The sequence below is a fragment of the Convolutriloba macropyga genome, chromosome 6 (genome assembly GCF_964194025.1).
Source record: "Convolutriloba macropyga chromosome 6, txConMacr16.3, whole genome shotgun sequence".
NCBI lineage: Eukaryota > Metazoa > Xenacoelomorpha > Acoela > Convolutidae > Convolutriloba > Convolutriloba macropyga.
This window is the reverse complement of record NC_134473.1, coordinates 15,694,290-15,837,010: the sequence shown is the minus strand read 5'-3', so window position 1 is coordinate 15,837,010 and position 142,721 is coordinate 15,694,290. Positions and strand designations below refer to the sequence as shown.

Genomic DNA, 142,721 nt, shown 5'->3' with positions numbered 1-142,721 from the left:
GTAAGTATGCGCAAGGAAAAGTGTTATACACAAAAAAATTAACAGACGTTGATTTATGAGCGCTGAAGTTTAGAGGTAAAGGTGACGAAAAAGTATTGACTCTTTCGAATGATGTTAAATGATCATAATCTCGATAAAGACAACTGCATGTAAAACGTATCAAGGCAAAACAGCACGGCAAATCTATCTGTATTTGTTAGCAGGTATTTTGTCTGAGCCGATTTTTGGCTCAGATTGGTCACCGATACGTTTTTGAAACATAAAAATATTAAGCCTAAAAATATTAAGATTTAGTATTTTAGTAGGCTCAACGAAAATTATGTTAAACGAACTTTTTCCGAGCTTTCTATGGGCAAATAGAAAAGATTTTATGTGCATTTTAAATCTTTTTGTAAGGCTTACATGGTTAAGAAAAATGACGTAATCAATTCTTTCTTTTCTCGCTTTCATTTAAATAGCGCATTGCTCATTTATTTTACTCGGTAACAAGAGGAGTAAAGAAAAGACGGTCTGCTGCGATTCAAGTTTTTGAACTGAAAATTTTCAGAGTATATATAGATTGGAGTAGAAGTGATCAATACTCTTAATCAATGTATAGACTTTTCCAGTGAGTAACTGCTGTGAGATAAAAATGTGGGTTACAACCGAATTTTTTAAATCGCAGTATCGACAAAAATCCCCTGGAAAACGTTTTTTCTTAATGATTTATTCCCGAAAACAGAAGTAATATATAGAATTATGTTTTTGTCAATGTTCTGAGATAATAGTCTGGTGGTTGCTCTACTGGTTGTGAAGGTACCGTGTGTCCCAACAAATTGTTCTCTCGACTCTTTCAAAACTTCACACTAGATCACTGAATTGTAATAATAAGAAACACAAGAAATTAGTAAAGATCTGCTAAGAAAACTGCATGTGCGGTTTCAGTAATAAGAAATATACCTTCATCTCAGTAAATAATCCCTCTCATAATTGATTGAACCATTTCGACTGTATTATTTTTGAACATTTTTCCAACTCAAAAGGTGAGTCAGAAAAAATATTCCAAGATAGAACAATCCAAGATCTATCTTCGAATATTTTTCTATTTTCTTTTCTCTACCTCGCACTCGGGGCTTCATTCCGATAGTTTTAGTGCCGTTATTTTTAGAGCAGCTTATCTTATGTTACTGTTTGCTCAAATTGACCGGAGATCTGCAGTCGACCGAATTTGACAATATTAGAAATAATTAAAACTAATGCTCAAAAGCTTGACATTTCCTATCCAAGCACATACATGCTGGTCTTTATCCTAATTCTAGTCTTCATCCTAAATCAAAATTTCGAATTTTTGGCTGATTTATCTTGTGTGTTTTTTTGCGTCCCCTTAGTATGTAGCTACGATTGTTTCAAAATGTCTTTTACTGCTTTTCCTGTTGACTGCAATGATAGTAAAATGATGAAAACCTTAACCTTCCTTTTTTCTTTTAATTCCTTTTTGGAAGAAGGTCGGTAGTTTAAATTAACCCTAATGTGAAATTTGATATGTGCAATTAATTGTGGTATAAATTTTTGATATTTTCAAGAGTAATAAAATAAATTTAATTGTCACTCCCTGTTTTGGGAGAACAAAACAAAACCCTATGTTTCCTATGAAATGTTTTTCTGAGATTAGTTATGAGTACTTGAGTGCGCCAGCAGCCATCAGGTAGGTTTTGGAGCCCAGCGGGAGTAAAAAAGTCCATTTTCAAGGATTTGCATAGAGTTGCGGGCGTACCGCTTACGATGATTGAACTCGTCGACGCCAACGATAGACAGAATTCCAGTTGTTTGGTTACCAAGTAGAAAATGGTTAGGTGCTATTGCGCCCAGGTCGGACGGGTCGGCGCTTACGGGCGTTAAAGGACGTGAGTTTAGTGCGTGTTCAACAAGACGAAAAGTAGTGTTCAACACCTCATCTGTGAGGCGGCGTGTACCGAGGATAGTGTACAGTACTCTTTTAAAATTACGAACTAACCTCTCCCAGATGCCACCTTGTTGTGGCGCACTGGGTGGATAGAACTTCCACTTAATGCCATTATGTGCAAGTTCGGCGGCATTGCTAAGCGTATTCAATTTTTACATACATTCACGGAGCTATTTCTCCGCTCCAATGAAATTCGTACAAATATCCGATCAAATCATAGCAAGCGTACCCCGACGGGAGACAAACCGCTCCACTCCCAATTCACAGGAACTAGTGTCCATGGACGGGACAACTTCAACATGGACAGCACGAGTAGAGAGACAAGTGAAGAAAAATCCTCACCTCTTCTCGGTAGTCCGACGAACTGTGACGTAGAGTGGGCTGAAGTAATCAACCCCGTTTTTGGTAAAGCGAAGAGACCGTTATGGGAGGTCTGCCATGATAGGTTGAATGGTTGCTGCACGGAACTTTCTACACAAGAGGCAGTTTGATTTGATGGATCGAAGTGTGGAACGTAGTTTAAGGATGGCATAGCGTTCCTGTACATTTGACCGTAAGTAATCGATGCCCTGATGATGGTTCTTTAAATGAGTATGCCGCAGGAACAGTTTAACAAAGTTATGACGCGCATCTAGCACGATAGGATGCTTAGTGTCAAAGTCAATTTCCACTAGCCGTCGGAGTCGACCAGAAGAACGGATGAGACCAGGAGGCCCAATAAACGGAGTAAACTGAGCAATGCGGCTGCTCCTCCTAGCGGATTTATTGTCAAGAAGATCCCTTTTTTCGGTATTAAAGGACTCTCCCTGAATCAGGCACTGGAGATGACGCTCGGCTTCGTCATGCTCAACAGGGTCCGCTATGCTGCAGTCTACGTTACGGTAACTTTCATGAGATGGTAAAAGACGGAGCACATATGCGGTGACACGAAAGAGTTTTTGATAAGAAGTGAACTTAACAAACGGGATTAGATTAATACTTTTTTCCTTAAGGGGCTTGGTTACGGATGCGGCTAGAGGTGAGATGGAGTCATCATCTTGTTCCTTGGTTAAAACGCCGAGCTTGATGTTATCAACGACCTCAGTATTTGGTACGAAAGGGAATTGCTTAGTTCTCAAGAAGTCAGGACCCCTCACCCAGCTACTTGATTGCAAAAATTCAGCGGACTTACCAGGCGTGCCAGCATCTGCCGGATTGTCACAAGTGGCGACGTGGTTCCATTGGTCAACGCTGGCGTTTTCCAGGATTTCACTAACAGAATATGCAATGAAGATGGGGGGGGGGGGGTGTTTGTTTGTTGAGTTTATCCACTGCAAGACGATGGTACTATCTGTCCACATAAAGACTTTATCCACAGTAACCGTTAATGCTCGACAGATTTCCCTTTTTAAACCGGCAGCCAGGAGAGCGGCTTGTATTTCCAACTTAGGGACTGTCCTTACCTTCATAGGTGCAATACGGGCCTTGCCCAGGACAAACGCCAGCTCTGTTGAAATCTCCCCGGAAGAGCAAGTTACTTGAGCCCTTAGAAAACCTATTGCAATGAATACGTCTTGCGAGCTATCACCAAACATGTGGAGTTCAAGATGTTGGAATGGCCCTGAAAAGTAACTTCTTGGTATAGTGATCTCAACTAACTGCGGCAGTTCAACACACCATGCAAAAAATTTTTCAACTGTGTCTTTAGGTAACTCGTCATCCCAACTTTGTTCATTGAAACGTCAAATGTTTTTCAATATTAACCGAGCACCAACAGTAAACGGTGCGACAAAACCAATTGGGTCGTAGACCTTTGACACTAGACTTAAGACCAAGCGCTGTGTTAAACTGTTCGTGATGGCGCTGTTAGTACCCCTACTCAAAACCAGAGTATCGTTGTTGTGTTCCCATTTAAGCCCAAGCACGTGCATTGATTCCTCCTTCGATGAAACGATGACCTTGGGTTCAGTGGATTGAGCAGACCCATCAATTTGGTCGGCCAGATCTGGTACATGGCTTACAAAATTAGTAAGCTTGAACCCACCTGGATAGAGAAAATGTACCAATTCCTTCGCCCCAATGAGGGCCCTCTCGGGAAATTCCACTGAGTCTACGTAATCGTCCATGTAAAAGTTCTCAAGGACGGCTTTTGCGGCTTCTGGGTACTCTTTAGCATTATCACTTGCCGTGCGTTGAAGTGCGTAGTTGGAGCAAGTGGGCAAATCTTTTGCCCCAAAGATGTGGCGCTTATAATGGTGTACCACAACATTTGATGTGGGGTCCTCCCGCCACAAAAAGCGCAAGGATGGCTGATCACATGGTAACACTACAACTTGGAGGAACATTCCCCCCGATGTCGGCGGGTACGGCAAATGGATGTTGTCTGAACCGTAGGAGTACATAGATTAGGTTTTGTAGTAAGTCAGGTCCGGTGAGTAATGACTTATTGAGAGATGCGCCATTGAATTTTCCTGCTCCGTTTAGTACCCTACGAACCTTACCCGGCTTGTTCGGGTTAACAACCGGATGGTGTGGTAGGTACCACTAATTTCTCGAGCGACTTTTCACATTATGAGCATCTTTGACCCTTACTACGTAGCCCCTGTTTAAGTCCTCTTTGATGGTATTCGCATAATTTTTCCATTAAATTCTGGTCTTTCAGAAGCCGCTTTTCCAAAGATTTCAAATGAACCAGCGCCGAGAAATAATTGTTGGGCGTTTCGATGTTATCTTCATCCCATATCATTCCGACATCATATCTTTTTCCACTATGCACAGTGGTGTTTTCAAGAATATCAAGAGCACATGCATCCGAGGCGGATCGTGGATCTACTTGCTTAAGTGCACCGTACGACTCCATGTCGTACCAAACCAAGATTTTACCTGACTAGCGATTTCAAAATCCTGCTCCATATTAGCTTTGAAACAAGTCGAGTCTAAAACTGAAGACGACGGTAGAGGGCCGCTTAGAACCCAACCTATGGGCAAGCGAACAGTGAAGGGCGAGCACTTCTTGTCGACAGCGAAGTACTCTAACGGTCGGATGGCGTGATACACATCCTGTCCAAGTATCATCTCAATGTTTCCATAGCAATATGTAACCGGATCTAAAACTGCTAGGTGCGGCTATGTTTTTTGAAGTGCTTTAATGTTGATCACATCGGCACCTGCATTCAAATCTTCTTTTACGTGAGGGAGGACTTTAAACGTTTCAAAAGCTTGTTTGTCGCGTGGTGGTGTTACAGTTAGTCAACTAACTTAGTGTCTACAACCTCCTCGGTATTTATACCCTTGACTGTTAGTTTCAACGCTGTACCGTGCAAACCAAGTCTATTTGCAAGATCATTGGTTACCCAAGAGTTACTGCAAGCGGTATCGCACAAAACTAAAGCCGTGGTATCTTTACCACAAGAGCTCGTCAACTGTAATTCAGTCACCTGAAGGAGGCCTTTCGCATTACTTACAGATGAAAAGGAGTGGTCTTACTCAACAATTGGACACTAGAAAGTTTTTTTTAATTGGCGACAGCATTAGATTTACAATTGTTGGTTGAAGGGGATTTTGATGGATAAACCCTCTCAGCCTCATGGAGAAGTGTGTTGTCAGAGCTGTTACATCCGTCCTTCCTGCATTTCCTAGGATTTGGGCATTGCCTGAAGATATGCTTTTCTCTCAAACATGAGAAGCACAGTTTTGCTTCGGCCACTACCTTTGCTCGCTGAGTGGGAGACTTGTCCTTGAAAACCCGACACTCCCATATGTGGTGATTACCTTTACACACGGTGCAGCGAAGGCTTGGAGGCGTTGCCGATTTTGTTGGTCTCTGAGTGCCCTTAGTTGGCGCGTTAGCAGCAAAAGTTCTTGAGGCAACTTTGGTCTTGACTACTGAGTTGGTGTTATCCTCAGTTCTTGCCTTTGATGAGGTTTGTTTCATTAAGTCATGTGCCTCGGCCTTCTCCTTCAACCAATCGTTGAAGTCAAGGAGTGTTGGCTCAACCCAATATTTCTTCACTGTGAAGAGTGAACAAGACTCTTTCAGTTTGGGAGGCAAATTTTGCACAGCCGTCTTAAAAAGTGAGGCGCTCTTAAGGTCTGAGTCATATGAAAGTGATTTAAAGACCCCAACAAGGCTTGAAATTGTTGCAGAATAATTTATGGTGTTATCACTATTATGCATCTTTAGTGGTGGAAAAGAGCTGATCGTGTCTAAGTGTGCACTGAGCACTGCCTGGGGATGGCCAAATTTTCGTTCAAGTGTCTTAAATGCATCCTTATACATTACACCACAGTATGCGAACTCAGCGATGGCGGTTTTAGCTTTTGCAGTTACAAGACTTTTTAAGTATGTTAACTTGACATCATCAGTCAAGGACTGTGAGTCTAAGGCACTTTCCAATTGTCCGAACCATTCATGCCACTGCAGGGGATCACCATTGTACTCTGACAACTTCCACTCGGGAAATGGATCGTTCTTCTTACAAGTGATTGCGACCGCCAACTTCTTTATCAAATCCGCGGAATCCAAAGAAGGAGCCGAAGGTGTGGGATGCGGCGAGCCACCCCAACACCACGGGTCTGGAACGGTAGCTCCATACGTTGGCGGAATGATCGAAGTGACAAAGGTGGGGGCCGTACCTGTGGAAGAACTAAATGGAGTCGCTTGCATGAAGTATGATGTTACGTAATTTTGAGGACCTGCTGCTGCTTGCACATGAGAGGAGCGGAGCGATGTAGTGATATGAGGGTTGATAAACTGGGCCGGTTGTACAGTGTATAAGTTTGCAGAAGTACGTACAAATGGTACTGCATTAGATGGGACTGCTGCCGGAAAACGCCACACATTTGGAGCCGGAGGAGCAGGAGGTACGTGGGTTATAGGGACAAAATTTTGGGGCGGGAACCTCTTTTGTGGGGCGGTGAATGAATTAATTGAGGTAAAAAACGTTTGCAGAGGAAATGAATGGTGCAGGCGGAGAATGGGGTAACAGATTTACATTATTCGCCACGGGGTTATTGGCGTGTAGTGGGAGTGCTTGTGGCGGCGAAAGAGCAAAGCGGAATGCTGGTGGGATTAACGGGAAATGCGGTGGTACGGGGTTTAAAACGGGGGATGGGGGGCTGGTACATTTATGTGTGCTTGTGGCGGATTGAGCGCTAGCGGAGCATTAACGAGTGCCTTTAAAGGTGGTGAATGCGGAGGGCTGACTAAATTCTACTGTCCCGGCATGCTCGACCTGCGAGGGAATTAATGATCTAACTGTAAACCATCGAAGTGCATTGTTGCTTGAGACAGTTGTCGGGCTGTGTTTGGAGCGTTTACTTGAGTTGGCATACCAGTTCATTGGTGGTGATGGAGGCGCATATTGAAGCTGTCGCTGCTCCTGCATGATGTTGTTTGCAACATGTGCATTATTGATTACATTGGTTCTGCTACTTGGTTCTTGCGGCTCATGAACAGGGAGGTTGATGTTGGTCTCTACTTGACCATTTGTTTTGAGATTAGAGTGTGAGTTTGGAAGTTGAGTTGAAGAAGGTTGTTGGACAATTCCTTTTTTGGATTGGGCGATGGAACCAAAAAAGTCCAAACTCGGTTCATTTGCAACATACGCCATGTTCCCGTCCGGTGTCGAATTGACACAATCTTCAACAAATTTCTTGCTCTTGACTGAACTTCTTTCCGTAAAGAACTCGCTCATTTTGCCAATACCAGACCAGCCTGCTGATGTTTTTGTCATCAACTCAATCTCCTCAAGGGCTGTAGCAGCTACTTCCTTGCGATGATCCTCCTCAAGCTGCTCAATTTCGATTCTCGCAATTTCATTTGTTTTTCAATTTCAAGACGCTGTCTATCAATGCGCAGCTATGCCTCATGTTGTTTCTCAAGTTCCTCACTTTTAAGTCTTGATAGTTCTAAGTCTCATTGACGCTGACTTGATCTTTTTGAGGAACTCATATGTGAACCTGATCTTGAATGGTGAGAGGTATACAGCTCTGCTGTCTCTTTGTCTTGGACTGAATTGATATACACTCGAGCAGCAGCAATGGACTCGTCAGTTTTCTTGTTACAGTCTCTAACCAATTTTCAAGGTTCCTACTGGCAGCATCTGGATTTTCAGTCTTTTTTGCCAGATCAAAGAGCTCTTCATTCTTATCAACTAATCTACTAGAAGCATCCTTGCACTTCACAATCAGACGTTCGATCTTAACTTTCCTGTCTTTCTTATCCACAGCATTGTTAATTTCACCATAGATTTTATTAAGTTCAGCCTCTAATTTTGCCCTCGCACTATAAAGTTTGTTGAATTTGTCCTGCAATGTTGTCATGATCTTATCAAGACAGGAATCAAGAGTTTAATTTGGTACTTTTACAAGGTACACACACTCATACAACAACACAACACAAATGGGTTAAACCGAACCCTAGTGTGATGGTTTGCCTAGCGAACTGCCAAAGAGCAAAGATGTTCGTCGAGTACAATAGTACCCGGCAAAGGAGGAAAAGAACAGTAAGCGCGGAAAGCGCAATACGGGACAGAAAGAGAGACGGGAAGAGATGCCAAACGAGTAACGCACGACGCAACGGGAAACCGGACGGACAAACGGAGCGTCGGGCGAACGGGGCGCGACGAAACGGGAAAATGGCACGGGCGGGGCGGAAACGTCGGGCGGACGGCTTGCGACGAAACGGGAAAACGGTACGGACGAGAAAGAAAACGTCGAGCGGGTAGCGCGGGACGGGACCGGAAGCCGGGATAGCACGGGAGGGAGACGGTAAGCCACAAGCCAGGCTAGCTAGCAGGATCAATGCTAGCAGATCACAGCAACAAACTCGACCAAACAAACTAGCCGTAATTCCAGAATATACTAAATTCTTACCCTAGAGAGAGGGAGAGAAGCCACGGCCAGAGAAAATAGCACAAAATATTATGGGTTTTTTTTACGGCATCGAAACATCAAAACATCAAAACAATTTACGGCAACGAAGTAGTATAACCAAAAGTCGAAAAGTTCAGGAAATTTACTAGCCGTAAATCCAGAACAAACTTAAGTCACAACCCAGCAAACCACCATACCCAGACAACAAAAGTACAAACTACCAAAAATAATCAAGCTACAACAAACAGCTATAAACGAGTGTGGTGAAAAACACGAAACAAACCAGTCGTAACTCCAGAATGAACTTAAGTCACACCCTAGCAAGCAACGAAACTAAACAACCAACCAGCACACTCGCAGAAAAAATTTACTACAGCAAATACTCAACATACTACATCATACAACAGATAAAAGGTGAAACACGGTAGAAAGAAACACGGTGACACGGTAACAAAAGGATGGAAACGGAAAAATGAAAGCAGACAAATTGCGGAAAACGGACGGTAGTGAATAACTCAAAAAAGGGGAGAGCGAAACTTTTACTAAAGCGCTATTGGAGAGAACCAACCACAAACCACCCCGTAACTCGTGAGTAAACTAAGTCACACCGCCCGTCAGCGGGTAGACTCCTACCACAACGCAATACTAACTGACATTTAGGTTATCAAAGACTTGAGTGAGTTCCGCCTCCTCGAACGCATGACGGGTGCGAAGCGTTTTACGACGGCGCTTAGAAAATTTTCTCGGTCGGGAGCGTGTTATCAAGGACTGGATGTTGTTCTTATGTGCTAACACTATAGTGAGTGTTTTCAACTCAACCGGGCTTCAACTCAGGCTTCTGATATAACGCACTCTACTCTTTAAGTAAACTAGGATCTTTCACTATGTGGATGGTAACTAAAGTACTACGCTTGAGCTGATTGTGAATATCAGGGGTTCCCTCTCTGGGGCAAAACACTATAGCTTGTACGCGCTCCTGATACTTTCCAAGCACTGCAATAAACTGCGAAAGTGTTAAAAGCTTATTGTTGTTACTGCGATGACGGAACATCGAATTGTTCACCACATCATGCCATATAACTAGCCTCTTTTTATTACGGAAGAAAGAAATCAATTGGAACTGAGCAGTTTTTCGTGCTTTCACCGCATTAGGATTGAAACTCAGACCCAATTCCTTTTTTATAATGGTCATGTAACGCTTGAGGCAGAATTTTTATGGCGTGATGCAGTGAGCTAGCAGCTAATATAAAAACCATATAATGTTTTTTTAACATAACTGATGCGAGCTTTGCTCCAACTCCAAACCTTGGTGTTAAATGCACAATTTTTACGACTTTCCAGATTTAAAAAACTTGACCAAATTTTGCTTTTTTTAAAAAATGACAACATTATGCAATTATTGCTTCCCGCAAATATAAATTTGCTAAATATTTGCTATAATTTGGTAAATATCAATGAATTTTTAGGTACAATTTTTTTGAAAATCGCTCAAATTTTTTGTTCAATTTTTTTTGCTACGCTTTTATTTCTAGAACAGCAAAAAAACCCCGCACTTTATTTGATTCTGGATTTTGACCAAAATTGTCATAATCGATGTTTTTATAAACAATTGTGAGGGAAGGATTTTCGGTTACCAAATGAATTTACCTGAAAATAATGAATGTAAATCTGTGGGGGCTTAGCCAGATTTGCCGGTTGCGAGTACAAATTGATTGCATCAAGACTTCAAGTAACAAAGTTTAAGTTTGGACAGTTCTTACAATTTTTTTGGCCTGGTTTGCAGACAAGCGATTTGTTAGTCGTCCACTCTGTTCACATTAAGGTGCTCCACTGCCATACACTATACCATGACACTCAGAGTCGTGGTGGTCTCACAGTGACAGCGGCTCATCTTGACTACCCACGTCGTTTTGAGTTTGTGCTCTTGACTTTGATGAAAAATTTCTGTTCCTCGCAGTGATAATAGACACCTCTCTGTCTCTGATCACGGCTCGTGTCTCCAAACTCATCTTTGGTTTCTGGATTAAGGGGAACATTGCTTGCTGTCTCACCCCCTTCTCCCCATCCATTTAGTCCATATATATCAGTCGGCTGGTAAAATACTCAATGATCTGTGTAAGGCAAAGAGAAGGTAGTCTGAAGTGTACAACAGTTGAATAGCTATTTGCTAATTCACTTGTTTTTCATAAGTTTGTTACAACAATTAGGCAAAAAAAGAATGTTCGAAAGCCGGAGTGGCTCCACAATAAAAGTGACGAAAAGTATTTACTCTTTCGAATAATGTTAATTGATCATAATCTCGAAAAGACATCTGACGAGGCACAACTGTATGTAAAACGCATCAAGGCAAAACAGCACATCGTAATGACCCGGAAAATCTATCTATATTTGTTACCAGGTATTTTGTCTGAGCCGATGTTCGGCTCAGATTGGTCACCGATACGTTTTTGAAACATAAAAATATTGCGCCTAAAAAAAGCTCAATTGATTTAGTATTTCTGTAGCCTCAACGAAAATTATGTTAAACGAACTTTTTCCGAGCTTTCTATGGCAAATAGAAGAGATTTTATGTGCATTTAATCTTTTTGTAAGGCTTACATGGTTAAGAAATATGACGTAGTCAATTCTTTCTATTCTCGCTTTCAATTAAATAGCTCATTGCTCATTTATTTTACTCAGTATCAAGAGGAGTAAAGAAAAGAAGGTCTGCTGCGACTCGAATTTTTGATCTGAAATTTTTCAGAGTATATATAGATTGGAGTAGAAGTGATCAATACTCTTAATCAATATATAGATTTCTTCAGTGAGTAACTGCTGTGAGATAAAAATGCGGGTTACAATCGAATTTTTTAAATTGCAGTATCGACAAAAATCCCCTGGAAAACGTTTCTTCTTAATGATTTATTCTCGAAAACAGAAGTAATATATAGAATTATGTTTTTGTCAATGTTCTGAGATAATAGTCTGGTTGTTGCTCTACTGGTTGTGAATGTACCTGGGGTCCCAACAAATTGTTCTCTCGACTCTTTCAAAACTTCACACTAGATCACTAAATTGTAAAAATAAGATATACAAGAAATTATTAAAGTTCTGCTAAGAAAACTGCATGTGCGGTTTCAGTAATAAGAAATATACCTTCATCTCAGTAAATAATCCCTCTCATAATTGATTGAACCATTTCGACTGTACTATTTTTGAACATTTTTCCAACTCAAAAGGTGAGTCAGAAAAAATATTCCAAGATAGAACAATCGAAGATCTATCTTCGAATATTTTTCTATTTTCTTTTCTCTACCTCGCACTCGGGGCTTCATTCCGATAGTTTTAGTGCCGTTATTTTTAGAGCAGCTTATCTTATGTTACTGTTTGCTCAAATTGACCGGAGATCTGCAGCCGACCGAATTTGACAATAACAGAATTCATTGAAACTCATGCTCAAAAGCTTGACTTTTCCTATCCAAGCACATACATGCCGGTCTTTATCCTAAATGCTAGTCTTTATCCTAAATCAAAATTTCGAATTTTTTTCTGATTTATCCTATGTGTCTTTTTTGCGTCCCCTTAGTATGTAGCTAGGATTGTTTCAAAATGTTTTTTACTGCTTTTCCTGATGACTGCAATGATACTAAAATGATGAAAACCTTAACCTTCCTTTTTTCTCTCAATTCTTTTTGGGAAGAAGGTCGGTAGTTTAAAATGTGAAGATTGATAGATTCAAATAATTGTGGTATAAATTTTTGATATCTTCGAGAGTAATAAAATAAATTTAATTGTCACTCACTGTTTTGGGAGAACAAAACAAAACCCTATGTTTCCTATGAAATGTTTTGCTGAGATTAGTTAAGAGTACTTGAGTGCCCTAGGAGCCAACAGGTAGGTTTGGAGACAAGCGGGAGTAAAAAAGTCCATTTTCAAGGATTTGCATAGAGTTGCTGAGTTTTTGCTACTCGAAGTCTTTTAAAACTGCGATACAGTTTCCATAGTAAATCTTCTATATTTTCAATAAACACTTAAAACATTTTTAAAGTAATAAATTGCTCTAATTTTTTACCTATTTCAGACATCAAACTTTGTTCATACCTCCTTATTACCACTCAAAACGTTCTGGCCTAATAGTTGCTCAAATTTTTTGTTGCTACATCTTATTCTCAATTTTTGGTTGTCTCTAACATAAAGTTATCAAAACTCTAGATAAATATTTTTATCTAAATTAGAATACAAGTAGACATTCTAATTGTTCTCCAAAATTTTTCAAGATTGTTTTGATATAAATGATGCCACACTAATATGAGGGTTTGAATTGTTTAATTTATTTCTAAACTATACTAAATCTTTCCTGCAATCACAAAAATATTTTGATATAGGTAAACTGTTTCTCCCAGTAGTTGGACTTTGAGTTGGATCCAAAACATTCAAAGCATTAAAAAAAATGTAAAAAGCAATGTTTCTTGTCAGTTTCTTTATCATTACTTTTACTGTCATCAATTTGCTCTGTAATTTTTTGTTCTGGAACTCAGTTGGTTTAATTACATGAAATCCAAAGCCTTTCGGAATTGGATTTAGAAAGCATTGGATTTTTTGTCTTGCCGTTTCTCTGACCTTGCACAAATTATAAACCTTTAGTGACTTCACTTTTACCCTAGTTGTTTTTTAATCTGTTCCCGCATTATGTTTTGAACGTATTTATGCCTATTTTGTCCTAATTCTTGTTGTTTTGAGTCATTAATTGTAAAGCAACCATTTTTCCCCTTTTTTGAAATCATGCAAATTAAACTTCATCTCTTCAGATTTTTTGTCTTTTCTCTTTGTAAGTCTTTAAAAGTAGTCAACATGGGTAGAAAATGCTATTTCATCTGTACCTCATTCGTAATCGCTTCAACATAATGACTTTGCAGTGATTTTCATTATTATTTAACTTATAGAAAATATCTCGATTTCACTTCAATTTAGAGTGCTCGTGTTCTTTGTTTCATTAGAGTAAAAATGTTACTCTTCGCTCCTAGAGTCTTCTCTTGAATAAAAATGTCACTCTGCGCTCCTAGTCTTCTCCTCTTGAAAAAAAGGGTTTAAATCTTGGCTCGGTGAATTAGCACAAATTTTTGCGCTGCGCTCTTCTTTTTAGCTTTTTAATTGCTATCCAATTGACTACGTTAATTTGAACTAATTAGATAGAGTTCTTTGTAAATTGATACAGAAAGCTTGATACGAACCAAAATGGGACACACAAAATAAATTAGTCCCCATTGAAAAATTTGGTTCTACTTCTTTTCACCCCTATTCATTAAACACGCTATAATTTAACCCCGATTTATTCACCCTTTATCATTTAACCCCTATATCATTTCACCCCTCTATCATTTCATCCCGCCAATTAGCCGTCGACATTAAAGGCATGTTATGTCGTATTTTATTGGATAAATTAACTCCACGGTCGGTTGTGACAGTTTCATATCAAGTCCCTCGAGCCGCTGAGGCATGGCCATGGCCCGCGAGGCATGGCCAAATGATTATAATGGTAATTTAATAATCCTTATTTTATAGAAAGATTAAAATCGGGGTGAAAGGATTGAGGGGTTAAAAGATAGAGGGGTTTAATGATACAGGGGTGAATAAATCGAGGATAAATGATAGGGGGTTAAATGAATGGGGGCGAAAAAATGGGACACCAAAAAATTTGTTTGAGATCAAGTTGTTTTACATGTTTTCAGATGTTTTCAAAATGTTTTTATCCTGCAATTGTCCCAAACTTAAAGTCTTCTGATCATTTTCCCTTCCTGGATCTAGCTGATTAATTCAGTTGCGACCTCTTGATAAAAAAAAATCACTGAATGGAACTTCTAACCTGAGTGATTAAACCTAAAAACAGTGACCTCAAATTTACTTTTATGTGATGCTAGTAGTAAGATAATAGGGTACTAAGATAGGGGGGGTTATCCTTCGAATTAATACATGTGATAATAGGGGGTTATCCTTGGCGGCGCTACATGTAAAAAATTTGACAACGGCCGTGCACAGGTGATACATGTAAACTAGCTTTCTTCCGCCTTTATTCCTTTCATTTTGCGCCTTTCTCCGGTTTGTTAGATTTGTAAGAAAAGATTGAATTGAAACCAAACTAAACGCTCAAAACAAAATTAATATATACACTGTGTATTACTACACGCAGTTTCACCAAAATGGCATGCAATTAAATTGGCATTAGCTCCGTCTTATTTTGCGTGCTGATTCTTCTTTTTCGCTGCTGCTTGCTTCTTCAGTTTCAAAGTTTATGAAGGGATTGTCAGACGAGGAGCTTTCACTGGAACTGGCGTCAATATCTGCATTATTGTCACTGTCAATATCAGATTCAGTTATCTGCTCAGTTACTACTAATCCCGGGTTGGGAGTTTCCCAAGAGCTGGTGGTGGAGGCTGGCACTGACAGAGCGACTGTTGAGGAAGTTTGAGATACTACAAAGTCATTATCCCATTCTGGACTAGAGCTGAGAAGTAAGTTTGAGTAACTGTCATTATCCCACTGAATATCATCACTACCCCAATCAATTTCATCGACACCACAATCAACGGTCTCATAATGTCCGAAGGGTAGAGTTTTTGTAGCGCAGGGTAGAATATACCGTTTGTTATCAAACGCTGAAATGAATATTTTGTCGGTAGTAACAGTTTCCAATACATGGTGATCGGACATTATTCGTGTGTTTTCAGTGCGAAACACGTTCCCTGTCATCAGTGTGCTCAAGAAATCATCATGCCGGAGAGGTTGTTGAGCGGCCTTTGTTACTCCTTTAGCCGAAAGTTTTCGACAACCTAAAGAGAATAAAAGCCTTTAATCAAATTGTTAAATGTTTACTAACCCCCTATGTATATAAAAATAAAACTAATACCATTCAGAAGCCTACTAACAACCTTTGTAATTTAAAGATAGAACTAACATGTTTCGGAATAAACAAAGAATACTTACTTTTTGAGAGTATTAAGTATGATTTCGGCTTTTAACATACAAACTCCGTAATAAAATATCCCGCAAATTCATCCTTAAACTTGAGGACTACCCGTTTATTTTCTGATCTGTATAAATAGTGATTGTTCGGATAATTGGAAAAATTGAATTCGCTAACAACTGAAGCTGGTTTTCTTGCTAATTCCTCATAAAAGTCTGTACTCCGGATTTTATATAGTAAATTATCCGTGTCACTATATAACAAACGACAATAAAAATGAGAGCGCATTGTGTAGTAAAGGAAATTGTACATTTGATACTTGGCCAGATCAAGTATAGTTGCTCCAATTATTGTTGGGGTATTCCAATAAATCTTTCTGGCGTGGAAAGACAATGCGGCCAGGTTATCTCCGAATATCATGAACCGATCAAACTCGAACTTTGAAATGGAACTCAGAACTTGATCAGCATCCCGCGAAATGGTAAGCTTACTTCGTCTGCGTTTAGATTCGCAATTCTTACCATATACTGTATTGTTCATGAGCTTATAAAAGTTTTCTTCGAATTTATTGTTAGCGGCTTGACGTTTATTACTGTTGAGTGAAATATAGGGTGCTAACCAATTTGCTTGTTTGAACTGTAGGACACGGTGTACTTTCGCAACAATTAACCCAAGACTAACATATAATTTGAGAATTTTGTAATGCAATACATAGTTCTTTTTGTCGAACAGCGTCTGAAGCAGTTTTTTAACCTTCGAGCTGGGTAATCTGTGTTGTTCTTTTAGCTCCAGTTGATATTCGCCCAACAACTCATCTTGAACAATTTTTTTGGTAGGGGCAAGGGGAAAGTCTCGGTGGTCATCGTGTAAGTGAACAGGGTAATTTAAGTCTACTTCAAAGAAATAACCAACTGAAGCGTCGTTAGGGGTATTGAGGACTTCGTTATCCAAATGCAGACAAGTAGCTAAAAAGTAAAAAAATCGTTCACGTATTGTGAATATTCGTTTTCGATTTCCTTGTAAATTTTGTGAAAACTCTTCAAATCAACTGTAGCAATGGTAGCCATATGATTTTATAAACGCTCACTCAAAAATGACTCTAGCCATATAAATGCACATTTCCATTTTGCTTCACATCAACCGGTAAAAAAAGAAATTTTGGACAATCCCTTTTATAAACAAAAAGCTGCACAGCTGTCTCTTTTGCAAAGAAACCAGTCGAACTCATTGGAAAAACCAGAGAAAGCACTTGAACCAGTTGAGACAGCAAACAGAGCGATTGAAACAGCAGAAGAGGAAAAAGAAAAAACGGAACCCATGAGCGAAGACAGTGAGATTGAGCCGGTAGTGAAAAAACAATTAAAAAGCAAAGATTTCGACTCCATTTTATTAGAGCTAGAATTTATGAATAAAAACCAAATCAAAAGATCAAAAATCATACTTGATTTGATTAAACAATCTGAAACAGTAACCATAGAGTCGAATGACGTTATTCACGTTAATAAAGAAACACTGGACATTAAAACTTCAACATTTCTGTACAATTTACAGTAACCAACTTGAAAAATTGACATTGCAAAATACTCAAAAATTTTAATTGCTCTTAATATCTCATCTCATCTTGATGCAAATATACATGCCAAGCAAATCTTGGAAGCCTCGTCTGAAAGTGAACAAGAGTTTTTCCCAAGTAGAGAACAACCCAGTTGACAAGAGCTCTTCTCTAGTAGAGAACAACCCAGTGGCTCAAAACCAACCCAAAAAAGATATAAAGAGGAAACGGACCAAACGAAAGACAAAGAAGAGACCAGTCAGAAGATGTGGTCTTTCTTTTCCTGAAGTAAAAAAATTGGATCAATTTTATTTAAAAGGACCAGCTTCGTATGGAAGCATAAAGCGACTGCAGACTCAAAGCAAGCTCCCTATAGGTAAAGTCCAGTCCTATTTGGAGACAAAGCCGTCTTCCACAAAGTACCGTTCAATTCGATTAAATTTTCCCAGGCTTAAAGTTTTTGTAAAAGACATTAACAAAATTTGGTCTCTGGATTTGGCACACGTTGATAAACTGGCAAAGTATAACTGCAATATGAAGTATCTTCTTGTAGCGGTTAATTGTTTGTCAAGATATTTACGAGTGGAACCATTGAAAACAAATATGCAACAGAAGCAGCTGAAGCATTCAAAAAGATGATCAAAAACAAACAGCCCGAAAAAGTATGGGTTGACGATGGTACAGAATTTCTTGGAGCATTCAAACAATTGTGTACCAAACGTGGAATTCATTTATATAGTACTTACAGCGAAAAAGAGTCAGCTTTTGCAGAGAGGAACATTAGATCTCTCAAAACGATAATTCATCGGTATCTTGAAGAAAAGTGGACCTATAGCTACATTGATCAATTAGACCAATTTGTGAAAACAATCATTTCAAGAGTCAATCGGGTAACTAAAAGAGCTCCTAACAAAGTTACAAAAAAAGATGCGCCCCGACTAGTGTCATTGGCAGCACAAACAAGCTCAACTCAGAAGCCCAAGTTTTACATTGGAGACTTTGTGAGAGTAGTTAAAAAGATAGAGCATTCAGGAAAAGTTACAAGCAATCGTTCACAGATGAAGTCTTTGAGACAACGGAATACCAACATTAAGCCCACCAACATACTCCTTAGTTGACGCAGACAAAGAACCAATTCAAGGAAAATTTTACCAACCAGAATCACAACTTGTCAGGCCCACTGTCATTGAAAATGTCGAACAACAGGTCTGAAGACGAGTTTACAGTTCACGTCAGAATTTCCTTACTGCTGTAGGTTCACATGTGCTTCTAATTATATCACACACCCAGGGTCACATCTGTTCCAAGTTATAAACATATGATCCGCATATAATTCCAATAAACAGTGTACACTGCACTGCTGGTCCAAATACACACCTAGGGTCACATCCGTTTTCTCAAAACATATGGTCTGCATATAATTTCAACAAACAGTGTACACTGCACTCCCCAATGACGTCAAGTACACACCCAGGGTCACATCTGTTCCATGTTATAAACATATGGTCCGCATATAATTCCAATAAACAGTGTACACTGCACTGCTGGTCCAAATACACACCTAGGGTCACATCCGTTTTCTCAAAACATATGGTCTGCATATGACTTCAACAAACAGTGTACACTGCACTCCCCAATGACGTCAAGTACACACCTAGGGTCACATATGTTTTTTTGTCTCATCTAAGGTCACAGCTGAAGTCAATTATGCAATATGTGAACAACAGAAAGACTCAAGTACGCCATAGGCGTACTTGAGTCTGTATTCACAAATCATTTGGATTTAATTAGGCAGTTTGACAACACTTGTTTAAACCCAACTTGCCGCCCCCATTGTATTGGAATTTTACACATTATAACACTTGCAATTAATAAAACAAGTTGCACACTATGACTTTCACGTCCACTAAAGACACAGAGTTTGGAAATTGTTATTTCGATATTTCCAAAACTGATAAGCGCTTAATCAGGGCAACGCTGAAAACCTATGAAAGGAAAGGGACAAATTTATTTCTGAAATTGTTCAAAAAAGTAACAGACGATTACGAGTTTGGACAGAGAATTTCGTTAACTCTTGGAGAGTTTGAAAATTTGGTCAGCTCAGCTAGCAAAATTCAGAACTCAGTGGCTGATCAGCAGTCTGCAGCAAAACCAACAATAGCGAAGAAACCAAAAACTCAAAAAGAACTTGTCAACAACGATGGTGGAAGCGATGTTTGAGCGTTCTCCAAATTACTTTAAACAAGTTCAGAAACAGTTCAACTTTCTCATTGTAGAAGAAAAACCTAGCTCTTCTAATGGAAATTTTTATGCAGTGTGTGCACAGTTTGATTCCGAATTTTGCAATTTAGTAAATAGCCATTATCACGTTCTGATTGATACAACTACTTTTGAAAACGAAACATTGAAACGATATCAGAGCTTTTCTGTGCCTTGCGTTTATACAGCTTTCAAATTCTTGTTTTGGACTGCACCAAATTTGGAGACTAATGGAGATGAGTTTTCAAAGCTTATATTGGCAATCGAATTCAACAGTTCCGCGGAAAAAATCGATGCACAGTCAGTGCGCAAACGACTGCCAGCTTTTGCTAACAACAACAATTTATCGAAAAGCAGCTCTACAAAACAAACAAATGTCAATACCAAACAGAGTGCAAAGATGCCAGTAGTTGCTCAAAAGACTATCTACAATGTCCGGCCTCCATCAAAACAAACTCAAACTGATTTTGTTAATAGTGAAACTTTACGAAGAGTTGAAACAATTTTGTATGGTCCTCATTCTGGCGCTTTTTGTCAAATTATGGATATTTCTATGAGTGGATATGAAAATTGAATATTGATTCTGATTTTTTGAGTGTTCGCTTTGTGTATAAAGAAAAAGTAAAGTTTTGAAAAAAAAATAAATTTTTCAAGTTAGTAGGGTTAGAACATCATATGAAAAGCAAAACGAATCAATTCATTATCGTTAATATTTACAAGTTTTTGAGCATTGAAAACAAAATGAGCAATATAAATACAAAAAAGTCCACAAAGTTTAGAGTTTGCACTTTGAATTGGTTGATTCTGCAAGAGTTGATAGATGTTGTGATTGTTGGCAACAGAGATGACTCTTTGATATAGATGTCTGTACGATGAAATAGGCTGACCAAGGTGATCGGCAAACAAAAGTTGATGGCCGCAAACACACCATGCAATTTATATTTAAGAGTTTTGCAGCCTTGGATTAAATCATTAATATCATCTTCATCCATCATTAATTTGTCAGAATGTGATTCTTTGATACTCTTCTTGCACTATCAACAAAAATTGTGCTAGCGTTTTTGCCAATAATGAATATCTCTATTTTGTTCGGTAAGGCCGCAGAAAATTTGAAATTTATGAAATGGTTTGGGTAATCTGTCAAACTTATTCCATGACCATTGTCGATGTACGCTAAATCCGATATTGTATTAAAGTAAAGACGTTTGTCATCACTTGTTGATATCGGACTGTCTGCCACAGGTAAACCGTTTCGATAAATATAGATCTGCTTAAGGTCGAATTTGCGGAAATTAAATGGATTTTGTCTGTTGTTACCAAGAAACGCTTCGTTAGTGTTCAGACGAATTGCTAGTCTACGAATCGGTTCTCTGGCAAAAAGATCTTCTTGTTTCTAATTGTGGAGACCCGTTGACGCCAGAAATTTTTTAGTTAGAGTCTCCAGGTAGGGATACGAAGCTGGACTTATTAATAAAGTTTTTTCAATAGCCGATACAACATCATCGTTCAATGTCATCTTGCGCACATACAAATTAGCTTCGACAATTTTTACTTTGTAGTGCTGGGCTGCATCGTCAGACATTATAACAAAATCATCTATTGACCGTCTAAATGCAATGCGATGTGTCACACCACTTAGCAAATGTCTGTCACAGGTGAAAAAGTCCACTGCATCTTTACCGTAGAATGTGCACTCAGCTGATTGCCTCACTAAGCCTTTCCTTCTGTTCACGTCTACAGTTGACAGCGCTCCTGGATTTTCTTCGTAGGAGTAGCCCTGACATGCCAAACAGGTGTTTTTTGCATCTTTGTTATGTGAAAATTCTGTTTCAAAAAAACTTTTATGAGCTTAGTTTCCGTTAGCATTTGAATTTTTTAGTCCATTAGCAGACACTGTACAGTCAGAGAAGAGTGAATGTAACACATTATTGCAAAAATAGGGAGCATCTGTCTTTGTAACATCTGTTGCTGCTCCTGCGTCATATCTCAAATCAGCTTCTGATGACTGGACAATTTTACATTTCACTTCCAATAAAATTTTCTGTAAGTCAATAAAATTATTTCGGTCACCGGTGACTTCAAATTCTAATATGGGTCCATTTGGACTGTAGACTGGGCCCAATTTTCGACAAAAGCTACCGTGAAATGTTACTAAAAGAGAAGGTTTTTCGAATAAATCCAAAGAACTGTGAGTTGCTTCTGATGGTAATAAATTAGCGATCATCGTTCACTCTGGCGAAAAAAATCTGACCGACATCTTTTTGGAGCTCTGTGCGTTGAAATGTTTTTTTTTGCGTTTGTTGATTGCTTTCTGTGGCGGCTTGACTCTTATTGACTTCCCCCGACGTGAAGTATTTCGTCGAGATCCCCTTGTCTGTTTTTTGACAGTTTTTGATATTGTATTTTTAAATGCCTGTTTAGGAGATTTTTTGCTTCCGACTACATCCAAAATCTCTGGAACATATTGTTTCAAGAGCTCTTTACCGATACGCTTCGCTGTAGGCAAAATTAAACGACGCGCTAAAGGCAGCGCAACACGTCCAATGGCAGCAGCTAGGGCTCCAGAACCACTTCCTCTTTGGCGATAATGTCCAGAGAAGTGGGGCAAAGACGTTGCTTGATTAGCATAATAAAAATCCATTTTATGGGGAAAATTTTTTGAATGGTAGTGTTAGAATAACTTTTCCAGTTCCAGAAAAAGGAACTAATTTTCCTGTTTCTGTTCTCAGTTCAATTGAAATTGATTGAGTTGTGTTGGTTAGGAGCTTCTTATAGTCTAAATTTGTAAAAACTATCCAATGAGTTGGTTCAAAGCTCACAAAAACTACCCTTTTTCAGACGTTGTTTTGAATCAATAACTCGCAAAAGGGGAGCCTTAGTGTCACCAACGTATTGATATTCAATTATGTTGGTGTAGATGAAAATTAGATGCTTTCTAGCACAAAGGTCAGCTAGGAACTCCCCATAATAACCTTTTGTATCATCACTTTTCATAAATTTGTTCGCATTAGGAATCATTTTGTACCCAATATGTATCCCATTGCCGTCAGGAATACCCTTAAATCTAATAATGATCGGAATTTCCTCGCTGGGAAATGTAATTCCCTCATACTTGCCAAATAAAATTTCATATTTTCCAGAGCTTTTCAACTCTCTGAATGTAAAATGGGGCAATCCAATTGTGCGCTTAATTTTAGCAAGAAGTTGTGCCACTGTATCAAAGGTTCCTGGCATAAAACTAAATTGTTGTCCACTGTAAGGTCTAGAATTAACATTGGCTCCCGAAGACATCTTTTGGGAATCTTCATAGTCTTTTAAATTGTACACAATTAGATTTCCGCTTACTATGTTTTCTATTTTTGTTGGGAATATGATTTCACTGCAAGTTGAATGTCGTCATTAAAAAAATTCCGAAATGATGCAAGTGTGTTTGAATCAAATATTTCCCTTGAAGCAGATGAAACAACGTGAACTGTAAACTCGTCTTCAAACCGGTTGTTCGACATTTTCAACGACAGGGAGCCTGACAAGTTGTAATTCTGGTTGGTAAAATTTTTCCTGAATTAATTTTTTGTCTGCGTCGACTAAGGAGTATGTTGGTGGGCTTAATGTTGGTATTACCATTATTTCAAAGACTTCGTCTGTAAACGATTGCTTGTAACTTTTCCTGATTGCTTTATCTTTTTTAACTACTCTCACAAAGTCTCCAATGTGAAACTTGGGCTTCTGAGTTGAGCTTGTTTGTGCTGCCAATGACACTCGTCGTGGCACATCTTTTTTTGTAACTTTGTTAGGAGCAATTCTGGTTACTCGATTGACTCTTGAATTGATTGTTTTCACAAATTGGTCTAATTGATCAATGTAGCTATAGGTCCACTTTTCTTCAAGATACCCTTAAATTATCGTTTTGAGAGATCTAATGTTCCTCTCTGCAAAAGCTGACTTTTTTTTGCTCTAAGTACTATATAAATGAATTCCACGTTTGGTACACAATTGTTTGAATGCTCCAAGAAACTCTGTACCATCGTCAACCCATACTTTTTCGGGCTGTTTGTTTTTGATCATCTTTTTGAATGCTTCAGCTGCTTCTGTTGCATACTTTGTGTTCAATGGTTCCACTCGTAAATATCTTGACAAATAATCAACCGCTACTAGAAGATACTTTATATTGCGGTTATTCTTTGCCAGTTTATCAACGTGTGCCAAATTCAGAGACCAAAATTCGTTAATGTCTTACAAAAACTTTGAGCCTGGGAAGTTTTAATCGAATTGAACAGTACTTTTTGAAAGACGGCTTTGTCTCCAAATAGGACTGGACTTTACCTATAGGGAGCTTGCTTTGAGTCTGCAGTCGCTTTATGCTTCCATACGAAGCTGGTCCTTTTAAATAAAACTGATCCAACTTTTACTTCAGGGAAAGAAAGACCACGTCTTCTGACTGGTCTCTTGTTTGTCTGTCGTTCGGTCCGTTTCCTCTTTATATCTTTTTTAAGGGTTGGTTTTGAGCCACTGAGTTCTTCTCTACTAGGGAAAAACTCTTGTTCACTTTCAGAGGAGGCTTCCAAGATTTGCTTGGCATGTGTATTTGCAACAAGATGAGGTGAGATATTAAGAGCAATTGAAGTTTTTGAGTATTTTGCAATGTCAATTTTTTTTAGTTGGTTGCTGTATATTGTACAGAAATGTTGAAGCTTTAATGCCCAGTGTTTCTTTTTTAACGTGAATAAAGTCATTCGACTCTATGGTTACTGTTTCAGATTGTTTAATCAAATCAAGCATGATTTTTGATCTTTTGATTTGGTTTTTATTCATAAATTCTAGCTCTAATAAAATGGAGTCGAAATCTTTGCTTTTTATTTGTTTTTTCACTACCGGCTCAATCTCACTGTCTTCGCTCATGGGTTCCGTTTTTCTTTTTCCTCTTCTGCTGTTTCAATCGCTCTGTTTGCTGTCTCAACTGGTTCAAGTGCTTTCTTTGGTTTTTCCATTGAGTTCGACTGGTTTCTTTGCAAAAGAGACAGCTGTGCAGCTTTTTGTTTATAAAGGGGATTGTCCAAAACTTCTTTTTTTAACGGTTGATGTGAAGCAAACATTCGTTTTGGAATTAAAATGAATTCTTCCGTGTGCATTACGATTTTGTCAAATAACGATGACAAGCGAAACCAACAGTTTTGACCAAATCTGTTTCTCTAGCAAAAAGTTGCCTCTTTTCTTTCAAACTTGTTTGTCTAGACAATAGTTTTCTGAATGATTTTTCATAACCTTCTACAAAATTTTTTCTTATTGGAACATTACCGTTTACAATGTTGAGCAAACTTTCGCAAAGGAATTTAATGAAATGATTTGAAGCTTTCTCGATCTTCTCTTTTAGTTTTGTATCCGATATCTCTAGCAGCCGCCCCATCATACAAACTTCTTTCTCTCTCATCGCTCAGACTTGTGATAACAGCTTTAGCTTTTTGCAGATAAAAAATTGATGGTCCTGAAAGAACAATATTTGAACAGTAGCGCAAGACGTCTGATGTTTTGGGATTCAAATCAATTAATAAATGACCAAACGGTTCTTTGGTGGCGAGCTCAAAGCTTTCTTTTAGAAATTGTGCATTATTCAAATGCCGATCAATAAAACTAATCTGTTGTGTGTCACGTTGTGATTTCAACAATATGATATGTGTATATTTAGATCAAATGTTCTGGACCATCTGCTTGGCTGGAACAAATTGTCTTTAACATAAACTACACTGATGTTTCTAGGTCGCCCTGCGGTTGCTAATTTGGAAAATTCTTTGTCATTAAAAATTTCTTCACATGAATCATCGAACACAAGAAGGCAGTTCTCTAACTCTGAAATGAGCTCAAAATTGGAGAATTTTTTAAAATGTATGTTCAGTTTCTTCTCTAACGATTGGAATTTTGGCTGATCATGCTGATAAAAGTAATAAAATGTTTGAAACTCTGGAAAAAATGTGCCAACTAATAACATTTTGAAAATAAGCTCAGTTTTCCCGCAACAAGATGGCCCGCAAACAGCCATGACCAACCGGTCAGTGGTAGAAATAATTTTATTCATAACTTTGGATTTGAAAGAGCGTATCCAACTGTACAAGAGAGAAGTGAAAACCAAACTGTGGATTTTTCACAGTCAAGACTGAAAAAAAACAACTGGGCGAGAGATACAGTTATAAGGAAAATTATTATAATGATTTGTGTGAAGTATACAACCTCTCATCGAGGCAATCTCGAATTGCAAAACCTCCAAGATCGTCTTTCTTGGTGCTCGGTGTCGAAAACCAAGTCAGTAATGCCTCCGCCCGAATCTAATTGATCTTCGGTTCCACTCATTTTGTAATAATATTATTCAAAAAATGAATTGCTTTCCCAGAATTTTTACATAATTATTTAACAATAAAAAATTCATGAGAAACATATCCAGAGTCTTCGCTTCTTTGTTTGTAAGTGATTGTATAGTTTGCATTCATCGAATCTTGTTTATCTCTGAAAACAATAGACTCTACATTGTTCTCTTTAATCAGCTGCTTGATGTCATCGGGAAGAGTCTCATAGTCCAGAGACATCACAACTGGTACTGCACGCTTGAGCGTAAGTAAAAGGGTTAGTTTCAACCTTTTCATTTTCTCTTGTAAAGACATGGTACAATTGAAAGTACTCTTATTGGAACATTACCGTTTACAATGTTGAGCAAACTTTCGCAAAGGAATTTAATGAAATGATTTGAAACTTTCTCGATCTTCTCTTTTAGTTTTGTATCCGATATCTCTAGCAGCCGCCCCATCATACAAACTTCTTTCTCTCTCATCGCTAAGACTTGTGATAACAGCTTTAGCTTATTGCAGATAAAAAATTGATGGTCCTGAAAGAACAATATTTGAACAGTAGCGCAAGACGTCTGATGTTTTGGGATTCAAATCAATTAATAAATGACCAAACGGTTCTTTGGTGGCGAGCTCAAGGCTTTCTTTTAGAAATTGTGCATTATTCAAATGCCGATCAATAAAACTAATCTGTTGTGTGTCACGTTGTGATTTCAACAATATGATATGTGTATATTTAGATCAAATGTTCTGGACCATCTGCTTTGCTGGAACAAATTGTTTTTAACATAAATTACACTGATGTTTCTAGGTCGCCCTGCGGTTGCTAATTTGGAAAATTCTTTGTCATTAAAAATTTCTTCACATGAATCATCGAACACAAGAAGGCAGTTCTCTAACTCTGAAATGAGCTCAAAATTGGAGAATTTTTTAAAAAGTATGTTCAGTTTCTTCTCTAACGATTGGAATTTTGGCTGATCATGCTGATAAAAGTAATAAATTGTTTGAAACTCTGGAAAAAATGTGCCAACTAATAACATTTTGAAAATAAGCTCAGTTTTCCCGCAACAAGATGGCCCGCAAACAGCCATGACCAACCGGTCAGTGGTAGAAATAATTTTATTCATAACTTTGGATTTGAAAGAGCGTATCCAACTGTACAAGAGAGAAGTGAAAACCAAACTGTGGATACTTCACAGTCAAGACTGAAAAAAACCAACTGGGCGAGAGATACAGTTATAAGGAAAATTATTATAATGATTTGTGTGAAGTATACAACCTCTGATCGAGGCAATCTCGAATTGCAAAACCTCCAAGATCGTCTTTCTTGGTGCTCGGTGTCAAAAACCAAGTCAGTAATGCCTCCGCCCGAATCTAATTGATCTTCGGTTCCACTCATTTTGAAATAATATTATTCAAAAAATGAATTGCTTTCCCAGAATTTTTACATAATTATTTAACAATAAAAAATTCATGAGAAACATATCCAGAGTCTTCGCTTCTTTGTTTGTAAGTGATTGTATAGTTTGCATTCATCGAATCTTGTTTATCTCTGAAAACAATAGACTCTACATTGTTCTCTTTAATCAGCTGCTTGATGTCATCGAGAAGAGTCTCATAGTCCAGAGACATCACAACTGGTACTGCACGCTTGGACGTAAGTAAAAGGGTTAGTTTCAACCTTTTCATTTTCTCTTGTAAAGACATGGTACAATTGAAAGTACTCCAGTTGAGAAGGATACTTTTTGAAAGCTTCTATTTCAGCACCAGCACACACAATCTGCTGTTTTCTCGAAACTGTTTGGCCTCTTGTGTCAATTTTTTCTTCCTTGATAAGAGTAACCGTTAACTGATTTTCAGGTGTTATGCATCTGTAAACCGTCAAATTTGGAGACAAATTCACTTGCAGTAGAGACGGAGCTGGTTTCTCGAACCGACGATTTATTCGTCAGCCACTGGTAAAAGAGTTTTGCCTTCTTATTTGCACAATGCTTGCTTCTCTGTCGTTTTGGGCAACTCAATGCAAGTAATTTACAGCAGGTGTCTCCTGATATAATTTCATGTGTTCAATTTTTGGGCAGAACAAAGTTTCCAAGTTGATAACGTTCCTCTGTAACAGCTGCCGTAAAGTTTCCGTTTTTTTCTAATCCTTTTGCGTAAAAATCAGAAAAGTGAAATCGAAGAACTATACTTTGAAAAATCTGTTGCAAATAATGATAAGGGTACTCTCCGGTCTCCCACGAGAGACCATGAAGGAACTTAGATACCCACAGGAAAAATCTTTGCTCACTCGAAGAATGTATGTTAAATGAGTTTGGAGGTAAAAACGAAATTATACCGTTGTAATTTTTGGTAGATACCGCAAGTTATTTTATCATAAACCCAGATTTTTTACTTCGAAAGCCTTCAAAATCAAGAACAACCGCTCCGGATTTCAACATTCCAGCAAATTGAATTGAACTATTTTTGAAGGATTTTACGTATAAACAAAAAGCAATCCAGTCGCATGACCAAAGTACTCATTTGTCACTGAACAAGGTAATACGTAAGAATAGCCTGGACCCTTTTCACTATATTCATGTACAAAACCGGATGCGTCGCGAAGTAGCGCATGAAGTCTCAAAATTTTGAATGATTTAAAATATTTGTCGAGGGCTGAATTGTCGATGCCAATCAAACCACCATAAGGTCGTAGTTTCAATGCTATATCTAAATCAATCTCAGGATCCAAATGCAGACAAGTAGCTAAAAAGTATAAAAATAGTTCACCGTATTGTGAATATTTTTTTTTTCGATTTCCTTGTAAATTTCGTGAATACTCTTCAAATCAACTGTAGCAATGGTAGCCTTATGATTTTATAAACGCTCACTCAAAAATGACTCTGGCCACATAAATGCACATTTCCACCTACATGTATCCAGAAGAAAGCTAGTTTACATGTATCACCCATGCACGGCCGTAGTCAAATGTTTTACATGTAGCGCCGCCAAGGATAACCCCCTATTATCACATGTATTAATTCGAAGGATAACCCCCCTATCTTAGTACCCTATTATCTTACTACTGATGCTTATAGCTCCGCTCCCGATGCTCGAACAAATGTCCACCTCAATTTCTCAAATTCAACTATTTGACGGCTCCTTTCGTTTATGACATTCTATTCAGGACGAGTGAGAGTTGGTCCATCGTTTTTTATCTCACTGAGAGTTTTCCAGATAAAAGCCAGCGGAAATTAGGGCACATTTAAAAAAAAATGTCCCCTTTTTTCACTCCCTCCTGTACTGCTCTTCGTTTCCCCTGAACAAGCAAATCAACGACTGATTTCGATCGAAACAACCATTGCCTTTCTGATTTCGAAACCCATGGACTGCTTCCGTTCATATCTTGCTGTATATCTTGCTCCGCAGTCAGCTGACTAGTTTCTTTGGCGAAGCTGAACAATTCATCTTGCTTATTTGATCTTTCAAAGACAACTCATTGATGGGATCTTTTTCCAAGGTATGAAACTCATCGCTATAAAATTTGTCTTTCGGATAATTTAGAATAAATCATCGCTGAAAAGTAGAACTCTTACACCATCAGTGGCTCTTCAATCATTCTCTGCACAATATCTTTATTTCGCAGAATTCCCAAACTTGATATCCGAAAAAGGCTCCAGGATTTGTCCTGCGATTGTTTTGTTTTTCTCTTAACTATCGTTTACCTCCTGATTAACCTGATTCATCCAACTTCATCTTCTTCCAACGAGAGACACGCAAATACGTCAACACCAGGTTCCTCTTTACCAGCAACCAGGGTTAGAACTTAATTTGCCATCCGTCCATTCATTAAAAACGTGGTTGGATAATTTTTGTAAATTTTCGGCTAAAATGAGGTAGTCAACAGTTCTTCTCAGAGTTCTGCTGTAACTCCATTGCCGTTTGCCTCTGCAGCTGTGCTTTTAGAATTTTGGTCTAATCTTCTGCTGACGGAGTTACAGCACTCGCCTCCAGGCTCTCAATTTTGCCTACCAGAGGTACTTGGCTCAACTAAATCCATTAATATACAGCATCCAAGCGCTGTTTGAACTTCACTTATTTCAAACTCGAACCAAACTATATTCCATTGAATATAGCTTCTGAAAACGACGCCAAAACAATTTTTTGGGAAAAACATGAATGCTAGAGAATTGTTTCTCCATCATCTATCCATTTACCAAAATATGCTATAAGCAGACTGGAGGTGAACTGTTCAATGGTTATTAATTTCGTAGAGCGCAGATTATACACTACTTTCCAACTTTGGTGCTAAGCTTATTTCATTTGGAAATTGTGAGCTACTCATCATTGTTTGAAGGGAACACACCGTTATCCACATCAAACTGTTTGCATTGACGCTATGAAAGGGGCGGTCGTCATCGCAATAAAAATATCTTTACCACTGAAAACTGCGTCACCATTCCCCTCACGGCTATTTGTTCCCTTGAATGGTTCTCTTCTCAGTCAGGCAACCGCGTGGCGTAAAAATTATCCCTTGCACGAGCAATGCAACGGCTAACTATTTCCCTTAAACAATCAGCGCTCGACTCTGGCTTAGTAACAATTTGTTCTGCTATTTCTCCGACTAATTACAAAATGTGATTGCAAACAAAAATGTTTGAATTTCACAGCAGATGAGTTAGATTAATCACTTGTTGGAGCAAATTGGTTTGTCTATGTCTTTGTTATCAAATACTTCCTTGTAACTTTCCTCGTTCAAAAAATAGCTTTTAATGCTACAGAACGATTACTTGGAGAAGACCCTTTCAATTTCTCGAAAAAAACTGATTTTACAAATTGATTTTTCCATTGTACTTCTTTTTTCTTCAGTTTTTGAGTCAGTTTTTGTTCGATAACTCTTTTCCGCCAACAGACTTACTTTGAAACATTATATCGTCATTTTCGCCCTTTTTTTCGCAGCCAGCTAGCCATCCCAGAATCCCGGTACATATGCAAAAACTTAGAAAGTCTCATGTTAAAAGAGAACAAACTTTCATGAAGTTTCCAGGCACAATTACTTTAATCAGGTTTCAAACCTCATATCCAGGAGAAGGGAAAAGTTTCAAAAACCTAAATCCTGCCGCTGTTCTTCAAAAAATTGGGATCTTTTCCGTTTGTGCCCCCCCCCCCCAGCTCAGTGGGCGCTTATTATTTGTACCCCCAGATGCATATTTTTACATAATGATTTACTATGTAATGGCACGTGCTCTGTAACTGGGGGGCACATAACGTACTGGGGACACAAACGGAAAAAATTGTGTCCCCAGTTTCTCTGCTGCCAAATTTCTTGTTTCTTTTGTTTGTGCTTCTCTCTCTCTCTCTCTCTCTCTCTCTCTCTCTCTTTCTCTCTTTCTGGTTTGGAGTGGTGGTTAAACTAAACTTTTCAATTATTTTATAACCAGCTTGCTAATGATTGCAACGGTGGTGAGAGTCACCAAAAACATTAGTTTTTCCGTTAAAAATTTATTAATTACAAAACATTTTTTTCTCGTCATGTTTTTATGGGAAAAGTGCCGAGTTGTATCTTCACCAATGTAATACAATAATGAAAGTTCTGTTTGTTTTGTGGGCACAATGCTTCTGATAGAATCTGGTTCCTCGAATGCTCTGCTGTGTTAACTCGTGAGTAAATAATTTTCGGGGAGTTATTACTTAAATTTTGGGCCAATCGGGCATGAGAAAGTCTGTTTTTATGTAACTGTTTGCTGCAACTGACCGGAGATCTGTGGTATACCTGGTTTGGCAATCTCAGGGTTCACCAAGAATCAAGAATACTGTTATCCCATCGAAGTTATAGAGTTTTTTGTGTAATTTTTATTCACCTTAGAATTTAACAACGATTGTTTCAATGACTTTTGAACCAATTCCCTGTGAACTCACTGATTTTAATGAGAAGAAAACCTCAGCATTTTTAAACTTTTTGTGATACTTGTTTTTGAAAGTGTATCAGTATAATAAAGTAATCATTGTGAATCTTTAATGTATATATGAAGTTTGATATGCACAATGCCTTTGTTAAGGAAATTAAATTCTCCGATAAGGATATAAAAGACGGTTGTCATTTCCTGCAAGAAAAAATCAAGACCCGTTGTTTCTGGAAACGTTTTGTTGTGTTCATATGGGCATGTAGTTTCGGAAAAAAAACTATTAGATAAGTGTTGAGGTCAATCTGGTGCAAGAAAGAGATGTGGGTGTAGAGTTTTGCGACTTTGAATCATTTGCCCATTTTAAACTGTTACCATAATTTTTTTCTGCTCTTTTCAACTTAAAACGACTTCTAAGCAGTAATTTGTTCTATTATTTTATCCAAACAAAACATCAAATCTAATTCGCAACGCTGTTTCTCGCAAAACTTGGCTTCAAAACACTTCAATCCAGTAATTTTGGGGATTTCAATCCACTGCTGTAATACCAAACAAACAATATTTTACTTCCTGCTCTTCTTTTGTTTCGTTTCTTTATTCATGTCTTTTACTATGCATTTTTTCGAAACGACCACTGCGGACGACATTCAGAGAATGATCCAGTTTCGGTCCCAAGTTTTCTTGGTTTTTTACTCCATTAAATTTTTTCAGGAAAGTGAGATTCTATCGCTCTTTACGTCTGTCATTAATTGGCAAACAAATTTTTTCCCAATTAGTTGGAACAATGCAAAAGGAACAACAGGGCTGAAAAACAGAAATTTTGTGTTTAACGTTATTCAAATTTTTTTCCAGGACTAAATTATCTATTGCATTGTGCCCAAAAACATTGTTTTGTTATATCGGATGATGCTGTTGCCTGTTAATAGCATTCACTAATCTTCTAGAACAATTTGGTGTAATTTAAAAACTCCACTTCATGGGTTTAGTAAAATCAATCAATAATTTTGGACGATTATTCATTTTTTTTCTGTTGTAATAACTTTGGCTTGCTTCATGCTGTGCCATGTGTACTAAATTCTCCTTCTCTCTGCTAATTTAATGATTTTGCAACGAAAATTTCACTTTTATTTACCTTGTTAAAATGAACTAGATTTCACTCCGAATTAAACTGATCAATTTCGTATTGTTTGTTCACTTGAAGTGAGTATGTTCAAGATTAGCTCCAGAAACTTAACTTATAAACTAATCGAAATTTGAAATTCAATTAAGTTTTCATGGCCTCGAAGTCTCGAAATCATTATATTAACCAATTCTATAGCTTAGATAAGTCTTAGAGGCGGTATTGAAAACACTAAGAAACTTTTTATCTTTGATTTAGTTTAGCAAATTCAAAAACTTTGCAATATTTAAACCAGAGTTTTCGTTTTTTCCAGAGGGGACATCTCAACAAATATAGGTAAATTTAGCTTGATTGGTCAGGAATGTGAAAATTTGGAACGCGTTCAGTTAACCTGTGTTTGACATAGCTTGATATTGGATGCTATGTTTTATCCCAAAAGATCTTGCCTCGCGGACCTTGGCAATATTTAAGTGGCCGGCAGGACCTGATATGAATCTATCACAACGGAACGTGAGATCACTTTCCCCATGCAGAAAATACACTTTTTTCTTTCGGCTTAATGTGATTTCTGAACACTCTCATGTTAGTGGATATATCCTAGTTTAAATCACTTTCAACATTTATCAACATTTTCTCAATTCTGATTGGCCAGCAAAGTAATTTTTGAATTTTGATACGTCTACCATAATAAGGTTATAAGGTTGGTCAAAACAATGAACTATAGTTATGATTGAAATAAAATTAATATATGTGGAGATCTTTGGCTGTCATCTTTTTTGCATATTCCGGATATTGTTTCAGTTATTCTAGAGGCACTAGAAGTGAATTACGAATCTTTCGCATATTCCAATATTGTGTCCAACGGATGGGTGATGGCAAAAGGATCCCAACTGACTGTTTTGATCACATGTGGTTTTGATGTCACCAGATTCCCACTCGATGAGCAGATATGTCGCATAACCTTCGCAAAAATGATGCTATGGAACAGGGACTTCAAAATGGGTAAACTTCAGAATTTCAGTTCAATTTTGAAACATTTCGCCTCTCGTTTCAAGACAATTGAGTCTGATCAGAGCACAGGTTGAGGTGCAAGATGGAAGTGGCATCTAATCAGACCCAAGTCAAACTCACACGGTGTGTTTCCAGACAAAAACTACAGGGTCGGAGCGCACATTAGAATGATCAGAGGTCACATCGAGCTGAGAATGGTCTTAATCAGAGGTCAATTCCGGATGGTTATGGTCTGATCAGAGGTCATTTCCGTCTGGCAAGGTCTTATCAGAGACAACTTTGAGCGCACTACAAGCGTACACGGTGTTTCGAGCGCACTTCAGTCTGATCGGTGGGCACTTTAGGCTGGGATGGTCTGATCAGAGGCTACTTTCGTCTGGCATGGTCTGATCAGAGGTCACCTTCGGATGGCACCTCAACCTGGGAGTTCACTTTGATCTGACCACCCCAATTTGGGGGTTGTTTTGCCGCGAAAAAATAAACAAAATCCATTAGAAACATTCTAGATAAATAATGCACATTTTCATATGAATATGTGAATTGTTTATCTCGAATATTTTCAATAGTTTTTGTTTATTTTATCGTGGCACAACTACTCCCAAGGTCGAGTCGGCCAGATCGAAGTGACCTCTGATCAGACTATCTTCGAGCGCATAAACACATACGCACACACTTCATTTAAGCAAAACTTTTTCCCAAACAATATGACGCGAGGTACTTTTGAGCGATGGCTTTATAGCAGCAGCCCGTGCGCAATATGTACTATCTTTTGTAATTGAGCGTGGTACTTGTTTAAAATACAAGGATTGAGGTTTAATTAATAAGTAGATAAAAGCAGAAGAGAGTTGTTTCAAATAAATGAAGATCTAATTGAGTGATTAACTCTGAAGGTAGGTTTATTATTCAATGAATGAGTTTTATCCTCAGTTTTTTCCCGTACCCAATATCAGTTCTATCACCCTGGTAAAATAACCAAGTAAATACTGATAGGTCACAATTGTTAATATTGCTGGAAGCCCGAGCTTTGTCTATTTCAATCTGTCGACACCTATCAAGATTGTGTCAGTCATTAATCAAGTAATAAATTAAAATTAAAACTAAATCTTTGACCTTGAAACCCAAGGTTTTTAGTACACCCTTTTTTATATACGTGTGACACTCACACTGCCCCCTTCTCAATAAGAATAGAGTGTGCCACTCACATAAAATCAAACAAATTTTACAGCTCTCGACACATAAACGTTTTAAAATACAAAAAGTTTGTACTTTTCATATAAAAAGTTTAGGTTCAGTTTTCGTCATTCATGACTTTCTCTGCCTCGTCCAGCCCGAAATCGTTGTACGCTTCTCGCGCCCCATCGTTTTTGGTATGCTCGATTAATGGTCTTGAAAAACTCCTCATCTCCACCAGCATCAGGGTGCGTCAACAAGCTCATTTTGTGGTAGTGTTTTTTGATCTGATCTTTTGAAGCAGAACTTTTTACCAACAAAATCTCGTACAATGTCGCAGGCCGATTCAATACATTTTTATTTCGAATCTCGAATAAACATTTCTATGTGGCCTTCGTTTTGGCTCTCTCGTTCTTCAAAGAATGCTTTTGTCTATCAATTATAGTGTCTTTCCTTCGGCACTCACTCGCCAAGAACTGGTTATAGTTTTACAACTGCTGAAGCTCTGACCTCAATTGGTCATTCTCTTTCTCCATTTTCTCCAGGGCTTCGCTTTTTTTATCAGTATTGACTTTTAGATCGGCCAACTCCTGCTTAAGTAAGTCGATTGACTGCTCTTGTTCGGCATTTCTAGCTGCCGCCGCCTTTAGGTTATCTCTTAGCGCCTCACACTCGGCGCTCAGTTTTCCCAATGCTTCTCTTGTTGCCTCTTTGGCTTTGTCGCAATGTCTGTCTAGTTTTTGTCGAAGCCCGACAAGATCTTTTTGGAGTAAAGAGTTTGTACTCTTCAATTTCTCTAACTGCGCGCACTGGTTTTGCAGTTCCACTTCAGTCTGCAGAGCTCGGGACTGAATATTGGCGGCTGCCAGAAGTTCTAGTGTAGACACCTTCCGAGTCCGTGACAGACAAGATTCTACTCGGTACACTCCCGGGGAAATCTCCGAAATAACTTTCCACAACTCTGGCATATAGTACACATATTCACCAATTTGTGGGATCTCACTGCCTGCTATGTTTAATAGAAAACATTTTTGCTTCCAAAGTTTCTCAATATTTTCAGTCTTGATCTCAAGACTTCTCCCTTATTTTTAATGGTCTTAACCTCAAGACAACTCTTTTTCATTTTTTTGGTCTTGAACTCAAGACAACTAATTTTAATTTTTTTTTTGGTCTTGAACTCAAGACAACTAATTTTAATTTTTTTTGGCCTTGAACTGAAGACAAGTCATTTTCATTCTTTTTTTTTGGGTCTTGAACTCAAGACAACTCATTTTCATTTTTTTTTGGGTCTTGAACTCAAGACAACTCATTTTCATTTTTTTTGGGTCTTGAACTCAAGACAACTCATTTTCATTTTTTTGTGTCTTTTTTTTCAAAAAAATAGTTTACTAAATCGTCTTCAAAATATGTGGTTTTGATAAAAACAGTTTTCGAGAAACCTAGGGGATCCTTAAAGCTTAAGAGGTTTCTTTGTATCAGCTTTCCCCAAATTGTTCCGATGTAAAGTTTTGCATTGATCATCACATTTCCAATAAGTTTTACTCCTGTAGGTGAAACCCACTCTACAGGCTCAGCATACATAGCACCTTCACGATTTTTTTTTCATGAAGCTCTGGCTTTGCTCCTCGGCATACGTAGTTTCACTTGCCCGTTGTAAAATCTTTTCCGTTACTGAATTGTTGACTTTAAAGGTTTTATCTCCAAAACCTGGTAAAGCAAAGTTTTTGTTTCACCAAATGCTCCTACAGGTTCCTTCGTTTAATGGATATATGGATTTTAAGAGTCTTGAGTTTTTGGTAATAAAGACAACATTGTCATATACATTGCTCTTTTTAAGTGCAGACACAGTATATGCCGCTTCATACATGCAAAATCTTAATTTTATCTCGGGCTGAACCTCAGCATACATCAAACTACCTTCTTTTATTGTTTTCGATACTCGAATTTTGTTATCACAGTTTGTACTGTGATCCAAAGAATATTTTTTTGTTGATACGATATTGTCAAAATCATAGCCGTATAATTTAATACAAAGTGAAGGAGAAGCAAAAACGGCTAGCAATGCCAGATACAAACATAGTGATATTCCATCACACGATGCTCCAGACGAACTCGTCTTTCTTTTCGATTCCATTGTTTCTTTCTGGATTTTCCTGAAACAAAAACATCATCAGTTTCCTGGCTGCTAAAGTACTCTTCATCTTGCTCAGTAAAGTAATTTTTTAATCTCTCAGGCACCGATTTTAATCGACTGCTAGATCTTGTAGCCATTTTTGGTGCCTTGGCATTACTATTAATCTTTTCTTCAGTACTTTTTGTTTTACTACTAGATTCCTGTTGCTTTTTTTCTGGTTTTGGAATTTTTAGTTCTGCTGGTTTTTTTTCAGTGTACTCGGTAGCTTTTGATGAAGTTGCACCTCCTCCCTCGGGAACATTTTGTGCCTTCTCTTGCCCTTTCTCTGATTCTTTAGCTTCATTCTCAGGCGTCTCATTTGTAACATTTAGTGAATCGTTAGTATCCTCAGCTCCGGATTGATTTTCTTTGTTTAGATTGCTTTCACTGTCTGTTGATGATTCTATTTCAATTATATCGCCATCGTCTGAGCTGTTCAAATTGCTATTCTTTTGCTCCTTACTGGATGTTTTTCGTTTTGCCTGAGGCTCAGGCGTGAATGGTTTTTCTCGTGTTTTGTATTTTTTCAGTCGGTCGTAATGGACCTTGATAGCTTTCCTCGTCTTTTTATCTTCTACCTTGAAATTCAAATCGTTTATATTTTCCAACAATTATGTATGGTCCTCTATACAAAGAAGTAAATTTTCTTGTTTCTCCTTTTTTAACCGTTGGCTTGAAAACTAACACTTCTTCGCCAACTTTATAGCACGGCCCATACTTACTGCGATCATAAGACGACTTCTGGCGTTCTTGTTCGACATCCATAAACTCTCGCATCAACTGGTGAGTTTCCTGTAGTTTCTGTTTCATCGTGAAAACATAGTCACTTGGTTTTGCATATATTGTGGTCTGTGGTGTGCTATAGTTAGCGACAGTGGAAAACCCAGTACCACAAACGCTGGGCTGTATCTTGTTACACTATGAATTGATGATCGATATGCCATCATCGCTAAAGGTAGAAAATTAGTCCACTCGTGTTGGCATTGTCCTATATTTTTGGAGAGGCATTCTTCTATTGTTCGATTTGTTCGTTCAATCATCGCGTTCCCTTGAGGGTGGTAGGATGTGGTTGATGTCCTCTGAATTCCTAGTTCACTGCCAAGACTACGAAACAATTTAGACATGAAGTTTGACCCTTGGTCACTGTGTAGGTTGACTGGACAGCCGAATCTTACTATCCAGTGTTCAACAAACGCTTTTGCCACATTTTTTGCCTCTTGATTGGGTAACGCTACAGCTTCGTACCACTTACTGAATTGATCACCGATATGCAAAATGTACTTGTTTCCCTGAGACTCGGGAAGTGGACCCATGATATCAAGAGATATTTGCCAAAATGGATGACTAGGTTTCCATTTTGAGAGTGAATGCCGATGTTTCTGCTTAGTGCCTTTCCTTTTTAGGCAAATGTCACAGCTTTCTATCCAGTTTCTTACGTCCCTTCTTATGCACGGCCAATTAAACCTTTCGCAAGCTCTTTTGTACGTTTCCTCTGTACCAAAGTGTCCTGCGCTAGGCGAATCATGCAACAGCTCAAGATTGTTGGACACTCTACCCCAGGGTACCAGCATTTGGTAAACAGTTTCAAAGTTAGGTTCTGTTTGGTGTTTTCGATACAAAACCCCTTCTATGAGAAAAAGATTTTTATACTGAACCCAGTATTTCCATAACTCCTTTGAAGCTCCGTTTCTCATTTGGCGTGGTTCGGGTCTTTTTTTGTTTAAGACCCGTGAATATACTTCTTTGAGTATATTGTCATTTTGCTGCGAATCTCGCAGTTTTACTCTCTGCAGTTTGTGTAACTGCCAACCTCGACTACTATAGTCGGTATCGTCTTCCTCTACGTCTAGCGCAATAGCGTTAACGAAAGCTGTTTGTTCCTCATCTTCTGTGTTTATGCGCGAAAGACAGTCAGCGTGCAGGATTTTCTTTCCTGCTCTATGCTTTATGTCAAAATTAAATTGCCCAAGTTTCTCTATCCATCTTGCGACCATACCGTCTGGTTCTTTAAAACTATAGATCCACACGAGAGCCCTGTGGTCTGTTATAATTAAAAAATGCTGACCAAGTAAATAGTTTTTAAAATAATGGGTAAAATGAGCTATTGCGAATAATTCCCGCTTAGTTGATGAGTAGTTTCGTTGACTTTTACTCAAAGTTTTGCTAGCATATGCAATAACTCTATCCTCAGTTCCTTGTTTTTGTGTAAGAATTGCTCCGATGCCTGTCAGCGATGCATCGGTAGTTAATGTATATTCATCCCTATTGTTTGGATATCCTAAAACTGGGGCTTCTAAAAGCTTTTTCTTCAACTCTGCTACCGCACTTGTGCACTCTGTACTCCATTTAAATTTATTTGATTTATTTAGTAATCTGTAAAGAGGTTCTGCTGTTCTTCCAAAACCCGGAATGAATTTTCGGTAATAGCCCACAAGGCCCAGAAAAGCCCTGACGTCTTTTAGGGATGATGGTTCTTTCATTTTTTCTACCGCTCTTACTTTCTCTGGGTCGACCTCGACAACACTCTCAGATATAATATGTCCTAAAAAGCTGACGCGCTTTTGGAAGAATTTGCATTTGGATCCTTTAATCTTTAATCCATTCTCCGATAAACGTTGGAAAACCAGCTCTAACCGTTTAAGATGTTCTTCGAAATTTCTTCCGAAGACGATAACGTCGTCTAGATAAACTAAAGCTGCTTCGTAAGAGAGACCAGCAAAAACTAATTCCATTAGGTTTTGAAAAGCTCCTGGTGCAGAAGCTAGTCCCATAGGGAGCCTCTTCCACTTATATAGGCCCAAAGGTGTAATAAAAGCTGTTACATTTTGACTCTCTTCTTCCAGCGCCATTTGAAAGTATCCCGACAGAAGATCAATGTTTGAGAAGTACATGTTTCCCTCCAGTGAATCAATAACCTCATTAATTCGCGGTAAAGGCCAGCATGTTTTCTCTATTTGTTTGTTTAGACCACGGTAGTCTACAACTAAGCGTTAGGTTCCGTCTTTTTTTGTTACCAGTAATGATGGTGCTGCCCAATCAGAGTGTGTTGGTTCGACTAAGTCATCTCGTTCCAAGTTTTCGACAATTTTCTTCATGGCTTTTCTTTTCTCAAAGCTCATGCTGCCGTATGTACGTCTGAATGGCACAGCATCATTTTTTAATTTCGTTTTATGATAAATTCGGTCGCAAAATCCCATATCATTTGAGTTTCGCGAAAATATCACTTCATATTTTGTGCAAAATGACCTCAGTTTTGTCATTTCCTCACAAGACAAATTCGTTGAACTTGAGTTCACGTGTTTCTCGAAATCAAATTCGTCTCTATGCTTTTTTTTATTGTCAGGGTTATTTTGTTGTACTCTTGATATTTTTTCAATGTTTTCCGCACATGCGATTCTCGCATTTTTGTAAACTTTCTTTGATTCTAATGTAGGTTTCAGAGCTCGAACCCATACGAAATCATCAACCATGTCATTTAGCGATCTCGCTATTAATAAGTGTGATTTGTCTTCAAACCCTTTCATGGGTTCGACTATAATTTATGTTTGCTGTGTTATGTTATCTTCTTCATCGATAATTTTGCATTTAATGAAACCCTCACAGCGACGAGGTAATTCGTGATCCTCAGCAGCAATTAAAAACAGATTCCTATTAATTCGTTGGGATGGGGCCAATTGTAATGTTTTCCCAATCGCCCCGCAAAAAAGTTCGTTCTTTCTGAGATTTAAAATACAGTCAAAATTGTACAAGAATTCCATGCCTAATAAACAAGGCGTTATCTCAATTCTGGTCACCAGAAATTTAACTGTTATTTCACATGTAAATTTCTGAAGTTGAACTTGAATATCTGTTGACCCCATTATAGGCATTTTCCCGTTATTGGCAGCTATTGTATTTTTATTGCACATTCTGATCTGGCTCGGTTCCCCCAATTGCTTGTAGAGTGTGTCGCTTATAATATTAACACTACTTCCACTATCAATTAAGGCCATTATCATTTTGTCTTTTATCATTATTTTTGCAAACAACGCCTCCACTGGGCTGTTTCCGCCACGCAAGGTTTTTACGTAGCCGGCTGAAAATGAAGCCCTGCCATTTCCAGCTAATTCTCGTTTAAATACGGACAATTTCGTTTGAAGTGATTTGGGCTCCCACATTCGAAACAATTTTTGCATTCCCTAGATGCATGGTTTCGCTGACCGCAACGGCGACATTTTTCCTTCGACTGCTCGGCACGACTCCGTGCGATCGATCTCGGCTTCTGTTCTCACCTCCCGGTGTTAGCGAACGCGCTCTACTTTCGTAATTGTTTCGTCTATGCTCAGCGCTGCTTCTACTATAGCTATTAGTATTTCTATTTCTATCTTCGTTCTCTCTTGAACTTCGCTGACTACCGCGCAGAAACTCTTTTCGCCGCGCTCCTTGCGATGAAAACTTTTGATTCTCTTGCCTATTAGGTTGATTAGTCTGCAGTGTTCGCACTAAATCGTTTATCGAATTAACCAGGTGTGTGTTTTCATTCGACTGGATGGCAGAAACCCGCGGCTCATTATCCTCCTCCTCAATTCTCGTGACTGCTTCAATGTGTAGTGCTCTTTCTAAAGCTTTGTCTAAAGTCATATCCGCGTCACCAAAGTTCTTTCTCAGGTCGAGTCGCACCTGACTATTTTCTATGCCTTCTAGGAATCCCCTCAAAATGAGATGTTCTTTTATCTCATTAGACTCCTGATGGTATGCTTTCAAGGCTAAAGTTTGCAAATCACCCAGAAAATCTGTTAATTTTTCACCAGGCTGCTGGACTCTCCTAGCTAGCCTCCCCCGGAACACTACTGGTTTCTCATTATAATGTTGTCTGAAAGCCTTTACGGTCTCGTCATAACTGTTTCTAGTGTCCTCCGAAAGTGTACGATAGAAATCAATAGCCGACTTTTGTAACCTTAACGCGAAATAATGGGGCCGTTCATCAATTTCGGTCTCGGCGCCGTTTACTGTTTCTTCTCTTTGCCACTTTTGAAGTTGTGACAAGAGCTCAAAGTGTGTAATGTAACTTTCGAAATCATTTGATCCAGTAAACGGTTCCGGTAACAGCGTTTTTGAGGAGTGCCCCGCCATCCTTATTTTATCTAACAGCTGTTGTTATTCAAAATATTTCACTAATTCTGTTCGAAACTCGAACTATTTTTCGGACACTCTAGTTAACAGCTTTTAAATATGATTGAAACTCTAATTCCCTCGTCAATAAATGCAAAAAAACTCGAGGTTTAATGCTTGAGTTTAAGTCAAATTAAGTCAAATTAAAATACTGATGTTTCTGAACGCTATTTTATTATCAAAAAAACATGTACGCCCTGATTTATGCTATTAGAATTTTTAGGGATTACTCACTTGATAGTTCCAAGATGGCAGTTGTTGTTGTCGAATCCCGACAGCAGTCCACAATTCCTCTTCTGGGTCGTGATGTTAAGACATCGAACTCGAGTTTAAAAATTGGTTTTCAAACAAAAAAAATAGATTTCTCTTGGAAATTTGTACAACGCTTAATGTTATTGGGTGGTGGTTTTCTATTTACTTTTAATCTCTGTCGCCACTATAGCAGCCGCCCGTGCGCAATACTTACTATCTTTTGTAATTGAGCGTGGTACTTGTTTAAAATACAAGGATTGAGGTTTAAATAATAAGTTGATAAAAGCAGAAGAGAATTGTTTCAAATAAATGAAGATCTAATTGAGTGATTAACTCTGAAGGTAGGTTTATTATTCAATGAATGAGTTTTATCCTCAGTTTTGCCCGTACCCAATCTCGGTTCTATCACCGTGGTAAATTAACCAAGTAAATACTGATATGTCACAATTGTTAGTATTGCTCGAAGCCCGAGCTTTGTCTATTTCAATCTGTCGACACCTATCAAGATTGTGTCAGTCATTAATCAAGTAATAAATTAAAATTTAAACTAAATCTTTGACCTTGAAACCCAAGGTTTTTAGTACACCCTTTTTTACATACGTGTGACACTCACAGCTTGAATGATGTTTTGAAAACAATTTTTTGTTAATGCTAGGAACGGTTGTCTAATCAGAGGTCCTTATGATGATCTGGGACAATATTTCGTGCGCTTCTTAGTCTGGACAACGGTCGGGAACTTGTCTGCTCAGAGGTCATTTCGAAATGGAACTTGTCTGATTAGAGGTCATTTCGGTCTAGAACTTGTCTGATCAGAGCTCATTTTCGTTTAGGACCGTCTGATCAGAAGTCAATTTTGTCTAGGACCCTCTGATTAGAGGAGATATTGCGCTGGAACTCAACCTGGGTTGCGCAAAATTCGTGCATTTTCAGGTTTTCATAGTCTTCCCAATTTGTTTCTGGCGGTTAACAAACGCAGAAAAACAGATAAATTGAATTGAATCGGGATATGTAATTTTGTGGCATAGTTTCTAGTAGTTTAGTTATTGGAACTTTCATTGCGCTGGAAAAGTGCAACTTGCTATTTTTGGGGCTGCTCTGACATTATTCGGACGATAACGAAAATACTTCATCACAATTTTTATATTACGTCATACTTATTCGCGATGAACAAGCTATACGTCAATCGTGGTAAAATGTGGCAGAAAAAGATTGAATGACAAAACCATTGACAAGCATTTTTAGCATTCGGCTACCCTAAAACCTTATTGCTCATATTATCTAAGCAAATACTCGAAAACCAGTTCCAATTCAGAGACTTTATTGTTCCCGTGAGCCATCATCGTAATCCAATTCAATTAGCACTCAGAAGGTTAATTGAGAAGGCTATTTCTGTAGTTAACCACCGATTAATTTCTGTTGACTGACTAACCATCAACAACCTTTGGATCTTTTCCGCTTCCCTCCCCCTGCCCGATTTTACAAATTTATGATATAATGCAGCTATGCTATCAAATATGCATTCAAATGGTAGTTAGTACTTTTCTAAATTGCAAGTCATTCATTCTCAACAGCAGATCATTTAAAGTCTTTGCAATTTTTGCCAGTAATATTACAGTTCAGCCCCTATCTTAGATCAAATTACTCCCCATGGACAAACTATACCCCACTCTTACAACAAAATGCAAGATGAGAGGACGTTAGGGAAGACATCAACCTGGGTTGTCTCAATGAGTTTGCTCAAATTTGCAGTGGATAAATTTAAATCTTATCATCTGCAAAAATGCGTAACCTTTGATCCTCAAAAATTGTCTCGAGACTGGCGTGTAGCAGAATAATCTGTTACTTTGGACTCGATGTCGGTACAAGGATCAATTTTTACAACATATCCGTTTTGCAAGTCTTCTTGCAAAGCTTCTTCAAATTTTTCGCTTAATACTGGCTTCGTGGAAAGCTTTGCTTTAAGCTGCTTCAACTGTTTCTCAGCGAGCCATCAGTTATTCGGCAATTTTCCGTTCTCTTTCCACAAGAGGCCAACTTCGTAATGACCATCCTTTAATCTGCTTGTGGATTGTAAAATTTCCAAAGCCTTTTCATCGTTCTTGGACAGTGCTTTTTTCTATGATGCAATGCCATAATTTTCGATCTTCATCCAATCTTGAACTTTGGTGAAAAGATCGTTGTCCAATTGGCCAAGGGAACAAACTTGGGTTTTGAGAACTCGATTTTGCTTATCTGCAATTCTGTTGGTCTTTCCGGCACAAGTCCAACCTTGTGGTGTTTTGACAGACCAAGGTGTGTTTTTAGGGCCTTTAACTATCTCACTGTGATGAATTAGTTCAAAGTTATCAATTCCAATTATTACCCACAATTGATTTTTTTTTTGACATCTAGAAACGTGATGTGTTTAAGGTGATCAAATTTACTACAAATTTTGTTCAGCTCACTGTTTTAAACTGGCGTAATATTCAGATCTGGAACAGCTAGCACATCGATTGAAACTACTGAGCTATTCTGAGATCTGTAAGGCTTGATTTCGAAAAACTGCAAAAACTTGAGAACAGTCTATTTCCTTAGTTGTATGGTAGTCACTGATGGGCTTTTTAGCGACTGTGTTCATGACAATCTCCAATTCTGATGCTGCAGATGTAAGCGGCAAGCTTTGACAACTTCCGTTGTCTAGATATGCTTAAGTATCAAGATTTTTTACACCATTGGAAAGTTCAACCGGAACAACGGCTAATTGTCCTATTTCATGTAATTGAACGAATTTAACGGCCGATGGTGGCTTCATTCTCTGATTATTGTCTCCAAAGCTCTCTTGGAGCAGACTGCGATGCCTTCGGCCACAATTGCTAGTTCGACAGACATTTTTTGATTTGCAATGTTGAACATGACGACTGCCAAGGCAGTTGAAGCAAGTTTTTGACATGTTTTCTCCGATCGAAAGCAGAGACGGTCTGGAAATGAGAACATTTGTAGAGATATTGACACGTCTCATTACTGGGGCAAACAACAGTTCTCGAGGGGCCTTGTTTGTTACCGTAGGAAAATGAGCCACCTTGATGACAATTGCTTGTCGTTCGCGTAGATGAGAGCAAGGGACTTTGAATTTTCTGAATCCATAGTATATGAGCGAAATTTGATCTTCCATGGCTGGGTCATGTTACAGATGTTGGCGCTGGCAAATCTCTACAAGCCTTTTGCGTAGATTGATAACAAATCAGAAAGGTCATTAAGAGACGGCTGGAGTGAATTTTTTCGAGGACATACTTGTTCCAGTCCAGGCGGACTGGTGTCGGAAGTTTATTTAACGCCTGATTGAGATTTATAGTAGAATGAATGTCGTGATTGAATCCAGGTTGCTTTAATGTATCAACTAGGGTCAGGAGAAAAGCTGAAAGTTGGGTATAACTTTCAGGAACAGTCATATTAGGTTGGTTGAACTGCGAGAGTTTATCAAGAAAGGGATTTACTATCCGGTTTGAGTTACAGAAGTGTTCCTCAAGACGATTCAACGCTGGAACATACAGACTGCCGTTGCAGCCGTATTCATCTTATAAAGACTAAAAAGACTCTCCAGTTAATAGCAATTGAAGATGTATCATCTTTTCTGATAATGACATAGGCGAACGATCTATTGTGGCTTGAAAATGCTGAAGCACTTCATCCAGGCTAGCTGATTGCCATCAAATTTTGTTGCCTGCAGTTTACGCTTAGATTTTTGGAAACAAGTAGACTTGGAGATGGGGTTCAGATATGATGCAGAGCCCATTGTAGCGGACACAGACGGATTTATGATTTGTTGATTTGGAAGGAATCTCCATTGTTCGAAATATGATATGATGTGTCCTGTTTGACTGAAGTATTGTTTGAATTAGCGAGAAACGGTTCTGAAGACAAGGCACAGTGAACAGGTTTTCCAGATGAAGTAACCGTTGAGAAACCAATATTGGATTCCATATTAGCCGGTGGCGAAATGGAATTGCATTGAACTGAGGTAGCGGGCGCTGCAGAGTTCGACAAAACAATTGACCTGACACTTCGCTCCCGGCGGATGCTGAGACAAATGTAGAGGTCCTGTTAGTGTTAAGACATGTTGGGTTACTGCTGCTACTATCAAATGTTACCCTTAAATTGCATGATGAACCATTCCTAAGTTCTGCACTTTGACTTTATTTCTTGCGTTTGTGGAGAGCAGCGGTTGTTTTTCGAATCTTGAATTTTTTACCTTGCTAAGTTGAGAACAGAGAGTATCTGCGTCTTCTGATGGCAAGACGTCTAAAAACTCTTGAACAGATTTGTCGTGTTTCTCTTGCAGCTCTTTAATTTTGCTCAATGTTTCTTCCAGAGTTTCAGTGTCCTCCCCGAAATCGATTCCAGATACAACATATTCGATGCAAGATTCAATTTCAATTTCAAAAAATTGGCTTTTGGTTTTCAATGTGTTTCAAATGAGGATCCACAGAGGATTGTTCGTTTTTATCCATTGCTAGTGATTGTGATCTTGTAGAATTTACCTGATGTTTAATTCTTGTTGATTTTCTGGTTCGAATAAGTACCATTAACTCTGTTTTGTCAAGGTGAGCTACAGTTTCGAAATTTTGTTAGTCACTGTTAGAAGCAATTTACCAAATCTCAAGGCCAAAACATGTTTATGTAATCCCTGGTACAAAAGTACCTACCAAACCTAATGAACCAAATGTTTCCCAACTTTACCGAATCTTGCCAAAGATTATGGATCATTACAAAACCCTACTGGGTTTATCCTTAGAAACCCTACCGGGCTTTACCGAACTTGACCAGGTGCCGAACCGTACCAAAACGCTACAGTACCTTACCAAACCTACTGAACCTTACCGAACCTGACCAGACCTCACCAAGCCTTACCAAACCTTAACTATACTTACCGAACCTTGCCAAGCCTTACCGAACCTCACCAATACTTACCGAACCTTACCGAACTTTACCAAACCTTACCGAACCTTACCAAGCCTTACCGAACCTCAACAATACATACCGAACCTTACCAAAACTTGCCGAGCCTTACCAAGCCTCAACGGATACCATCAACTACCAATGCCAGAATGATAAACCCAAAATCTATCAAGTAACCCCTGTAAAATTCAGACACAAACCGAGACATATGCTGAACCACACGGTACGAAAATGCTGGTTTTTCACTAGCGAAAAAAACAATTGTGTTATCGGAGCAATTAAACAAAAGATTGCAAATTATTGCAAATTATTAACACGTCCGGAAACAACTCTCTAGGTGCGAGAAAAAAACGCTGGGGAAGTTACTGGCGAATCACCAGAGTCAAAGGGAATAAAATAATATAATCAAGGGAGTTCCATATATAAATACTCTATTGGGTTGCCTCGGGTGGGGTTGGTTGGGATGGGTATTTGTCTAAAATTTCCTTCTCTACCCTGTTCACGAGAAAAAAATTTCTCGAGAAGGAAATTGTAGCTGTCGATTTTTTCGTTGGGCGCCAGAATGTTACTTTGGCCACCTTGGGAACTTTGTGAGAATGATTTGATTATTGAAATAAAAATGGAGTACAATGGTTTAGTATAAATTAATCAGTTTCAAGTTTTCAGTTTTCGTTAGATCGGGATTGTTCTTCATCATTTCTGATGCTGTTATGGCTGATTTCTTTCATGACTTTTCTTAACCATGTCGAATAAGTAACGGGCACAGATGATAAAATATTGGCAAAAAATCCACTGGGCATCAATGTTGATCACATATTCATTTTGTTGGTTACCGGACACCCGTTGCCGTTAAGACCCCAAAAATTGATGGATGTTGGATGTGTTACTAGATCATTTAACAAAAATTCGGTACAACTTAGTGCTTAAAGTGTATTCAAAATATGGGAAATATTTTTGTAAAAATACGGTGTCTAAAATTTTTTGGCATTACTTCTGTAATCGCTACACTGAGGAAAACAAACGTACATGGCGCATTATATATCAAAATGTGGAAACTGCATGAGCAATCAGAAACTAACAAACTTGCATGTTCTTCATAGTGACCAGACAAAAAAACGAAAACCACAAAAATGGGACAGTAGATCTAAAAAAATTTCTTTTTATTTTTTGAAATTGAGCTAGTGAAGTGTGATAAGTACGCTTGTACATAGTACCAGTTTTGACTTACGGTTTGTTTTTTTGGAGTTAAGTGTTTGAAATTTGTGAAAATTTTAATTGTTGTTTTTTAAAAAGAATATGGTGTTAGATTGTATTTTTCTATTGGTTTTATCCTGAAAATGGTGACCGGGGACTAAGAACAGATTAGCAAACTTATTAGAACATTTAAAGTGATCAGGATGAACATAAGCTGCATGCATAATTAGAGTTGAAGACTTTTAATGACCAATTTGCACTGCAGCTAATAGGACAGTCGCAAAGTATATCAACCAATGTTGTTGTCTTGCGGAAACCAATGTTGACGTCGGCAATTTGATATATCATCCTTTTGAACGGTCTCGGGGAATTTTGCCTTTTGTATAAATCTTAAGATTTTAGGAAAATTTTCTAATAACAACATCTAACGAAGCTGCGGAAACAACTGAGGATAGCCGCAATTCATAGCCATAGTGATAACAGAATGCTGCCACGAATAAGAGCTTTGGAGCAATTTGAGTAATGTTCAATTGTTGTTGAATGAGAAGTCAACCTCGGGAACAATGACATATTGACTTATTTGTATTCTGTCTTACATTTTTGCAAAGAATAGATGTTTGAGTTTATAGAAATCGTTACATAACCAAACTATTAACTGAACTAAATAATGCCATGCCTCATTACAACGAGAGCTGCCAATGAACAGACTAAGAGAAAAAACACAACAACAACAAAAAAAAAGCAAAAACATCTTGGCACGGCAAAAACTCAATATCTTAATTTAAAAGCACCTCGTAACAACGTCAAATTACAATCAGACAAAACCCTAACTACACAAATTTACTTTTTTTCTAACAACACATCAGATGGGACTTTTCTTTAATGAGACCAGGTATAAAGTCGACAGAAAAGAGAAATAATAAGCCGAGACTCAATTATCAATCAGCATTTTTAAAGCAAATAATTTCAAATGTCTTAAAAATAATTAGCGTTTAACAAAATAATTCTTGATAAACTTACTAAAGAGTCATAATGAAACCAAAAGAAACTGTCTCTGGTTGGACAAAGCCACAGGAACGGACTAAAGATGCAGAAACACTCAAAAAATACGAACAACAAATTACAAACATTGCGAAAACACAAATTAGTGAAGCCAACAACATTATTAGCTATTATCTGAACATTAGAAATTTTTATTTCAATTTCTGTTCATACTAATTCATTTAAAACTATACTGAATGAATAATTAAGTTCAATTAGGCGACATTTGAACATTATTGGCATCTGTTATTACGCGATTGCACTAAAGGAAGAGAAAAAGGAAAACGAAATATTCCACTCACATAACTTTTTATGAAAACGCATATTTTCTCACAAACAAAACCTCAGTTACGTCATAATATCAGTAAACGCGTGAATTTTTAATATAAAAGGAATTCAAATGGGAACTCTCAATGATGAAAATAGGTTACAAATTGACGAAAAGAACAAAGAAAGCTGTAAAAAATGAAAAATCTTCAAAATATAAAAAATGTATAATATCAAAAATTTTAAGACTATTCGCAATAAACTGAATGCTTTGGGTTAAATCATTCATTCATTCCCAAAACTACAAGCTTATTTGCCGGTGAACATTTTACGGCTACCTAAAGAATAGAAAAGAGCAATAACAGCAAACTCAAAAAAAATTGAGCAGGAAAAAATCGTAGCCATTGAAAAAAAATTTTCAGTAAACACTTTTTCACTTTCATTTAATTTTTTAACAGCAATGGGATCTTTTTTTAACAATTTGACTCCAATAAATCAACAAATATGAACAAATACATTAAATTCACGAACTTTTTTAGAAAATCCGTAGTATCAACGCCATTAAATTCAATAGCTTTCAACGGAAGCTAATGATTACGCAAAGTTACGCCTCAATGAGACAACAAGGTTGTTTGTCATTCATAAATAATCAATAGGACATTACAATAGGTCGTTGACTATGATAATAACAATCAATACAAGCAAAACTCAAAAATTAGGTAGAAAACTGCAAGAAGAAAGTGTCGAAGCCACATAAACCTGAAATAAACTGTTAAGATTCTAAAAAGAACCAAAACAATTACGAAAAAGTGTTCAAAAAGTAAAAAAAAAAAGTATGAAAACTCGTGTATCGAAGTCATAACACCCTTAGTTAGATGATAAAACCGCTAACTAAATTAATTTGGTTGAAGGGCGTCCCTTTATTATTGAGACTGACTTGCAGTTCACGAAAATAAGTTTAAGAGCGGCTAATTGTCAAAAAATATTTCGAAAAATTATTTTTAAAGTCTTAACAGCCATTAATTTCAATAGCTTTCAAGGGAAATCAATACATACGCTCAATTGGTGCGTACGCCTCAATTGGAGGACGCAGATGTTCTTCATACATTGATAAGCAATCAGATATTACAATAAGTCTTATGTCTAAAGAAAAAACCACAAATACAGGCTAAAAGCAGAAATTCAGTAGAATTGTGCGAGAAGAAAGTGTTGAAGCCATTTAAACCATAAATTTTTCCTTGAAAACTCTATAAATGATCCAATTAAAATCTTCCCCAAGCCAAGGGGAGATATCAAAATCAGGATAATGTGATAAGATTTCAAGCGAAACCAACAATATCAAAATATCCAAATCAATTTGTAAAATTTTTTAAAAAAATTGTGGCATTGAAGTCATATAACAAATATTAGAAGATATTAGAAGAAAATACTAAAAGCTCTAGATAGGTTCACTTAATGCGCATTATGAAACCTATTGCAGTGTTAGTCAACAAGACTATTCCATAGGACTCCAAAAATTTAGTAAAACTTCAAAAACAAAATCAAAATAACAATTTAAATTAAGAAAACTCAGAGACGAAGCCAAAAAAAACACGAGCCATTCTTTGAAAACAATGTTTGTTGATCATTTGGCTTCAGTTGACTGTAAATCAGGTTTTTCCTTAACGGAACTCAGAAATGAAAAAAGTCTTTAGCCTACCCAAGAGAAAAAAAATATGAAAAGTTTACTAAAAAAACTCTCAAGAAAAATTCGAATTTTTTTATAGTAAATGTCCCTATGAGACCAGAACTAGTCTTCTTATCGCCTTTGGTCTATTAGGAACTCAATATTGTTTTGTTTTGTGGCGTGAAATGTAATTTTGGATTAATATTTTTATTAATAAGATTTTAATTTGAAGAAAAATTACACTAAAAGTGAACAAAATCAAGCTAAATAACCCGTGTTCACAAATTCAATCCAGGATAACTCCTCGAAAAAAATTGAAATTCAATTTTTTTTAGTTTCGTGTTCTACGTTGGACGAGGTTTTTAATGGTACCACTCAAATATCTCTACGATGAATATATCGATCGGTTAAAATTGTCTCAACAAAAAAAACCCATTTGAATATATAGTTCCTCCCCCCCAACAAATGGGGTTGCAACAATAAGTTAAGGAGGATTCAATTTGATTTTACTTAAATTGATCTTACAATTAAAACTAATTTTCTTTTATGTCAAACCCTTTTTCTTATGGAAGTCAGAAGTATTGCCCAACTTTCTGATTTAAGCCAATTTTGTTATTTTGGACCATTTTTGTTCAGAGGATTTTTTTAGCATTTTTATGAAAATTATATCGAAGTCGGAAGATTGAAATTAGTACTAGTCAGCTCTTGTATGTCAGTTCTATCGTAAATATTTTTATAAACCAGATCAGAGAGAGGAAAGAGAATTTCTCAACGTCTTTCGCTCTTTTATTTTGTCTTACAACTATTACACCTGTTATCGCAATAATTTTCGAAAAATTTTCCAGCTCTTAATTTGAATTTTTCATGGCGTACAGCAGTAAGTTGACTTTGGTTTGCTGACAAGGGCCTAATCTAATAATTAGGATAAACTTATACTGCATAAATTTTTTATACAAGCAGAAAAATTGAACTTTTCTTTTTTTGTGAACGTTTAAGACATGCCTCTTAAAAATCAAACCCTAATTCATCCAATTAATTAATTTATAGTAGTTCCTGATTTATAATTTGGCTTGTTTTTTCGTCCCTATATATTTGGTACAATTGAGATTGAAAAATATCATTACTTACTTGTGGAGAAAGAGGTTTTGGGGCTGCTAAAATTTTACGGAAACAAGATTTATATAAGAATTATACCGTTGTTGAAAAAATTGCATCATTTGACTTTATGTTGTGAATTTTTGCTCGAAAAACAATCCTGAATAAATTTTTGTTTTGTTTATTTTTTAAGTGCTTTTTTGTCGAAATGAGATCTTTTAACTGTTTAAAAATTACTTATTGTTAATAATTGTTTGATTATTGTTTAATAATAATCGAAATGTTTTCAACCACTTCCTAGTGCGTAGATTTTTAGCTTATGAAAAGCCTATGAAATGACTGCTTTCAACCAGTCCCAAACTGAGGAGTGCGCTGGAAATTGTCCTGATCAGACATTGCGCACACCGGAACATTTTTTGCTCGAAATTAGCCCGAAATTGTGTGCGCACAAGCGCACTTGAGTCTGATCAGAGGCGGATTCCAGCGCACTTCAGTCTAATCATAGCCAATTTCGAGCGCGCTTGAATCTGGTCATAAACGGTTCAGGCGTAAATGGGGTTTACCAGCTGCTTTTGTTTGACTGTTTTTAGTGAACCTCTCTTTTATGGTTTCAAATATAAAAATTGTAACAACATTTTATTCAAAATAATCTCCCGCTTTTTTTAAAAAACGGGCAAACATGTTTAAATTTATTACTTGGGCGGTTACTGAGACCCAAAATTATCAGCGATGCACTAATTTGAAGCCATAACTTGAAGAGGGCAGTCAACGAAAAATAAGAGGAAATGTAAATTTCTTCACATTTTTTAATACCTTACAAAAAAAATATAACAGGAGGAGACAGAGTGATGGGGTCATGGTACCCTCTAAAACTCTACCATATAAGTTTGAATAGCATGTCGTAATTAATTTATAAAACCAACTACAATAAGTTAGATATTCAGTTGTGACTACAGCCAAATCCGAGATTTTTGTGACAACAATTAGCAGTAGAAAACACCTTGCGGCCTTTTCACACCTTGCGGTGTTTATTCATTAAAAACATCGGAAAAATTTGTATTCCGAAAATTTTTCTAAGCGTTTTGAAAAAAAAAACATCATGAGGAAAATTGCCAAAAAAATCAAATTGCCAAAACGTCCGTATCATAAACTAAAAAAACTATAGAGGTTTCATCACAATCGCAGCATATAGTCAATGTTCTAGTAGCTGCAGCCAAAATTTCTAATCTCATTATAATTAAAGTTTGAATATTTACTTCATTAACTCTTGATTGTTTACCAGGTATCCAGTTTTAAGTTCTTGTTAATTTTTTTTCAATTTTTTTTCCTATTCCAGTTTTCTAAATTTGATGTTATAACTCTATTCAATTTCATCGTGTTAAGTAGACGTTTTCAGACGGAACTGAGTGGATTTCGTTAAAACCTTTTTTTGACTGCAGGTTCATGTAACTAACAGGTTCAAAATATATCTGCATCATAAATCTTTTAATTTCTTGAGAACAAAAATCAATTAAAGAATTCAAATACTTTTTTCTAGGTGACTTTTGATTCAGCGCATACCAAAATTAGGCAGTTTGTAAAATTCAAGCCATGCGTGGTAAAGATACCATTAGAATTGAATTCATCTTTGGCACTATCCTATTTTTTTCGAAAATAAATTATTTTCAGAATTTATTTCTGTAAAGTTAGGATTGAATATAACGACGTAATGCTACAGCAGTCATGCACTGAAATACCATTTTGTAGGATTGGCGCAATGTTACTTTTATAGTGTTCAGTCAACAATCTTCTAGAAGCATAGTGTCGATGCTTGGTAACAATTCCACACTGTTTACCAAATTTAATTGTAATTATTTCAATTTGTGACTGGAAACTTAACTTAGCGTCGAGTAAAATTCTTTGATATTTAATTTCCAGCTCACCATTCAGGACATCATTTTTCAATATTAGAATATTCGTGGAAGCACTTGTTTTTATATTGTCTTGAACCGTTTTTGACAAGTTCAGGTCAAGATTTTTTTGCCGATAGCCAATCATGCAGGCTGTTAAGTTCTGAATTTATTTCATTCTCTGTGCAGTCCAACGCACTAAGACTAGTATCGTTTGCAAATAGTAAGACTTCTGACGCACTGCATGCAGATGGTAGGTCGTTGATATATATCATGAATAGAAGTGGGCCCAAAATTGATTCCTCTAGAACGCCGCAATCTATTTGTGTCCAATAGGGGCTTTCTCCGTTAATCAGGACACCCTGTAAGCGGTTTCTAAGATATGAATTACACTTTATTGAAGACAAAGAAAACAATCAGTTCAGTTCAAAATGGTCAGAAACCATCGCGAACACCGATTTCTTAATTTTTCTGGTCGAAAACGATCTTTTCTCTCAAATTTTATTGTTTTTCAACTTCCTTTTAATTTTAGGCTGATCCAAATTAAGTCAAAGCTAATAACCGCATCTATAGTTTGTGCGTAAAGCTTGTGTGTTTCAGATTTTAGCAAGAGCGAAGCCTCATTGTTGCTATACGTCGAAAATGATCAGTGGGAGCTGGTGCGACCTGTAACACTGACAAAAGAGCCTTTTGTTGCTGGACAATTTCTACATGATTTAGATACTCTTGTTGTCACCATCCGCATTAAACGTCGTTCTCTCTACTATCTCTTCATACTGATATGCCCAAATTTGCTCATTTATTACTTGTCAACGTTGGTGTTTTTACTACCAATTGAATCAGGCGAGAAAGTTTCATTCATTGTGACGTTATTGCTTGCTGAAGTTGTGACTGTTGGAACTTTAAATGACATTTTCCCAGCCAGCTCGCTTGGATTCCCAATTATGGCCGGTTTTGCAACTTCAGTTGTGCTGCACTTAAGCGCCTTGTGCGTAGCTTCTGCGGCAGGTGAGTTTATTCGCGTAAAAGCTCATGTTTTTATTACTTTACTCACAATGGCCAAGAGTTCTTTTTGTAAACTTGACCCGACTATAGCAACACTAGTCCTCATATGATCTCGCAAAAATAATTATTTTACCCAATTGCAACTTTTTGGGGCTCCTCAAAAATCCTTTTACGCTATTAAAACAGTCCCAAAAAGTTAATAATTTTACCGGATTTCTGCATTGCTACTACTGATAGGTGAACGAATGTGAACAGCTGTAGTCCTGAAAAATCAACTTACAGGAGTCACAACACAGAAATCACAATTTGTATAGTGAAGTAAACCCGTTCCTGTTTAAAACTCCAAGAACAACAAAACAAGTAAAACCAAAACGACTGTCAGTTAGGTCAAATAGCGATATAAGTGACATACAGTCACAATACACTTGAAAGGAAAGCCTGAAAAAGACAATGAAAAAAACTCGAAATGGTCTACGAAACATTATAAGTTTAAGGAGCTAATTGTGAACAACTTTTTTAAGTGGAATGAACTATTAAAACTTTCTTATTAAAAAATAACAAAAAACAGTTAAGTTATAAAAATGAGATGCAAATAACTTTAAGGACATGATTTTTAGATCAGAAATGACGAATAAATTTAGAAAAAAATGGTGATTGCGTCACTCCCAGATAAATTTAAACTTAACAAAAAATTTTACGTACTGCTTTGTTGTTGATAAGTTGCTTACAGGAGCTGAATTTAATAGTTAATAAACAATCTAAACTTGAATATAACCAAAGTTTAAGCCACGGACTAGTTTATTTGAAAGGCCTTTAGCTCCTTGATGACATTTGAGGTATGTCCAATCAAACATTGAGTCTTTTATCTTTTTCATGTTTTAATGATTGCTCCAAGTTTGCTCGCAAAGTGTGCTCAGCATTCCTGTGAATTCATGTGTAATGGTAAATGTAATGGCTGCTCTCGCATTGTGAACAGGAAAACTTTACACCACTCCAATTTTAGCGGTTCCAAATGTCTGGATATTGTGTTTTTGCTGTGTATCTGCTATATTCACACCATTTCACTTCATAATTATTTGCTTATCTTCGTTTTGCAAAAATCAAATTGATCTGAGTTTGCTACAGATTACACTAAAAGGGATATCTTTATGTTTACCAATTCAATCCGATAGCGAAATCAACCAAAGACCAAAACGTATGTCTAAGACCTGTCTATATAAAATTAACTAAAATCTAAATTTTGTGTTTTTCTTTTCTTATTAGTTGAAATACCAGAAGCTGGGTTCGCAACAGTTAAGTTGCACCTCAAGTAATTTGTAGATACAAGACACAGCAATAAATAAATTGCTGGTCAAGAGTAATTTTCAACGCAAGACACACTAACAATTTACTGGTCAAAATTATTTGAATTACAAGACATAGTATCACGTTATTTGCTGCTCAAGGCAGTTCTTTTGTAATACTTTTGCTGAAGTATTAGATCAAAGCCCTTTTCTGCAACTGTTGTAAATGAGTGCCAGGACTGTTGCTTTTTTGCCCCCTTTTGCTGATATCAGATGACTATAACTGTAATTGTAACTAGAACTAGAACAAGGACTATGCCAATGACTAAACAATTGCTCTGAAAACAGGCAATGGACTAAATGAACAGCTAATGCAGGAAAATTTTGCCTCTCAGTTCTTATACTGATATATTCAAACAGCTAGACAAAATTTTCCTTATGTTCTCGTTTAGTTTTTGAGATGACTTCAAATTGGTTCCCCTTTTACGCGAGAATTTTTCAAGAAGTTCCCATTTATAAAAAGCTTTGTAACGGAAGCGGATGGAGTGACTTTATTGGATATGAGTTTGATGAAAATAAATTAACTTGGTAAAAAAAACTATATCCAGATTTATGTAACAAAAATAAAGTCCATCTTTTTTGTCTTAAAACTAAATTCAATTTTTTCATTAACCTTAGCTTTAAAATAATTTTTCAAATAAAGCAAAAAATCTGTTTTTTTTTTCGTATAGTTTTGTTTTGATCACAAGTCATCTCAAGTTTCAGCCACTATTTTTTGTGAAACCATCTAACCTTTCAGTGTCCAACAAATCTACATCAAACAACCAATCAACATAACTGCGGCAATTAGACCAAGCCAGAGTCATAAGAACTAACCCTTATTAAGAACGGCAGACAAAAACTGCAATCTATCATCAGAATATTTATTTCAAAATGATATTCACTCATAACTAAATGTCACACAAATTTTAAGCCTCGTTTCAGTTGTGAATTTCTACTACTTCGATGATAACAACAAAAACAATATAGTCCAAAATATTGTGTCTTCGCGCATTGTCGCTGCTTTGCGTCTGCATCCTTATTGGAAACTTACAACTGCTCAACGACAGACGGAACAACCTAACCAGCAAATGTTCGCGTTGAACAACTTGCCTGGAATTCCAAAAGAGCATCAACTCAGTAATGATACCCCAGCGAACGCCTTCGACATCTTGCACGAGGAACCGAATCGATCAAGTGGCAAGTTTTCTTCGAAAGAGCGTTCGGACTGGAAAATTTTCGCTGTAATTATGGATCGTATATTTCTTGCGATTCATTTAATTGTCATTTGCACTGTGTCTGTATATTATTATTTCCAAATTATGCTTTAAATGGTGTTGCCAAGCCTAGATGATTTGATTTTTCATTGTATCAATATTAATATTATTGTCTTAATTTCTGAGTTTTGTATCCCCATGAATAGATGTTTTGATATCGCTTCTGACAAATACTTTCCACGAAAGCGCCCATAGTTTGCGTGCCAGAATCCGTAATAGAAGTTTCTGAAGTTTCTATGAATAGTTGCCTCAACGAGCCGCAAATCATCTGATGCGAATGAAGATTACCGACTTTTACATGTTTAAACGTCAGTTTACGTATGCAATTGACCAGTATTTAAGCTCTCGAATTGAATACTTTGACCTGAAAACTCATGTTTTTTTATGTGCAATGCTGTTGCTCTTTTTGCAGGACTTAATTTTTCCTGCTGATCATTCAGAAGCAGCAACTGCGCAAGACTAAAAAGCATTACACTAGGGCAGTTCAACTTAAAAACAGTTGGATATCTGCCAAAAGACGAAAAGAATTTTGTCAAACATTAAGATAAAGCAGTTATTGCAGCTGAGGTATAAAACCAAATTACTTGATTGAATGAAACCAGGTAGCTTAAGTATAATTATCTTCCTTCCGTTAGATATGATGGAAGTGTGACGCTTTTCACTCTGTCTGTTTTTCAAAAAATGAATTTTTCATTTTAAAGAAACCACGCAGAGTTTTGATCGATTAGTGGCTCTTCAGAAGTGCAAAACGTGAAGGAGCTTACATTCCGACTACGTTATAAGCAATAATGAACAAAAAAAATTGCACGTAAAATTATGTAAGAAAGGCGCTGAATCTGCTGAATTTAAAATTTTCACGAGTGCTGAAAAAATTTTCACGGGTAAGAAAAGCGCTGTGTAAGGAAGGCTGAATCCGCTGAATTTAAAATTCTCACAAGTGCTGAAAATATGAAAGAAAGGCGCTGAATCCAATGAATTTAAAATTTTCACAAATGCTGAAAATATGTAAGAAAGGTGCTGAACCAAATGCTGATTTTATGCAAGAATTGCGCTGAAATGTGCTTAAATATTTTTTTTCAGCGGATTCAGCACCTTTTTTTTATCGATTTTCACCGTAATCAGCACAAACCTTACATAATTTCAGCAGATTCAGCGGATTTCTTACAAAAATATCCGCTGACAGCTGCTGACCCCTCGACCCGGGTAAGGCTGACTTAAAACTATAATTGTAATTCCAGAGTAATTCTTCAAAGTACAATCATCCACTCTATTCGCCAATCATTAAAAGTGGAATGGGCATTACACCATATATTGTGGCGTTAAGAGATGAAGTAAGGGTGAATTCTTGGCTCGGGTTTCACCTCAAAAATGAGAGTATTGATATCTGTAATCATGTAATATGAAAGTCAAAGCTGCCGCGCACAAAATTATAGCCTTTTTTGTTATATACATTAGTGAAGCTTTTGGAGTATATGACCGCTATAATCTGCCGGCTATAATAAAAAAACACAATTTGCTCAGTATTATCTAGTAGTGCCAAATCTTTGTCCTCGTCTAGATCTGGAATTATTAAAAACCGTCCTTGACAAATATGAAGCATCAAAAAAATTTCTCTGAACTTTGCGTAATGTTCTCTACTTTGGCTGGAACTAAAACAACCGTCCTCAAATTTGGCTAGAAAACAAAACGTGTCCAGGAATTTGGCTAGACAATAAAGCCTGTCTTGAAAATTGTCTGGATGATAAAAATCGTCCTGGAATTTGGCTAGACTATGAAGTCAAAAAGTCTCAAATTATGCTCGCAACCGTAGTTGTTCATCATTTCTTAAAAAAGCTAAGGACAAGTAGCGAAACTGTTTAATCGTTGGAAGAACCTAAAGAAGGACACAAGATCGCAGCAGATAGTAGTTGAATTCAAAAATTTGGATGGACTTGTGGAAAGAATTAGCTTCAACTTATCAATGGTCATCGAACATGTGGCATAAACAATTTTTAACACCCACCTCGAATAAATAGGTCTTCTCATAAGATCCGGTTTTAGAATAGGGTAACACGTTTTTAATTGCTGGCACTTCTGTTGTTCGTAAATCCTATCAAAGCTAATATGATTAGTCTTTGAAATTTTAGCATCTCCTCGTTACTCAGTATTCTCGTGCTGTTATTAGTTCTTTTAAAACAATGCAAAACTCTTTGAACTTGTATCACCAGGCCAAAAGGCTCACGGCGCCGGGTTGCACTTTTTGTGAGGTTGCATTTGAAATTATTTCGCAAAATTCAGTTTCAATTTTATAGGCAATGCTGAGTCGTGAGGATCAAATGGACTACATCCAATGAACACGAGAAAAGCAGAGAACTATAGCCAATATTGTCTTCTAGATATTGAAGCAATGTTCTCGAAAAAAGAAATTTTATACTAAGTGGAAGAAACTTGGAGGCGTCCAAAACTGCAAAAAGTATTGGATTTTGCTTATCAGATTACAGAACGTAGATGATACACATAGCAAAGCGTTTGAACAAGGCAATTAAGGTAGCACTTTTTCTGAAGCCAATTATCTGACAAAGTGAGGTCTTTCATTGAACTTGGACCTTAAAAATCTCCTTTAATTCCTGAGCTTTTGTATAGTTTCTTCTGCGTAAGCGCTAACAGTTAGCGATGCAGCTTTTAGAACACTTTCAAAAAAAGAGCCTGAAGTGCATAACCGGTGTCGAAAAAATCCAGTATAGAACTCAACATATAGTACTGAACAATCTATATCTAACTCTGTCTATATCAACCTCGAAAAAAAGTTTTTAAAGATTCGGTACCCTAGAATAGGGTAAAAACATTTTTTATTTCCTGGTACGTATGTTGTTCATAATTTTTATCTCAGCTGTTATCAACAGTTTTTATGTTTTTTTAGCCCCTTTTTACTCAGTACTCTGGGGTATTTATTAATTGATTTTAAAAACAATGCAAAATTCTTTAAACTCGTTTCATCAAGCCAAAAGGCTCACCGCACCTGGTTGTACTTTTTCGTGGTTGCAGTTCAATTTAATTTGCAAAATGCAGTTACAAATCTATAGCCAGTGCTGAATATGACGTGAGAATCAAGTGGACTACCTCCAGGACAAGAGAAATGGAGAAAAGATCAAAAGGACTTGAGATAGCCGAAAATTACATCCAAAATTGTCATCTGGATAATATCAGCAAAGTTCTGGAAAAAAACAAATTTACACCAAATAAAAGCAATCTGGATGCGTCCAAAATTGTTAAACGATATTGGAGTCGTTTATCAGGTTACCTAATGTAGAAGATACATATAGAAAAGCGTTTGAAAAACGCAAATAAGGTCCTACTTATTCTGAAGTCAAATATCTCTTAAAGTGAGGTCCATGATTGAACGTGGACCCTAAAATTCTTCTATATTTCCTGAGCTCTAGTATTTTTTCTTCTTTGTAAGCGCTAAGAGTATAGCGATGCAGCTTTTAGAACACTTTCAAAAGAATATCCTGAAGTGCATAACCGGTAACAAAGAATGCAAGTATAGAATTGAACAAATAAAACTGAACATTCTACATCTAACTGCATTTGTGAAGTTGAACGGTATTTCGTACATTGCAAAAATTATCAGCAACAACAACATAAATATCCTACCAGAGGACCCAAACCGGGACAGAGGGTAAAAGAAAATTTGCAGTTTCAAGTAAACTTGCAGAGAAGGCTACAAAGGAGTTCAGAATTGGGTCTGTCTGACCTTTGAACAGATTGGATAATTATGTTAGCGTCTCGGAAACGATTGGACTGAGAAACCGAATTGTCAGATTAATGTAAAAACTCGTAAAGACTACATTTTTGGAAGGCGCTGTTTGCACGTGGCCACAACAGCAAAAACCAAACAAGTTTAGTTTAATTTTTAACGACTGGGAATGATCAATCCCTTGAACAACAACAGTAAAGACTTCTAAATCTACCGCAACCAAATCACCAAATGAAAATGAGAAGAAGTTTTTTTGAATTTCTTTGTTTTTTAAAGCAAATTCTCTATTTGACCGACTTTTTAACTTTGATTGTGCCTTTTGATTCGCATGCAATTTGAAGCTGCTAAAATTTTCGAGGGCACTTTATTCGGAAATTTCAACTCAAGAGCATAATTTGTTTTTGTTTTGTTTATGAGACATTTTAGCTGCCTTTGAAAAACTACCAGACTTCAGCTCTGCTGTTGATATTTTTCGAAAAAAAACAAAAATCTGAATTTGTTTGAAAACTTACGGTGCAAAATCTTGTCAGCAGTTATCTGCTCTAGAATACAAAATTGCAGTTTGTAAATACCATACCAAAGGATTTTTCTCAAGATTACTTTTTGTTTAAAGATTTCGTTCTTTCGATAGTACATTTTTGTGTATAAATCGACCCTTTTTAGGCTCGAGGCAAGGTTTCTGATGAAAATTATGTACAAAATGCGCTGATAGCCGCTGAAAAGAACATCCTTCTATTGATAAATGGTTCAAATTTATCTTATTCAGGTCCTGAATAAAATATATAGTTCTTACATAATTTGAGCATTTTCAGCACGTTTAGCACATTATTACTTAAAAATTATTTTCTGAAAAAGAAATTTTCAGCGGCTGTTATATTCTTGCAATTATCTTACAAAATTTTGAACACTTTTTGTACTTTATTTCAAAGATTTCCTTAAAAAATTAGAGAAATTGCAAAATCATATTTTTTTCCTGCTTCTGTATAGAAACAACAACAGTAAAGACTTCTAAATCTACCACAAGCAAATTATCAAATGAAAATCAGGGGCAGCTTGACGAATTCATTTGTTTTTTAAAAAAATTCTATAAGTGGCCGATTTTATTTTTAATTGTGGCTTTGGAATCGTATGAACTTTGAAGCTGCTAAAAATTTCACGGGCACTTCATTCGAAAAAATCAATATAAAAAGAACCTAATTTGTTTTATTTTGTTTATGGAAGATGTTAACTCCTGTTAAAGAACTACGAGACCTCAACTCTGTTATTGATATTTTTCAAAAAAAAAAACAATCTGAAATTGTTTGAAAACTTACGGTGCCAAATCTCTTCAGCAGTTATCTGCTCTAGAATACGAAATAGCATTTTGTAACTACCATATCAGATAATTTTTTTCCAGATAAATTTTGAATTAAAGATTTCGTTGTTTCGATAGTTCGTTTCTCTGCACAAATTGAACTTTTTTAGTCTCGAGGCAAAGTTTTTGCTAAAAACTATGTAAAAAATGCGCTGATAGCCGCTGAAAAGAACTTTCTTCTATGGATAAATACATCAAATTTATCTTATTCAGGTCTTGATTAATATATTTAGTTCTTCCATAATTTGAGCATTTGTCAACATATTCAGCACATAATTACTTATCCTCTGAAAAACAAATTTTCAACAGCTGTTATATTCTTGAACTTATCTTGCGCAATTTCAGCACTTATTTTACTAATTCTCTATTATTCTTTTGAACAATTAGAGAAATTGTAAAATCATAATTTTTCGAATCTTTTTTCTGCTTCTGTATATACAGAAGCAAAACCGGGGCAAGACTGAGTATCATAGCACAGAAGCAGTTAAACTTAAACTCATTTGGGTGGAAAAACTGCCTAAAGTGCTAATAGTTTTGAAAATTCTTAGCATGAATCAATGACAGCAGCTGTATTACATCGCCACATTTTTCGGTTGCATAGAAACAGGATTTTAAATTATATTTGTCTTCCTTTCGTCGGCCAAAAGGAAAATGCGATTCTTTACAGTTGAACTATTTTTCAAAAATGTGAAAAAATAAACGCATTGTAAACAAGAATTAACAAGCTTGATAGAACAACGCAGGTTTTTGATTGAGAAGAAAGTCTTCAGAATTGCGAATGTATATAAGACCTATAAGCCGATTACATCATATTTACATTCTAACGTGCCGAATACGTTTTATAAGCATTAAAGAGCAATAAAAATGCAAGTAAATTTTTTAAGGAGGGAATGTTCTGAAAGCATATAAATTCACTTTTTCCGAAGAGCTGAAATTATCAAATAATTGTGCTGAAATGTCGAAGTGTTGATTTTAGGTGAGATATGTGATTTTTGGTTAAATGTTGAAATTACATGGAGGATGTGCTAAAAAATGTGCAAAAGATTTGTGGTAGAGGTCTTCACGAATGCTGAAAAATTCTTTTTCCGGCATCGGCACCAAAAAAGAAGTTTTCATCACATTCAGCGTATTCCTTACATTATCCTCAGCACTTTTAGCGCTATAATTATAGAATTGTCCGCTCACACCCGCTCGTTTCTCGACAGGGCAAAATTTTTTGTAGTTTGTAGAGTATCAAGACGGTTTTTGTCAAGCAGGTGTGAGCAAAATTGCCTTGGTCTTGCCAGTGTCTGTCAAGAACAATTTGAATTCACCAAATTTTATATTTTGCATACCAATTTTAAACCTCTTTTTTCTTGATACTCGTCTTTTCTTTCGATTAGAGCTAAGCTAATATCACACACAAAACAGATCTTTGAATTTCAATGATATAGTCGTTGTTTGTAGCACTCTTATTCTTCGCACTCTGATTACGTCATATTCAAGTTAATACGTGCGGACTACATTATATAAAATCATTAAGGAGCAATTATATTGCATGTACAAATTTATGTGACGACTGTGCTAAAATCATTGAAAATTCTTTTTCCGAAGTGCTGAAATTATTAAGGAATTATGCTGAAATTTCAAGTTGTTGAACATATGTCAAACATATGTTAAACATTTGTAATAAAAGTGCGGAAACCGTGTCACGAATATGCTGAAATCGCTGAGTTTTTCTCCTACTCCGAAGTGCTAAAGTTTGTGGGAGTAGTGATAAAAAATTTAAAACTCGAAGTGTTGAATTAAAAGTAAAGAATTTGCCGAATAGTGTTCTAGGTTTTTGTAGAAAATGTGCCAAACTTATGTAAAAAAGGTCCTTAATGTGCTGAAATCTTTTATATTAGTGTTGAAATTATACAGATGTGCTGAAAAAATTGCTAAAATTTTTAAAGAATTCTATTCACATTTGCTGAAAACATTTGTATTCGGCACATTCAGCGCCAAAAAACTGTTCCTTACACATCTTGAGCACTTCCAGCGCATTAATTTCCGCTTAAACTTGCATCTTCGCATCTTTAACCTGGCAAAAAGTTCTTTGCAGTTTGTAGTTTTGAAAACACAGTGCTGTCAACACAGTCAACACAGTCCTGTCTATTTCGAGGAACATATTCAATCCACCAATCTTACTTTCTGCGCTCCAAATTTAAATATTATTTTTTCATGAAACTCATCTTTTGTTTTTCTCGATTATAGCTAGGCTGTTTTTATTAATAAAAGAGATCTTTTTATTTTGTTTTCGTTGCTTCAGAAGTATAATCGAACAATCAATTATTTGTAGTACTCAATAATTTTTCAGCGGGAATTGCAAAAATTTACAAGCAATGATCGGTCAATGAGAAGCTATGTCACTTGACAACTTTAATTTAACATTTTCTTTTGACATACCATATTGTCAGTGGATGACATTTTTCACTCATCTGTTTTTAACCCAACTCAATTCAACTCAATTTAATTAGTTTTCGCAGTTTTTGGAGAATTGGTTGTGAAAAAAGGCAGTTTCATATGTTGGAAAAAAAATTTTAGAAGTGCCTGTGGAGACTGATAGAAACATCTATCAGGACTCACTGTTCTCCACCAGAGACATAAACCTTGTCTAAAAACACCTCAGGAGCCTCAGCAAAACAACTAGTTTACCAAATGTCTTGACTTCAAAGGAACAGAGGTTTACACACTTTCACGACAAAGTGAGCGTCGTCACCAAGCTCTTTCAAACAAGGTTTCCTAAACATGTCTTGTTACATGAAAATGAGATAAAATACGATATGCAGAAGCTGTACCATTTTGAAGCAATGATATTCGAAGTTCTTGTTCAGTTAGACACGGAAATAGCTGAAGGACCCAGTGGCATACTCCCAGTTTTTTTGCCACAATTTCTAGCGCTTCACAAAGTAGTGAAATCCATTAAACGGTTGCGCGAAATTTCCTGTAGCTGCTGTCACTCCGATTATCAAAAATTTACTATCCACTTTTTCAGTTCCTTTTTAAAAGTGTTATGCAGCATCAACATGGATTTACCAGAGAGGTCCATCTTGACCAATTTGCTGTCAGTTTTGCGTCAAATTCTTGAAGCACTCAAGAAAAGTCCGTCTCACGAGGTGGTTGCCTTTTAGGTACACTTCTAAGAGGCGTTCGATTGAGTGCCTCACCTTGAACTACTGAGGACGCTTAGCTAATTGAGACTTGTTTCACGTTTTTCATGTTTTGGGGTTAAGTGATGCTAATATATTTGCAGATGAATGGAAACCCGAACAAAAACGACGCAAGAAATGTTTGCTATGTTCGGTTTTCTTCTTAAGAAATGCTCGGCATGTTCCGTTTGTTCGGTATATTCGGTTTCAAATGTAAGAAGTTGTCGGTATGTTCGGTCTGGAACGTAGGAAAGCTTCGGTATGTTCGGTTTTGCAAGATTCGGTATGTTCGGTTTAGTCAGATTCGGTAAATTCGGTTTCAAAAGTAAGAAATAGTCTTTGTTATGTTTATAATACCGAACAAAAACGACGATACCGACGAAAAAATAGTAAGGGCTTTCGTCATTTTTGGCTAGAAAAAGTGATGATGCCGACGGTTTCTTACGTTTTGTAACCCAAATTTCTCAACTAGGGAACCATTTTCAGTAGGGCTTTCGTCCTCTCAAGTGCAGAGGGACCTAGATAGTGTCGGCAACTCGGTTAAAGACGACAAGATAGAATAAGCAATTGACAAATGCGGTAAATTAGTGTTCATAGAGGAGATCAGAAACTCGCCCCCAACTCAGTTTTTGTTCAGGGCGATAAAGGCGTAAACAGTTTCTGGATTGAATATTCATGTTATTTGTCGTGGTCTGAAACAAAATTTGTAAATGCCCATAAAGTTTTTTACCGTGTCAAGAAAAAGGTGGCGTACAAAATGAAGTCTTTCGTATAACAAAGGGTTCTACAAAACCGTGATTCTCCCAGTGCTGAATTATCGAATGAATTACATTACCCGGGTCGAGGCCGAATGGTTATCTTGTAAGAACTTGCAAGTTTCTGGCAGAAACTTACAAGGCGATGCATCGCCTTGCAAGTTTTTCTTCCAAAAACTTGCAAGTTCTTACAAGTTAACCATTCGACTTGCAAGTTCTTACAAGTTAACCATTCGACCTACAAGGCTCTTACAAGTTAACCATTCGACTAACAAGGCTCTTACAAGTTAACCATTCGCCTTACAAGGCTCTTACAAGATAACCCTTCATCTTGCGAATGCTTATATTGTAAGAACTTGCAAGTTTCTGGCAGAAAATTACAAGGCAATGCATCGCCTTGCAAGTTTTTCTGCCAGAAACTTGCAAGTTCTTACAAGATAACCATTCTGCCTATGCTGTAAAAAAACAGTAAAACGTCGCAAGATATGAATGTACACATATTCTGCGCATCGACAAAAGAACAAAAAATCATCAAAATTATTAATCTAAAGCATCAGAAAAGGTGTTCCCCATCTTCTTTTTTTTTTCATTTCCTTTTTCAATTTTCTCGATTTTTTTCAAATTTCTTGATCTTCTTGGGTTTTTCTCTCTGTTTTCTTGGGTTGAATGAACATGGGTTGCCGATGGGTTGCCAATGGGTTGTCGATGGGTTGAAGTCCTGGCTATAACAAAGAGAAATTTTTCATACGCACACACACACCACACATGTGCACACACACACGCACACACACACACACACACACACACACAAACACACACACACGCACGCACACACACACACACACACACGCACACACACACACACATGCACACACACACACGCACGCACACCCGCACACACACACACACACACACACACACACACACACACACACACACGCACACACACACACGCACACACACACACACACACACACAAATACACACACACACACACACACATACACACCACCAACCAATCACCTACAAAAAATCAAATAGGCATAAAGTAGAGATGATGCAAATGCATCTATTAACCTTGCTTCTGAAAAATTTTTTTTTTTTCTGAAGAACAGGATTCACAGAAAAAAGTCAATACTCAATATTCAACTTTCTGCTTTCATGTGCAGTTATCATTAAATTTTCATATTATAAATCAGTTTTACTAATTCCATGGTCCTAAATATATAAGATTAAAATTGGGGCGAAATGATACTCTTTCACGAACGGATCTGAAGTGGATGGAAAAAGGTAGGAAAAAAGTATGAAATGAATAACGGGGGATGGAAATCGAGAGTACAATGAACGGCCGATAATATTGAGCAGCCTTTCTCTTCTTCTTTAACTTTAATTGACAAGCATTTTCTTAATTTCAAAGTAAAGCTGGAATACACTGAAGACTTATCCTTTCCCAACTATGCGATGCGCATAATAGGAGGAAAAATCAATCTTTTCATTACAAAATGGAGCAAAGCAGAAAAAGCTCGCACGGAGTTTGCCATCAACATGTGTCATTGGACGAATCGACTGGATTTTTAAATCAGTTTGACGTAACCTCGACTTAAAAATGGAATTCTGTAGACAGTGTGGAAAAATATTCACAAGGTTTTTCCAAAAAATACCTGTACATACACTAAATAAATTTAAGGTATTTTTACCTTAACAGAGTTAAGGTAAACCGTTGATAAGGTAAACTAAGATAAAGTTTACCTTAATTTTACCTTAAATCGAGTTAAGGTAAAAATTTACGTTAACTCTGTTGAGGTAAAGTTACCTTACCTTTATTTAGTTAAGGTAGTGAGGCCTTAACTTTTAAGGTAAAGTTCAGGTAAAGTTAGGTTAGTTAAGGTGAGTTAAGGAGAGGAAAATCTACCTTAACAGTTAAGGTGAATTAGGATGTTTTTTTAGGTAAAAATACCTTATTTAGTGTGAAGAAATATCAATACATTTTGGTGCGATTGCCACAAATGCAGAGAAAAATGAAAGTTTTTGTACCTCGAACGCAAGGGATTGACTTGTGTCCCATCTGTGTCAGCTGTAAATCACAATAGTAAACAAACACAACAATTGATCTTGATCTTTTTAGCCTCCAGACAGATTTTTTTAATTACATAGAAAATTAGATTTATTGATAATTGTGATGAAATCTGTGAAATGAGAAATAAATTTGGTTTACTTTGATTATTGCCATACAATTTAGCGCACAGTTAAATGCCATCCATCCCCACCAAAATAAATTGCGGTAAGTTGCCGAAAAAGATATATGTATTTGTACAACCATGTTTTAAATCTGTAGAATTTGGTAAATCCTAACTCTATCACAAAATTTTCGCAATAAAAATGGATAAAAATTGAAACTTGAAAATCGGTTACCATCAAACTGTTAGTAAGACTGTTGGCTTGCAATTATAAGCCATTTGACAAACCAGACTTTTAGGGACCAAAAAAAGGGTGACTTAGAGTGGGTGCATTGTTGGTTTCTGAGAGGAACCGAACTTGTAAAAGCTAGTTATCAGCCGGTATTTAACTCAGTGCGATAAAAGTTGGTAGAGTGTTAGGACATACATAGGGATGACTTCATCTCTTGACTCTTCTCGGAATTTGTTATCTAGATACCGTGGGGGGACTTTAAACTTCCAAATAAGGCTTAGTTTCTTGAGTTCATAGTTTGACCGACTGATTAATTGGTAGCGTCATAAGTCTGATACTGCTTTCGTTTTAGTTTGAATAGTTTGAATAGAAGTCAGCAATGTATAAAGAAGGCGTTGAGGTCATTCCATTGTTCTTTTGGATTTATAACAAAATTTACGTAAGAAAGGCTTAATTAATGTGGTCCATAATGCAATGTGAACAGATTCTTTTGGCTTGTTCATTCTTGTACGTTGTTGTTTGGTTAGTTACTAAGGATTAGAACCACAACAAAACCAAAACAGTACTAAAACACATCTGTAGCTTAGGAGTTGACATGTAGAGAAGTTGTGATAACAAAAACATTGTTGAGGGAGTTGAATTGACTTGAAAAATTGAGTACAACAATTTGCGCGATTAGAAGTCAGACCATTTGAAAACACCGGAGAACCGCAGCTAGATGAAGTGGCCCAATTGTAGAATTGAGACAATAGTAGCTCTTTAGTTGTGAATTTAGTTAAAGTTGTGAACCATCCATAAATAAAAAAAAACCTAAAATATAAAAAAAACTCTGGTTGATTATTGATTTGATTTTGTGATCTTTTACATTTCTTGTTTCATCATTTGATGTTATTTGATAAGGAGAATCAATTCATTATCCCAACTAGAGTTTCTTACAGCCGACAAGAGCAGCGTGGGGACAAAATAACCAAGAGTTTTGGGCGCTAGTCGGTCCGCAGCTAGTCAGCCTAAGCAAAGTACAAAATTCTACTCCTGGGTGGCGCTCCTGGGTGGGCTATCTCGGGACTTCTTGACAATTGGAATGGTTGGACAGCTGTGGTGGTTGCCAATCTAATTGATTTGTGAAGGAGAATTGATTTGTGCTACGACGAGCGAAGAAGAAACAGAAGCCCGTGGACGCAGTCAAGTTGGAGCTTGACGGAGAGGGAGAGGGAAAAAGAGAGTGCGAGTGAGTGTGCAGAGCAGTTTTCAGTTGAGTTGGAGTTCGATTGTGGGTATTGTTAACAATTAGCTTTTCTTGAGATTAGAGAGAGTGAGATTTGACTTAGCCAAGAGAGTAAATTGCGTGAGGCTGAGTTTGAGTAGAGTATTGGCTTTCTTAGTGAAGATTGTTAGAAGGCCTTGGCCGAGATCAAGAGATTTGTGAGGCAAGGTATAGAAAGTTTTAGAGATAGAGGTAGTCTGAAGAGAGAAAAGCTGAGTGAGAGCAGTTTGAGTAAGACTGTCATTGTTAGTAATTGGTTGTTTTGAGGAAATAGCGCCAGTTCACAGTATCGAGAGCTTGAAACAAGAAATTAGTCAGCTGGTATTTGTCAAGTGACAGTTGTGTGTGTATGTTTTCTGATTAGTAAGTATAGAGAGAGTAGAAATGAGAGAGAGAGAATTTTCTACGTGGTTTCCGTTTTTTCCAACTGGGGGAACACGAGTCAGAGAGTTTGACTCTGAGGCACAGAGCAAGGAGAAGTTCACAAAGTAGGTCAGTGGTAGTTCAACAGCAGCCGGACCTTAGTTTAGAGTGGCAAAGCAGGTTAAGTCAGGTTATAGCAACAGTAGTTACTGATAGGAGTGGAGGAACCGGGCTTAGCAGAAGTGAGACGCTAAGGGATCTTCTGACACGGAGAAGACTGTTAGACAGAGTAGAAGGAGATAGAGCTGAGGAACGCAACGATTGAGTAGAGAAGAAAAAGAGATAAATAATTATTTAGTAAAAATGGATTGGAGTGCGTTCCCGTTTGTAGAGTATTTTTTGTTGGAAAAGTTCCCGAAGTGGGAAGACTGGAAGTTGTACTACCTTGATGTAGTAGACTTGTTACAAATGAGTGAAGATCAAGCTATGGCGTCAACGCTTGGTGTTTTGAGAGGATGAGCGTTGCAAGCAGTTTTGGATTTGCCTTTCAGATTCTGGTTGTCGGAAACTGGTGAAGTGCTAATGTCGCTAAGACAATATTTTGACATCATTGAGAAGAGACTATTTTTAAGTAGGGAACAAAACTGTTATTGTGAGGACAGTAGTAGAAGTAGGGGAAGAAGTGTAATGGAAGAAAAATTGAAAACTGGGAATGATCAAGCAAAAGGCAGGATGAAAGACTTCTTTAGCGAAAACTCAGAGGAAAATTTGGAGCTCAGTGAAGTGAGAACAGGATTCAGTAATCAAGATGAAGCAATGAGGAACTTCCAGAACGTGGTAGATTTACTACAATTGTGTGAGGAGCAGGTAGATTAATTAGGTTTGAGTATTTTGGGAGAAGTAAACAGGGAAGAACAAGTAGGTATTAAATTTCGGTACAATGAAAGAACCAGACAGGAAAAAATTGTGCTCCCTAGTGAATGGCAAGACACAAACATTGCCTCTACTGGGTTTGAAAAAGATTCCTTTAACAGTTGTGACGAAGAAACATGTCGAGGAAAAGAAGAGATTGGCATTAGAGTTGAAAAATGCAAAAAGTTTTGTGGAGAAAAAGAGTTGGTGGATAGAGAGTTACACTCACGATTTGAAAAAGAAGAGGAGGAGGTGCATCGCTGTGAGAAGCTGAAGCAGGGTGATATAGAGAGCAAGGAACAGTGAAGACTACAGGAGGAGAGTAGTGAAAAAATCTTGACAAAGTTGTAGAAAGTAGTTACGCCTGCAGGTTTTGTCTATTACGTTGACAACTCATCAACGAAGAATGGAGGTGATGACTATCTCCCCATTAGCGACTCTGACCATGAGGACAGTGATGATCAGGAAGTTGAGTTTCCCCCTGGACAAAATGAGTTGGTTGGATGTACTCAAGAGAACAGCGCTTGCTTGGATCCCTTGGCACCTGAGTTTCTGTCTCTAGTAGGAGGCGCTGAAGTTGATATGACAGATATAGAATTTTTGCAGAGTCCAGCCATAGAATTTTTGCAGAAAAATTAGCTGAAGACAATCTTAGAACTGATTTGATTGAAGAGATTGGCACTGTATCTGAAGAAGTTCCATGCATAGTTGAGAAAAAAGGTTGTGTACCTATTAGAGGTAAAGAGGAGTCTTTTGGAAAAGAAAATAAAGTCAAAAGGAAAAGTAATGGTTTCAATGGTCCTGCAAGCGTTAGTTCTTGGCCCTGGCGATGACAAGACTCACAAACAAATGGGATTGGACAAATTTCTATACATGTTGATTGAAGTGACGACCCGGTTGACTTAGAAGGGAAACGGCCAAAACTACGCGCAGATCTTAATCCATTTGGATCGGAGCTGGAGACTAGTACACGGGCAGTTGTTCATTTTGAAAGAAGCAGAGGCGCAGTCCAGAGATTCCGAGGCGAAAATGATCAAGACAGGTCTCAATTTTTTTCGAGGGTTTACGAAGCATTTCTGTGCAGGGATACAGCAAGAGCTTTTAAATTGGGCGGAACAGCCACGACTACTGCTGACTGGGAAGAGGTGTTTGACAATTGCACATCAATAAAAGAAGAAGAACAACTCGCGGTGATTTCGAGAGCTTCTGAAAGAGTTGCGTCTTGGGAGACAGCTGAGGTGTTCACTGTAACCAAGCCAACAGAAGAGAAAGTTCATTGGGTCTGCAAGCTTGGCACTGCATATCGGCAGAGGAACTTATGCAGAGGACCAATAGCGAATTAAAGAAATGATCTCAATTGCTCTCAATGGCCAGAATGGGAACTTTTTAAGGAGTAATTGAACATACGGATCCAACGAGCAGGAAGGAGCTAAAAGTTGGGCAAGCTTCGTTAGTTGTCTCAAGCGTACAGAGCACTACAGCTTTAAACGAGTTTGAAACAGTTGATGTGACGGAAAAAGCCCGGGTCCTAGGGAGAGCTTGTGATGCAATTATGATGTAGAAGGCTTCATAAGATTTCGCTCAAGTTGATGCAGTATTGGCGTCGGTCGTTAGAATGTTGAGCAATTTTTTTGCCTACAAGGAAGTAGTAGAGACTATTAGTCAATCTCATCTCGGAGAAGGAGGTAGCAGTGATGTCGCGGATGAGCACGGTGGTTCACAGTCTTGTGATCATGTGTCGGTTTTCATGACATCGGTGGGAAACGAATTGAGGGTGTTAGAGTTCTGGCTTGTTCTAATGTTTGGTATAATGAAGAGTTTTTGCAACTTGGAAAGAGCCAATGATTCACAGATCTTAGCAGTAAAACCGAATAAGCGGAATCAGCAGGACCAGATTATAGGATATTCATTGGTAGGAAGATACGAGTTGAGATTAGAACCAGGTTCGAAGCAGCTCAAGAAAGTGTTTCGGTATTACTTTTCAAAGTCTGAAAAATGTCCATTAGTTGCAGAGAGTGCGATGGACACGTCAAACATTTCTTCGCGTAGTGAAAGGGTGCAGGGATGTGAATGGCAGCTATAGCAATCAAGCAGGTTGCGAGGTAACAATCAGAAAATTCGGTTACGATTGAGGTTTGAAGTGGGTCACGGTGTAGTTTTAGCATTCAAGAAAACCCTCTGCTAAAAATGTCCTCAAGTATAGAAAGATATTTGAAGTTCAGTAAACGGCGAAGTGTGAGTTTTGGTGGAAGCTATACTAAGAGATACTTGAGAAAGTTTCAGAGTTGAAGAAAACAAGCGGAGAGCCGGTAGAACTAGGCAAAGGCAAGGAACTCTCTATTGCTGACGAACTGATCGACGATACAGATGTACATGAGGCACAACCAGACTTGATAATCGGAGGATTGTGTGTGGTCACAACCGAAGAGTTGGACTTTTGGTCTAAGCTTGACAGTGAAGCTAGAGGTTCCTTGGAACAATCAGAAGTTATTAATGGCATGACTTCAGATAGAGTGGAGGTTAGATATTCAGACCCCCCCCCCCCCCATTGAATACAGGAGTCGAGGGAACAGAGGAATTTCAGCGAACTAATGAGGGAGATATGAGACACAGCAATAAGTGCATGGTTAAAAGAGTAGGCGATGATCCGTGGTTTTTAATGGGAGTGGCGTATAACTGTGTTAATCGAAAATAATGTTATCCCTTTCCTGTGGGGTCTTCAAACGACTTTGGAAACAGAAGCGAGGGAGTCCATGGAATGCATATCGTGTGGTACCCACAAATTGATAACACAAGTGATGAAGTCTACCACAGAAGGGGGGGTCTCAGTCAGTAGGCCAATTGCATTACGAGACGATGGGATCGATAGGCGATGTCCACAGCAGAGGGGAGGAGTTTTGTCAGAGAGGGTTCCGTTTCAACGGTTGTGGACACTTGATGTCACGAGGGACAAAATGGCTTCAGACAAGTCAGAGGGAGAGATGGAGCAGGCTGAAGCTAATGGGGAGATGGCGTTGGAAGAGGAGACCTCCAGATGTGTGGTAGCGGTCCAGTGAGGAGATGGGAGGACATCCTTTCAAGCATCGAAAGGAGGAAAGATTTTAAGAAAATTCAGTCTTTTTTATAATCTTCATCACGATAGCCGCTTCTAATTTCAGTATTTGATCTTGTGTTTCAAATTAGACTCTGTGTCTAATCATTTGTCGGTTAAGTGCGAAAGTTAAGCCGAAATATTGGTTAAGGGTATTAAGTTTGTTTATGTTGTGAAATAATTGCTTTATATGGTTATTCATTCTGTAACTGGTAGGGGGTGCATGGAGTATCAGTGGTTAAACACAGAAACTTGTTTTGTGAATATTGTGTAGAGTAAGCTTGCTGTACATAACTAACCTTGAATTAGTATTAGAAAGGTGAGTTGAACCATTTAAATTGATTAGGAGTTAGCGGAATTGTTTGAAGCAGAATTTTTTGTGATATGGTCGGGGTAATTGATGAAAATATTCGATGGTTCAACTAACTAATCACTGTGTATATAAGACTTAACAGAGAGTGGTATTGGGTTGCCTCTTTTCAGTTGTTATATGTGTTGTATCTATAAACAGAGACAAGTTTTTAATTTGCGTAACCCTTCTAGTAGTTTTAGCCATCATTGTTCATTTCATTTCAGTTGCTGTAAATTTGATAAATGTTCTAGAGTAATACGTTGATGTACTAATAATATTCAATTGTAGATAGCAATGGTTTACAAAATGGTGTACCGGGTCTAGCTTAAGTGAATAAGTCTGTTGTGATGTGTTGTGGGACTAATAGAAAAAGTAAGGTAATCAAGAAGCAAAATCTACTGATCTTGGAGACTAGATGTATCAACAAGACAAGCAGATCTTTTATTAAGATTAGGTTTAGTTAAGATTTAGGTCAAATGCCAGTTTTCGCAATTATTTGGGAGAATAATAGTCTGGACGGGAGGAGTGTAGAATTTGGTAAATCCTACATTTATCACAAAAGTGTCGCAATTAAAATGGATACAACTTGAATTTTGAAAATCAGTTATCATAAAATTGTTAGTAAGACTGTTGGCTTGCAATTAAAAGCCGTCTGACAAACCATTTTTTGGAACAAAAAAAGCGTGACTTAGAGGTTGAGTGGGTGCAATGTTGGTTTTCTGAGAGGGACCGAATTTTAAAAAGCTAGTTATCATCCGGTATTTAACTCAGTGCGGTTAAATTTGGTAGAGTGTTTGGACATACATAGGGGTAATTTTATATGTTGACTCTTTTTGGCATTTGTTATATAGATACCGTGGGGGGAGTTTAAACTTCCAAATAAGGCTTGTTTCCTGAGTTCATAGTTTGACCGATTGATTAATTTTTTGGTAGCGTCATAGGTCTGATACTGCTCTTGTTTTAGTTTGAATAATTTGAATAGAAGTCAGCAATGTATAACAAAGGCGTTGAGGTCATTCAATTGTTCTTTTGGAGTCAAGAAAAACATTACTTAAGAAAAGCCTAATTATTGTGGTCTATAATGCGATTTGAACAGATTCTTTTGGTTTGATCAATCTTGTAAGTTTTTGCTTGATTAGTTACTAAGGAGTAGAACCACAATAGAACAAAAACAGTACCAAAACACAGCTGTAGCTTAGGAGTTGACCTATAGAGAAGTTATGATAATAAAAACATTTTTGAGGGAGTTGACTTGACTTGATAAATTGAGAACACCGGTTTGCGCGATTAGAAATCAGACCACTTGAAAACACCGGAGAACCGCAGCTAGATCAAGCGGCCCAACTGAGAACTTGTAGAATTGAGAGAATAGTAGCTCTTTAGTTGTGAATTTAGTTAAAGTTGTGAACCATCCTTTATAAAAAAAACTCTGGTTGATTATTGATTTGATTTTGTGATCTTTTACATTTCTCATATATTCATTTGATGTTATATCATTACTCGAATCAATTCACTATTCCAACTAGAGTTTCTTACAGCCGACAAGAGCAGCGTGGGGACAAAATAGCCGTTCAATAGAAGCCCGAGAGCCATCAAAACACCCCTTTCAATTTGTTAGAGTTTTGGGTGCTAGTCGGTCTCCAGTTAGTAAGCCTGAACAAAGTACAAAATTGTACAAAATCAGAAAACAAAATGAGAGCCAAATCGTTGACGTTTGTTACTCCAACTAATCGATTGATCACTCAAATTAGGGCCAGAGACTCTGCCATCCAAAAAATAACCAAAAAAAGAACATGTAATGTTTTTCTATAGCATCGAAAAATCAAAACAGTTAAAACACAATATATTACTTCATGACAGGATTGCTATATATTTTATAGTCAAGAAGTTCAGATATAGATTGCATTTTCAATAAGAGTTGAATTCTAATCTAACTTTAGGGCTGATTATCATATGGCTTGGGCAAACGTGTAATGAATTGGACCAGTAAAACAGCAACCTGAAAATTGTCTTCAAAAACCAATCAGAAGCGATAAAATACGGGATGCCAATCTATATAACGGCTTAGTAAAAATTTCAAATGAAATCTCTTGGCTTCAAAATTGTGGTAAACGTGCAAAAAAGGCAATCAACAAATCGAACACGGGGCGACTCACCGTACCACTGGAATCGTGAATTCACTACAGAAAGTTGAAAAGCTAAATTTAGAAAATCTCGTCAATTTGTTAATTACAGTTCACATTACACAGGCGGTGTTTGGAAATTGGATGGATAAGGAGAATGTCTGCTTCAGATAAGCGCCTGATATGTGTTCGTTGCTGACATCGCAAAGTAATTTACCAAAATCTCTTAAAGGTTTTAGCAGAGGACTCGGCAGCTGGTTGCACCTCAAAAGCTATAAAAAGGAACGAATAGATCTTCTTGAGTTCTCTATATTTAATTGTATTAGGATTCTTGGTCTCCGCAGCTCCTGTGCCCTTGTTGGCGACCAATCAAATCTCAAGGCAGTCAAGGGCACTATCAAGTCCACTCATGTAACATCACACAACAGCTGCTTACCAGCCTCCGATGGTACAATTGTAAACCAATCGGGTCTCCTGTTTTTTATTCTGTAGAGATACCTCGCCTCTAACAATAAAACGATACAAACTGAAGCCAATGTTTGCTTAACTAAATGGATCAGGATAGCGCGGCGAGAGAATCTCCCTGCGCTCCTGGGACACTAAGCGCCAGCCGACCGATTCTACCAGTTTAGCACCTATGCATTTGTCAGCGTGTGCACCCATTGTTAAAGCTAAAAAAGCGGGAAGAGCAAATAATTGCGCGGATAAGAACCAGGTCCAAACATGAAGAGGGGAAAGACTGCTTACTCTTCTTTTAATTTGAAGTTGTTTTTATCCTCAACAATGAATTTTTCTTCATTTTCTTAGCTTGTTTTCTTTTCCGTTTGAAATTTCCTGTCTTTATTCTCAATATTTTACTTTCTCTACAAAGCTAAACGTATTGTATTTCGACATCTTAAAACTTTTTTAAATCATCACAACAACACTGTCAGTGAATTTTGTAAGAATGCCATCTAATCATTATTTTCAGATCCTTGCATTGCTAATTCTTCGCTCCAAATGCTAAATGTACTGTTTCTGAATTGAAATAATAGCAGTGACTTTCAACTTTTTGTAAATTGTTATATTAATTAAGGTTATCGCTTAGCTCGGAGAATACTCTGAGAATACCTAAAATGCGCTATTCCTCTTGCCGATGACGCCAAACCGCATCGGACAATTGCCGGTCAAGCCACAGAAGTTTTTTCAAAAAGATCTAGATAAGTCTAAACTGTACAGTAAGCAAAAAATCCCGATGATGATCGCAACAAGAATTGTTACTGAAAAAGCCATAAAAAACCTGTGAAACATGAGAGAAGACAGCGTTCGAAAAAAAGATCGTGTTGTGATAATTGAAAAAAATCTTACATTCGACTATCATATTTCAGCAGAGGCGAATAGCATACTGGCAATTATCAAGAAAACGTTCACAAAAGATACCAAACTAATAATTTCTAATCTGTTACAGCGCTCATCAGATTATCCTGCCGGTCGACAAAAAATAACTCAAATTCTTTTATAGATGAAATCAAATCAACGATTGTATTGATATTGAAAACAAGGAATTTTTAATAATGATTATAGCAGCACTTTTTCAAAATTATATATTTAACAACGCATGCCCATCTGCAGAATTTTCTACATAATTCATGAATGATGTAAGTTCACGTGCTATTTTCGTTATTATAGCAGTGCTAAGGAAAATTTTAAAATGTGACCACAAACAAAAGAATTTTACGAAGTGCCGTTTTTCAAGGTTTATCATTCCTGAGCAACAAACTTTATCATTTTGCTATCATTTCTTTAAAAATGTGCGAAAAATGGCAAAATTCATGAGTGTTGATTACAAGGATGATCTAAATTTCAAAAACAGTTTTCAGAATACCAGCATTGACGTCAATTTGACCTGTTATGTGATGCCACTTTTTTAACCACCAGATTTGTCTTAATGGTTCACATTACGTTCCATGAGCCATCACAAAACAAATAGAGGCGTATACTGAACGTTCTTTTCAGATCGCAACCTTCAGAGCAATACAACCGATTCCATTGAAGAATTTCGTTGCTTTTTGTTTTTCCCAAGATCAATTGGCTCGTTTTTTATTAAAACCGACAGGATTTGTGGTTATTGAAAACAAATCTATAAAAATGCTTTTTTGCCAAAACGTACCATCAAAGCTATGGAAAGCTTTGGACTGTGTTTGGTGATTCAACCTTGTCATTAACCATACCGTATTCCAGTTCGGGCCAGCTACACACTAGACAAGTCTGACATTAGCAATATTGCCTTCACAAGAAATTCTGGAAAGAAGTATTCTACTGATCACAAAACTCGGAATCTCCTGTAAAAACGAAACCAACATGTTATTCTGACACCGATTCCATTTTCCGGGATTCGCAGAACATTTCTGAGCGGACGGAAACTTGCCATACGTGTCCAAAGCGAATGCCCGTGCAGGAAAACAGACTACCGCCAGGTTCATCAACGTTATTAAATAGTTATTAAATTGTTTCATATAATGAATGTTATGATGAGGACAATGCTGACCCATTGCCTATTATCATCATCGGAGCAAGTTCAATGTGCAGGGCCCTCAAGTTTCTGAAGAACGGTTCTCCAAAGACCTGCGAGCGACTTGCCAAAGAATTTGATTTTCCCCCTGTTGTCAGTGGCCTTAACATTCATTGGGACGCAACCAAACAAGCGAAATCTGCTCTTCCTTAACTTATGTTACACCCAAAAAAAAGTTTAGTATATTGCACTACGCTGTAAATAACTCGTTCTCGAAGCATCATAACAGGAACAGTCCCTACTCCTGTGAACAGTTGGTAAATTGCCTCTTGTCTGCGTTATTAGGGAGATCATATCTGAACCAAACAAAAGTAACTCCTTCTTGAGCAAGGAACTGAGAGAACATCATCAACTTGAACAAGTTGGCTTGGAGACCCTCTATTGGCTTGATGCACCGAGGAATGGCAAGAGATATTATACGGAAGAAACGTCCCCTGAAGCCTTCACAACGTGAAAGAAAGAAGCAGAAGCTCCTCCGAGAAAAGGAAAAGTCAATTTAGAATTGTATGTTTTCTTTTTTTTTCTTTTTTGGTGTTCTGTGTGACTCGGTATTCGTACTTGAGGCGCTGATACAGGCTTGAGAGAAACGGGTTCAGGGAACCCGACTTCAATCGGCATCTGAAGCTAGATACCTGACCTGTAACACCTGCAAACTTAACATTCCGGCGGATGAGCAAATGTTTTTTTGTCTCACATGTAGTAAAACAATGCATCTAACTGAACTTTCAAAAACTGCAATCGAGGGGACCAAAACCATTGGACAAAATGTTTTGCTCCCCTGTAACTCATTTGTTGTCCTAAATAAACGCGATAAACTAGTGGAATCTGCTACTAAACTTCATCAAATAGCTCCTGTCGATGATGAACGTCTGAAAACACTGGTGCCGTAGAAACTGCTGTACACCAACCAGCTGTTGAACATGAGATCATTGAGGCGCCTGCTGTAGAGGGTATAAAAGTAAGAGGATTGCCTGAAAGTTCCTCAAAAAATGCTCGGGAGAAACGGCAAGACGATATGAAACAGATTAAACAATGTTTGCATTCATGAACGTAGACTGCGATATCACTGAGCTGAGTGAGCTGAGGCGTCTCGGACCGCAGTAAAAAAAACAGAACCACGACAATTGTCTTCAAAGTTTCAAATATTTGGCAACGTAAACTCATTCTGAGTTCAGTGAAAAAGTTGAAACAGTATGAAAAGGTCATTCTACGTAAGCTAAGAACTAAGTCCTGCGGACGCCCAAGATGAAACACAACTATAGAGAAAAAGAAAGCAGTTAATTAACGCTGGCGTTGAGCAAAAGAATCTGAAAATCAATAACCAAAAACTTCTACGACTTGTCGATGGCAACTGGGTCAAAAATAAAATTGAATCTTCACAATGACTAGATTCTGCCAAAATGTTTGTATTTGTCTAAAATGTGGGAAGTCTGTTGGATATTAAAAGGAGAATGAACTTTTCAAATGCGATCACTTCTTGTAATTACAATAACATCTTTTGCTTGACTGAAACCTGTCTTCTAGCCGAAATTTCTGCCAATGCCTTCTTTTTGAATCAATTTTTAACTCATTGATTCGAACGTGACTCCCACAATGGCAAGTTGAAACTCAGCGGAGTATTGGTTGCTGTTACACCCGCTAAAAAACACAAACAGCTCTCTCTTCCAGCTCATTTTTTAGATGTAATTGTTATCGTTCTCAATCTGGCAGATTATAAAGCGCTTCTTTGTTGCTCGTATTGTTCACGCAAACCGAATCCTTATTGACAATCATCCGCAACGCTCTTGGAACTTCTTGTTTTTCTGAAATCTGCATCCTTCAAAAACTGCTGCGCTTCCACTTTCATGATGGGAGATTTTATTTTCTCGAATACCTCATGAAACCAAATGGTATCCAGTGATGATGACGAGGCTGTATTAGTCGAACTTCTCTTTGAGCAGGACTACTAACAACTCATAAAAGGCAATAGAAACGAGCTCGGTGTTATACTAACGAATAACAGTGACTTGATATAAAACATATCAGCCAACAACAGTTTGAAACAGCTGCACCACTCTGACCGTCCGCATTATCTACTTAAACTTTCTGGTCTCAACTGCATCAAGCGGTCCAGAGCCACTAAAACCTCTTCGCCGTTAGACGTTAATGTCTTTGCGTACTCAGAGGCCGACTGGAATTCTCTCAATTATATAGAAGAGAACCCCTTCCTTCCATACTGCTTCAGCGATGTGGACGTAGTTCTTCAACTCTGGTGCGAATGGCTCCACGATTGTTTTGAGCTTCACGTTCCAAAGCGGACGAAGCACCGCATGTTACTTGCATCGTGGGTTGAACCTCAGACTTCAAATCTGCTCAAAGGGCGCGATACGCTTTTTCGGCTTATCTCTAGGAAGTCTACCCTCTCGAGATTAGAGAAACTGAAAGCTATTGAAACGACAGTTCAAGGTAGCTTGGCAACTGATAAGATGGACTACGAGACGGATGTCTCCTCCACTGGCCGTTTTTCCGAGATACAGAAACTGTGAAGGGGTTGAACTCCTCTCATTTTCCGTCTGAGATGCATTTTAAAGGGAAAAGTGCACTACCAACTATGTAAAAGCTGAGTTCTTCAATGAGTAGTTTCAATCAGTGGACAATAAGTGAGACTATGCACACAGCTCTACAACTATCACTGACACTAATAAGTTCTCTATTCACTTTTACCTGCGAGGAAATTAAGTTAGAATTGGAAAGTCTGCAGACACCAGCCATTGGTTCCGGTAACCTCGGTAACATGCTCTTGAGGTCTCTCGCAAACGTGCTCCCGAAGTCTCTGTCGCTGCTTTTCAACTCCATAGCTAACAAAAGGTTCCCGCAACAACGGAAGACAGGCGAGGTTATTTCGTTGTACAAAGATGGCGATCAACAATCAATGGCTAATTATAGATCCACCACTCTTCTGAGTTGTCTTTCTAAATTATACGAGTCGCTCTTCTTCTGTAAACTCAATGGGAAGCTCGAGAGCACAATTGCTCCCCAGCAGTATGGATTCACAATGAACAGATCCACAGTCACTCAAGTGATCATGTACTTTCTCGCGAAATATACGACAACTATAACAGTGAGACTACTTGGACTAAAGCTTTGGACAAAGTCTGTCACAAACGCTCGATGGACAAACTATTTTTGGGAGGCATCCAAAGTGGTGCGTTAAGACTTCTCGAACATTACTTGACAGATAGAATTTAGAGAGTACGAGTCGGAAATGCGGTCTCGTCTGAGTTAGTTGTCTATAGAGGAGTTCGCAAGGGTCTATGGTAAAACCGCTGTTATTTAACGTCTACATAAACGATTTTCTAACCTGCATCATGTCGAAGTGCTTCAGCTACGCTGACGACCACAAAATTGTTGGCAATAACGCGGTTACTTTGCAAATTGATGCTACCAAAGTGAGAAGTGGTGCGACGCAAACATGATGATGTTGAACGCCGGTTAAAGCAAATTAGTTTGTTTCAAGAACCAAAAAAAAATCAAAACGAGCGACAGGTACCTCGGCCACTCTAATCTAGAAAAAGAGCTTGGTGTCATAATTTCGAGGAACCTGACATTGGGTTGTCAGGCTGCGAGACGAGCCAGTAAAGCTGCATCAAGCGTTTCAAATCATCAAACGGAAAATTTCAGCCAAAACGAGTTGGTTGTCGAAAAAGCAGTTGTAGCGTAGTTACATATTTCCTATAATCTCACACGGCAGTTTTCTCTGTAAATCATCTAAAGTTGGCCTGAAGCTGATCTAGAAAGTTCAACACAGAGCGACAGCGAGGATTCTTTGAACTAGTCTAGTGGATTACAAAGGACTCCTTGTATCACGAACTCCACGTTGTTTTAGAGTTCTTGGACGTTGTGAATGGAAGAAACATCATCGACTGGACTCATCACGTGCAGCAAGTCAGAAATGGAAACCGGTGTACCCAAAGAAACATCGGAACTTTCACACAAGAAATTTGTCCAAACCCAAACGAGAATGACTTCCGGCTGCGAGCCGCAAAAACCGGCCAATTTATTGGGTGCCCATTATGGCACTTGCATCGATTAGTAAGAAATTAGCAAAGCCAAAAAGATGCTGATGAATATCTTCAAATTTTTCATTTACAAATGCGACTGCGAACGACCTTGTACCTGGAGATTTATCTCTGGCTGCTCCAGCTGATGTAATTCTAAAAGACTCGATTTTGACTGGAACTGCTTAGGGACTTAAAACTCCCCTGGACTTGACCCTAATAACTGATTTATTATTATTATTATTATTGGGGTCAACTTTCTGAATATTTCTTGGTTTAAGGAACTTGATAGTTTGTAATTGTTTAGCTCAAATTCGACTACTCTAATGAATGATTACGGATAGTTATTCGCATATGCGGCCACTGCCATGACTAGTAAGAACTGAACTTAAAATAATCATGGATTTGTAGAATGGGTCTCAAAACCTGAGGGATCGCCATAAGCCGTGACTAATACTATTACGGATACTTTCCGTTTGTGCCCCCACCACCCAGTACGTTATGTACCCCCTAGTTACAGAGCACGTGCCATTACATAGTAAGTCATTAAATAAAAAGTATTGCACGTGCATCTGGGGAGTGCAAATAATATGCGGCCACTAAGCTGAGGGGGCACAAACGGAAAGGAGCCACTATTACTACGAAGTGGTGTTATTTTGCTCTTTATTAGGAAAAAGACTTTATTTTTATGGTCTTTAAAAGTCAATACTTATATTTATTCTGTTTGCAAAATGTACCATCAGGCTCAGCATTTTGAGGTATTATTTACTATCTTAAACCAATTTTTTTTTGGTTGTAATTTGTGGTTGCATGCTTGTACCGTATTGCTTGACTCTAATATTTTGATTGCAATTCAAGTCTATTCTGGGTACAAGGGTGCCCACTTTGGGCGCACACTTTAGTAGTTTGAATTCTTCGGATTTGACCTGTGTGGAGATTTTCTTTGCTTCATTCATTGTTTTTGAGCTGTAAAAACATGTGTTATACAGTTGAAGGAAGCTAACAAACAACCGGCTACAAAAACCTGGTTTGCTGCTATTAGCAATTAGGGATCTGTTTCCGTTTGTGCTCCCCCACCAGTAAGTTTTGCTCCCCCAATTTCAGCACGTGCTATTACATAGTAGACTGTGTAAAAATATGGTACGTCCGTCTGGGCAATGCCAGTGCAAGCACGCACTAAGCTGGGTGGAGGGCACAAACGAAAAATATCCGAAATTAGTTTGCTAATGGGGAGGGGGGTTTGGGTGCTGTGTTTACATTATGTGACCACTAAGATGGGGACAGGGGGTATACTGGGAAAGACCGAATTATTGCGTTAGTTATTTCACGTATTGTTAGACAACATATTGCGAGCTTCAGACAATATTATTCTGTGGTAAACAATGAAACATATTTAACAGATCGATTATTTGCGATTTGCTTGTACAGCCGATATACTGTTTGCCGCTATTAATATGGAATTGTTTTCAGATTTGTTTAGTCCACTTCTAAACGACAAGAAGCATGCGTATATTGAGATCAAATATTTGTATAGTTGGTCGGTTATCAGGCCCCAATGGGTGCGATACGAGTTGCTGATATGAGCTCAGTACTCAAAAGTTTGGGAACCGCCTTACTCCTGCGTTGTTTATCAGTACGGAGATACGGAGTCGAAATTTCTCAAGAAGTTGCTAAAATGGCTCAAAGCTGCATTATAAAATATGACATTGACTTGAGGCACCTTTTCGGTTTTTCTAAATTTAATCGAGAAAGTATTACTAATTGTGACGAATTAGCGTAATAAAATGTTGGAGGACATGGGGGAGGGGCTGATACAGGAAAAGAACTGGAGAAATGTAAGGTTCAGATTTTAAAAGGAAAAGGTGCCAAAATCAGAAGCGATACTGTAACTACTCCGACAGCTGAAATGCGTCAAGCAATAGCCAATGCAGAAGTTGGTGATGACGTGTTTGGTGAAGATCCAACCATCCTCTCTCTCGAAACGAAATTGAGCACGCTACTGGGCAAGGAGAAAGGATTGTTTGTTGCCAGGTAAGGTTAGTAACTGAAAAGCAAACAAGTATTGCATCTGCAGTTTATATACAGGAAGTCAACAGTACCCCTGACTTGTAGCACAGGTTTTGTAAGTTTAAAGCGTCATAAGCTTTTAAACATTTAAGCATTATTTATTAGCATGACTTTCACTAAAGTGAGGGACTTCTCCCTCAAGATAAATAATATAGAGGAATCATACTAGTTTGAGTTTGTCAAAATTTTAATTTGAGGACCGACAGATTATTAAGTTATTTCATTCGAGGAGACAGATAAATGTTATGGAACACAAGTTTTTGATATAGAAATAAATTTTGAACTATTTTACATCGTTTAAAATTCTGTAAATAATTTTTGAGTGCTCCTATGTTGGTTGCTATTTGAAGGGATACCATTGTGTTGAGCAACTAACAAATCTTTCAGCTTTTCTCATACTTCTTTGTTCCTTGCTCCGAAGATAATCCTCCAATTTGCATACACTCGAGCTTCACATATTGGCGAACAATTTAGTGCATATCTTGTCTTGTTCTTTCGTTTCTTTATTTTAAACTTGGTTGAAAGTTGTGATCACAGTAATTGTCAATCTTTTAAACGTAATTGGATAGGTAAATTTTATCTGTGACATTATAGCAATCAGAATTTCCGCTGGGGATTATTTCTAGAAAATCTCTAGCTAGCTTTTGTTTCTTAAGAAGAAAGCACGCTTTTAACCCCAATTGATTGGCTGATTCAAACAATTAAATTTTTTTTTCTAATTAACATAGACTCGTGCATTAAAGCAGATGATTTGAGAAGCATGAGAAGTCTTGTGTTAAAAGAATTCTGATCTCATCAAATAAATATAACAAGTAGCAGTACTTATATTTTGAGTCTTCAGTTGCGCATCAAATTATGTATTATACATTTTAATACCGATGATATCTGGAGCTATTATGTGTTTTTAAAATAGGCTCGAATAGTAGGTGATTCGTCCTTGTTTTGGGAAAAATAGACAATGATTGCAAACAATTAATACCGGAGAAGTATTATAATTCAATTAAGGAACGGAAAACTAAAATTTTTGAAACTTTTACTTCTGTCTTCTGCCTAAATTGGTATTTTTCGATAAACAGGTGACGTGTCTAACAGCTATTTTTTGTTAGTGTTCTAGGCGGTCAATGACGTTTATTGTTGGGTTTCAAAATATTTGTCTTTAGCGGTACAATGGGAAACTTATTGTCAGTAATGTCACATTGCTGGGGTCGTGGCTTCGACATAATTGTGGGAGATAAATCCCATATCAACAAATACGAACAGGGAGGTGCGAGTTGCTTAGCTGGAGTGCTGATCAAGACGGTTCCGAACCAGTCAGATGGTACTATGAGATTGGAAGATATAAAATTGGCAATGAATACGGGGATAGACCCACACAAGACAAAGACTAAAATGATAGGATTGGAAAACACGCAGAATATGTGTGGGGGTGTTGTTTTGAAGCCCGAATACTGCAGAAAAGTGAGACAGCTAATAGAGAATCAAGGTACCGTGTTTTTTTGACTGACACTGAACTAATTTTGGATAGCAACTTTTCAGTAGAAGCATTGAAGTTAGAATTTCTGTCGAGTTCAAATGGAAATTTAATATACTGACTGGAACTGCCATAGAAAGAACCAATTTTCGCCTGTGATTTTTTAAATCGATTAAATCAATAATTGGCGCATGCGACAAATAGGTTCTATTTTCGTGCATAGTTTACTCTTGCAGCTGAAGAGTTCCCAGGACTGTCATATCATAGTATAGTGGCTTTTAAGGGGTTTGTGACCTTCAAGCTCTTCAGCTTTTTAGTTATTTTGGACGCTAGCTTTTTTATGTTACAGTCCTATGCAAGAAAATATCAAGGTTTTGCGTTCTGTTTTATGAAATTAAATCTATACAGCTAAACAATTTAAAGAATATGCAAAGTTTATGTTCAACCAAATATTAATTGCTCTCAAACAAAATTTTTGGCAATTATAATAGTGATTAATTGCTCTCAAACGAAGTTTGTGGCAATTATTTTAGTCCTGTCGGTCTTTTTTCGATTTTTTGCCTGACCGATTTTTCGTCCGACGCTTTTGAGTTTTTTGTCCCCAAAAAAGGGATAAACAGGTAGCGCCCAGCGGGCATGTAGTGCTCTTAGAGCCTTTCAGCTCTGTTCCAGCTCAAACTCTTTTGGAGAATACTTAGGTTGTGAAGGGCGGTTCTTAGAGGTTGAAGACCTCTCCACTGCTGACCCCCCTCCCGTTTCTAGCTACTGACGAACAACCGCTCGCTAAAAACACTCAAATTTATACTGTTTTGCCATTTTGTTAATCTTTTTGACATTTTTAAAAAATTTTTTATCAGACCTAGGTGTTAAGGAACCTCCTGTAGCTTTTGATAATAGGCTACTGCATAGTTTCTAGTTGTAATTGAATGGTTTCAACATTTTAACATCACGAATTATAGCTTTTTTGACAACTTTTGCAATTTTTTGACGTTTTTCCTTATTCAGGTCTTTTCAGACCCAGGGGCCAGCAAAAATGCTAAGGGGTTTGATAATAAGTTACTGACAAATTTTTATTGGCCATGGGATAGTTTTTCAACTTTTCAATATCACAAATTTGAGAGCAATTTTTTTATATAAAACTTGCAAAAATTTGTCGATTTAATAGGTTACTGTATAATTCCTAGATGTAATGGAATGTCTTGCAAGATTTTCAAATCACGAATTGCAGTTTTTTGACATTTTTTGCCTTTTTTTCAATTTTATGACATAGTCAGTTTTCAGGTTTTTTGATAGTAAGTTACTGGAAAATTTTTGTTGGCCATGGATTGATTTTCAACTTTTATCAAGTATTAGCAATTTTAAAAAAAACTGCAAGTTTTTAGACATCTATTGTAATTCGTTAAGTTTCTCTAGCCTCAAGAGCAACGGAACTTCCTCTATGGTTTGATAATTTGTTACTATGTAGTTTTTAGATGTAATTGAATGTTTTTCAAGATTTTAGTATCACGAATTTAAGCGATTTTTAAAAATATTTGCAATTTTTTCATGTTGTTGATTTTTTCCTGCACCAAGTGCTGTGGGACCTTCTCCAAGGTTTGATAACAAGCTGCTGCATAGTTTTTAGAGTTAATGGGATGGTGATCAATTTTTTATGACTCCAGTGTTTGTAATTTTTGGATAAAATTAAAATTTCAAATTTTCAAATTTTTGAAGTTTTCATGTTCCAAGTGTATGGATCTTTGAGCCCGTGAAACTATTTCAGGCCTGAATTGTGGATACTGGATAGTGTCTTGAGACAATCGAATGGTTCTCAAGATATTAAAATCTTGAATTTTGAGCAAGGTTTTGTTAAAATTTGCAATTGTTTCTAAAAAATATTTCAATTTTTGTCGTTTTCTGAGTTTAACGACCATTACTGGCCAACGAAACTTCTTAAATCTCGGAGATGGGTTACTTCACAGAACATTTGAGACAAAAAATGATTTTCAACTTTTTTTACTGTAAAGTTAAAAACTTTTTTTGCCTTTTTCAGTTTTTCTATATGGTTTATTTACTAACAAGGCTAGAAAACTATAAAGTGCAGAGTGGAACCCTATAATGGAAAACATTTTTCTCTGTCGGTTAGGGTATCTTTCCTTCTCTTTCTCGTTCACATTTTATCTGTCTCTCTCATTCTCTCTATCTCTTTGTTGATGCTGCACTTCAGCTGCTGTTATGTGGCATAATATCATCTCTGATCCTCATTATCAATGAGTTATGGTAGAAATGTTTTTATAATAAATGAGCCGAGCCCACCTTACGTGCCTTTAATTAATCGAAAGCTGGCCTCACTAAACCGTGGCTAGCTACTGACAAAGCCTACCGCTCGCCGGTCGTTTGAGAGCAATCCGTCCGACGTTAGTCGGTTATGTTCTAATTTTTTTATGCAATTTTTTGCTTGAATGATTTTTCGTCGGCATTTCTCACTTCTCGTGCTCAAAAACGTGATACATGTAAAACATGTCGGGTATTAAGTCGCTGAGCACCTCTCTTACAGCTCTGCTAGTCATTATGTGCACAATTCATCGAAGCTAGTAACAGTGAAAATAAAAAAATTAAATTTGTTCAATAAACAACATTAAAAAAGTCACTGTAAAGGGCAGTTTTTAGGTGCGTTGAGCCCTAAAAGAATAGTTGTTGGAATAAGAAAGCAACTAAACACCACTTCTTTGTTTAAAACTGTGGTTCTCTTTTCTATACATAATTCAAGATGAGGTGGACAAGTTTATTAGTCTGCCAGAATCCGGATCAGTGCTGCTTTATTAATAGCCACGAAGCGATAGCTGAGGCTATTATTGGCCGTCTCTCGGTTTTTTACAATTCAAAGAATTTGGATTGTACTGGGGCGCTGTCTTTTTTTACAATTCGAAAAATTTGGATTTTATTGGGGCGCTGTCTCTTTACAATTCAAAGAATTTGGATTGCATTGGGGCGCTGTCTTTTTTACAATTCAAAGAATTTGAATTGTGTTGGGGCGCTGTCTTTTTTTACAATTCAAAGAATTTGGATTTTATTGGGGCGCTGTCTCTTTACAATTCAAAGAATTTGGATTGCATTGGGGCGCTGTCTTTTTTACAATTCAAAGAATTTGAATTGTGTTGGGGCGCTGTCTTTTTTTACAATTCAAAGAATTTGGATTGTATTGGGGCGCTGTCTTTTTTTTACAATTCAAAGAATTTGAATTGTTTTGGGGCGCTGTCTTTTTTTTGAAGATCTGTTTACACATTTTCATGATTTTTGAAGTCAAATTGGAGTGGTGATTTTGGTCACGCCGAAACAGTTTCTCGTTAGTGGTTTTTTGTTCACATGCGGCAATTTCACTCTGATTTTTACTGTTTTTTTTTCGATTTTTTGGATAGTACTTTTTTCTAAAAGGTTTTCTCAATCCATTCACAGATCATTCTACGCCTAGTTTTTTGTTTGAATTAAATTTTCATTTCTTGCTAGTGGTTTTGTTCACATGCGGCATTTTGACATTGATTTTCTTTTTTTTTCTTATATTTTTGATATGATTTTTTTTAAATTGGTTTTTGCAATTCACTCATAGTCCATTCTAGGTCTAGTTTTTCTGTTTAGTCAATAAAATTCTTTGAATTCTTGATTTTTGAAGTCAAGTTGGAGTAGTGATTTTAGTCTTGCCGAAACAGGAAATTGAGCGAAAAAGCGAGTGGCTTTGCGGCGTGAATAGTTTTTGCTCTGATTCTAAAGTAGTGAGAAAAGGGTGTTTCAACAAAATTTCGCTTTCTCGCTAGTGATTTTTGTTCACATGCGGCAATTTCACTTTGATTTTTACTGTTTTTTCGAGTTTTGGGATAGGATTTTTTTTCTAAAAAGTTTTTTCAATCTAGTTATATAGTTCATTTTAGGCCTAGTTTTTTGTTTGAACCAAGTTTCCATTTCTCGCTAGTGGTTGTTTGTTCTCATGTGATGATGTGACATTGATTTTTTAAAAATTTTTTTGATTTGATTTTTTTAGAAACGGTTTTTTCAATTCACTCATATTCCGTTCTACGTATAGTTTTTTGTTTAGTCAATGAAAATTCTTCGATTTATACGTCAGGACTTTTCATATGTTTTTTTATTTCGTCAAGATTTTTTTACGATCATATAACTTCACAATCACTTCAAATCTGCTTCAAATTGTTCATTCGTTCATGCAATTCTAACTGAATTGCGTGTGTGACGTCTTTTCTCACTCTTAGTGAAGAGAGTTTTTAGTTCATTCGCGTGATTAGGTCTTTGTTCACGCGTGACTTGCCTCACTCTCAAAAATGAATTCCTCACTTTGAAATTGACTTGTTTAATTGCTTTATATGACATATAAGTTTCTTCATAAAAGTTTACTGAATGAAGTTCTATTTAACAGATGAGGTTTTATTTTATCGAAATTTGAGGCTCAGTGCGTTGCTCTTGCTTTCTGTGTCTTTAACTCGTTTTGCTCCCAAACAGCATTAGTGAGATATTTGATATTTTGGAAATCATAGGTGTTTTTGCCTTATCATGCAGTGTCATTAATGGCAGGTTTCGTCGGCTGAGATTAAGTGAATCTAATTAGCTGCTTCTGGTCGTGGTGGTCTTTTTCATAATTTAGACGTCTTCCAAAAAAGTGTTGATTTTTCAGTCTTCCATCATTTCGTTTTTTCTCGTGGTCTTGTCTCATAGTCTCCAAAATAACTTCTTTTTTGCCCTCTAGTGCAGCGTATTTTTGGGCCATTTTATTTGATCCGACCTCAAGCTAATGTCTAAGATTTTTCTTCATGCGATTTCAACTGAATTGTGTGCGTAACGTCATTTTTCATCTTAGTGGAGAGAGGTTTTTGTTCGTTTGATTTTTCTTTACTTTAATTCAAAGACATAAGGTCAAGCGAATATGTGTCATTCTAGACGAAGGTTATTTGAGACCAGCTAATAGAGGCAGCAATAACAAACATATTCTTAATCAAAATGAAAATGTAACACCTCAGCCCTTAATGAAAAGAATAAATTTTTTTTGGTCTGTCTTTTTTACTTTTTTGAGACTGCAGATCTACGAAGCTACTGTGGCTGTTTCCTGGCAATCTGCCAGCTATGTTTTATTTTTCTGACTCTGATGCTAAGCTGTCTCCTGTTTGGGAGCAGAAAAATGCTATGGGACACTATTCTAGTTGGATGTAACCATGACTTCTTTACGGCCTAGCTTTATCGCAGGGCCGGTGAAAGTCTGTTTTTAAGGGTTGATGAGTACAAAAAGTAGTGGCGCCGGCTATTAGAGCGCTCCTATTTTTTACAATTCAAAGAATTTGACGTGTATTGATGCGCTCTCTTTTTTTTAAAGATCTGTTCACGCTTTTTTCGGCTTTTTAGTGGGAAGTCAAATTAGAGTGGTCATTGTGGTCACACTGGAATAGTAAAGCGAGCAGAAAATCGAGTAGGTTTGAGGCGTGACGCTTTTGCAAAATACCTTCAAAGTGGAGTGTGGTGTTTGAACAATTTGCCGGTTTTTGAGATTTTTTTTTCAGGTGCGTTAATTTGACTTTTTTCAGAGTTTCCTCTGCTTCAGGGCTTCTTAGATAGCTTATTTGTGTTCTAATTGTGCCTAATTACCTTTGCTTGAATCCATTTAGGGGCAGCTAAAATTTTTTATGACTTTGCCACTATTTGTTGTCATAAAATTTTAGCGAATTTTTACTTTCTCTTGAACGAAGTTCATAGCAATTATTCTAAACGTGTGTGTCTTTTTATGCACATTTTTTGCTTGACAATTTTGCGCTTTTCATCTAGAACATTCTTTGACTTCTCAAGTAACTTTTTCACGCTTTCGTTCTTCATTTTTGAGTGATCTCTATTGCTCCGAAGTAAAGCTTGTTTCCAGTATAAAAAAGATTTCAGCATAGCAGAGTTAAGTGATTCGCAGCTCAGTGGTTAGCGCGGTTGGTTGTGGATCGGGCGATCAGTGGTTCCAATCCTAGCGGGGGGATTTTTTTCGCTCCCATAAAGAAAAATTGATCTATGCTACATTCCCTGAATTAAATTAAATCGCCTGTCGTTCAAGGGCAATTCTTCTGTCATTTGTCGGTTTATGTTAGATTTTGCCCTTCTGTTGTCTTTTAACTTAGTATCATCAATGACAGGTCTGATTGGTTGCTAATGAGGCGCGAAAGAACCTTATTATTGTCTCGAGTTACTAGCTAGAGGTTTTCATGAGTTTGACACTTTGCAAAAGTTCTGCCAATATTTATTGTACTTTTTGTCCTATCATTTAATCTCATGGTCTCTTTTAGGGGTTAAGATTTATCGATGCTGCTAATATGGGTTAAGTTTTATTGTTTTAATTGTTTTTGGTTCAAAGCTAGTGCTTCCTTGCGAGTTTTTCTTGTCAACTTTGTCGTCCTAACTTAGTCTCATTATCGACAGGTCTCATAGGTTGCTTAAAAGGTATCAATTAAAACAAGTCATTTTCACGTCTTAGCTATTGCTTTTTGTGACTTATACGCTTGTTCGTTTTTTAAAAACATCTTATGGATTTTTTTTGGTTTTGCTAGTATTTGTTGTACTTATTGCTGTCTTATCACTTAATCTCATTGATCACAGGTCTCAGCGGTTGTTCTTGGGGGTTCGAATAATTGATGTGATTGTAGCCTTCTTTAGCTGTTGCGTTCTGTGACTTTTATACTAAGTATTTGCAAAAAGTTTCAGCTAGTTTTATTGCGATTTTTGGTTATTTTTGTCTTATTATTCAATGTTTTTAGTGAGAGGACTCTTCGATATTTAACGACTGGTTGCTAATGAGAAACAAAGGATTATAATTGAGAGTTTGGATTGATAGAAGATGTTTTTGGATGTTGATCCTGTCCTTTCAAAAAATAAAAGCGGAGTTTTTAGTCTTGCTTGTTTATGTTGTTCTGGTGTTCTTTTATTTCTGAGTCTCATTACTAACAGCTCTCATTTGCCTTTTAAAGAGGAACTAATGACTGTGAGGTCATAAATTAATACAACTCTCTGAATTGTATTTCAGAACTTGTTTGAACTTGTCCTGCTATGTTTTTTCATCAATAAAAATTTTTCGCTTTACATTAGTTTACAGCTTGTTCAACATTTTGGGTGAAATCTTTTTGACTTCTCTAGGCTAGTTTCATTCTTCTCTTATTTTGGTTTAAAAATTTTTTAAACAGCAGTTACTCAGCAAAGCAATTCAAAATGAACAGAGCCAGTATCAAAAAAACGAAATCAGAAAGAATCGGGATAAACCCATAAAACCAGATTTTGGATGCCCGTTTCTCGAACTTTGTTCTTAATTACCATCTTTAATGCTTATTGGTTTTGATACTAGCCACTGTGTGGTCTCACTACGAAACAGGAGCTTGTTCAGCTCCAAAATGACATCAAAATAGTTTGCACTTTTAAATTGTTTGTACCAAAATCATTTTTTCACTAGTTTTTTCTCTCAATCCCATTCTTGGTTATGGGAATCAACGGCGGCTATTTTCCGGTAATACGCCGGGTATGTTTAGTTGCTCGAGAACGAATTAAAAGTGTTAGGATTTTTTCTCAAAAATTTTACCGTTTTTGATTGTTCGAGTTGCTATTGCGCCCTTGACTTTTGTCTTGCGAGATCTCAGTTTCTGTGATTCACAAGTGTCGGCACCTGAACTCAAGTGGCGGCAATTCAGTACTACAAGTCAAATGATAAGTGCGCCAAAATTGGTGTAAATATTTTTAACTCATAATTTTGTGAGTGGTTTTAGTGGTATATAATAACTTCCAATGACGTAATTTGAAGCCCCCATTAGTGAATTTAGTCCCCCCATTGAAGCAGGCTGTAATAGATTTGAGCTCCCATTGGTCGTTCGAGAGCAATTCTTCCGACGTTGGTCGCTAGTAATTTTTTCTCGCAGTTTTATTATTTTTTTGAGGGGGTTGGGAGGGTTTGTCCTTCAATCAATGATTTCGATCGCTATATTCTCAGAATGATTAAAAGGAAAGAGATCAGGATTCCACGATTCAGACATAATATCTACTTGATTTTAAAACGAATTCCGATGTTTTGTAACTATGACTGCGTAATTTTAAAATGATTAAAGTTTTTTATGTTTTCTCTTTTCAGCAAGACTAATAATAAACGCTGTGAAGCGCGGCTTAAGATATTGGATACTTTCGGTGCTTGTTGGACGAAAATTTAATTTTGTATTACCTTTTTACAAGGGTCATATTCAAATTCATTAATCCCTCTTAGAGGTACTGTTGTCCGAGGTAGCTCTATGTGAAAGTAAAAAAACATGGTTTCTTATTGTAGAAGAATATAGTTTCTTGGTATCAGGGAAGACTGTCGGCTGTTATAATTGGCTGATTTGTAATGTTTTTGATTTGAAAGTTACTCCGAATAAACTTATTTTCCTATTGGTGTAAATTCAAGTTGCAGCCAACGTGACCAAACTTATTTTTTTTGTAACAACCTGCTTTTCCTATATTTTAGATATTGCTCTTCACTTGGATGGCGCCAGGCTTCTCAATGCTGCTTTGGCTTTGAGTCTACCTCCAAGTGAACTAGCGGCTCCTTTTGATTCAGTCAATGTCTGTCTGTCGAAGAATTTGGGAGCACCCGTAGGGTCTGTCCTCTGTGGCTCCTCTGAGTTCATCGAGCGAGCCAGAAGATTGAGAAAGATTGTTGGCGGTGGATGGAGAGAGGCGGGTGTTCTAGCTGCCTGTGGTTTGATTGCGTTAGATGGATTTGAAGCAAGAATTGCCCTGGATCTTTATAATGCAACCTTGTTTGCTAACAATATCAAACAAATTCCTGGTAATTAATGTTTGATTGTTTGATGAAATTGTCTAGCCTGAGTCAGTTCGGTGAATAAGTGTAATCGAAATAGTTATGATTTCAAAAGAAACTTTTTCGTCTAAGTAAAGGTGAGTGCGTTGGCTTTTTTCAGAGTTTCCTCTGCTTCAGGACTTTTTAGATGGCACATTTGTGTTCTAATTGTGCCTCTTTACCTTTGCTTGAATCCATTTAGGGGCAGCTAAAACTTTTTATGACTTTGCCACTATTTGTTTTCATAAAATTTTAGCGAATTTTTACTTGCTCTTGAACGAAGTTCATAGCAATTATTCTAAACGTGTGTCTTTTTATGCACGTTTTTTGCTTGACAATTTTGCGCTTTTCATCTAGAACATTCTTTGACTTCTCAAGTAACTTTTTCACGCTTTCGTTCTTCATTTTTGAGTGATCTCTATTGCTCCGAAGTAAAGCTTGTTTCCAGTATAAAAAAGATTTCAGCATAGCAGAGTTAAGTGATTCGCAGCTCTGGTTAGCGCGGTTGGTTGTGGATCGGGCGATCAGTGGTTCGAATCCCGGCGGAGGAATTTTTTTCGCACCCATAAAGAAAAATTGATCTATGCTACAGCCCCTGAATTAAATTGCCTCGCCTGTCGTTCAGGGGCAATTCTTCTGTCATTTGTCGGTTTACGTTAGATTTTGCCCTTCTGTTGTCTTTTAACTTAGTGTCATCAATGACAGGTCTGATTGGTTGCTAATGAGGCGCGAAAGAACCTTATTATTGCCTCGAGTTATTAGGTAGTAGTTTTCATGAGTTTGACACTTTGCAAAAGTTCTGCCAATATTTATTGTACTTTTTGTCCTATCATTTAATCTCATGGTCTCTTTTAGGGGTTAAGATTTATCGATGCTGCTAATAGGGGTTAAGTTTTATCGTTTTAATCGTTTTTGGCTCAAAGCTAGTGCCTGCGAGTTTTTCATGTCAACTTTGTCGTCCTAACTTAGTCTCATTATCGACAGGTCTCATAGGTTGCTTAAAAGGTATCAATTCAAACAAGTCATTTCACGTCTAAGCTATTGCTTTTTGTGACTTATACGCTTGTTCGTTTTTTAAAAACATCTTATGGATATTTCTTGGTTTTGCTAGTATTTGTTGTACTTATTGCTGTCTTATCACTTAATCTCATCGATCACAGGTCTCAACGGTTGTTCTTGGGGGTTCGAATAATTGATGTGATTGTAGCCTTCAGTAGCTGTTGCGTTCTGTGACTTTTATACTAAATATTTGCAAAAAGTTTCAGCGAGTTTTATTGCGATTTTTGGTTATTTTTGTCTTATTATTCAATGTTTTTGGTGAGAGGACTCATCGATATTTAACTACTGGTTGCTAATGAGAAACAAAAGATTATAGTTGACAGTTTGGGTTGATAGAAGATGTTTTTTGATGTTGATCTTGTTCTTTCAAAAAATAAAAGCGGAGTTTTTACTCTTGCTTGTTTTTGTTGTTCTGGTGTTCTTTTATTGCTGAGTCTCATTACTAACAGCTCTCATTTGCCTTTTAAAGAGGAGCTAAAGATTGTGTGGTCATAAATTAATACAACTCTCTAAATTGTATTTCAGAACTTGTTTGAACTTGTCTTGCTATGTTTTTTACTTCATCGAATAAAAATTTTTGGCTTTGCATTAGTTTACAGCTTGTTCAACATTTTGGGTGAAATCTTTTTGACTTCTCTAGGCTAGTTTCATTCTTCTATTATTTTGGTTTAAAAAATTTTTTTAACAGCAGTTGCTCAGCAAAGCAATTCAAAATGAACAGAGCCAGTATCAAAAAAACCAAATCAGAAATAGAATCGGGATAAACCCATAAAACCAGATTTTAGATGCCCGTTTCTCGAACTTTGTTCTTAATTACCATCTTTACTGCTTATTGCTATTGCGCCCTTGACTGTTTTGTCTTGCGAGATCTCAGTTTCTGTGATTCACAAGTGTCGGCACCTGAACTCAAGTGGCGGCATTTCAGTACTAAAAGTCAAATGAAAAGTGCGCCAAAATTGGTGTAAATATTTTGAACTTTAAATTTTGTGAGTGGTTTTAGTGGTATATAATAACTTCCAATGACGTAATTTGAAGCCCCCATTAGTGAATTTAGTCCCCCCATTGAAGCAGGCTGTAATAGATTTGAGCTCCCATTGGTCGTTCGAGAGCAATTCTTCCGACGTTGGTCGCTAGTAATTTTTTCTCGCAGTTTTATTATTTTTTTGAGGGGGTTGGGAGGGTTTGTCCTTCAATCAATGATTTCGATCGCTATATTCTCAGAATGATTAAAAGGAAAGAGATCAGGATTCCACGATTCAGACATAATATCTACTTGATTTTAAAACGAATTCCGATGTTTTGTAACTATGACTGCGTAATTTTAAAATGATTAAAGTTTTTTATGTTTTCTCTTTTCAGCAAGACTAATAATAAACGCTGTGAAGCGCGGCTTAAGATATTGGATACTTTCGGTGCTTGTTGGACGAAAATTTAATTTTGTATTACCTTTTTACAAGGGTCATATTCAAATTCATTAATCCCTCTTAGAGGTACTGTTGTCCGAGGTAGCTCTATGTGAAAGTAAAAAAACATGATTTCTTTTTGTAGAAGAATAGTTTCTTGTTATCAGGGAAGACTGTCGGCTGTTATGATTGGCTGATTTGTAATGTTTTTGATTTAAAAGTTAATTCGAATAAACTTATTTTCCTATTCGTGTAAATCCAAGTTGTAGTCAACATGACCAAACTTATTTTTTTTGTAACAACCTGCTTTTCCTATATTTTAGATATTGCTCTTCACTTGGATGGCGCCAGGCTTCTCAATGCTGCTGTGGCTTTGAGTCTACCTCCAAGTGAACTAGCGGCTCCTTTTGATTCAGTCAATGTCTGTCTGTCGAAGAATTTGGGAGCACCCGTAGGGTCTGTCCTCTGTGGCTCCTCTGAGTTCATCGAGCGAGCCAGAAGATTGAGAAAGATGGTTGGCGGTGGATGGAGACAGGCGGGTGTTCTAGCTGCCTGTGGTTTGATTGCGTTAGATGGATTTGAAGCAAGAATTGCCCTCGATCATTATAATGCAACCTTGTTTGCTAACAAAATCAAACAAATTCCTGGTAATTAGTGTTTGGTTGTTTGATGAAATTGTCTAGCCTGGGTCAGTTCGGTGAATAAGTGTAATCGAAATTATTATGATTTCAAAAGAAACTTTTTCGTCTAAGTAAAGGTGAGTGCGTTGGCCGGAAATGGCAGAAATTTGCAATTTTTTGTTTGCTTGTGGTTCTAACTTTGCTACAGGTGTTCTTTTGATAAATCGATAGCGAAAGTAGATAGATGTGGGTCCTTCTGCTAGAGGGGGTCCTTCTAGCAGAATCGTTTTTAAAATCTTTCAATTCTTTTAAGGTTTTTGCTCTTATCTTCACTGCTAATTACTGTGGAAACATTCGTCCGTAGTTGTGCGTAGCCATTGTTGGCATTTTTGGGTTTTTACGACTTGAAGGTGAGTATTGGTCTGTTTTCTAGCGGCCTTTACGAGCCAAATGTGAATACTGATTTTCTATTGCTTATTTTGCTTTTACCAACCGTAGATGAGTTTTGGTTTTGTATCGGTTTTGATATTTGCGTACTGAAGGACCTTAAACGGAATCAGAAAGAGAAAAGCGAGAAACCCATGCAGCCCAGTTATCAGAAACAGATACGTAACTTATTTATAATTTATTCGTCCACTTTCTGTTGTCACGGCAACTGTTTATTCATAGTTTTCGTTATAGTCACAGTTATGGTCAATTGATAAGAAAAAGTGAAGTGAAACAGAAAACATAGCAGAGAACTGATCTACAACAGCGGCTGTAAACGGCTTTTTCCTATAGCTTAGCAATATTATGCAAAATAAAATGTCTTGAGCAGTAAATAACGTTTACTGTGCCTTGCGCTTTAAATATTCCTGCAGTTTATTGTTACTGTGTCTTGTATTGAAAATTAATCTTCAACAGTATAATATTTGTTACTGTGTCCTGTGTCTACGAATTAATTGAGCTGCAATTCAACTGGTACAAACCCCCAGGTTCTGGTATTTAAATCGTGAATACAAAGAGCGAAACCCAACTATCAAATGTTTTTTGCATAAAGAGGTCTTAGTCATATATCTTTGTCTTCAGTTTGTTTACCTATCGAATTGAACTGGTATATGTAAAGAGATCCCGTATTGTGTGATCTGTAGCAAACAGATTAGCGAATAGTTTTAAGCCGAAATTGCAAAAGACAGTTACAAAAGCTAACTTCAAGAAATATCCGAACAGATTTTGAACCGCTGAAACAAATTAGGCTATGTAAAGCTTTCCTCGTCACAGCCAATTGGGAGAGCAGCCGTTAAACCTCCCATGAAGGAGCAGGATTAACATTGAGCCCTCATACATTCAATACATTTATTATCTTTTTTTCTTCGGGTTTAGAAAAAACAGGACCAGTTCCTGATAAAACCGGAGAATTCTTTTGTCATGTACACTAAAATCTAACTGATACTTGTGATCATGACTATTCTTGTTTATTCCGGCTATATTGTTTAAATGTCTTTAAATTGCTTTAATATCGATGTTTAAATTTGTGTGACTCTTGTTAAATCTCTTCAAGCATGGTTTAATTTTCAGGACTGGCGGTTGATTTGGACACAGTCCAAACGAACATGGCTTTCTTCAGTGTTATAAGCGACAAAATCACAGCTCAAGAGTTGGTGGACAAGTTGTCAATCAAGGATTCTGGGAACAGCTGTGTGAATGTTGGGGTATTTGCCACTGGACCCACAATGATCCGAGCTGTATTTCATCACCAAATTTCAACTCAACAAGTTGAGCTAGCTGCTGACAAAGTAGCCGGTATCATGAGCGAATATTGAAAAGTATGCTCGTCAGACATTCCTAATTTATGATTTTTTGACTTATGGAAGTGAAAATTGTGGAGGATTTATGATTTAACTTGGTTTAAAATTGATAAAACGCACAGCAACTGAATATTGCAGGGTGTTCTTGATTACTGATGCAAAGTTTGTGTTGTTGTAACTTTTTCTACAATATGTCAGAGTAATCATTATCTTCTGGTGAATTTACGAGAACCTAAACAATTTCAAACTTTTTTTAAATCAATATCACCACTTCGTTCTAATCAATAACAAAGTTATTCTTGCGCCGCATTTATGGAATCTACAAAAATCACTCCTATTCGCGTTCTTAAGTTTTCCTTCAATTTAAAAGGGTTAAAAGATTTTTCGGACCACCTCACCCATTGGGTGAGACAACCAGACGCAATTTTTTTCTGGCTGTCCCCCCGCATTGGGAGCGCCATCTCGCTATAGAAAAAAGTTCCCTTGGGTTGAATGAACACCGACAGTGTTCTCGATTTTTAGTCGGTTGCAATAATCTGGCTATTCGGAGTCTGTATAGCTTAAACTGACTGAGTCAGTCAACGGAAGATTAAAGTATGTTTCTGTGAATAGTTGGTTATTAATGATTGTAAAAATACCATAGAATTTCATAGAACTTCGAATCTTGAGTCGGTATTTGAATAGCTTTTGAGGAACTGATGAGGCAGAACAATATTCTATCTCTGGTCACCTTCCAGAATTTCGCACGGACGAAAAGCTGAAGTCCATATTTAAATCGTTGACAATGTTGAGTAACTTCCGCAAATCTTATGATTTCTTGGGTAATTTATGTGATTAGTCTATACTTATCATTCTAGTCTATACATGCTAGTCTATACACTCTGGCAATGAAGACTTCGTTTGCATGATCGGGTATTCCGCCTTCACTTGATTTTGACTATCTGTGATGATGGTGCTGAAATCAGGAGTCAGAGAACCAGTTTCACGGACGCCAGTGTTGTTTGTGTTTACAAAAACCTGTTTTGTTTTGCCACCCCCCCCCCGCCCCCATTGTTTTTTACGCCCCCAGTTACAGATTGTATGTTGTTATATAAAACATTTCTATGTAAAAAATAGCATGTGCGCCTAGGGGCATAAAAGTTATAAGCCCACTAAGCGGGGTGAGAGACACTAAACAGAAAAGATCCTAGTTTCTTTTAGCCCGATTATACTATGCTTCACTTTGCCCACTGTTGTGCCTCGAAAACAGTCAAGAACAAAAAACCGTGAAAAATGAGCCATTTCGGATCTTTTCCGTTTGTGCCCCCCCAGTACGTTATGCTCCCCCCAGTGACAGAGCACGTGTCATTACATAGTAAATCATTATGTAAAAATATTGCACGTGCGTCTGGGGGTTGCAAATAATATGCACCCACTAAGCTGGGGGGGCACAAACGGAAAAGATCCGCCATTTCCAAACCATTAGTTTTACAAATAAATCAACAGTGGCTTGGTTTGGTCAAAGTGGCCAGTTTTCATTATTGCACGTGCCACTGGCACCTTTTCCGAACCTTTGTAATCTAAGCAATTAGCATTATGACCTAGTCTGTGCACATGACACTGGCTCAAGATACTGCCGTTAAATTGCCCTGCCTGTTCCTAGATAGAAAGCAATAGATGCTCATATACAATGCCCGAGTTGTTAGGGCTTTAACTCTGGTCTTAACTTCATCTGTTTTTGGTCAGCTTTTTATTCAGTCGATGGAGCCAGATTTGACTGATCAAACGCTAAGGAATGACTGTTTCTTGATTTACTATTATGAATAATCAGCAGCAGGAAACATGTGCGCCTTCTTTTTGATCACGTACGCCTGAGGCTGATAACTGGGTTGAGGTGTCAGCATTCAAAATTGCTTAAAAATGTAGAATTGAGTTGAAGGTGGCATATAGTTGTAAAAATGCCGTTTTACTGTTCTTAAGGGAAAATACACCGATTGAATCAGCGCAACCTTGCTAGCTCAACGCAATCATGCTTAGCGCTAAATTTTTGTAAATTTATTAGTTTTTTTGTCACAGCTAACTGTTGTGAGCGGTGAAATTTTTGTTATGAAAATAATTATTCGCAGCAACTCACCGCTAATCTTCCGAAAATTCAACGCACTTATTTCTCTATGCATTTTTGTGAATCTGATTTAAATGCAAAATTCAAACACTGGCGGTGCAGTGGAAGAAAAGAACGTGATAGTTAAAGAAGAGGCTAACGTTTGGACCACTGCAAAGGTGTGATTTGCTGTGGAAAAAAATTCACGGCTCAAATCTTGAAAATTTTAGCTCATTAACAACCAAATGTTGCTAATGACTTGAGTTTTTATTCAGATCTGTTTAGACTTTTTTCAGCTTTTTCACGTCAGAAGCCAATTAGTGGTGATTTTAATCGCGCCACAGAAGTAAAGGGAGCGAAAAAGCAAGTAATTTTTCTTCAAAGTACCTTTGCAGTGGAGTGAGAAATTGGTATGTGAACGAACAATCGGTTTTTGGAAGCGTTTTCTAACATGCGGCAAATAATTTTTGCTAATTTTGCTAATTTTACTTTGACGCAATTTTTTACTTTTACGCTATTTGTAAAAATACTCAGTAAATATTTATTTGCGCCCTTTTTTTAAGATTTCCCATCTTATCCCTTAGTATCATTAATGACAGATCTCATTGGTTGTGAATGAGGTATAAATGAACCTTATTAATGGTCGAGTTCATTTGTGGCTACCATGACTTTGACGCTAGTTGTTCTCTGAAATTTTTTTAGAATTTTCGAGTTTTGCGATATTTTGTACTTTCTGTTGTATCAAATAATCTCATTAGCTAGAGTTCGCATAAGTTGCTGTTAGTGATTATTTCATTGATTTAATTGTTTCAGTTTAAAGCTAATGTTTTCTATGACTTTTACGCTGATTGTTTTCAAGAAAATTTAGCCGATTTTTAAAAAAAAAATTGCTTTTTTTCGTGCTTTTCATTTTATCTCAGTCTGACTAATGACAGGTCTGATTTATTCATAAGGCAGCTTGAAGCAATCAAATTAATCGTTTTAGCTCAAAGCTATTGCTTTTTATGACATACGTTTTCAAATAAAATGTTACTGAATTTTTGAGTTTCGCTAGTATTTGTTGTACTTATTGCTATCTAATTTCTTAGTTTTCATTAAGGACAGATCTCATTATTAGTTAAGATGAGGTTTTATTAAATAGAAATTTTGGGTCCAGTCTGTAACTCTTGCTATCTGTGTCTTTAACTCGTTTTGATCCCAAAAAGCATTAGCGAGATTTTTGATATTTTGGAAATCATGGGTGTTTTTGTCTTATCATTCAATCTCATTAATGGCAGTTTTAGTCGAATGAGAATAAGTGAATCTAATTAGTTGCCTCAGGTCGTGGTAGCCTTTTTCATATTTTTGACATTTTCCAAAAAATGTTGATTTTTCAGTCTTGCATCCTTTCGTTTTTTCTCGTGGTCTTGTCGCACAGTCTTCAAACTAACGATCTTTTTGGCTCTCTAGTGCAGCGTATTTTTGGCCATTTTGTTTGATTCGACCTCAAGCTAATGTCTAAGGTTTTTCTTCATGCATTTTCAACTGAATTGTGTGCGTGACGTGACGTCTATCTTCACTTAGTGAATCGAGGTTTTTGTTCATTTGCATGATTAAGTTTTTGTTCACACTTCACATACCTCGCTCTCAAAGATGACTTCCTCTCTGAAATTGACTTTTCTTTACTTTAATTCAAAGAGATAAGGTCAATTATGTGTTTGTTAACTCTAATTGAAGATAATTTTAGAGCATCTAATAGAAAGAGCAATATGTTAAGATTCTTAATCAAAATATGACATCTCAGCCTTTAATAAGACTGCAGATCTACAAAGCTATCGCGGCTCTTTTCCGGCAATCTGTCAGCTAGGTTAAGTTGTTTAGCTTGTAGCATTTGCTTTAGCGGTACAATGGTAAACTTGTGTCTGAAGCTGAATGATTTGCTGGCTGACTTGAAGTAGCTTAAGAAATGAAGTGTGTAAAAACCAAGACGACAGCGCCTAAGCAGATAGAAGCTAACAAAAGAGTGCTCAAATTTAATTTTGTAGTGTTCATTGGGCACTAACCAATTGTTTCAATAATAAATTAAGCAACTGTTATTGCAACGAACTGATAAATGAATAATTCTACGCGCTATATTGAACACACGATCATCGAATATTACCACCAGTTATCGACAGCAGGAAGTTATCAAACTGCAATGCGAGGCCCAGTCGTTGGATAACTTTGATAGGGCGATAACAGCAGTGTTTTTAATTTCCCAAACGAAGTTTGTAGCAATTATAATAGTCCTGTTGGTCTTTTTTTAATGCAATTTTTCGCTTGATCGATTTTTCGTCTGACCCATTTGACTTTTCGTCCTTAAAAACGGGATAATAGGCATTAAGTTTCATTAGAGACCCTTAGCAGCGTTTAGTAGTCTTTCAAGTGCTTAGTGTGGTGAAGCTACTGGGAAGGCCGTAGTTTAAGGTTAAAAGGTCATTTTTAGAAGTTTTTGAAAGCAAAATGTTGCAATTTTTTTGTTTTTTTTTGTCATTTTTAGAATTGGGACCAGTCTAAAATTGAAGCTGGTTAAAGTTGATAAAGTCTTTGTTAAGACATAAGTGCTTTGTAGGGCCAATTCAAGAGCTATATCTTTTGGTACTCCAAATAAAAACACGCAAATTTATACTAATTTTCACTATTTTTTGTTCAATTTTTTTTTGAAAATTTGCCATTCTGTTAGTTTTATCTGCCCCAAGTGTCAAAGATCCTCCTCTAGGGTTTGATAACAGGTTACTGCATAGTTTCTGGTGGTAATGGGATGGTGTTCAACATTTAAACATCACGAATTTTAGCATTTTTTGACGAAATTTTTTTCCAATTTTGTTTGACATTTATCGTCATTATTCTAGTTTCCAGCCCCAATGGCCAGAAAGCTTCATTATGGCTTGGATAATAAGTTACTAAGCATTTTTTGTCCATAGAATAGTTTTCGACTTATTAATATCATAAATTCTATCAGTTTTTCTTTAATAAAACTTGCAATATCAAGTTTAAAATTTTTGATATATTTTTTAGTATTCTCCAGCCTCAAGAGCCAAGGAACCTCATCTAGGGTTTAATATTGGTTACTGTAGAGTTTCTAGATGTATTGGAATGTTTTTGAAGATTTTGGCCATTTTAAGCACTTTTTACTAAGCATTTTTTGGCCATAGAATAGTTTTCCACTTTTTAATATCATAAATTCTATCAGTTTTTCGTTAATAAAACTTGCAATTTCAAGTTAAAAATTTTTGTTATTTTTTAGTATTCTCCAGCCTCAAGAGCCAAGGAACCTCCTCTAGGGTTTAATATTGGTTACTGCATAGTTTCTAGATATATTTGAATGTTTTTGAAGATTTTTTGGCCTTTTTAAGCTTTTTTTACTAAGCATTTTTTCGCCATGGAATAGTTTTTCACATTTTAATATCATAAATTCTATCTTTTTTTCTTCAATATAATTTGCAATTTCAAGTTAAAAATTTTTGTTATTTCTTAGTATTCTCCAGCCTCAAGAGCCAAGGAACCTCCTCTAGGGTTTAATATTGGTTACTGCATAGTTTCTAGATATATTGGAAACTTTTGAAGATTTTTTGGCCTTTTTAAGCTTTTTTTACTAAGCATTGTTAAGCCATGGAATAGTTTTTCACTTTTTAATTTCATAAATTCTATCAGTTTTTCTTCAATAAAACTTGCAATTTCAAGTTAAAAATTTTTGTTATTTCTTAGTATTCTCCAGCCTCAAGAGCCAAGGAACCTCCTCTAGGGTTTAATATTGGTTACTGCATAGTTTCTAGATATATTGGAAACTTTTGAAGACTTTTTGGCCTTTTTAAGCTTTTTTACTAAGCATTTTTTGGCCTTAGAATAGTTTTCCACTTTTTAATATCATAAATTCTATCAGTTTTTCTTCAAAAAAACTTGCAATTTCAAGTTAAAAATCTTTGTTGTTTTAGTATTCTCCAGACTCAAGAGCCAAGGAACTTCCTCTAGGGTTTAATATTGGTTACTTTATAGTTTCTATATGTATTGGAATGTTATGGAAGTTTTTAACATCACAAATGTAAGCATTTTTTCTTGCAAAACTTGCATTTTTTTCACATTTATGGTCATTTTCCGGTTTTTTCAGCCGCATGTGTCAGAAAGCCTCCTTTAGGCTTTGAAAATAAATCTCCGGACTCACGAGTTAAAAAACTGTCTGTAGGGATTAATAATAGATTACTGCATAGTTTCTAGTTGTAATGGAATTGTTTTTTCAAGATTTTAAATATCACGAATTTAAGCCATTTCAAAAATTTTTGACAAGTTTTTTGAATGTTTCAGATTTTTATTGCTTTTTTTGGCACCAGGGGCTCAGGGTCCTCCTCCAAGGTTTTATGATAGGCTGCTGCATAGTTTCGAGAGTTAATCGAATGGTTGTCAATGTTTTTGTGACTCAAGTTTTAGAAATTTTTTGATAAAATTTATTTTTTTTTCAGTTTTTTTGGAAAATTATTATCGTTTCAAATTTCTGGATCTTTGTATGTCAGTGGAACTATTAAAGGCTTGAAATAGGGATACCGGATAGTCTCTTGAGACCATGAAATGGTTCTGAAGATAATAGTATCACGATGTTTTGCAAGATTTTGTTAAAATTTTCAATTGTTTTCAAAATTTTTGAATACTTTTGTCCTTTGAATTTAACGATCATTATTGACCAATGTAACTTTTGAGGTCTGGCAATTGGGTTACATGACAAAACTGCAGAGACAAAAAATGGTTTTTAAATATTTTTTCCACTGCGAAATTTTTAAATTTTGCCCTTCAGTTTTAATGATCTAATTACTAACAAGGCTAGAAAACTAGAAGATACAGAGTCGAATCTTATCATGGAAAATATTATTAGCTCTCTCTCTCTCCCTGTGTGTGTGTTGAAGTTGGGTTTCGTTCGTTTTCTTTCTCGTTCACGTTTCATCTCTCTAACACTATCTCTCTTTTCGCTTAACTCTTTTGTTGATGTCGCTCTTCAGATGCTTTTATGTGGCGTGATGTCATCATCCATTACCCTGTTTAACGCTCATTTCTAGTAGAGTTAATTGCTCCCAAACGAAGTTTGTAGAAATTATATTAATCCTCTTCGTCTTTTTCTGCGATTTTTCGCTTGACCCGATTTTTCGTCGAACCCATTTGACTTTTCGTGCTTCCAAACGGGATAGAGGTAGCGCTCAGTTAGAATAAGTTCTCTTAGAGCCTTTCAGCTCATTATTCTCCAAATATGCGATTCACAGAATCTCTTTTGGCGACTTAGACTTATGGTGTGAAGGGCGGTTCTTAGAAATTGATCCCATAACCCACCCACCCACCGACCCCACATCAGACCCCCCAATCTTTTTTTGCACCCCCCCCCCCCGCGGTGCACCCCCAGCTGCGCTCACCTCACGCCCCTTCAAATACGCTAATGCTAGCCTCACGAAACTATGGCTAGCTACTGACAGAGCCAACCGCTCGCCGGTCGTTGAAGAGCAATTCACCCGAAGATTGTCGGTGATGTTTAATAAACAACAGTTGCATAACTTAAACCATACTGGAGCTTCATATACCATCAGTTGTGGAAAAAAGATAGGTTTAATTAACCCAAGAGATCTAGCTCGGCAGCAACCCAGAAGAGAACTCTGTGTCACAGTTTAATTTTTGAAATCAACTAAATTTGTGTCGAAAAAAATGCTTAAGTTCCATCTGTTCTCAGTCTGATAATTGTCTCTCAAAAGTAATTCTACAAAATTTAATTGCGCGAATAATTTGCTCAAGGACATCCTGGTATACAGTCAATGACATCATATTTCTGCTCAGTGCTAATTTCTAATCAGCGACCTGTATCGAGCGTACATCAGCAATAATTAACTCTTTCGCCAGTCTATGGTCTGAACTGAATGCTAATATTATTGTGCAGCATGGCATTATGTGGCGATCTGATATGAAAGCGTTAACATATTACTACCATAATCTTTGCTTTATCCTTTATGAAATATGGCTGTTCAAACGGGGTTGCTCAAATATGTTGCAATATCGAATCATGTGGCAATTTTGAACGAACTGTGGTTTGTTCAAATGGGGTTGCTCACTCAATCTATGTTGCAACTTTGAACCATGTTGCAATTTTAAACCATGTTACAGTTTTGTCAATTGCTCAACCACCGTCATAAAAACAGTTATATTTTTCTTCGCTCCGACTCAATTTATTATTTTACGTAAGGTAATTGCCGTCTAATATTCGCTTAAAGTTAAAATATAATTTTTGTTTTAAGGCATTCAGAATGTTAATGTACCAATTTTTGTGAGTCTCAACACCTTCAAAGTCAGAAAGGCCAGCGTTTTGTAGTAAATTGCTGTTTTCAATGAATCGTTTTCTCCTCTCCAGTTTTCCGAAATGTTTCATTGTTTACAGAACAAATATTTTTTCTATTGTCTTCCTCACACATTAGTTCCTTTTTTATACTTTAATTACGCGAAGCATAATACGTTTCTATTTTCTTGTATGCGCTGAAAAGTGGCCATTGTTTTTGTCAATGTAGCGCAATTTTCTTGCCTCGAAATCGTGTTAATGAATCGTGATCATTATCCCCTATGCACGATCTCATTTTGCTGAACCCGAATTATCAGGTGCAAAATTTGTGTGCAGCTTGCGTCTGAAAACAAGTGGAAATATTGAGTTACCGTCAACCTTACATCGCAAGCGTTGATAATTCACCTATAAGAAGATTTTACATAGATCAGCCCAAATTGACATGTCAGGAACTAATTTTTCTGCTCGCCTGCCCTTTGAAAATGTATTTCATAGGAAAATTGTTTAAATGTTTTAGATGACTTGTTCAAGGAATAGATATGTTTTAGCAGTATCAGTATTTTATGACTTAACTACCTATTGAAGCGAATTGAATTGTTTTCAAGTGATTAATTGCTCTCAATTAAAATTTGTAGCAGTTATAGAGTCATGGAGTTTTTATGCAATTTTTTGTGCTACTCAATTTTTCTTCTGACTGACCATTTGTCTTTTTGTCCTCAAAAACTGGATAAACAGGCAAAGCTATGCCGGAGGAAAGTAGGCTGCTAAGCAGTTCTCCGAGAGCCTTGCGCGTTACTACTCTAAGTATGCGATTCACCGAAACTGCAGAGGAGACATAAATGACCTCTAAGTTTTACCCGTCCCTTGACGTTCACCTCCCCCCTCCACGTGGTTGTTAACTCCCCCTCCCGCTGATTTGCCAACCTCATTCCATGCTCAATTTACAAATTACGGGATAGAAGATTCATACAATTTTGTACCTTTTGGGTATTTAAGAAACTTGTATCCCGGAAAGTGGATACTTTGACTAGTTTCATTTACTATATTTCCGACCCCACTTGTAGGGGGAGGAACTATATACTCAACCGGTTTTTTTGTTCAGACAATTTTGTCCGATCGATATATTCATCGTAGAGAAATGAGAGTGGTATCATTATAATGCTCGTCCAACGTAGAATTCGAAATTAAAAAGATTTTTCTGAATTTCGGTTTTTTCGAGGAGTTATCAAGGATTGTGTGAACACAAGATAATTGGCATGATTTTGTTCACTTTTAGTGTTCAAATATTGATTCAAAATTACATTTCACGCCACAAAATGAATCAATTTCGAGTTCCTAATAGACGAAAGGCGATGAAAAGACTAGTTCATGTCTCTTAGAGAAGTTTACTATCAAAAAAATTCGAATTCTATGAGAGCTCTTTTATTAGCGAACTTTTCATACTTGTTTTTTATGTCACCTAGAGACTAGTCACTTTTCACATCCCGGTTCAGTGAATGATGAATCTGATTACAGTCAGTTGAAGCCCGGGGAACAAAAAAATTCGTTTTCAAGGTATCGCTCATGTTTTTTTGGCTTCGATTTTGTTTTCGTAATTTTAAATGAAATTTTGATTTTAGTTTTGAGGTTTTACGAAATTTTCGTAGTCCTATGTCATAGAATCGTTGACTAAGAGCAGAATAAGTTTCCCAATGAGAATTAAGTGAACCTATCTAGTAATATGGGTGGACAGCTAATTGATAAGAATTTTTAAAAGTTTTTTTGAAAATTTTTTTTTAACATTAACCAATTTTAAACATGTTTTCGTGAATTCTAAGTTAGTCTCAGTAACGACAGGACTTCCTTCTTTTCTATCACAACCACAATTTGTCTGGTTACCGGTTCTAAGTGATAACTATCGACTTCAATGCCACAAAAAATTAATTAAGATTTCAAAAAAAATTAATTTTTGGGATTTTTCATATTATTGGGTCCTTTTGAAATCTTATCTCATCCTGATATTGATAGCTCTCATTGGCTTAGAAAACACCTTCAATGAATCATAGACAAAGTTTTCAAGCTTATGGTTTCAATGGCTTTGACGCTTTCTTTTCTCATTTTTCTACTGAATTTTTGGTTTTTGCCTGTATTTGTTGTTGTTTTCATAGTCAATGACTTGAATGACAAACGTCTTTGGTCTTATCCAGGCATTACTTAGCGTTTTTATTAGCTTACGTTGAAAGCTATTGAAAATAATGGCGTTGATGCTACGGGTTTTCTCAAAAAATTTCGTGGTTTTAATGTATTTCTTCAAATTGTTCGATTGTTCAATTTCGATTTTTTGAAGCCAAATTGCTAAAGAAATCTCATTGCTGTTGGAAAATTAATTGAAAAAATTAATTGCTGTTGGAAATTTAATCTGTTTTTTTTGTTCTTTAGGTCGCCGTAAAATCTTGACCGGCTTCATAAGCTTGTAATTGAAAATTGAATGAATGATGTAACTCCAAATTTATAGCGAATACTTTAAAGTCAATGATATTATACATTTTCGATGATTTTTCAATTTTTTCAATTTTTGTTGTTCTTTTCGTCAACTTGTAACTTATTCTCATTATTGAGAGATCCCATCCAATTCCTTGTATTTAAAAAAGTAACATGTCTACTGAAAATATGTCGTAACTGATGTTTTGTTTGTTGGACAATATTCGTTTTCATAAAAGTTTTGTGAGTGGTGTGTTTGTGTTTCTTTGTCTCTTCCTTTAGCACATTCGAGTAGTAACAGCTCGCGATGATTTTTAAATGTGGCCCAAATGAACTTATTTATTCTTTCAGTAAAATTTTCAGTATAATAAAAATTGATATAAAAATTTTTAATATTGAGATAATAGTTATTGATTGTGTTCTAATGGCTTCAGAAAATTGTGTTTTCGCAATGTGTGTAATTTGTTGTTCGTGATTTTTTTTGCATCTTTAATCCGTTCCTATGGCTTAATCTAACCACGGATAGGTCCTATTGGCTTTATGTTTACTTTTTAATAAATTTATCAATAATTAGTTTGTTAAAAGGTAATGAGTTTTAAGACTTTTGAAATTAATTGTTTTGAAAAATGCTGATTGATTTTCGATTGTCGCCTCATTTACGCCTGCTTTTTATCTGATTGCATTTTGACGTTACTTGGTGCTTTTAGATTTAGATATGAGTTTTTGCCGCGAAGTTTTTGCTTATTTTGATGATCTTTATTTTTTCTCGTAGTCTTTTTACTGGCAGATATCGTGAGCGCTGTAATAAGGCATGGCATTAAATATTTCAGTTGCTAGTTAGGTTGTGTAACGATTTTTTTGAACTCAAATGTCTATTTTTCTATTTCTTCATTTGGTTGACAATGTGGTCAAAAATGTAGTTAACCTCGGGTCGGAACATCATGTGCGAGCGCACATTAACGAGCATCCTTATCCATTTTAGATTGATAAGATAATGATCAGTTTCTTTAGTTTTTTATCGTTCCAACACTGAATCGGTAATTTCCGTTCGAGATATCAATTAAAACTGCTGCATCAAATGGTGCAGGTTGCTCTCCCAAGAATATTACATGTCTCGTACTTGAATTATTACGCCGGCTCCTCGGTGGATGCTTCTTTTTTTAAGTTATTGATTATAACTTTTTAAATGGTAGTTTTTGATATTATCCTGGTCCGTGGGCCAAGTTTCTGTCCAATAAATTATGTGTGGCGGATACTCAAGTCTCAATATAATAGCTTCCAGTGCCTCGAGGTGCGGCTTCAGAGATTAAGTATTCAAGTGAATAATAGAAAATAGGTTATGAGCAAGAGGATTACTAGACCGATGCTCTTTACAATTTTGTTTCGCTTTAAGCACGAAAAAAGGATATGAAATCATCAACACTATTACCTTGCACTTCTATTGCATCATAAATATTCACGCGATACATTTTTTTTATCGTTGTGCTTCGTGAAGAAATTGGTCCACTCTTTCGTCCGAGCGCCAGAAAGGCGTTGGTCACTGCGCATGTAATTAAGCAAGGCGAGACGAGCACTACTGATATCTTCGAAGGTTTTAGATCCTTGAATTGATTGTTTTTGTCCTCTCTGAGACTGCCTTCTCTTTTAATATCACTTTCTGCTATTCGAAAGGAAAACTTGACTATGATAGGCTTTGGTATTCCTCGACCTGGAAGTCGATGGGCAATGGATATATTACTTTCTGCCTCAAAAATTTTTGCCACCTCGATTTCTTGTTCCCTAGTGTCTTTTAATGATTATGCTATCGAATTTTCTCTTTCATCAACTTTTTGTGCAGTTCCAAGGTTTTTCAAGTTGTCCCTGGGATTATAGGTCTCAAGCTGTTGCGCCTTGCACATAGATTCTATTTTAATTTGCAGTCTCTATCAACAGAGTCCAGCTCCACATTTTTGATCCCACAATTCCGTTTTCATGTCGGCTACTGCCTTGATTGTTTTCCAATGCCAATGCAGATGAGTTTACTGAATCATCTGACATTATCGTTTCCAATATGATACAATATAAATTTAGCGCAACAATTAGGGTCCAATGATGCCCCAGTTTTTGTATCTGTACACCCATAAATTCAAAAAGTGCGGCGATTTCGAACTCAATTGAACCGCCTTCTCAATGAGCAGCTTTCTCAATTCTTATGTTCTGAAATGTCCCAAAAACCATATCTAACATTCTACCAGTTGTGCTGGAGTGCCTCGGTTACTACTTGCTGCATTATTTTTCGATCTTTTTTCGAGTAAAATAGGGCGCAATAACCGTTAACTCCGATAGAAAATACAAACATGCTCTATCTGGTCAAAAATTTTGCCGATGACCTCAGGTTGTTTTTTTCGAAGCCACTACTATTCAATGAAACCACATGGTTGTCATCGCCGAGTTGTTGAATACCTTAGAGAGAGCGTTAAAAACCGTGTGGTAACGTATATAATAAACTCTCGTTGCGAGTACAACAGTTGCATAACTTACGCTGAAAAACGGAAACGGAACCCAGCGGTCGATTACACTATCTTTTGCTGCCAATCTTTCCACCTCACTCTGCATATAGCAACAGTACTGGAAAAAATAGCCTGATCCTAAATTACACTATTTCACTTTTTCCTTGTATTCATCGGGCCCCAACAAATTATGCAGCTGTTGTTATCCCAACACGAATTTTATCGCCCTGTCGAAGTTATTACTTTTGCGATTCAGGATGATACTTCCCCAGTATTTTATAAAAACATATTACCAATGAATGTCAGCGAAAAGTTTTCCCAATATAATAAATGTTTCTGATGCTGTTCAAAAAAATTGGTCAGTTCTACTCCGTTAAGTGATAGTTGTCGCGCAATCGAGCGTATTAAAACATTATAAAATGTGCTCAGGCTGTTGATAAGAGATTTGTTTGACGAAACTGAGTTTTGAGCCGTTCGGAGCATGAATTCGGTTGCAATTTGTTTTGTTCGTTTGTTTGAAGGGGTCGTTTATTGAATTGCAAGTATATTTTTTTGGAAGTACCTTAGCAAGTAATTTGCACAATTCGTACGTATGCATTTTTGTCGTACATAGTTTATGCTTAGTTCAAACTTTTTGAATACGTTGAGTTCTTTCAATTGAAAACATTAGCCTTATGATTTTATTTTGTCTTCATTCTAATTGCTCTAGATCACTTTAGTTTGCTGCACCATATAACGAAACCCCATATTGTATTATTAGCTGTGCGTAAGTTATAAACACGTAAGTATAAGTATACATTGTAAGTATTTGAAAACTTTGGTGCCTTTTCTGAACGAATTGTTTTCGCCTCAAATAGCACATTAAAACACTACTCCAAAGCGGAAAAGGTTATTTGCGAGCCGTTGGGAACGTTAGATTTCATTTTGTTCCAGAACTCTTTACTTTCAGATTGTGATTTGTTCTTTGAATTCGCCTGATTCCTTTAACTGTATTCAGCTTTTAGTTGCTTGTGCAGTAAATAAGGCTCTTAATCAACCATTGTGGTAATTTTCGATTCCTCGGGACGGCGGCTGATTCATGAATTACCCTAGAGAAAGTATTGTATTATTTAGTGTACAGCAAGGAGGGCAACAGTCGAAGTTCATCAAGAAGTTACTGAAATGTCACAACATGGCTTTCTTAAATACGACATTGACTTGAGGCAGCTTTTCTCGTTTCGCAATTGAACATTCTACTTTCTGATTGCTTTTACAGTTTGCAGGTAATTCGCCTGTATGCCAAGTTTTCCCAATTATAACTGATAAACAAAGTATTGCTGATTGTAACCAATTGTAAAATGGTCTTGATCAATTAAAGTCAGTGGTAAGTTAATATAAACCTATATTCAAATAGTCTTTTCTGTTTATGACTGCACTTACAAAATGTTCAGGAGAGGGGGATTTAACAGAACATTTTTCAATTTAATTGCTAGCACCTAAATAAACATGAAAATGCTTTTTGAAAAAGAAAAGTTGCTCGAAGCAGAAGTGACACTGTTACTACTCCAACAGCCGAGATGCGGCAAGCGATGGTCACCGCAGAATTGGGTAATGATGTGTTTCGCGAAGATCCAACCATCCTCTCTCTCGAAACGAAAATGAGCACGTTACTGGGCAAGGAGAAAGGACTGTTTGTTGCCAGGTGAGGCTGGTTATTCCAAATCTTTGAAATTCGAAATGTCAGTGTGTGCAGCAGAAATCTATCTTCCGCATTAGTTTTTTTTTGCTTTTGTAAGCTGTCCATTTTTTTTTCGGGGCTAAACGCTTTTGTATAATGTTGGTGATGGATGTTTAACGTGGATGAGTTGTTAAACAAAAAGGAAGAAGAAATTTTGTGTCTAGATTTTTTTTCACCCAGTTTTCGTTTGGTTATAAGAACAAAACCGCTCGTGAGTCTGTGCGTAGCACATAATGTTCCGACATACCACTCAAGGTTGTACAAAAATCATCTAGGCACTATCACAGAGCTAGTTTTCTTAGATTATCGTGGAACAACTAAGAAATGGTATTTGAAAACTTTTAAACGCTTTCGTTTTGTTAAGTTTAAAAATTTGTGAAAATGCAGGCAGAGATAATGAATTGAGAAGCAAAGCAATCGTATGGCTTCATTAGTTTTTTACACTGATATTAATTTGCCTTTCTTTTCTGTGTACGAGTTTCTAAACGACAAGGCGGAACGTTAATGTGCGTTCGCACATGATGTTCCTACCCGAGCTCATCTACATTTTGGACTTAATTGTCAATCAAATGAAGAAATAACAAAAATAGATGTTTGAGTTTAAAGCAATCGTCACACAACCTATCTACTAATTGAATTACTTAATGCCATGCTTTTTTACGGCGCCAATGAGATTTGACCTTAAAGAGACTACGAGACAAAAAAAACAACCAAAAAAAGCAAAAACAAAAACTTCACGACAAAAACTGAATATCTAAATTTAAAAGCACATAGTAACAACGTCAAAATACAGTCAGATAAAACCTTAACTACTCAAATTTAATTTTTCCTAACTATACAGTGGACGGAAAGTTTTCTTAAAGAGACTATGTTACAAGCCAACAAAGAGAACGATCAATGAGGCGAAATTGGAAAATTAATCAACATTTTTTGAACCAAGAAATTTTAAGTCTTAAAAATCATTAGCTTTCAACTAAATAAGCCTTGATAAATTACTAAGAAGTTACTACAAAACCAAATGGCCTTGTCTTTGGGTAGTTTAAGCCTTAGAAACGAACTAATGAAAAACCTAAAAAATTAGAATTGATTTGCGAAAACACAAACTATTGCTACCATTAAAATCATTAGCTATTATCTGAATATATGTATTTTTAATTCAATTCTTATTTCTACTAATTCAGCTGCAGGGATTTTACTAAGACATTAAATAAGGTTATTTGGGCCGCAGTTGTAAACCATTGGGATCTGTTACTACGCGATTGTTCTGAAACAAAAGAAAAGCCCAAAAAATGACTACTAAAAAAACGTTTATAAAAACGCATATTGTCCAGCAAACAAAGCATCTGTGACAAATAATATCAGTAGATATGTTATTGTTTGGGAAAAAAATGGATGTGACCTCTCATTGATGAAACTAAGTTACAATTTGACGAAAAGAACAACAAAAACTGAACAGTTTGAAAAATGTTTGAAAATGTAAATCATAAGCTTTAAGACTAAAGGCTATAAACTGATTAACTGATTCGGGTACCATCAATAATTCAATTCCCAATTACAAGCCTAAGTGACTTGTCAGCAATTTACGGCTACCTAAAGAACAAAAATAGGCAAAAACAGCAATTTCAAGAAAAGAAATTGAGCGAGAAAAGTGTCGAAGGCATTGAAAACTGAACTTTTCACTAAGAACATTTCTATGTTCAATTAATTTTATTTTTAACGGCAATGGGATTACTTTTTTTTAATAGATATAGTTTCGAAAAATCAAATATGAACAAATAAATTACAACCACGAGATTTTTAAGAAAACTCGTAGTATCAACGCCATTAATTTCATTAGCTTTCAACGGAATCCATTAAATACGCTAAATTATACTACTATGGGACGTTTGTTGGCCATTCATATTTTGTCATCAAGACCTTGCAACAAGTTATTGAAAATGAAAACAACAACAAAGACAGGCAACAACCAAAAATTCATTAGAAAAGTGCCAGAAGAAAAAGTCGTAGCAATTCAAATCATAAGTTCTTCTCCGGAAGCTTTATATATGATCCGTTGAACGTCTTCCCTAAATCAATGGGAACTCCCACTATTAGGATAATTTGATAAGATTTCAAAAGGATCCAAAATAAAAAAATTTTTTTAAAAATTATATGAAAACTAGTGGCATTGAAGTTTTAAAACTAATAGTTAGAAAATAAAACCGCTCACCGGTTTATTTTTGGCTGCATTAGAAATAAAAAGGGATCCCAAAAGTACTAAGACAGACTGACAGTTCAAGAAAAAAAAGGTTTAGGATTGGTTAATGTTCAAAAAAATTTTCGAAAAAGTTTTTTTTAAAGTCTTAACAGCCATTAAACTCAAAAGCTTTTAACGGAGATCAATAACTACGCTCGGAAATAACACGATGGGGAGGAAAAGATGTATGTCATGCATAGATAATCAATAGGAGATCACAATAAGTCTTAAGACTATGAAAACAACAACAAAAACAGGCAAAAACCAAAAATCAGTAGAAAAGTGCGAGAATGATTTTTCGAAGCCATTTAAACCATTAGCTTTTCTCTGAAAACTTTATCTTTGATCCATTGAATTCTTTTCCAAGCCAATGGGATTAGAATAATGTTTGGATAATGTGTATAATAATTGGATAATGTGATTAGAGTTCAAAAGTAACCAATAATACGAAAATTTTCAAAATTTATGCAAAAATTTTTGAATTCTTGTGTTATTTAAGTCATAAAATCAATGGTTAGAAGATAAAACGGCCAACATAATTTCAGGTTCATTAGAAAGCATGTGGGTTCTGTCAATACTGAGACTGACTAACAGTTCACGAAAATTTTAAATTTGATTAATGTTCAAAAAAAATATCGACAAACTATTTTTAATTTCTTTATAGCCATTAAATTCAATAAATTTCAACGGGTGAACAAATACGATCAAATATGCTTCAATAGGAGTATGGGGATGTTTGTTTTGCATAGGTGATCAATAAGACATCACAACAAGTCTTATGACTATGAAAACAGCAACAAAATCAGGCAAAAACCAAAATTCAGTAGAGAAGTGCGAGAAGAAAAGGTCGAAGCTGTTTAAATTCATAAGCTTTTCTCTGAAAAATTTATCTGTGGTCCACTGAACATTTTCTTGAAGCCAATAGAAGCTGTCAATTTTAGGATAATGTGATAAGATTTAAAAGTAACCGATAATATGGAAATATCCAAAAAAAAACTTTTTGAAATCTTGTGTCATTGAAGTCATATTACTAAAAGTTAGAAGATAAAACTGCCAGCTAGATCAATTTTGGTTACTGGAGGATTGAAGAGGGTGCTGTTATCACAAAGACTGACTTACAGTTCACGATAATAGGTTTATGATTTGTTAATGTTCGAAAAAAATTTCAAAAAATTGTTTTTAAAGTCTGAACAGCCATTAGCTGTCCACTCAAAGCACTAGATATGCTCACTTAAATTTCATTCCGGAACATTCTGCACTATTAGTCAATGAGCCTTTGCCATAAGACTCCAAAAAATAATAACACCTCAAAAAGAAATTCAAAATTTCATTTAAAATTTAGAAAACTCGAGTCGAATTTAAAAAAAATATGAGCAATTCCTTGGAAACATTTTTTTTTGTTTATTGGTTTCCATTTGACTGTAAAGGAGGTTTTTCATTAACGGAACCTCAATATGAAAAGTGACTTACCTCTAGGTGACTTAAAAAGCAAAAAAAAGTAGAAAAATGTAGTAAAAAAAGAGCTCTCAAATAGATTTCGAATTTTCTATGAGACCAGAAGCTCCCTATGAGACCAGAACTAGTCTTTTTATCGCCTTTAGTCTGTTAGGAACACGAAATTGGTTCCTTATTTGGCAAGAAATTTAAGTTTGAAATACTATTTTTATAGAAAATATCTTAATTTGAAGAAAAATCACACTAAAAGTGAATAAATATCCCGTGTTCACACAAATCTTCAATCCTCGATAACTCCTCGAAAAAAAAACGAAAATCAAAAACATCTTTTGAATTGGACCAGCTTTTTAATGATACAACTCACATTTCTCTGCGATGAATATATCGATCGGCCAAAATTGACTGAACAAAAAAAAACCCATTTGAGTATATAGTTCCTCCCCCCCCCCCCAAGTGGGGTCGGAACAAATAGTTTGAAAAAGTCTAACTTTTTCTTCAAAGAACTAAAAGCAATTTGAAAAAATGATCAATAAAAACTCCGGTATCTAGAAAACTAAAAGTATTGATGAAACCATTCAAATTTAATTTAGTGTTTTCTAAAAATACAATTCCTTATTTTTCAAAACTCATTACTCGTGATTTTATGATTATCCAGTTATTTCAGTTACAAGAAATAACAATTAGGCTAAGTTGAGAGAACTGAGAAATAAGAAGTAGTTTGAAAATTTCTGTTTCCTAAAAACCGTTCCTGATTTGGTTCACATATTTTGTTTTCTAAACTAAAATTTTTTTATGAAAAAAACAATTTTTTGAAAAAAAAACAAAATAAAAAGAATTACAATTCAAGAAATTTGGTGTTTGTGAGTGAACCTCTGTATTTTCCGATTATATTTTCAGTCATATTTGTCAGTTTCTTGTAAGTAACAGTACTTGAAGGAACAAATATAACTAGCAGAGTGCACGAAAGAAGCCTTCATTGATTCTCGAAATGATACATGGATATAATCAACACAAAAAAGAATGATCTGGTAATTATGATTGATGAGAACAAGTTCTAATTACCAGGTTGCTAAAATCTGACTTCATTTGTTTATATCAATTATGTTTTCGATTTTTCTTTTCAAAATTAATCTAATTGTTTTCTTTTCAGAGTGCTTTGCTGAGCCAATGCTCTTTAAGAAGGACGAAGAGTATAATTAGCTGAAAGTGAGTTACTTGACCTAAGTATAGAAAGTTGAAACTAGCTTAGAGAAGTGGAAAAAGTTACACCAAATATCGACACAGTGGCAAAAAAATTAAAGCAAGAAAAATGAGATGTGGAAATATAGCTTGATAAGTCTTGAAGCGTGATATAAAAATGGAACGAAAATGAGCTGACTATTAGTCTCCTTAGAGAGGCAGACTTCAATGTCAACAGACAATAAAGAAAGAATAGTGATGCTCGAGTCTCTTAATCAAATGTTCTGTTGTTTTAAATGCGACTTTTGACATCACAGACTAACTCGAAGTGATGCCCACGTATAAGGACGGACTATGGATATGCGATTTGTCAAATTCGACGCGAAAAATAGGGTCCAATTCATTGAAACCGGTAACTAAAACGTGAAAATTCTTAAAACAAAATGTTATTCGTTTTGTAAAAGCACATAGCATTTTTTCAAATACTATAAAAGAAACACGTAACAAAATTAAAGACAGATATAGGCAACAATGAAAAGCTCTTTTCCGGAAACAAATGGTAGCAAAATCATCAAAGTTCAGCTGATATTTGATGCCCTCAAAAAATTTAGATTCTAATCTTCAAGTTGAAAAGAAATTTTGTTGCCGAAAACAACAGAAAACGAAAAAACAGTGCTAATTCTCCAGTCCTCCATAATTTTTGAAAAATATTTTAAAGCTGCTGTGTATGAATCGAAATGATTCAAAATAATTCAATTATGCCTCATTAGTGAGGCCATTCATGCATGAGACTAAAAGATAGGACAACAACCATGCGCACAAAAACGGGCAATACTCAAGGAAGCTGAGATTATTCAAAATATAGTAGCTCCAAACATGTTCAGCACTTTCAATATGCTTTGAAACTGTTAATTACCGTCCATTATTACCCAATAGAGAGACAAAACGACCAGTTATTTTTGACACTAGGAGGGAAGTAGTTTAATAGGTTCTTTGTGCCTTCTTGTAGAAACGAGACAAGTTACCATAGAGACTGAGACAACAACTTAAAAGTAGTGTCTATATATGAAACTTTAAATGACAATTAATTGGAACAAACAGCTACAACTATGTAACAATAAAACATATAAATCACCTCAACGAGTTTTTCTTTAAAGCAAATCAAGATAGAAAACAAGAAAGCAAAATGCCGCAAATTGACTTCTCAAAAACGTTGGAAAAAAGCGTACAGATCCTCAAAAAAGAGCATTCGAATACAATTAGATGTCTATGAATTTTTAAAGCAACTAGGGGCTCATTAATAGTCGGCTGTGATGTTGACGACAGCCATTGAAAACTGCTGAGAAATGAAAACAATGGAGCTGAAGGAAATTGTATTTTTTCAGCTTTTTCCAAAATATCATTCAACTCTGTGAAGGGTGGACTGTTCATTGTTTATCTGATGAACAAAGGATAATAATTCTTATGCCTTAGACGAAATTTGTCTAAAAGATCGCTATGGATACAAATAAACCTCAGAAAAACGTAAATTTTGGAAAGTTTTCCACAAAGTCATTTCTCCACAATTTGTCTGTAGGTCCGCTGTTAGCAAAAAGGTTTCTCCAGCTTACAAAGCTGATTTATGAATCAAAACCAGACTCTGCTGACTACAAAATGACCATTTTCGTTTTTTTTATTCTCCCTGCCCAAACAAAAAGTTAAAATTTGACTGAAGAAAAAGAAAAAGCCTGCCTCGCGTATATATTCCCTCATTTTTTATGAAAAATGTTAGAACAATAAAGTTTTTAATATGTAGAATTTGCAATTTCATGTAGTTGGTAAATGATTATTTTTTGAGTTATTTACAATATATTATGCTTTTTTTCTAATTTTGCCGAAGATCTTCAAAAGTATTTTTGGCTTCAGTCAGCAAGTGTTTTGAGTTTGAAAACTTTACAATAAGCTACTCAAGAAAAGGAATAAGGTCTGTTTTTGCTCAATTTTTTTGTTAGGTTTTATCTTTATTGGCGTCTGTTCGGAATATATATAATGATCGAAAAATAGATTTTTCAAGTTTAATGTATATTAGGGTATTCAATGTAATTAAGATTCTTTTTTTACTTTAAATACGTGCAGCTATCTTAGTAATCATCAGCTGAAAATGAAAGATTATGCATAAAAATGAACCAATGAGAGCAGAGGGTGACTGGAATGAACGTGAACTTGCAAGATGAACATTGTGAATAAACTTGCAAGATGACCATTTTTTTAAAAGAACTGTACAAGAACCATCTGGTGTGGCCTGGTGGGCGAAAACAAAAGAAACATTATTCAGTTGTCGTAGACACTTCGTCCAACTGTTTGTTTGGCTTTCAGTTATTTTTAATAGCATCAAAGCGATAGCTGAGGTTATTATTGACCTTCTCTCAGTATTTTACAATTCAGAGAATCTGAATTGCATTCGTGATGTCGCTTTTCAATTAAAATGGAGCATTTTTTTGTTTCCGTGATTGAGTTTTTGGTCAAGTGTGAGTGACCTCACTCTACAAAATGACTTTCAAATGGATTTTTTTTCAATTCAAGAATATGCGTCAACCGTGTGTGTCACTCTAATTGTAGGTTATTGGAGAGCAGATAATAGAATTGGCAATAATTTTTGCTTAATCAAAATATAACATCTCAGCAATTAATAAAACGAAGAGAATTTTTTTGGTTTTTAATAGCGGCAAAGCGATAGCTGGGGATGTTATTGGCCTTCTCTTGTTTTTCGTCAAAAATTTTGTTAGAACTTGGCTCATTTTATTCAAATATGCTTTTTTTCTTTCGTTCATGCAATTTCATTTGAAATTCGTGTGTGACGTCATTTTCACTCTTAGTGAATCGATGTTTTTTTGTTCATTTGTTCACTTACCTCACTCTCAAAAATGACTTTCTCTCTGAAATTCACTTTTCTTTACATTAATTCAGAGAGATAAGGTCAAGTGAGTGTGTGTTTCTCTAATTGAAGGTTATATAAGAGCAGCTAATAGAAGCAGCAATAAGTTAACAGATTCTTAATCAAAATATGACATATCAGCTCTTTATGAAAAGAAGAGATTTCTTTTTGGTCTGGGTTTTGTACTATCTTTTTGAGACTGCAGATCTACGAAGCTATCGCGGTTCTTTTCTGGCAATCTGCCAGGTATTTTATGCTGTAAAGCTTGTAGCTTTTTCTTTAGCGGTACAATGGGAAACTTGTTGTCAATCATGGTACATTGCCCGGGTTCTGACTTCGACATAATTGTTGGAGACAAATCACATATCAACAAATACGAACACGCAGGTGCCACTTGCGTTGCCGGAGTGCTGGTTAAGACAGTTCCAAACCAGTCTGATGGTACCATTAACTTGGAAGATATAAAAATGGCATTGAATTCAGGGACAGAAGAGCACAAAACAAAGACTAAAATGATCGGATTGGAAAACACTCATAATATGTGTGGCGGTGTTGTTCTGAACCCTGAATATTGCAGAGCAGTGCGACAGCTGATAGAGAATCAAGGTACGTGTTTGAGCTACTGTAACAATTTTTTGTTGAAAACTTAATAGCGGGATTTAAAAATGTTGACATTCTGAATTTTAGTCAAAAGAAATGTAGTTAAAAGCTAGGAAGCATCTACAACTTTTTTAGAAGCAATCAATGGAATCAGCGACAAACTTGTATATTCGCTTGCATAATTTCCAAAAGTTTCCTGGGCTGACTCATTTCAAAATGTATGCTTTCTGTGCCGGAGTGAAACATAGCAGTGCAAGATTTCTCTGAATTTCGGAGGCTTCGTGTGGTAATTCTTTTGGGCTGATTATTCAAGTTTTGCTTAATTAATGTTGTTTTCACTGATGGAACTCACCTGATCTCGAGAGCAAATCTTCCGACAACAATCGGTTTATGTTTCTTTTTTGGGCTTTGTTTTGTGAAGTTTTTTTTAGAACTCAGACGGATTTTAAATCTAACTTCTCTCTGCAAGGCAAAGAAAACGCTAAATGGAGTGGTGATTCCATTTAGAAAAATGACTATTAAAAAACATTAAATGGAATCACCACTCCATTTAGCGTTTTCTTTGCCTTGCAGAGGGATGTTAGATTGAAAATTATAAAAACAAATCTCTCAGTGAGAGTTTAAAAAGCTTAACAAGACAAGGCGGCTCGGTAATGTGCGATCGCACATGAGGTTCCGACCCCGCTCATCCACAATTTTGGCATAAATGTCTACCAAATGAGAAACAGATGGAAAAACACAAAAAATTCAAGTATTTTTCAAAAAAAAAAACGTGTATGAACGAAAAGATAGCCTCCAAAGCAAAAAAACTCAGTGGAGTAAAAATGATGCATTAGATTGATGAGATATGCAGATATTAAGAAAGCGAGCGAAGACGAACGGCAAAATCAAACAACAACAACAAACATTAATTACATCAAAAAGTTTATGTCCGTTTTAAAAAACGAAACTTAATAACAAAGTCAAAATAGCGTCAGATTAAACTGAAAATAAACAAAAATAACTTGTAATTCACCAAAAAAAATGGTTATTCACCAGTTCATAATAAAACTTGGTGACAATTAGACAAAAAAGAACAGAAACTTAGAAATACAGAAAATTTGCTGAATTTAAAAAAAAAACAATTTCAAAGTAATGAAAACCATTAGGAATCAACTAAAATATCCCATAGGTTTACAATTACCAATGCTTCTATAGAAGAGAACTAAGAACTCTTGGTATTCAATTTTTTATGCAGTTACAAAAAGTACAACAAACAGACAACAAACTAAAAATCAATTAAAACTTGCCAGAAAATTCTTTGGAAGCCGTAAAGTCATACTTTGGCCCCCAAAATATGTTCGATTGCACCTTCGTCGAAGAAGGATAAAGTATTATGTGGCGGCTCTTTATTGAAAATAAGCAACAATTAGACAAAAAGAAAAAAATGCAAAATTATGTAATACTTGTTTTTTTTTTTGGAAAAAATTTATTTCCAAAAACTTAAAAGCCATTAATTACAAAACGAAAAATTTGAATAGGTTCTTCCATTCTTCCAAAGGAAGTCCTTGAGACCTGCAGTTATCCCGAATATGTCTTACGTCTACAAAAAGAAAGTCAAATATGACAAAAATCAAAAATTCATTTACTTTTTGTGTGAAAAACCCGTGTGGAAGCCAGTAGTCAACGAATTCTTTAAAAACTTTGGATTTGTGACACCAATCCCTTTTGCCACCTTCCCTTGACAAAAATAATGTCATCATTAACCTTTAGTTACTGAGACCAGGTAACAAACGGACAATAAAAGGAACAAAATTGCGAAGTTGAAATGTTTTTTTTTTCATTTTGAAAAAAACAATTGTTTTCAAAGTTATGAAAGATTTGCTAAAGTTTATCGACATAATTCATGTGTCAGAAAAAAATTATATTTCCTTTTTGGCTTCTAAATAATGTGTTAGTTAAATGAAATTCAATTTTATCACCGCATTAGAAAAGCTTACAAGGCGGCTCGGTAATGTGCGATCGCACATAAGGTTGCGACCCCGCTCATTCACAATTTTGGCATAATTGTCTACCAAATGGGGAACAGATGGAAAAACACAAAAAGATTCAAGTATTTTTCAAAAAAACTGGTGCATGAACGAAAAGATAGCCTCCAAAGCAAATAACTCAGTGGAGTAAAAAATGATGCTTTAGATTGATGAGATATGGCGATATTAGGAAAGCGAGCGAAGACGAACGGCAAAATCAAACAACAACAACAAACATTAATTACATCAAAAACTTATGTCCGTTTCAAAAAACAACTTAATAACAAAGTCAAAATATGTTCGATTGCACCTTCGTCGAACACCGATAAAGTATTATGTGGCCGCCGCTCATTAATGAAAATAAGCAACAAATAGACAAAAAAATGCAAAATTATGTAATACTTGTTTTTTTTTCGGAAAATTCTTTTTTCCAAAAACTTAAAAGCCATTAATTACAAAACGAAAAATTTGAATAGGTTCTTCCATTCTTCCAAAGGAAGTCCTTGAGACCTGCAGTTATCCCGAATATGTCTTACGTCTACAAAAAAAAGTCAAATATGACAAAAATCGAAAATTCATTTACTTTTTTTGTGAAAAACCCGTGTGGAAGCCAGTAAAGTCAAAACGAATTCTTTAAAAACTTTGGATTTGTGACACCAATCCCTTTTGCCACCTTCCCTTGACAAAATTAATGTCATCATTAACCTTTAATTAATGAGACCAGGTAAGAAACGGACAATAAAAGGAACAAAATTGCGAAGTTGAAATGTTTTTTTTTCATTTTGAAAAAAACAATTGTTTTCAAAGTTATGAAAGATTTGCTCAAGTTTATCGACATAATTCATGTGTCAGAAAAATTATATTTCCTTTTTGGCTTCTAAATAATGTGTTAGTTAAATGAAATTCAATTTTATCACAGCATTAGAAAAGCTTACAAGGCGGCTCGGTAATGTGCGATCGCACATAAGGTTGCGACCCCGCTCATTCACAATTTTGGCATAATTGTCTACCAAATGGGGAACAGATGGAAAAACACAAAAAAAATTCAAGTATTTTTCAAAAAAAACTGGTGTATGAACAAAAAGATAGCCTCCAAAGCAAATAACTCAGTGGAGTAAAAAGTGATGCTTTAGATTGATGAGATATGGCGATATTAGGAAAGCGAGCGAAGACGAACGGCAAAATCAAACAACAACAAACATTAATTATATCAAAAACTTATGTCCGTTTCAAAAAACAAAACTTAATAACAAAGTCAAAATATGTTCGATTGCACCTTCGTCGAACTCCGATAATGTATTATGTGGCCGCCGCTCATTAATGAAAATAAGCAACAAATAGACAAAAAAATGCAAAATTATGTAATACTTGTTTTTTTTCGGAAAATTCTTTTTTCCAAAAACTTAAAAGCCATTAATTACAAAACGAAAAATTTGAATAGGTTCTTCCATTCTTCCAAAGGAAGTCCTTGAGACCTGCAGTTATCCCGAATATGTCTTACGTCTACAAAAAAAAGTCAAATATGACAAAAATCAAAAATTCATTTACTTTTTTTGTGAAAAACCCGTGTGGAAGCCAGTAAAGTCAAAACGAATTCGTTAAAAACTTTGGATTTGTGACACCAATCCCTTTTGCCACCTTCCCTTGACAAAATTAATGTCATCATTAACCTTTAATTAATGAGACCAGGTAAGAAACGGACAATAAAAGGAACAAAATTGCGAAGTTGAAATGTTTTTTTTTTCATTTTGAAAAAAACAATTGTTTTCAAAGTTATGAAAGATTTGCTCAAGTTTATCGACATAATTCATGTGTCAGAAAAATTATATTTCCTTTTTGGCTTCTAAATAATGTGTTAGTTAAATGAAATTCAATTTTATCACAGCATTAGAAAAGCTTACAAGGCGGCTCGGTAATGTGCGATCGCACATAAGGTTGCGACCCCGCTCATTCACAATTTTGGCATAATTGTCTACCAAATGGGGAACAGATGGAAAAACACAAAAAAAATTCAAGTATTTTTCAAAAAAAACTGGTGTATGAACAAAAAGATAGCCTCCAAAGCAAATAACTCAGTGGAGTAAAAAATGATGCTTTAGATTGATGAGATATGGCGATATTAGGAAAGCGAGCGAAGACGAACGGCAAAATCAAACAACAACAAACATTAATTATATCAAAAACTTATGTCCGTTTCAAAAAACAAAACTTAATAACAAAGTCAAAATATGTTCGATTGCACCTTCGTCGAACTCCGATAATGTATTATGTGGCCGCCGCTCATTAATGAAAATAAGCAACAAATAGACAAAAAAATGCAAAATTATGTAACACTTTTTTTTTCGGAAAAAATTTTTTTCCAAAAACTTAAAAGCCATTAATTACAAAACGAAAAATTTGAATAGGTTCTTCCATTCTTCCAAAGGAAGTCCTTGAGACCTGCAGTTATCCCGAATATGTCTTACGTCTACAAAAAGAAAGTCAAATGTGACAAAAATCAAAAATTCATTTACTTTTTTTGTGAAAAACCCGTGTGGAAGCCAGTAGTCAACGAATTCTTTAAAAACTTTGGATTTGTGACACCAATCCCTTTTGCCACCTTCCCTTGACAAAAATAATGTCATCATTAACCTTTAATTACTGAGACCAGGTAACAAACGGACAATAAAAGGAACAAAATTGCGAAGTTGAAATGTTTTTTTTTTCATTTTGAAAAAAACAATTGTTTTCAAAGTTATGAAAGATTTGCTAAAGTTTATCGACATAATTCATGTGTCAGAAAAAAATTATATTTCCTTTTTGGCTTCTAAATAATGTGTTAGTTAAATGAAATTCAATTTTATCACCGCATTAGAAAAGCTTACAAGGCGGCTCGGTAATGTGCGATCGCACATAAGGTTGCGACCCCGCTCATTCACAATTTTGGCATAATTGTCTACCAAATGGGGAACAGATGGAAAAACACAAAAAGATTCAAGTATTTTTCAAAAAAACTGGTGTATGAACGAAAAGATAGCCTCCAAAGCAAATAACTCAGTGGAGTACAAAATGATGCTTTAGATTGATGAGATATGGCGATATTAGGAAAGCGAGCGAAGACGAACGGCAAAATCAAACAACAACAACAAACATTAATTACATCAAAAACTTATGTCCGTTTCAAAAAACAACTTAATAACAAAGTCAAAATATGTTCGATTGCACCTTCGTCGAACACCGATAAAGTATTATGTGGCCGCCGCTCATTAATGAAAATAAGCAACAAATAGACAAAAAATGCAAAATTATGTAATACTTGTTTTTTTTCGGAAAAAATTTTTTTCCAAAAACTTAAAAGCCATTAATTACAAAACGAAAAATTTGAATAGGTTCTTCCAAAGGAAGTCCTTGAGACCTGCAGTTATCCCGAATATGTCTTACGTCTACAAAAAAAAGTCAAATATGACAAAAATCAAAAATTCATTTACTTTTTTTGTGAAAAACCCGTGTGGAAGCCAGTAAAGTCAAAACGAATTCTTTAAAAACTTTGGATTTGTGACACCAATCCCTTTTGCCACCTTCCCTTGACAAAAATAATGTCATCATTAACCTTTAATTACTGAGACCAGGTAACAAACGGACAATAAAAGGAACAAAATTGCGAAGTTGAAATGTTTTTTTTTCATTTTGAAAAAAACAATTGTTTTCAAAGTTATGAAAGATTTGCTAAAGTTTATCGACATAATTCATGTGTCAGAAAAAAATTATATTTCCTTTTTGGCTTCTAAATAATGTGTTAGTTAAATGAAATTCAATTTTATCACCGCATTAGAAAAGCTTACAAGGCGGCTCGGTAATGTGCGATCGCACATAAGGTTGCGACCCCGCTCATTCACAATTTTGGCATAATTGTCTACCAAATGGGGAACAGATGGAAAAACACAAAAAGATTCAAGTATTTTTCAAAAAAACTGGTGTATGAACGAAAAGATAGCCTCCAAAGCAAATAACTCAGTGGAGTACAAAATGATGCTTTAGATTGATGAGATATGGCGATATTAGGAAAGCGAGCGAAGACGAACGGCAAAATCAAACAACAACAACAAACATTAATTACATCAAAAACTTATGTCCGTTTCAAAAAACAACTTAATAACAAAGTCAAAATATGTTCGATTGCACCTTCGTCGAACACCGATAAAGTATTATGTGGCCGCCGCTCATTAATGAAAATAAGCAACAAATAGACAAAAAATGCAAAATTATGTAATACTTGTTTTTTTTCGGAAAAAAATTTTTTCCAAAAACTTAAAAGCCATTAATTACAAAACGAAAAATTTGAATAGGTTCTTCCATTCTTCCAAAGGAAGTCCTTGAGACCTGCAGTTATCCCGAATATGTCTTACGTCTACAAAAAAAGTCAAATATGACAAAAATCAAAAATTCATTTACTTTTTTTGTGAAAAACCCGTGTGGAAGCCAGTAAAGTCAAAACGAATTCTTTAAAAACTTTGGATTTGTGACACCAATCCCTTTTGCCACCTTCCCTTGACAAAATTAATGTCATCATTAACCTTTAATTAATGAGACCAGGTAACAAACGGACAATAAAAGGAACAAAATTGCGAAGTTGAAATGTTTTTTTCATTTTGAAAAAAAAACAATTGTTTTCAAAGTTATGAAAGATTTGCTCAAGTTTATCGACATAATTCATGTGTCAGAAAAATTATATTTCCTTTTTGGCTTCTAAATAATGTGTTAGTTAAATGAAATTCAATTTTATCACAGCATTAGAAAAGCTTACAAGGCGGCTCGGTAATGTGCGATCGCACATAAGGTTGCGACCCCGCTCATTCACAATTTTGGCATAATTGTCTACCAAATGGGGAACAGATGGAAAAACACAAAAAAAATTCAAGTATTTTTCAAAAAAAAACTGGTGTATGAACAAAAAGATAGCCTCCAAAGCAAATAACTCAGTGGAGTAAAAAATGATGCTTTAGATTGATGAGATATGGCGATATTAGGAAAGCGAGCGAAGACGAACGGCAAAATCAAACAACAACAACAACAAACATTAATTATATCAAAAACTTATGTCCGTTTCAAAAAACAAAACTTAATAACAAAGTCAAAATATGTTCGATTGCACCTTCGTCGAACTCCGATAATGTATTATGTGGCCGCCGCTCATTAATGAAAATAAGCAACAAATAGACAAAAAAATGCAAAATTATGTAACACTTTTTTTTTCGGAAAAAATTTTTTTCCAAAAACTTAAAAGCCATTAATTACAAAACGAAAAATTTGAATAGGTTCATCCATTCTTCCAAAGGAAGTCCTTGAGACCTGCAGTTATCCCGAATATGTCTTACGTCTACAAAAAGAAAGTCAAATATGACAAAAATCAAAAATTCATTTACTTTTTTTGTGAAAAACCCGTGTGGAAGCCAGTAGTCAACGAATTCTTTAAAAACATTGGATTTGTGACACAATCCTTTTTGACACCTTCCCTTGACAAAAATATTGTCATCCGTAACCTTTAATTAACGAGACCAAGTAACAAACGGACAATAAAAGGAACAAAATTGCGAAGTTGAAATGTTTTTTTTTTTTCATTTTGAAAAAAAACAATTGTTTTCAAAGTCATGAAAGCCATCTATCTTCTAATATCAGAACATCGGCTCATCGACTCTTCCAGGAAAAGCCAATCAAACCGGGCCATTGTACAGGAAATTAAATACGACTAAAAAGACAAAGTAAAACGGACAGTTAAAGACAAAATTAAAAATTCACTTAAATTCTTCGAGAAATTACTGTCGAAGCGGTAAAGAATAACAATCTATATCTTTAAGGATTTAAATATTATCAACTGTGCGTTATTTTGAACGCGGCGAAAAATGTGATATATGAACTGACAATTTGACAAAACTAGAAAACATGAAAAATGGTCAAATACCTAAAAAAAAAGTTATGAAATCTAGTAGTATCAAAGCCAGAACACCATAACTTAAGGCGTAAAACCGCAATAAAGACCACGTTTGAATTCGGATAGAAGGAGCACTCTTTGATTGCTGACACTAAGCTACAAGTTGACCAAATTAAGAGAAAAATGGAGGCAAAGTTCAATAAGCCATTTATTATTTAAATATCAAATATCTTGAAAGTCAAAACGACACAAGCTTTCAAGCAATCAACTAGATAAATTAATTTTGAGCTTATCGGGAAGCCAGTAGGACCTATCACTAGTGGGCTTTGATTTGAAATGTTCTGTTATTTAATTAATATAAAAAAAATTGAATTTTTTTAATAAAAAACCGACTGACGACAATCCGAATTATTTTTGGATTGTAACGGTCCAAGATTGGTACAGAACTAGTCCTGCTAATGCTGATTGTCCATTAGGATTATTTAGTTTTTGGAATGTCATTGATATTGATATTGTGTTAGTTAAAAAATCAAAAATAAATTCTGCGTTTTTGATAGTCAACGAATAAAGTTAGCAAAAAACGGCGAAGTTTTATTTACAGAGCACTCTCAACGGAAGTTGAAGTGAAATTAGCCCCCTTTTGAGTTTACAGAGATTGTGTTTGTGGTGTTTGGGTGTGTACTTCCTGCAAATTTAATCAAAGTGGACTAAAGAAACTTATTTCGTGCTGTTTTTGATGAAAAAGTCTGAATTTTGTGAAACACTTAGCCGGAATTTGTGACAAAAAAATTCAATGAAAATAGCTGACAGTATATTCTGTCTTTAAGCGTAAAATCAACAACATTTTTTTGAAAAATTTTATTAAATTTTATCAAAATTGGCGAAATTTTAGTCAAAAATTCCAAAAAAAGGTGAATGAAATCAACGGAATTCACTCTATTTTCTCGAACGTTTAAACCTCGATATCTCCCTGTCAAAAACGAAAATCAAAAAAAATCTTTTTAATTCCATATTCTACATTGGACAAGCTTTCTAATGATACCAGTCTCAACTCTGTACGATGAATATATCGATCGGCCAAAATTGACTGAACAAAAAAAACCCATTTGAGTATATAGTTCCTCCCCCCCCCCCCTCAAGAGGGGTCGGAACAAAAACAAACCCCAAAAAAGAAAAAAAATTTCTGGTTAGCAATTACAAATGTTGGCATTGTTCATAATAAACCCATGTGGCTGCCATCGCGCTTGTGAATCAAATGCTATTAAATATAGATTTACCTGAGTCTGTTTGCACCTTTTTTTTCTATCTCTGCGAAAGAATCTGAATTGACTTTCTCAAAAAAGCCGTAGCACCTGGCCGCACTCAGTCATGCAGGTACACACTCCAATATATTCATTTAAACAACATTTGCTGATTTAAAACACAACAAACGTAGCACTGGAAGCTAAATTTTTGGTCATTGATTAACTTCTCTTTTTCAGGGTTAGAGCGACTTCAGAGAAATAAAAAATATGACCAATTTTTAATGATCTATATGGACATACTATTGCAGCGCAGCTAAAGCGATGTTCTAAAAAAAGTAGCGAGCAAGGAACGGCAATTTTTGTCATTGCGTGAACTTATTGAAACAGACATATGACTGATTAATTGAAATTATGAAACAAAATTGTTTGTAGGCGCGCTACTGTCGTATCAGGTGAGGCTGTTTGTAGCGCTTTGATCTCTGTTAAATGTTAGTCTGAAGCTTCCTAGTCTTTTTGTCTTTGTATCAAATATCAATCAGTTTACTTAACAAAGTGTGTTTTACGGTGAACGCTAAGTAAGCCGAAAGTTGTGTGATACTTATGTAATCTTTCAGAAATATTACACTCAAGATAATGCCTAGTATTTTAAATTTATATGTATTTCAATGCACAAGGGAAGCAAAATATGTCATTTTCTAGTATATCGAGTGCTTGCGCACCCCAACAACCACTGTTCATGGCTATGCCTCTCATCAACAGTTCGACGTAATCCGGAAACTGCCAAGGACTGTCTATAATATAGCTATCTCCGAAATTTCGGCTTACTTGCTTTTCGGCATGCTTGACCGCTACCGGCTTGTTGTTTTGCAGATATTGCTCTTCACTTGGATGGCGCCAGGATTTTTAATGCTGCTGTGGCTTTGAGTGTACCTCCAAGTGAACTAGCAGCTCCTTTTGATTCCGTCAGTGTGTGTCTGTCCAAGGATCTCGGAGCACCCGTTGGGTCTGTCCTCTGTGGATCTTCTCAATTCATAGAACAAGCCAGGAGATTGAGAAAGATGTTGGGCGGCGGGTGGGCACAGGCGGGTGTACTGGCTGCATGTGGTCTGGTCGCTTTGGATGGATATGAAACAAGAATTGCTCTGGATCATAATAATGCAACCGTGTTTGCTAACAAAATCAAACAAATTCCGGGTAATTAGTTTTTGGTTTCTTAAATGCAACGTAAGATTTTAGCTTTGTTCAGATCTGTTAATGAAGCTCTAATCATAACTTAAGTGACTTTCTTCGGTGAAGACAATTCTTACCTAAATAACTGCGAGTACTTTGACTATCGTTAAGCGCTTGTTCTTAGTAGGCGTTTCCAGGAGCTAGGCAATCGCTTTGATATTTTTAGTTTGCCACAGGTCTTCGGTCGACAGCAATAGCATTTAAGGTAAGGATGGAGTTCATCTCCCGACCGATTTGTTTTCAAGCTTTCGCTTCAATCATCTGTATATTGAGCAATCCCACTTTAACAATCACAACACTCCATTCAACCACGCCCTTATCTACGGGAATTTCATTTTGATATTGAGTTGCAAACCCCCTGTTTAGGTTTGTCTATTGGAAGCTTTAAAGAAAAGGGGCTTTTATAATCTTGCACAACAACGCTGATTGTTCCGACACTTGTAACAGTCTGCTTCAATTGTTTTGTGGACTTCTGTTTTGTGATCATTATCGATGCTGTGATATAGATGATGGAGTATCAATATAGTTTTTTAATAGCCGCGGTCAGCCTCTCAAACGGCTATTATTTGGGCGCTCTCCTTTTTTTACAATTCAAAGAATTTGAATTGTATTGGGGCACTATCTTTTTTACTACTCGAAGAGAAGTATTGGAGAAGTCCTTTTTTAATCATTTTAGTTGGAGTGAATTTTGAAGCAGGAAATGAAACGCGTGAAATATTTAGGATTGGTTTGGGTGCTGAACAAAATTGAAGAGTTGAGCGAAAAGAGAGCGGTTTTTTTGTTCATTCCGCTGTTTTCGAGAGCGAGAAATTGAGGTGTGAAGACAATTTCTGTAAGCGAGCGAAATTTTGTATTCCCGTGCTGCTTTTTAAAAACGTTTTTTGTTTATTTTGTTTTAGAAGTTTGATTATGACATTTTATTATTTTTAGTGTTGTTTTGATAGTGGTTTGTAGGTTTCTAGTCATTAATTTGAATTTTATACCATTTTGCAGGTTTTTCAGCTATTTAGATGAATTTTAGGCGAATTGTAGCAATTTGCATTTTGTTTTGCTTTTCTGCTTTGTGTAGGCTTTGAATAGACCCATATTAGTTGTGTAATAGAGTTTTTAGATACCAAGTGATTACAGTTTCATTGGTACGAAACGTTTTTTTTTTGAAAAATGACAATAAACAGAAATTTATAATTATTTTTTTTTTATTTTTGCTGTTCGTTGTTTTTTTCAATCTTAGTAAAATTTCTTAGCATATTTTACTTGCCTATTTTTTGGGAAGCTTTTCAATACGCTATCTGCTCCAATAAACGTTTTTGGCTCTATGTGCTCTCGTGGAAAAAAGCATATTTTTTTTGTTTTTAAATGCCCTTTTTGTTCAAGTTTTTATAGCATTTGGGAATGCCTATTGACCAAATTAGGATGTTTTTGATGCGTGTTGATGGTTTTGATATTAATTTTGAGTCATTTTGGTAAAGACAATTGGGTAATTTTTCTGAAGATTTTGCAAATTTTCGTGTTTTTTTGCTGAATTTTGCTGCAATCTTCTGTGTGCTTCTTGCTATTTTTTGCTGTTCTTGTTTTTAGTAGCACTTGTCAACGACAAATTTTATAGATTTCTAACTTTTTTTCGTTCTTTGTTTTTACTTTTATGAATCAACAATGTTTTGGTTTGGTGGACGCTTGACCAGAAGTAATATTAAAAGTTTTTCAAATTAATGATTTAGATTGAGCATAATGGCTCTTGATCCATAATTTGTGGCTACTTTTATTGCAATTTTACAGAGAATATTTTTGGTTTTGTCCTTCATTTCCTTTTTCTGACCTATGTTTTCATGTTTTCTCTACTTGAAAATTATGTTGGGTTTCTCTCAATTTGCAGTGGTTTAACGAAAAAAAACTAAATATATCGCATGGGTTTTCGCCACAAGTTGTTTTTTTTTAGTACTTGCTTTTTAATGTGATATTTTTGTCACATGCTTCATCGCCTATTCTGGTCAGACACTTCATTGTTCTTTTTCTTTTTCTTGTTTTGAAGTGATTGGTGTTATTCAGTAGGATAAGAATTTTGTTAGTTACTGTGGTCACTCAGTAAAATAAGCTTTATGTTACTTAGGGGCGTCAGTTTTTTCCTGATTCGTTTCCGGAATTCTTACGGCTATGTTTCCATTTTTTAAGATGTGCTTTTTAAAAACGTTTTTTGTTTATTTTTTGTTTTAGAAGTTTGATTATGACATTGTTTTATTTTTAGGGTTGTTTTGATTGTGGTTTGTAGGTTTCTAGTCATTTATTTGAATTTTATACCGTTTTGCAGGTTTTTCAGCTGTTTTGCTGAATTTTAGGCGAATTTTAGCAATTTGCATTTTGTTTGCTTTGTATAGGCTTTGAATAGACCCATATTAGTTATGTGATGGCGTTTTTAGATACCAAGTGATGACAGTTTCATTGGTATTAAACGTTTTTTTTTTTTGAAAAATGACAATAAACAGAAATTTATAATTATTTTGTTTATTTTTGCTGTTCATTGTTTTTTTCAATCTTAGTAAAATTTCTTAGCATATTTTACTTGCCTATTGTTTTGGAAGCTTTTCAATACGCTATTTGCTCCAATAAACGTTTTTTGGCTCTATGTGCTCTCGTGGGGAAAAAGCATATTTTTTGTTTTTAAATGCCCTTTTTGTTCAAGTTTTTATAGCATTTGGGAATGCCTATTGACCAAATTAGGATGTTTTTGATGCGTGTTGCTGGTTTTGATATTAATTTTGAGTCATTTTGGTAAAGATAATTGGGTAATTTTTCTGAAGATTTTGCAAATTTTCGTGTTTTTTTGCTGAATTTTGCTGCAATCTTCTGTGTGCTTCTTGCTATTTTTTGCTGTTCTTGTTTTTAATAGCATTTGTCAACGACAAATTTTATAGATTTCTAACTTTTTTCGTTCTTTGTTTTTACTTTTATGAATCAACAATGTTTTGGTTTGGTGGACGCTTGACCAGAAGTAATATTAAAAATTTTTCAAATTAATGATTTAGATTGAGCATAATGGCTGTTGATCCATAATTTGTGGCTAATTTTATTGGAATTTTACAGAGAATATTTTTGGTTTTGTCCTTCATTTCCTTTGTCTGACCTATGTTTTCTTTACTTGAAAATTATGTTGGGTTTCTCTCAATTTGCAGTGGTTTAACGAAAAAAAACTAAATATATCGCATGGGTTTTCGCCATAAGTTGTTTTTTTTAGTACTTGCTTTTTAATGTGATATTTTTATCACATGCTTCTTCGCCTATTCTGGTCAGACACTTCATTGTTCTTTTTCATTTTCTTGTTTTGAAGTGATTGGTGTTATTCAGTAGGATAAGAATTTTGTTAGTTACTGTGGTCACTCAGTAAAATAAGCTTTATGTTACTTAGGGGCGTCAGTTTTTTTCCTTTGAGTCGTTTCCGGAATTTTTAGGGCTATGTTTGCATTTTTTAAGATGTGCTTTTTAAAACCGTTTTTTGTTTATTTTTTGTTTTAGAAGTTTGATTATGACATTGTAATATTTTTAGGGTTGTTTTGATAGTGGTTTGTAGGTTTATAGTCATTTATTTGAATTTTATACCGTTTTGCAGGTTTTTCAGCTATTTTGCTGAATTTTAGGCGAATTTTAGCAATTTGCATTTTGTTTGCTTTGTATAGGCTTTGAATAGACCCATATTAGTTATGTGATGGCGTTTTTAGATACCAAGTGATGACAGTTTCATTGGTATTAAACGTTTTTTTTTTGAAAAATGACAATAAACAGAAATTTATAATTATTTTGTTTATTTTTGCTGTTCGTTGTTTTTTTCAATCTTAGTAAAATTTCTTAGCATACTTTACTTGCCTATTGTTTGGGAAGCTTTTCAATACGCTATCTGCTCCAATAAACGTTTTTTGGCTCTATGTGCTCTCGTGGAAAAAAGCATATTTTTTTTGTTTTTAAATGCACTTTTTGTTCAAGTTTTTATAGCATTTGGTTATGCCTATTGTCCAAATTAGGATGTTTTCGATGCGTGTTGATGGTTTTGATATTAATTTTGAGTCATTTTGGTAAAGATAATTGGGTAATTTTTCTGAAGATTTTGCAAATTTTCGTGTTTTTTTTGCTTAATTTTGCTGCAATCTTCTGTGTGCTTCTTGCTAATTTTTGCTGTTCTTGTTTTTAATAGCACTTGTCAACGACAAATTTTATAGATTTCTAACTTTTTTTTGTTCTTTGTTTTTAGTTTTATGAATCAACAATGTTTTGTTTTGGTGGACGCTTGACCAGAAGTAATATTAAAAGTTTTTCAAATTAATGATTTAGATTGAGCATAATGGCTGTTGATCCATAATTTGTGGCTAATTTTATTGCAATTTTACAGAGAATGTTTTTGGTTTTGTCTTTCATTTCCTTTGTCTGACCTATGTCTGCTCTACTTGAAAATTGTATTGGATTTCTCTCAATTTGCAGCGGTTTAACGAAAAAAAAACAAAGTATATCGCATGAGTTTTCGCCATAAGTTGTTTTTTTAGAACTTCATTTAAATGTGAAATTTTTATCACATGCTTCATCGCCTATTCTGGTCAGACACTTCATTGTTCTTTTTCATTTTCTTGTTTTCAGTAGGATAAGAATCTTTGTTAGTTATTACAGTAGGTGTTATTCAGTAGGATAAGAATTTTGTTAGTTATTGTGGTCACTCAGTAGAATAAGCTTTATGTTACTTAGGGGCGTTAGTTTTTTCCTTTGAGTCGTTTCCGGAATTCTTACGGCTATGTTTCCATTTTTTAAGATGTGTTCACACATTTTTATAATTTTCGAATTCAAATTGGAATAGTGATTTTGGCCGCAACAGGAAGTGGAGCTCCCACTAGTCGTTCGAGAGCAATTCTTCCGACGTTTAGTTGGTTATGTTTTTAATAGCTGCAGTAGCTGAGCAGAGCTACTATTGGTCTTCTAGTTTTGTCACGAACACCATGTCACGCTCACTTGAAATCTGCTTTTTGTTCATTCATTCATGCAATTTACACTGAGTTGTGCGTTTCTCCATGATTCATTGTCATATATCAGATGTCATTTTATCACTCTTATTCAACCAATTTGTCATTCATTCGCGTGGGTAAATTTTCAAACGCACATGACTTACCTCACTCAAAAATGAGTTTTCTCACTCTCAAGATGACTCATGTTTTTCTCAACTGAAGGAGCTATGTCTAGTACGTATACATCACTCTAAATGAAGGTTATTTAAGTGCAGCTTTGGAACCAAAATGTCACAGAAATTAGTTTTTCACACAGCAAACCTCAAAATTGATATTTTGTTGACCTTTCATGTCGACTTTTTACTGCTCTTCTACTTTAGTTAGCGTGACGTCATTTCTGAAACTGATTGCTAATGATTTTTAAGCTTAATTACGTGATTTAAACGGCGCCCTTGCTGACTAAATGATGTTTCAGCACTATTTGTATGGTCACTTAAGGTTACTCTAAACTTTTCCGAGGCCAGCAAAAGAGCCATATATAATACTGGATTCTAATAGTTTAGTGCGGCGATCAAATAAATACCCAATTTGACTTTTTTTGATATTTTAAAAGTGTAGATTTTTTAAATAGGTATTATATCTTATATCAGCAACTCCAAATCAATCCTATCTGTTGCTATCTATATTCTACGGCACATTTTTCTATTTGGTGGCTATTTCGGCAATCTGTTTATCTTTTGTCAGTGCTGTATCTTTTAACCAGGGGTCTCAGTGGTATTTCTCCGCTATTGTTCAGCAATCTGCTTCTGTTGTTCGTTAATGTGCGATGTTCATATTTTTAGCGACTCTGCACCTCTCTCATTATTGTTTAATTTGCAGGACTGTCGGTTGATATGAGTACGGTCCAAACGAACATAACTTTCTTCAGTGTTGTGAACGACAAAATTACAGCTCAGCAATTGGTGCAGAAGCTGTCTGCCAAGGAATCTGGAAAAAGCTCTGTAAATGTTGGGGTCGTTGCCTTTGGACCCACAATGATAAGAGCCGTGTTCCATCCCCAAATATCGACTCAACAAGTTGAGATGGCTGCGGAAAAAATAGCTGGTATCATGAGTGAATTTTGAAATGCAGGCAATGTACTAATTTGCTTTTTGATTGTGCTTTTCTGAATTGTGTGATTTAAATGTTTGAGTATTGTAAGCAGAATTGTTATATAATGTAAAAATGCTTTTGCCTGGTTAACTAACCAGTTGCTCATAAATTAACTTATGGTATTAAAATATTTTTCAAGTTGACTGAATTAGTATAATATTAAATATCAACAAGGCGGCTCGGGATGTGCGTTTGCACATAATGTTCCGACCCCGCTGATCCGCTAATAAATGCTGCCATCAATAACATTACAAGGCATTACAAACAAAAAACAAACAAAAATAAGTACTGCAAAAACTCAAAATCTAATTTTAAAAGCATATACAAAGATACAAAGTCAAAATACCACCAGATAAGACGCAAAATACACATCCTGAACTACAAAGCAGATGGGATTCATTCACAATGGGACTAGATAACCAGTCAACAATTCTGGAAAAGGGTGAAAATCAAAAATCCTTCGAGTTCTTTAAACCAAATAATTTGAAATGTCAAAAGCCATTTTTAACTTAGACTAGTAAATTCTAGACAGATTCAATAATAAGTCTTCAAGAAATCAATGGGAGCCGGGAGATTATGTGATAGAAAATGACTTCAGAATAACTACAGATACAGAAAGAGAAAAATGCAATTAATTTACGAGAACTTGTATCGGAGCCATGAAAATTATCAGCTATTGTGTAGATTAATTCAATTATTATTTGTTTTGCTTCAGTTAAAATATCAATGAAAGGTGCATATGTTCACTTATGTCTTAATTGAAAATCAATGAGAATTGTTTTAACACGAATTTTTTAAAGGACAACAAAAATTGATAAATCACAAAATTTTTAAGGAATTGCATACTGTCCAAGATATAGAACATCGATTGCAACATAAGACCAACAGAGGGTTCGATATTAAAAACAAGAGAAAGTAGATGTGACCTCTCATTGATGAGACTAAGTTCCAAGTTGACAAAAGGAAGAACAAAATTGGAAAAATTGAAAAAAAATGAAAATATTAGTCATCAAAACCATTTGCTATCACCTGGAGGCCTTGTATAACTTCATTAAGTCCCTACAGATAAGAA

The 142,721-nt window shown here is 36.1% G+C and overlaps 3 protein-coding genes across 9 annotated transcripts in view; all 3 read left to right on the top strand.

Moving 5' to 3' along the window:
• The window catches only part of LOC142340820 (acetylcholine receptor subunit beta-type acr-3-like), an 81,055-nt gene extending 22,658 nt beyond the window's left edge, over positions 1-58,397 (top strand). Inside the window, exons 2-4 of the mRNA XM_075391551.1 lie at positions 33,684-33,884; positions 55,327-55,734; positions 57,999-58,397. Coding sequence (XP_075247666.1) covers positions 33,684-33,884; positions 55,327-55,734; positions 57,999-58,384 — 995 coding nt within the window. The 3' untranslated portion in view covers positions 58,385-58,397. The remainder of the gene's footprint in view (positions 1-33,683; positions 33,885-55,326; positions 55,735-57,998) is intronic.
• Positions 58,398-85,184: 26,787 nt separating this feature from the next.
• Positions 85,185-101,921, top strand: LOC142341519 (L-allo-threonine aldolase-like). Its single transcript, XM_075392505.1, has 6 exons — positions 85,185-85,205; positions 85,918-86,163; positions 86,323-86,478; positions 87,675-87,997; positions 99,598-99,921; positions 101,452-101,921. Exons 2-6 carry the CDS (start codon positions 86,003-86,005, stop codon positions 101,694-101,696), a joined length of 1,209 nt encoding a protein of 402 aa, XP_075248620.1. The 5' UTR covers positions 85,185-85,205; positions 85,918-86,002; the 3' UTR covers positions 101,697-101,921.
• Positions 101,560-141,777, top strand: LOC142341520 (L-allo-threonine aldolase-like). 7 transcript variants are annotated; one of them, XM_075392507.1, is made up of 6 exons: positions 101,560-101,699; positions 116,143-116,231; positions 116,555-116,710; positions 124,814-125,136; positions 135,162-135,485; positions 141,377-141,777. In XM_075392507.1, the coding sequence occupies exons 2-6, from the start codon at positions 116,191-116,193 to the stop codon at positions 141,619-141,621; spliced, it is 1,089 nt and encodes a 362-aa protein (XP_075248622.1). In that variant the 5' UTR covers positions 101,560-101,699; positions 116,143-116,190; the 3' UTR covers positions 141,622-141,777. The 7 variants fall into 7 exon arrangements, with proteins under 7 accessions (XP_075248622.1, XP_075248624.1, XP_075248626.1 ...); XM_075392509.1 differs by lacking the exon at positions 101,560-101,699 and adding an exon at positions 109,218-109,990; XM_075392511.1 differs by lacking the exon at positions 101,560-101,699 and adding an exon at positions 110,866-110,884.
• The last annotated feature ends 944 nt before the right edge of the window (positions 141,778-142,721 follow it).

Coding starts and splice junctions, on each gene's coding strand:
- LOC142341520 (XM_075392507.1), top strand. CDS start 116,191: ATGTCACAACATGGCTTTCTTAAATACGACATTGACTTGAG. Junction 116,232..116,554: donor AAATACGACATTGACTTGAG/GCAGCTTTTCTC, acceptor TGCTCGAAGCAG/AAGTGACACTGTTACTACTC. Junction 116,711..124,813: donor AAAGGACTGTTTGTTGCCAG/GTGAGGCTGGTT, acceptor CTTTTTCTTTAG/CGGTACAATGGGAAACTTGT.
- LOC142341519 (XM_075392505.1), top strand. CDS start 86,003: ATGGGTGCGATACGAGTTGCTGATATGAGCTCAGTACTCAAAAGTTTG. Junction 86,164..86,322: donor AAATATGACATTGACTTGAG/GCACCTTTTCGG, acceptor TGCCAAAATCAG/AAGCGATACTGTAACTACTC. Junction 87,998..99,597: donor ACAGCTAATAGAGAATCAAG/GTACCGTGTTTT, acceptor CCTATATTTTAG/ATATTGCTCTTCACTTGGAT.